Source organism: Simochromis diagramma, unplaced genomic scaffold, assembly GCF_900408965.1.
Source record: "Simochromis diagramma unplaced genomic scaffold, fSimDia1.1 OVJJ01000510.1, whole genome shotgun sequence".
Taxonomy (NCBI): domain Eukaryota; kingdom Metazoa; phylum Chordata; class Actinopteri; order Cichliformes; family Cichlidae; genus Simochromis; species Simochromis diagramma.
Window position 1 is genome coordinate 4321840 of NW_024387326.1, and position 140290 is coordinate 4462129.

At 42.1% G+C, this 140290-nt stretch overlaps 10 protein-coding genes and 1 non-coding gene across 22 annotated transcripts; 7 read left to right on the forward strand and 4 right to left on the reverse strand.

The window, feature by feature from the left end:
- The first annotated feature begins 201 nt into the window (after positions 1-201).
- Positions 202-7780, forward strand: LOC120717709 (protein Tob2). Its single transcript, XM_040005905.1, has 2 exons — positions 202-439; positions 2803-7780. The coding sequence occupies exon 2, from the start codon at positions 3005-3007 to the stop codon at positions 4214-4216; it is 1212 nt and encodes a 403-aa protein (XP_039861839.1). The 5' UTR covers positions 202-439; positions 2803-3004; the 3' UTR covers positions 4217-7780.
- A 3913-nt stretch (positions 7781-11693) lies between these two features.
- On the reverse strand, positions 11694-20310 carry tefb (TEF transcription factor, PAR bZIP family member b). 2 transcript variants are annotated; one of them, XM_040005906.1, is made up of 4 exons: positions 20080-20310; positions 14446-15018; positions 13359-13561; positions 11694-13009 (listed from the first exon to the last, which is right to left on the reverse strand). In XM_040005906.1, the coding sequence occupies exons 1-4, from the start codon at positions 20261-20263 to the stop codon at positions 12794-12796; spliced, it is 1176 nt and encodes a 391-aa protein (XP_039861840.1). In that variant the 5' UTR covers positions 20264-20310; the 3' UTR covers positions 11694-12793. The 2 variants fall into 2 exon arrangements, with proteins under 2 accessions (XP_039861840.1, XP_039861841.1); XM_040005907.1 differs by lacking the exon at positions 20080-20310 and adding an exon at positions 16017-16399.
- A 2531-nt stretch (positions 20311-22841) lies between these two features.
- On the reverse strand, positions 22842-38591 carry LOC120717708 (zinc finger CCCH domain-containing protein 7B-like). 3 transcript variants are annotated; one of them, XM_040005902.1, is made up of 22 exons: positions 38340-38587; positions 38018-38085; positions 37861-37897; positions 36198-36395; positions 34365-34523; positions 33494-33574; positions 33323-33365; positions 33048-33220; positions 31105-31699; positions 30563-30624; positions 30378-30471; positions 30040-30201; positions 28805-29019; positions 28030-28130; positions 27706-27887; positions 26725-26810; positions 26228-26388; positions 25267-25372; positions 24785-24893; positions 24496-24632; positions 24207-24376; positions 22842-23482 (listed from the first exon to the last, which is right to left on the reverse strand). In XM_040005902.1, exons 2-22 carry the CDS (start codon positions 38074-38076, stop codon positions 23302-23304), a joined length of 3111 nt encoding a protein of 1036 aa, XP_039861836.1. In that variant the 5' UTR covers positions 38077-38085; positions 38340-38587; the 3' UTR covers positions 22842-23301. The 3 variants fall into 3 exon arrangements, with proteins under 3 accessions (XP_039861836.1, XP_039861837.1, XP_039861838.1); XM_040005903.1 differs by lacking the exon at positions 38340-38587 and adding an exon at positions 38263-38295; XM_040005904.1 differs by lacking the exons at positions 22842-23482; positions 24207-24376; positions 24496-24632; positions 24785-24893; positions 25267-25372 and adding an exon at positions 25437-25934 and having other exon boundaries at positions 38340-38591.
- A 2950-nt stretch (positions 38592-41541) lies between these two features.
- rangap1a (RAN GTPase activating protein 1a) lies at positions 41542-49511 on the forward strand. 4 transcript variants are annotated; one of them, XM_040006034.1, is made up of 16 exons: positions 41542-41644; positions 42443-42562; positions 42661-42788; positions 43280-43339; positions 43429-43608; positions 43741-43875; positions 44091-44249; positions 44654-44767; positions 45215-45314; positions 45444-45528; positions 46511-46658; positions 47005-47121; positions 47221-47326; positions 48232-48320; positions 48396-48560; positions 48877-49511. In XM_040006034.1, the coding sequence occupies exons 2-15, from the start codon at positions 42451-42453 to the stop codon at positions 48519-48521; spliced, it is 1659 nt and encodes a 552-aa protein (XP_039861968.1). In that variant the 5' UTR covers positions 41542-41644; positions 42443-42450; the 3' UTR covers positions 48522-48560; positions 48877-49511. The 4 variants fall into 4 exon arrangements, with proteins under 4 accessions (XP_039861968.1, XP_039861964.1, XP_039861967.1 ...); XM_040006030.1 differs by having other exon boundaries at positions 48396-48517; XM_040006033.1 differs by lacking the exon at positions 41542-41644 and adding an exon at positions 41683-41769 and having other exon boundaries at positions 48396-48517.
- Positions 49512-50641: 1130 nt separating this feature from the next.
- On the forward strand, positions 50642-57472 carry chadla (chondroadherin-like a). Its single transcript, XM_040006029.1, has 11 exons — positions 50642-50967; positions 52663-52821; positions 53384-53578; positions 53656-53811; positions 53911-54056; positions 54138-54376; positions 54584-54846; positions 55492-55828; positions 55923-56275; positions 56504-56670; positions 56753-57472. Exons 2-11 carry the CDS (start codon positions 52663-52665, stop codon positions 57042-57044), a joined length of 2307 nt encoding a protein of 768 aa, XP_039861963.1. The 5' UTR covers positions 50642-50967; the 3' UTR covers positions 57045-57472.
- Positions 57473-58196: 724 nt separating this feature from the next.
- On the forward strand, positions 58197-58268 carry trnaq-cug. The gene has a single exon. It is a non-coding gene; the product is annotated as a tRNA-Gln (tRNA).
- A 161-nt stretch (positions 58269-58429) lies between these two features.
- On the forward strand, positions 58430-61406 carry rbx1 (ring-box 1, E3 ubiquitin protein ligase). The gene is made up of 5 exons (XM_040006038.1): positions 58430-58558; positions 59411-59489; positions 59628-59698; positions 60981-61066; positions 61244-61406. Exons 1-5 carry the CDS (start codon positions 58484-58486, stop codon positions 61254-61256), a joined length of 324 nt encoding a protein of 107 aa, XP_039861972.1. The 5' UTR covers positions 58430-58483; the 3' UTR covers positions 61257-61406.
- Positions 61407-61765: 359 nt separating this feature from the next.
- On the reverse strand, positions 61766-72772 carry st13 (ST13 Hsp70 interacting protein). Of its 3 annotated transcripts, none has more exons than XM_040006035.1 (13): positions 72619-72772; positions 72082-72221; positions 68778-68826; positions 68576-68684; positions 67090-67163; positions 66877-66943; positions 66669-66753; positions 66452-66562; positions 65124-65226; positions 64841-64957; positions 64704-64743; positions 64383-64489; positions 61766-62570 (listed from the first exon to the last, which is right to left on the reverse strand). In XM_040006035.1, the coding sequence occupies exons 2-13, from the start codon at positions 72189-72191 to the stop codon at positions 62436-62438; spliced, it is 1107 nt and encodes a 368-aa protein (XP_039861969.1). In that variant the 5' UTR covers positions 72192-72221; positions 72619-72772; the 3' UTR covers positions 61766-62435. The 3 variants fall into 3 exon arrangements, with proteins under 3 accessions (XP_039861969.1, XP_039861971.1, XP_039861970.1); XM_040006037.1 differs by lacking the exon at positions 72619-72772 and adding an exon at positions 72429-72550; XM_040006036.1 differs by lacking the exon at positions 72619-72772 and adding an exon at positions 72339-72360.
- A 1210-nt stretch (positions 72773-73982) lies between these two features.
- Positions 73983-84943, forward strand: xpnpep3 (X-prolyl aminopeptidase 3, mitochondrial). The gene is made up of 12 exons (XM_040006164.1): positions 73983-74133; positions 74217-74330; positions 77581-77703; positions 77789-77976; positions 78147-78366; positions 79774-79958; positions 80058-80120; positions 80464-80577; positions 80697-80782; positions 83171-83354; positions 83868-83988; positions 84069-84943. Exons 2-12 carry the CDS (start codon positions 74264-74266, stop codon positions 84233-84235), a joined length of 1518 nt encoding a protein of 505 aa, XP_039862098.1. The 5' UTR covers positions 73983-74133; positions 74217-74263; the 3' UTR covers positions 84236-84943.
- Positions 84944-93495: 8552 nt separating this feature from the next.
- Positions 93496-124860, forward strand: ep300b (E1A binding protein p300 b). 4 transcript variants are annotated; one of them, XM_040005953.1, is made up of 30 exons: positions 93496-95656; positions 97261-97859; positions 98873-99052; positions 101049-101358; positions 101802-101915; positions 102065-102307; positions 103150-103255; positions 103352-103480; positions 103616-103733; positions 103850-104033; positions 104252-104329; positions 104972-105051; positions 105184-105342; positions 105451-105951; positions 106211-106450; positions 106555-106735; positions 107275-107426; positions 109286-109525; positions 110308-110396; positions 111479-111589; positions 112848-112904; positions 113055-113132; positions 113622-113689; positions 116732-116882; positions 117968-118228; positions 118339-118504; positions 118736-118903; positions 118989-119150; positions 119962-120243; positions 120385-124860. In XM_040005953.1, the coding sequence occupies exons 1-30, from the start codon at positions 95563-95565 to the stop codon at positions 123469-123471; spliced, it is 8388 nt and encodes a 2795-aa protein (XP_039861887.1). In that variant the 5' UTR covers positions 93496-95562; the 3' UTR covers positions 123472-124860. The 4 variants fall into 4 exon arrangements, with proteins under 4 accessions (XP_039861887.1, XP_039861888.1, XP_039861889.1 ...); XM_040005954.1 differs by having other exon boundaries at positions 111509-111589; XM_040005955.1 differs by having other exon boundaries at positions 93497-95656; positions 107275-107393.
- A 6173-nt stretch (positions 124861-131033) lies between these two features.
- On the reverse strand, positions 131034-136644 carry cbx7a (chromobox homolog 7a). Its single transcript, XM_040005980.1, has 6 exons — positions 136280-136644; positions 135124-135167; positions 134919-134984; positions 134728-134794; positions 132731-133031; positions 131034-132638 (listed from the first exon to the last, which is right to left on the reverse strand). Exons 1-6 carry the CDS (start codon positions 136346-136348, stop codon positions 132112-132114), a joined length of 1074 nt encoding a protein of 357 aa, XP_039861914.1. The 5' UTR covers positions 136349-136644; the 3' UTR covers positions 131034-132111.
- Positions 136645-140290: the final 3646 nt, after the last annotated feature.

Below are 140290 nucleotides of genomic sequence, written 5' to 3' on the forward strand. Positions count from 1 at the left end.
AGTCACTTTTATTTTTATCAGCTTAAATCTGGATAAACTAAACCTATGAAATACAGATAATAATATAGTGGCGACAGGAGCACATTATGCTTCGACAGGAGCGTCAGAACCGCTATGTTGAAAAGATAATAATAGGAAGAAAGTAGTCCCTGTCGTCACGGGGGTGTGGGCGAGTCACACTGTATAAATACGCTGGGTTGTCAAACAGCAAAGTTTACTGGACCCTCCATGCAAACTGTCAGCTGAAGACAAAGTGGGGAAACCTTGGAGAGGCTTTCAATTATTTGGGCAGCTGTGGGGGAGAAAAAAATATATATTTATGATGGTGAAAAAAATGTAAACTATTTCGCATCTGAACCAGTGAGTCGACACATGAAATCGGAGTCCTCGTAAGGGAATTTAAAAAAACAAAGACAAGCTAGTACATCAGTGAAGCTAGGTGAGTAATTAACCGTCAGCCGGTGCGCGGAATTGGTTGCTTTTATGTTCAATAAAAAAGGACTAGATGTTACAGTCCCTGATAATGCAAGGACTGTAAAAAATGTAAACAAATATATAAACAAATATAAATTTGTTGACAGCGGGATGTTGCTGTTATTGTTCTTCTAGAAGCTTTAGCTGTCCGTTAGAGAAGGTGCACAGGGTTGAGCCCCTGGAAAGACACAGCTTTTGTTTTGCCCGAGCCCGTTATAGATTAGCTAAAGCGAGCCTCCCGGAGTGTGTTCAGCTCACGTTTATTTTCCTTCTGCTGTGCTTGCGGGGGTGTTTATGCCGAGAGAGAGAGAGGGGGGGCTGCCGCCTTCGTTCCTCAGATACTTGGTCGATAGGCTGCTCACCACTTAATTAGCTTTATAATTTAATTTACAGCGACAATTTGCCAGGGAAGGCTTCTCCACTTGCACATCAGCTAAACCAATGTCCTCTCTGGTCCACTGCCTTTTGACTCGCAAATGTCACTAATCCTTTCTCCAGGTAGACCTTAATGCTTTCTTGCAAACATTGAAGACATTTGTCCATGTTTGTCTCTCTTTTTTTTTTTTAAAGGAGGCACATGTGCACAAAATTCCAAACGTAAGGAAAATTAAAGTAGCAGACAGTTTAATTTCTCTTGGTAAGTGAGGGACACTGGTACAAATTCCTGCAACATTCATATCCTTATTCTAGGCAATCATGCAGGCCTCCCTCTGCTGCCCTTATACACGGTTTTTTGTTTTTGTTATTTTCATAGCAAATTGTGTAGCTGTGCCGCTTGTCTGGTATATAGTGGATGTTTAGCAGTACTGTGTCAGCGCTGTGCTAATGCCTGCATGTAAACAAAAAATACCACCCCAGATTCTGCTGATGACCTGACGAGAAGGAAAACCAGACTAGAATAAAGTCTGCCAGTGAAAATGCAAATGTTTCAGTTATGCAAGGTGGTGGGGTGGTGTGGTGGAAAGATTGGAGTCTTGTTTGTATTCCTCAGATTTCACTCTGAAAGCCACACATCTGCGGACAACAGCTGAGCTGTTTCTCTAATGTCATTGTTTGACATTGGATCTTGTGTATCTTGCTGCTTGCTTCCCTTTTTTTTTTTTTTTTTTTTTTTTTTTTTAAATGAGAGGTAGGAAATGCAGTAGGTGGCTTAGAGGTTTGTGCACTCAAGGTTTTTGGAGACACTGATGATGGCTGTTTCAGGTAAAAGACCGGTGCAGTCCTTTCTTTGTCAGTGTAACTCGTTATTAAGGTGAGGAATTTGCACCTCAGATGATGCAGGGCCCCTACTTATAGCCTCATCCTAACAGCCCCGATCTTATCCTTCAATGTCACCCTTTTTTATGCAAGGGGAAAAATGCAAGACCTGTGGTTTTGTGTCACCCCTGCAGCCCTGTGCGCAGGCTGTGCAGCTTTATCTGTAGCAACATTAGAATTGCCTTTTAATCTGAGGCATTTTTCTAATCTTAGCTTCCGAATCCCCATCTGGCAGGGAAGTGAATGTGAGTGAATTGTTTGTGTGCATGTAGGAAGGAGGAGGGGAGGAGAGGTGAAGGGAGGGAGATGGGGTGGTGTTGAACACATTCAGTGCATTCTGGGAAACTGTGTTCTGTGGAGTCGGCTAACTGTCCTTCCATTTTACACATCTTCTCCGGTACATCCTTTTGTATTATGATATGCATATAATGTTGCTCTCAGTGGGAATGTGCATGGTGACGAGTGGACTCTTCTACGATTGTGTGTTAAAGCAAGAAGCACTTCATGCAATTGCATCCAGATTATGCAGGATTTACGAAGCGCACAGCATCTGTTACATCCACCCTGAGGCTGATAAACAGGAAATATAAAAGGGTACATTTTAGGATTGCTGCTTCTGAGTGAGAATCGTGCAGGAGTTATACTTCATATCACTACTGTAATTAAAAAAAACAAAACAAAAAAAACACCAGTAGGCATTTGAATCCATATCCCGATGCTTGCACTGGTTGGCAGGTGCATGTATTATGCATTTTTCAGTGTTGTTGGAAGCTTATAACTCCATTAGGATTTTGGCATTTTTTTCTTTTTTTTGTATCTAAAGTAGTGGCAGGAATTTCTTCTCTTGTGATGCACTTTGTGTGGGTAATTGTCTTGTATGTAAGACTTCAGTTTGTTTTGTTTTTTTAAAGCTCACTATAAAATTATACTCTGATTACAATCCCCCTGTAGCCCCATCTTTCTGTGTTCCAAAAATACCACATTAACTGTCTGTTGTAAGAGATCAGCAGAAAAAACAAATTCCTCATTTTCACACAAAGTTAAATTGCTCTTCTCTTCTTGTCTTCATAGTTGAGGACCTGCCAACACAAAACAGCCTGTAACCTGCAGCCTCTGCCTTCAAGGTGCCTTTACCATGGTGACACTAAAAGAATCAAACACTGCACAATAAGCCAGAGGGGGACAAAAAGATTTGTTGCCACTGCATTGCCTCACTTTCATCTCATCCCCTTTGAACACTTTGTTCCCACACTGGCACTAACCCGGTGCAGACATGCATCTGGAAGTGAAGGTCGCACTCAACTTCATCGTGTCCTACCTGTACAACAAGCTGCCTCGTCGACGAGCCGACCTGTTTGGCGAGGAGCTGGAGAAGATACTAGTTTCTCGTTTTGAGGGTCACTGGTACCCCGAGGCCCCGCTCAGGGGCTCTGCTTTCCGCTGCATTCACCTGGGTGCACCAAGGGACCCTGTGGTGGAGTTGGCTGCCAAAAGAAGTGGGCTGGACACGGAGGAGGTGCGGGCAAATGTTCCTGCAGAGTTGAGCGTGTGGATTGACCCTTATGAGGTGTCCTACCAGATTGGAGAGAAGGGTGCAGTGAAAGTGCTCTATCTGGAGTCCCCCCCTGGCCTCGGTTGTGACAGCGAGCCGGCCGAAGGGGTCATCAGAGAGGCTAAATTAGATGCAGAGACGGAGGATGCCAAGAGCTTGGGCTTTAATCCAGATGCTCAAGTGTTTGTACCAGTTGGAAGTCAGGCATCTCCTTCCTTGATGCCATCCCTCTCCAGTTCTCCCACACCCCTATCTGCCCAGTCCTGCCCTGGAATCTTCAGCTACCCCAGCTCCAGCACACCCACCGATCCCAGCATCCATTCCTCCAACACATCTACTCCTTCTCCTCCGAGCGGCGGTCTGCCCTACCTCTCCACTCAGCAGCCACCTGCTGCTCTTCCTGCTGCCCGTCCACAGCCAATCACCTTCACCACTGCCAGCTTCGCCGCCACCAAATTCGGCTCCACCAAAATGAAGAAGTGCAGTGGGGCCGGGTCAGGGTCTGCAGGCTCTGGTGTCATCGTACCACCATCCCAGAGGATACTCTCCCGCTCTCCTACCACCATCTCAGCACCAGAGCTGCTTAAGCACAAGCCCCTCTCTCTCTCCTTGCACTCCCTCGGGGGTCCCATCCACAGCCAGCTCTCCCCCAACGCCAAAGAGTTTGTCTACCCAGGATCTCCAGGCCCTCTTTACTTTGATGCAGACACCCAGCCCATGCAGCCTCTTACCAGCCCTTTCCAGCCCTCGCACACTATCAACACCCACCCACCATTTGATCCGTTCTCCAGCCCTCCTGCCCAGAGCGTGGGCATCATTGGCAGCAGTGGAGGGATCTCTTACATGGAGAAGCCACCATTTGTTGAGGGTTTAGGAAGCTACAACCTGCAATATCCCAGCCAGTCTTTCCAGCCTGTCGTGCTGGCCAACTAAGCCTTCATTTGTAATAAGAATTGTCGCAGGAGCAGTTGGGTGTACGGCAATGACCCTCCTGATATTTTCAGTTTTTCTAACAAATTGTTCTAATACTAATGCGTGTTAAGAATTAGTTTTACTACAAAGATTTACAATGTCCACTAAATATTTAGTGTGATTTGTTTGGTATCTCTATAACCCGCCCCAAACCCCACCCTGCTCCTACTTCCTGTGTCCATTGCTGTTACTTGTTATCTGTTATTTGTGTTGGCTTGGAATGGGTGCTCTTTTTTTTTTTCTTTTTTTTTTTCTGTCCACCTTTTTGCCGTCTCCAATTTCATGTTTATGATTTTGCAATGAATGCTAATGTGAGTTTTTTTCCTTTTTTTTTTTCTTCTTGTTTTTTGGGACTTGTAGTCTAGTGGACTCTAGTATAGCTCCATTTTGCACTGCACTGTCATGCTGTGAAAAAGGACTTTGCCAAATCCTGCAGGGAACGACGGCTGTGGAAAACTCAGCACTTTGCTCTGCAATCTGCTCTGCCCTACTTGCCACAAATACGGGGTGGGGTTGGTGGAGGGGCTCTGTTCTCTGTGCGTATAGTTCGCTTCTGTTTGGTCGTGGTTCAGAGTGATTGAGAGACTCGTTGCTTGCACAGTGAAGCCCTGTTACCTTTGAAACAACCTGACGCACGGGCATATTTCAAGTCTTGTTGGTGGACGCATGTTGAAAGCAGGTTATCATCAGCTGGAATGGGCACGTGACCGGGGTTTCAATGAAGCAAGGGCAGCTAAGGGGAGAATCGAGGCGCTAAGAGTAAAGTAGTTGAATGTATTGTACCTGTCAAGGGAAATTGCAGCTGTGAAGGTCGGCAAAATGGATTTGGGGGTGGGGGTGGGGGGGTACCTTTTTTATGAATGTGAAAACAAATGAATCTTTTGAATTTTAAGGCGATAACCATGTGCTGATTAGGCCAGTTGTGAACATAAAGATGCAAATTATGGTTTCACACATATTTAAACATACACCAGTCAGCAGCATATGAAGGTGAACAGGCGGGAAGGATGAGAGGTGGGGGGGGGGGGGGGGGGAATGCAGCAGTAGCTCAGCATTAGGGATTGTGATAAATGGCTTAGCATGACTTTGACTATGAAGGAGAGGCTTTCCTCTGCATGGACAGGAGGGAGGGAGGGAGACGGGAAGAGAGAGAAGCAGCTAGAGGGTTCTGTTGCCCCCTGTGCCATTCAGGGTGTACTGGCTTAGAAAGCAACACTTTAACACCCAGAGCACGTTTCTGATGGGCTTAAATGGTATTGAAGCCAAAGGCTCACTATTCTCTCAGTCCTCTTAAAATTCTCCAGCGATCTCTGCTCCTCCGGCTGTTGCAAAGGAAAAACCAGAATCGTACAGTTCAGGTTGCTCTCTTTATTTTCTTTCTTTCTTTTTTTATTCATTTCCCAGCTGCAGTGATGCGAACAGAGATGCAATGAGGAGTGTTCTTCTGTGGCATCTGTCGCGTCATTGGATAGCTTGTCAGAGATCTGATGTTTGTATTGGTGCAGTTTAACAGCGGGGCCTGATGTCATTGTTGGTTCGTCCCTGAAAGAGAAGGGTAACCTCCACATGTCCACGTCCAGCGGTCCAGCACTTTATTACCAGGCTCCCGATGCCGAACCGTTCCTTTGCCCTCCGTTTGGCTGTTGCACATTTTATTCAGATGTCATGAAATGCTTTGGAAACTCCAATGAGCTACATTTGCATCACAAACGGGAAAGAGATGCAGTCAGTCTCACTCTTGGTTGGCTGGTTGTTTAGTTTTGTTTTTGTTATTTTGTTAATGTTTTTCAGACTATAGATATTTTTGTACTAGAGGGACCCTTGTCTTGTCCTCAAATTGGTTTTGCAATGTGGCATTACTGTCATATGCAGCAAGCTTTAGTTCTTTTTGTTTCAGAGGGAATGAGTGGGTGAAGTGTACACCTCTGTAAATGTTACAGTTGTGAAGGGAAAAGGCTTTTTCTTTTTGATCTTGAATCTATTTCCACCCTTTTTTTTAATTTTATTTAGTTTTTGAAAATGATCACTTAAACATTTGTATAAGACATGCAGAGTCCAGGAATATGTGTATAAAAAGTTCTTATGTTGAGATTCTTTGTTTAGTTTCTTACATGCTGAAGTTATTTTTTCAGAAAAATAACATGAATATATGCAAATTGAGACGTAAATAAAGATGTACAGAATAAAGTATTGAATGTTTATTGTACCTTGTACACCATATGTCTAATAAGACGGGTAAATGTAATCATTCTTCAGTTTGCAGTTGGAGTTAGAAATGTTTACAGTGGGTTTGTGTAGGAAAAGATGGCTGATCACCTCTTTCTGTGCTCCGAGGGCAGTCTGACAGCACTCCTCCCCATAGGCATTACATTTAAACCAAAAAAATGTATTTTATTTCTTTTTTTTTTTTTTTAATTTAAAAAAAATTAGTCCTATTTTCACGTAGCACACACTCTGTATATTATAAACTCCCCAACACTCTTAATTTCTCTGCATTTCAATTCCCAGATCTGCTAATATTAAAAAGAACAAAATGTTCCTTCTCTTTATCGTTTTTTTTTTTTTTTTTTTTTTTTTTTTTTTTTGTCTTTACTGAGCCACCCTTGCTCCATCAGCCGGATCCTTATGGTACTGATACTATAGCCATAATCCCAGACTGTCTTTACTTACACACCCTTCTCCAATTCAATGAAATGCCATAAGTTTTTAAACAACCCTGAAGGATTCAAGGGGTTTCTACCTCTCTCCAATATCTCTCTTCAATAAGAAGGCAACCGGTTTGGGAAAAGACGAAGGAAATGAATGTTGCTCTGAACTGTTGTCAACCCTGGTTTAGATGGCGTTAGGTTTATTTAATGGTGAAAACATTTGGAGGGATTCTTTGATTCATGCATGACCAGAAACATTTCTCTGTACCCCTCACATCCTGATTAAAACCAAAATTGAAACAAAAAATAAGCATAGAGGCGATGGTGGTATTAAATTTCCTAATAACAGCTGGAGAGTCAGCTCTTAGATATTTGAAAGAAGTAAATAAAGGGGGGAAGCACCATAAACCTGAATGCGGGCTGTTCTAAAATCAGGGTTGAGCAGGAATGACGATGGAGACAAGAATTTTGTATTCTGATGTCGTTTTGCTTATATTGATGTTTGCGTTTTACTTTGCACTTTGGGATATTTCATTGTCATAAAATAAATTTATTTTCTATGTAAAAAAAGAAAAACGTGAATAAACATTAACATTTAAGAGTAAAATGGATCTAATAAAATGTTCAGATGATGTACAAATAGTGTTTTCTTTCCTGCCTGTATTTTATTATTATTCTTCCTATTTTGTATCTGATCTGTACACCCTGTAGATGTATAATGAATATTTCACTACTGAGATGCAATGACCTGTTTTCTGTGCTGCCCCCTCGGGAGTGGGGAGTTACTACTGCAGTTTCTTATTGTATGAGATTCTTTTTTAAGTTTGTAATAAAAACAGATTGGCAAAAAATTATAAGCATGGAAAAATTAAGCTGATTTTGTCGTCCTCATTTGTGCGTGACAGTGCGGGGGTGAGTCCTCCTCCTTTGTGGTCTCTGTGTGGGTTCAGACCCCTGGTTCGTGCGTGAGAGTCCTGGAGCAGCTCATTGCTCTGATTGCGGTAAACAGATTCGAGTGACGTTTGATCAATAATTCAAAGCAAGGATGGAATTCTCAAATGGTGAGCAGCCAGCTTGCTCACCAGCCCACCTCAGCTGGACCCATCCCAGCAGATATTACTTTGCATTTCATCACCTAGCACTCCGTCTGCCTGTCCTGCCCCGTGCTGGTGTCTGTGTACAGCCAGCTGGAAGGTTGGCTTGCTCATGTCGCGGTGTGACAACATGCATAGCTCTGCATCCTCAGCACCGCATCCCTCATTCTCTTTTCATCATCTAGCTATCTTCCCTCCCCCACTCTCCATCTTTACCACTACCTGATCCTTTCCACTGCTTGTCCCCACCTCCTGCTTCCTCGCCGTCTTTGCTCCATCTTACACACACACACACACACACACACACACACACAACCATCCCTCTGGTCTTTAGAGGCTGCTTATGTGTTACGCAATTCTGCTCCCCTGTCTGTCGATGTGATCATTACGCAACATCTCCTACTCTGCTGGAATACTGATGAGCAGCAGGAGAGAGGTAATGGAGGGACAATAAAAAGGGGGGGAAAAGATGTGCACTCAGGGGGATTGTGTTTGTGTGTGCGCGCGCAAGTGCATCAAGGATGAGGACAATGCCTTCATTTATCCACCAGCTCCTTGTGTTACCCGACATTTGTCACACAGCCGCCGCAGCTGGTCAGCAAATCAGGCAAGGTCAAAAAGACAAGCCCACGTGTCGGTAAAACTCCAAATTTATTTCATATGCATAATACAAGATACAATTAGGACACGATACTGCAGTTGCATGTATCCAATACATGATAGGGACAATACAAAAACGAGAAAAAAACCCACATTTATATAAAAATCAGAACAGAAAGCCAAAAACACCACAAGTCTTTAAAAATGTTTCCAGAAAGAGATTTAAAATGGTTTTCCGGGAGCTACTTCAAATAAGTAAACAAGGGCACGGTGTTGTCAATGCGAAGCATCTCAAACCAGTGTCAAGAGTTTCAAGCAATAACCTTAAAACTGAGGTTTAGACTGGAGATCTAGTCGTGCTGCTCTGAGCACACCTACAAACACCTGTGCGCGCACACACTTGTGCCAGATGTTCTCTGTCAATTATTTGTGCATTTCCAGGATTCTAGTTTTCCTTAAATGTTACCCAAAAGTGGCACAAAGGGTTTCACAAGTGCAGGAGCCATCTTTTGTCAGTAGGTGGCAGAAGACACACCTACATCCAAAAGTCATAACTGCAGGTCTGCATGCAGAGAATTGGGGAAAAACTCCAACCTCTTTAAAAGGAAAAATGATTTCATAAGGAGCTTCACATCAAACAGAAACTGCTACATACTTTATGCATCACTATACAAAATATGATCTTTATTTTATTGGCTTCTAAAAACCTCTCGTGGCCAGTACCAGTTTTTTTTTTTTTTAAATGTCCAAGTTTGCATTCATCAGCTAGACTGATGTCTAAAGCTCAGTGCAGTCGATGTGACAGAAAAAAAACCCCAAGAACCAGCTGTTACAATACACTATCAGGAAACTCAAATGATCATATTAGCAATCAAGAAGAAAAAAAAAAAACAACAAAAAAAAAGCACCAGCTGATTCCTGTGTATCCAGATATAGATCAATCTATAGCAAATTAAAAAAAAAAAAAGATAATAATCCACAGTGATTAAAAGATGCTGCTTTCAGCTGTTTTCACCACAAGGTCAAGCACTGGCTGCACAAGGAAAGGCGGTGCTGTCATAAACAAAAGGACATCGCAGCAAAGATGCTCTGCTTTTTTTTTTTTTTTTTTTTTTTTTTTTTTTTAACTGTTCTGCACAATACACCATCAGCCCACGTCATCCCCCCAAAAACCAAAGAGCTCTAGTTTTCGGTAATGGTTCACAGACATAAGTACACTTGGTATAAAACTTGTTTTTTAAAAAAAAACAAACAAACAAGGAACAGAGAGAGACAGACAGGTTCACTGGGTTTCATGCATTAAGATCCCGGACTACAGAGAATTGAGAACTGGAAGCACGAATGATTTTGGGGCATTTCTATTTAGTACATCATAGTAAGTATACATACAACATCACTACTGAAATCAAACTAGCATTACATAACAGAGTATTATTGCCACATTTATTTTCTTTCCAGGATTATGAGCACAAGCTGGCTGATAAAAATCAAAAAGAAAATTATAAGTTTGAGATACAGAGTCCCATAACAGTCTGCAACATATTTACTAATTAAGATTCACACTCAGAAGCTTTGGCGGAAAGAACTCAGTTTATAAAGTTGGATTTAAGGTTTTGCCAAATGGAACTAAGCTGCTTTGTACGTGTTCTTTGCTTCAACCAACACTTTGTAGCCATGCTCCATGTTTTACCTTTCACAGTAGCAAGTGTTGGACGAGGTAAAGGAAAGTGCACCCTGTCCTTTGTGTGTTCACAACACAATACCCCCACCCCACAAAAAATAAAGCCCACATTACTATATAAACCTGTTTTTAAAACAAACATCCAAAAGCACAGTTTACCCTTTGAATTCCCTGCTTTGTCATTGGTTTCATTATATAGGTATTATTATTATCCTAAGGAGAAATAAAATTATCTGACACATTGTTTGTACATCACAATCAACAAATGCATCATTACCCAAGAATAAATACAGCACTCATTCAACTATTTGGCAAATATAAGGAATATTGTAGGGTTAATAAAGACACAGAGTCCCCGTCTTAGCAAAATAAAGACCAGGAGACATATTTACAAGGTTCAGAAACAGCCGACTTTGAGCCTGCTTAAGATAAAAAACAAAAAGCAACCAATCAATCCAGTCCTCTCGACACCATTAGACAGGCAGTGACTCTAGCACACTAACTGCAGTGTGCAGTAAATAAACATCCCAACAGCACTGTGAAAAACCCTTAAACCCACCCCTCATTTCTTTATATTTTGCTTTCAAGGAGCCACATTTTGTTATTGTTTAAAGTAGTCTTGAGCAATAGTTCTCCAGGATTTCTAAAAAGCTCTTTCAAAGTTGATTTTCTATTTTGTTTTTTTACACTGGCTGCTTTTTCACTATTCCAAAGAAAGATTTTAAATTGTATTTTTGTTACTAGCAGTTGTCACAAAACACATACTTGTTTTAATTTTTTGTTCAATCTACGCAAAAGATCAAAAGTAACAGTTTGATGGGCATTAAACAGTTTTCAGATCTTTTTACTATTGATGAAATTATGAAGGCAGAAAAGTACTGTTAGTATTGTATGATGGCTCAAAATCTATGTGGAAAGTGTCGTAATTGGAAACAGCTTTATTTTTCAGAATGGCAATCATCTCAAACAACGCAGTGAAAGCATACCTGAATAGAAAAACATCAGTCATGGATTGGCCTCCCCAGAGCTCAGACCTCAGCATTATTGAAGCAGTGTAGGATCATGTTGACAGAGAACATAACAGAAAGGCAGAAACATCCAAAGAAGAGCTTAAAATGTCCTGGAGAACTATTCCTGAAGACGACTTAAAGAAATGAGAAGAAAGCTGCCTAAGAGAGATCAGGCTGTGTTGAAGAATAAGGTGATCCTTCCAAATATCAACTTTCAAGCTGGTTAGAATAATACAAACTCTGTGTTTGTCTTAGACACTGTATTTCCATGTATGTCAATAAAATCCTGCATCTACATCCCACTTTATGAGCAAAATTTTAGGGAATGAAGGGTGGAACAAGACATGTGCGTAGTACTGTACATGTGAACATACCCCTCTACAATCAAAGGCCTTGGAGATCAAACGCACAGCATGCCTTTAACAGTAACCCACAGATAGAAACTACTACTCTTTCCCCATATATAAAACAATCTGCTCCTTCACTGAATCGTTGAGTCTCTGGAAGCTGATCTTAGTAGAAAAAAAGATGTTAAAAATCACAGAAGCTTTAAACTTTAGACCTACTTTGCATTTTCATTAGTATGCTACCATTAAAACAGCTCCCACTGTGATCATCGTTAATAAGGTAGACAGCTGCTACCAGCTTAATCTCCACACACCGTGTGTGTGTTTTCTTTTCTGTTTTTAATGAAAAAGTGCAAAATGGATTATACACTATAAAAATGGTGCAGAGAGATGATTATATATACATAACAGTTGTTTTTAAACAGTGTGCAGAGGCGTGCTTGTGTGACGGAAGAACTCTGACTGGACCACACCTTTCCTGAGGTCTCCCTCCTCTTACCCTCTCCAGACTGGGAGTACCACCTTGAACCTGACTCCGGCTCATTTTTCATCTGTTCCTCTCCTACACTGCGCAACTTCACTAAATATTCTTCTTCTTCTGAGCCTCCTAATTAAGTGCAACACAAGGAAAACAGGAGGAGTGCACATGTGCACCTTTCTAAATGCGCAACTTCTGACTGACGCTACTCGTGCTTTGGTCCATTAAGGTGTGCTGTGCTCTGACGGAAACTGCTGTATCGAATTTGAAAGCGTGCGATTCTTTCTAACCGACCCGCTCTTTTCATGTCGCTTGACTCTCTTTGAACTTTTCTCGAGACGACCATATTTTCCATGTGTGTTTGACCATGGGAGAATCCAGAACGGTCCACTTCCTCTCCGAGTGTAGGAGCCAGGCGCTCTCCACAGGCCTTCCTGTGACCACCGCTCCCATCATGCCTCACTGCCTGCCAGTGTGCATCCAAAACTCCAGCGTTGTGTTAGAAACTGGAGCCGAACACAGTGACTGGAGGTCAGCAAAGACAACAGTGCAAATTTAGATTCCCTAGGTGTTTATATCTGTGTTGAAATTTGCGGGGAAGGGAGTTCTGCTTTTGTCTCGTCATGGGTTTTATTGTGAGTTTTCTTTTTTTCCTTTTTTCTGTTATTTATTTATTTTTTTTACAGTGGGCCGTACTTGGCTTCGTATCGAGCCAGGACGTTCTTACAGCGACCGCAGTCTTTCCGCATCTCAGCCACTTGCTGCCTCAGAGCAGCATTTTCACGCTCAAGGAAGGATGCACGCACGGTGATCTGGTTCTCCTTAAGGCGGCGTGCATCGCGGGAACGCTTCGCTGCCAGATTGTTCTTCTTTCTTCTCGACCAGTACTTCTCATCCTAGAGGAATGAAAAGGGACAGAAAGAAGAGTTAAACCTGCCCACATAAAAGAAGGGATTGGATTGAGGAGATCATCAGCTCAATTCTAATGTTTTATTGGGCTAACGTAATCACATAGAAATACAAACTAACTGATGGAGTTGGAGCTTAAACATTCTGCAAACCCAATTTTGATAAATGCATTTTTCTGACAACTGAACAAGATGAAAAGAGTGGAAATTTTCTAAATATATGTCAGACTTAAACTGTATGACATATATTAACTAGTTTTTACAACAGTGTTTTTTCAGACTGGAGTGAACTGATCTCAACTGCAGTTTGGGAAGAAGAAAATTTGATTCCACTGACCTTCTGCTCATCGGGAACAAAAACCTTCTTGGCCTTCTTGATCATCGGCTGCGGCTTCAGCTCCTCCTGGGAGAACCTGTGCTTGCGTGGGTTGAACAGCTCACCCCCGGGCACGCTGGACAGGACCAGGTCTGTGGGATCTGGCTGGAAATTAATGTCCACCTCAATGGCGTCTGGGTCGATTGGGGAGGGCGTGTTACGTTCTGCAGAGTCCAGCAGGGGAAAAAGTAAGCTTGGACACAAGACAGGTAAACGGCAATGAACCAGGTGGCCAGACTTCACACCACTACTGTGAAACCTGTTAGGGAGCTATGTAGGCTTCATTGCTCTCAGCTGCTGATCCCACAAAGACATTTTATCATTGCAAACACTCATTTAAAAAAAAACAAAAAAACAAACAAACTGAGGGTTATACAAAAGAAGCACAAGTCTTTGTGGGAATAATAACCATACCTACAAAAAAACAATTATAAAACGTAGTAAAACAAATAAGTTCACTACATGCCACACTGGAAAAAAAGGCTTTAAAAGTTTCTGTGCAGCTCAAATGAAAGGTGTCTAAGTTGGACACCTACCAAAAATACATTTAAAAAATATTTCCATCACTGCTTCTGTGTCAGTTTGTTAACATGTGACTAAACTGCCTGCAGTGAAATTACTTGACTATATTAGCATTGAAGACCTAGATGAAAATTATATGCAAAAATCTGCCTTTCACCACATCACTTTAGCAGAGTAATAATGCACAGAAATAGCTGGGCAAGCACCAAAATCTGTATAAGGTATGTCCTACTGCCAAATGCTCTGGCATACCGCATTTTATAAAGTTGACGATATTCCTTATTTAATCCAGCCTATCCCAGTTGTCATGAGGTGAGAGGCAGGCTACACCTGGGACTGGTCACCAGTCTGTCACTGAGCTTGTTTGGCCAGATTTGGTAACATTTATTAATCGTTATGACTCAGGTAGCCATGCCAGCATTGACATTCTTAGACCAAACTAAATAAAACTAGAGCTGCATAACTGAGAGGAAATAACAGTTTTCATCAGGTGTTAATGTTTAACACATGCAGTAATTCTGCTCACCTGCTTTCTTTACTTCTGCTTTTGGCGTTGCCTCCTCAGGCAAAGATTCCTCTTTTTGCTCTTCCTCTTCTTCTCCTTCTTCTTCTTCTTCTTCTTGTTCTTCTTCTAGCTTAGCCGGTTGTAACGTGGTGACTGTCACAGGCTCCTCTGGATCTGGGGTAGCCATGGAGGCAGAGGGGGGAGATGATGAGTCTGCAGCAACAGGAGTAGCGGGAGTAGTTGTTTCAGTAGTAGTAGTAGTAGTAGGAGTGGTGGTGGTAGCTCCTGCAATAGCTTTGGGAATGGCTTTGCCTTTGTCTTCAACTGTCAGTGTCTTCTGCAGCTCCTCCTCCTCCAGGGTCACAGGGATACCGTTCTCCAGGAGGAACTCATCCAAGTCCATGTATTCCAAGTGGAATGTCTCCCCATCATACGGAATGGTCTTCTCCCAAATGGCTGGGGTCAGGGAGGCTGATACCCCTCCACTGCCCCCACTTCCACCACCACCTCCTCTGGAGCCTCCACCAGCATTGTTTGCCACAGCCCCTCCTCCATCCACATCTTCAGATGAGCACAACTTCTCCTTCTCTATTTCTACATTAAAGACATAAAGCATAAAAGGAAAAAGTGAAATTAATGGCTGCTTGCTGAAAATGAACAGTTCCCTTGTCCAAATATTATTCAGTAGTAGAGGTGGGTGTATCAATCTAAAGGACAACAGTATCAACAAGACAGAGGATCGAAACAAAGTATCAATCCTAAATTCAGCATATAACCCACTCAGTTTATTTTTTTTTGAAACAAAAGAAATTAAGCAAAATATATATGTAACATTCAAGGTCTAAAAAACAGTTTTAACAAACATGAAAAGTTGAAAGGCATGTATTAATTACAAAAAAATCCCAGTCATTACAATGTGTTGCAAATTGGTGATGACCTCATAAGTAATGACACACTACTCTCTGCTACACAAGTTGCCTTTGTAAGTATCGCTATTGGCGATACTGGCCCTGTATTTACTTGGGTGTTGAATGGATACCAAAATTTGCAGCATGGTACAACATTATTCAGGAGACACGGTAAGAAAGTGAAATTATGAATGAGAAGAGGCTGGGTGGAAAGGGGTGGTGGTGATGTGACACCTGACAAACAAGTGGATAAACAAAGGCGGGCTACATCCAAGAAGCCCTACAAGCGGTCTGACAGGCTGAGGCAGAGAGAGGGAGTAATGTTAAAATGAAAGAAGATAGTCAGAAAACACCATCACCATCAGCCAGCAACCAAAGAAAAGTAGCTCGGGCTGTTTAATGAAACCCCAGGGAGTCCGCTCTGTCCTGACTGTTTCCAGCCTGGTTTAGCTCCTTGATTTTCAGCGCAGAAGAGCAGGAACTTTTTGTTCTTCATCGTTTGCTCCACGCAACACAGGGCATGTGAGCCAAAACCACGACCACACGTTTTAGGCGAAACCCCAGACGCTGATTACTACCCAGCTTTAAAACCTATATACTCGTGGTTCATTTACAAGCTGAAAAACTGGGCAGTATTTTAATTTAAATTTATTATTATTATTTATAATAATTAATAATGCTTACCGTCTTCTCCTTCCTCCAGGATGTTCGGAGGAGGTATGTCCATAATTTTCTTTAAAACAAAAGGAAAAGACTTCTGGGGTGACGCTGTAGCGGTATTACCGCTGGGCTCGAGCTCCGTTGCCATCGCGGCTTCGCCAGGCATTGTTCCGTGCCGAGCTCCGAGTACACCGAGGCGACGCTGCTTTTTTTTTACCGAGAGCTGCGTCCGAAAAACAGGAACACAAGAACCGCGTTTAGCCGCTGGACTCGACACTATCGCTGATTTTGAGCCTTTTAAGCCGAAAATGCAGCTTTCTAGAGTCAAAAACAACACCACACCGAGCCTCTTCTTCTCCTTACCCACGGAGCGCGCTCGTTGGATATTCAGAAGTTCCGTGCCACGCCTCTTTCACGCAATAGTAGCAGCTGATTGGCTGTCAGTACTTCATATATGAATATATTACTGCAGCTTCATTTTGACTCTAATCTGTGGTAGCTCTACGTTTGGTCATTGGCCACAAACACACAAGGAAATCATGGCTTTACATAGAAGGAAAAAAAACCAGACCCTATAAGCGCAACGTGAATGCAACACTCGGCCTCGTGCAGTCATCATATTAACATCTTTATTAGAAGGCGTTAGAGGCACGAGGTACTCACACTTTCACGGCAAGAACTGCGTGTCACGCGCGCACGCATAGCGCAAATACCCACACCCACATAAACACGTTGTGAGCTCGTGCAGTCGCTTGTTTTCTGAGCGTGATACTCGTGGCCAAACACGTGCGCCCCGCCCGCACCCGACTCACGTGAAAGCACACTCTGTCGATGGGCGTGGCTTAAAGATTCTCTGCACGTGCAAGCCAATGCGAGCTGGTTGAAGCGGGCACGCGCACGACAGTGTTTTTATTTTATATTGATTTAATAGTGCACGCGAGGTATAATCTATAACGTCTATCACATATTTCCCTAGATACGCTTTAACTCTACGCGCACCAGCTTCCAGGTCCTCTCTGCACCGAATAATAATAATTAATCTAAAAAAATAAACCCTCACTGCCACAAAAAAAAAGAGACGTGCGTGTTTCCGCGCGACGGAGCGCGCACGACCTTGTCTCGAATATTGTTTTGTTTCAGGAACACGATGTTCAGCCGCAGTGAAATTCATTTTTTTTTCTTTTTTTCCCCTCCAAGTTCAGCACAAGTGCCATGAGCTTCTATAGACTGAACACTGAAACCGCACACCAAAAGACTGGTGTCCTAACACTCTGTCCACGTACAAGGTTAGACAGGGACACATGAGACCAGGGTTTTTATTACGGTTTCTGTGGCCACGAATACTAGTGAGCGCATATGCAACATTTTGTATCGCATTACAAGGATGATAAAGGTCAAACTGAAACAACAATAAGAAGAAGAAGAAGAAGGGGGAGTAGGATGCATGTTTCAATATTGGAAATGAACTGTTAAATCATTTGTTATGCTTTCGGTTCACACAATACAAAGTTTTCATTCTAGGTCCTGCAGCTCACTGGAAAAAATACAAAACAAGAACCGGTCTTGGCTGGAGTCTGCTGTGTCTACAGAGCAAACCAGAGCACAATAAACACTTATCAGTGCCCTCTGCTGTCTATTTGAACTGATTAAATTTACACTCTTGAAACAGCTGAGACAGGAGTCTGCTGTTGTTCAACACATGTGAACAGAGGGAACTTTGTATGCACACTGAGATGAGGAAGAAATAACTGAATTAAAACTTGATGGTGATGTTTTCTGCATGCTTTACAGGGGAAATTACAGAACTATTAAGGCCTCAACCACAGTAAACACAATAACAATAACACAATAATCTGCCACTGAAGTGTCCTGCGAAGACACTGCATATCACAGAGCCAGCATATTATGTACTAGTGAGTCAGCATTGGTTGTCAATACTACAAGATAATAAAATGCAATATTTATATTTGAGTTTCTAACACTATAATTACTTTGCATGTCTGTGGGATTTTTTCTGGTGTCACAAACATGTGTAAACATGTAAATCTAAAGCCAAACATTGAATGCCAGGGTATCAGGGATGCAAAGGGTAGTGCTATTACAACTTTGTACAATTTCTTCATCTGTATACCAGCATCATGTAGGTAAATGTGCATAGAAAGTATGGATGGAAGTATACTTTATTAGCTTAAGATAATAATATAATAATCATAATATAATAATATGTAGTTAGCATAGTGAAAGACCATGAGAGCAAAACAAGTTTCTATAATGCTGCATTTTTTAACCTCTATCTACTCTACTGAAAAGCATCCTTGGCTTTCTTGAAAGACCCTATACAAATCTATGTTGTTATTATTATTTCAGGTTTGCTAAGCTAACTCTCAGGCTACTGCAAAACCTGGTTTTGTTTTGTTTTTTACATAAATAATTTTGGATTTTTGTTATTTTTACATGACTAGAAACATACTTACAAACTACTAAACATACTACAAACTTTACTGGCACATGATTTGCTTCTACTAGCCGACTCATTTTGCTTTATTTGAGTTTTATTGCTTTTACTGCAGAGTTCCTTTCAGTTGTAACCACATTTACTTAAAGTGCCCCCCGAAGGTCAACTCTAGGGCATCATAGATTTTACATGCTGCCAATGTATATCATACACTTATGACACACAGCTAAATATTCGCTGTAAATCTGCTAATACAGCACATGTCTGATTTCAGGGGCTGAATGATACAGACTGGTCTTTATGCAGGAAATCAAACTCCAGGGTGGTTTTATTTCCTATGCATCATTAGCCACAGCTTTATTGCAAGTTGTTTGACCCAAATCTGACACTGTGCCTTTGAGCTAGCTGTCTGGTTGTCTATAGAGATGAACAAACTCTCTCATTAGTCATGAGAAGATGGGGACTGCATACTAAGATTTATTTATCTATTTATTTTTTTTAACAGGTCAAGGTATATTCGAAACCTCACTGTGACCAACTTTGGTGATACTGGAGCAATTAGGTGTTCGTACCCACATAAGTGCCATCAAACGCTTAAGGAGACATCAGAGCACAGGTGAAGTAACACAACCCCAACACATTTAGTTCAGTTTCAGCTGGCAGTCTTTCTTGCATGCCCTGCATGTCACTCCCTCTCACATTTCCTATGTCATTGCACTAGCAACTTCTAATGAAAAATAAACCAAAGAATTTATTTATTTTTAACAGAAAGTAAGCTAGAAAGTGTGCATACCATAAGCAGAGTGCATAAAGAAGCTAATGAAATGATGAAACTCTGAGTGAGGACTGTTTCAGTGTTGTTGCATCAGTTTCAGGCTACACGGAGAAACAGCATAGACAGTCTGCTGACACAATACACCTCACAGCCTTTCATCACCTGTGCACACTTCAAGAGATTAGAGTGATATTCTGATTACCACATACTACTGCACTCAGTAAAATAATGAACTGAACAGGAGACATTTAATTATGTTTACGGGTGGTTTTACTTCTACAGTTTCCCATACAGAAGGGTTTAAAGTGTCTGCTAGTAAAATAACTTTACACTAGAGCTGGATTAAGTACTTAGTTCAATGCTGAGATGTAATGAAAGCACTAGTCAGTTTTAATAGTCAAAATAACAGAAGTCACTTCATTAGCTTTATGTATAAAACCACTTCATGTGTATCACTGAAAGCAAGATAAATAAGATGAAGATACCATGAAGAATTGCAGGGCTGCTGCATTACTTGTACCTCAGACTCTAATAAAATGGCAACATAGCAATTGTCACAGGACAATATTAAATCATAAACCTTAAAAATAATGTAACTAATTAATTATACTCATTTTACAACCAGTGCCATAGTTTAATCCTTAATATTCATAGGCCTCTATGTCAAATTTTTATGTGGGAAAGTCACATAAAGTAATGAAATATAGTAAAAACGTACTTAGCGTTTCCATGAATGTCACTACACATCACCATATGCTACTTAAATAAGTCTGCCAACTACAGACTGCACGCTAGCAAAAGCAGCTCTCATAAAAAGATGCAAAAACAGTTATAAAGTTATTTTAAAACATGCTTACCACTGTCATCAAAGGCCGGGAAGGGACAGTCGGCCAAGTACCTGAGCAGGTCCGGCACGTCGCTCCTGTCCTCGAAAAACATTTGGTTAGCCGCCGTCATGTTGGACAACTTGTGAAACTGCCCGCTCTGCTCGAAAACACAACTCTTATTTACTCCGACGAAACGACTACGTGCGCTTTGCATCAACTTTTCAACGTCACGGGGACGGATGCATGTGTCCGAACACAATCAGAGTTATAATTACCAATGCGAGCCACGCCCCCTCAGCATGTTGACGCGGTGACAATGGAGCGCGCGCACGCCAATCATAGCGCAGCGCCTATCAAAAAGCAGGGGGCGGGCTCTGGAGAATCACAACCAAAACAACAACCTTTAACGGCGCGGCTCCGGCTTTTCCCCCCACGCACGGCAGCACGTGCAGTGACACTGTGGGATCTGGAGCGCCACGTGCCACCTAGTGGCTTGATTAAAAATTGCACTACACAGTGACTTCACCATTCAAACCAAGGTGTGTCAAACTATTATGCTGAAACTTGTTAACCACACTCAATGCCATTATAGTGTTATAATACTATTATAAAGTAATGCTTTATAGTATTAGAGCCTATATCTGTGAAGGTTCTCAGTCATCCAGGTTATTGTAGTCTAAGGATCTGGGCAAAAAAGTGTTTGGATTACTTTGAGTTTTAAGAAACTCATCAGTCCAGACGCTTTTTCCAATTAGAGTATATACTTCCACACATACAAATACACTACTTTCACCCTTTAATTCAAGGGCTTTAGCAAAAGTTTTGGATTAACTGTTTAGGAATTACAGGAATTTACACATGTTAGTCCTCCCCTCAATTTTCAGAGGCTCCAGAATTATCGAGCTTCTATATTGAGGCTGTCAATCAGTTTCATGGCGGCTGAGGACTTTTACTTTTTACTTCACAACAAATGAAGCGTATAGATGAAGGGATGAATTTCCATTTATAGGTAACTAAATACAAATTCAAATTTTATACGAGACCGAAATAAAGGGCAGTTCAACTGAAAGAGGTTTTCATTTGGCTGAAAAATCAAAATAAAGCTATCACATACACAGCAGAAACATCAGTAGTAGCCCCAAATCAATAATCTGTTGCACTGTTAAAAAGAACAAATACACTGACCAGCTAAGTAAAAATGTCTGAAAGACCACAGAAGATGTTAAAGTAGCTAAAGTGCATGAGGGTAGAATTATTTCGATGGTTAACAAAAACAACTTCACAACATCTAACCAAGTCAGCACACTTATGAGGAGGCAGACATATTGTTCAAATTTACAATCAAAAGAGGCTTTCAGGAATGAAAAACACAGAAACTTTATCATGAGGTGAAAACTACTTGTTACAGATTAGACTTTGGCAGAAAACATCTAAAAGAGCCTTCACAGTTCTGGAAAATTCTATGAACAGATGAAAACAAGATGAACTTGTACAAGAATGATACAGAATACCACATTACCTTCAAACATGATGGGGATGTTATGGCATGTGCATATACCTTTGCACCTTTGCAGCTATAACAGCTTCAGCTCTTCTGGGAAGACTTTCCGCAGGTTTAGTAGTGTTTATGGGAAATTTTGACCATTTTTCCAGAAGTACATCCATGAGGTCTGCCTCTCAGTCTCTGCTGTAATTCATCCCAAAGATGTTTGATTGTGTTGAGGTCAGAAGAGTCAACTTCTTCCACACCAAACTCGCTCTATAATCTCCCCTCTACCAAACCTTAGAGTTGGCACAATGCAGCCAGACAAGTACCGTTCTCCTGACATCCACCAAATCCAGAATCATTCATCAGATTGCCATATGGATAAGCATGAATCGTCTATGCTCTAGAGTCCAGTGTGTGCTTTATACTACTGAATCTGACGGTTTGTTGTGCTTGGTGATGTAAAGCTTGGACGCAGTTTCCTGGTCATGAAAACCCATTGTATGAAGGTCTGGCTGCACTGTTCTTGACTTAATCTAAAGGTCAAATGAAGTTTGGAGGACTATAGCGGTTGATTCTTCAGAAAATTGGCAACGTCTGTGCTCTATAAGCCTCAGCATCCACGGAACACACTCTGTGATTTTTACATGTCCTACCACTTCATAGTAGAGTTGCTGTCATTTCCAGTCGTTTCCACTTTGTTATAACACCACTAACAGCTGACTGTGGAATATTTAGCAGCAAGGACATTTCACGACTGGACTTGTTGCACAGATAGCATCCTATGACAGGACCACCCTGGAACTCACTGAGCCCCTGAAGATGACCCATTCTTTCATAAATGCAGTCTGGTTTATAAATGCAGAAATTTATAAACCTGTGGCCATACAATTGATTTAAACACCTGAATTCAATGATTTGGATGGGTGACTGAATGCTTTTGGCAGTATAGTTTATACAGATAGCACTATAACTGGTTTACTAGCGTTCACTGATACTATGACTGCTTATAGAAGCTGCAGGATGAATGGTGACGTGTACAGTGTTACACTCTCTGCCCAGATTCAGACAAATGCTACAAAAGTGATCAGAGAGCTCTCCACAGTGCAAATGCACAATGATCCAAAGCACACTACAAAAACAACCCAAGAATCTCAAGGCAAAGGAATGATATTCTTTCATGGTTGAGATAGTCATGTGGGTCAAGTACTCTCTTACCACTCAATTAGTTCAAATGTATTAAACAGAACACAAAATTGGACCTCTGCTGTCTTTGCACGAGTATAAATCAGAAGTACAAGCCAGCTTGCCATATAGGGGACATTTTATTGCACAATGAAAGTTTTGAAAACCTCCTTTCTTAATGAACTGCACAATGAAGGCACACTTCAGTAACATTCCCTGATTGAGCAAAACACAAACAGAAGGTAAAACAACAAAGGCACGAGGAAGGCTGCAGGTATGGCATATGAAACCTTTATAAATCTTCACTGATGATCATTTTTTCTTTCTTTCTTAGTGTGGCACCACATAGCCTTACGCTCAAAGCACAGTGCAGTTAATGTTTTGGCTGGAGAGACACGAGCTGTGAATGTAGCGCCGTGAAGTCACAAGAAAATTAAAATATGCGCTTTTTTAAATTCAAGTTTGTTAAATATATATGTGTCTTCGAGTGAACTGCTGCTGTTGGTTTTAATTTGAAAACTCTTGACAAACTGAAATGCTGTTTGGCAGTTACAAAATTGGCTCACAAAGTCAAATTCTTGTTAGTCCTGAAGCAGGAAGTTGTATTTTCCAAAGTCGACCTCATCAGGCATGACGAGCATATCTTCCCTAGCTTTGGCCAGCTTTTGTCGTAAGAACTCTCGTCTCTCTATCCACTCCTGGAGCTCCTCCGGGCTATGGGCGTAGTCACAGCATGCACCATCAGGACAGCTGCCATCCAACCTGTCAGTTATTAAATGAAACACTATGCTGTGAGCTTTACTTTAACTAAACACTACCATACGATTTAGTCCACTCACTCAGCAGACTTTATAACTTAATCTTTGCTGGATGATAAAGTGTGAGAGTCCTACTGTATGTTAGGACCTGGATACTTCCTGCACACAAATGACCTACAGCTCTCTACTGTCCCCAAACGCCTCATATCCTGTGCTGCACAGTTTGTTACAACAGCTCAGGTTTTGCAAACTGGTCATGTGATTTACACCTCACACAGTGGATCTATTATTCTCACTTATGTTCACTCTTAAACTGTACTGAGGTAGTTTTGCATGATTTGCAGTTCACAGTGGACTTGGTGCAGCCCGTCAGTTTCTTCTGTCTGAAACAAGCAGTTTTAGCTCCTTTCATCCTCAACTTAAGCCAGCTTTTTCTCTGATTGGCTGTCCACCATAAACAGTGGGTGGGGCCTCTGTGGTCACAGTCACATATGTGTCCCTGAGATGACCATACTCGGGATTTCCCCTCACTAAGACCTCATCAGAGCAAAGAGTAGGAAAGAAAATGGACTAAAACAGACACTGAAGCCTGAAGTGGCTCAAGTTGATTACTTGTACATATGCTGTCTTAATTTCTTCATTTATTAAATTAAAAAAAAAAAAAAGGCATAATAGCTCACTTTTATTCATTGTCTGCATGTACAAACTGATCCAGGAAAATTTCTTACTTGGAGCACAGTTCAAAGCGTGTACCCGGGAAGCGGTAGCTCCACGTCAGAGCTTCATCTTCTCCCTCGCAGCTGAACACTCTGTCCTTGTGCTTCTCGGTGGAAATGTGCTGCTGCCACTGCCGCTCGCTGTTACTGTGTTTGCCACACAGGCGGCAGTGAAAGCCACTCTAAAATAAAGACGGGAAGAAATACTCATCTTTTCTTACTAACTGAAAGAACAATATGGGAGTTTTAAGATTTTCAGACTTTTGCTTTGTTGAAACAAAGAGAGAAAAGTGAAACCCACCATTGGCTCAGCATAATCAGTGGGCATAGTGATGTATTTTTCCTCAGGGCTGGGCTGGTTGACCGTGCATCCATCTGCTTGACGATTATAACCGCTTAATTCCAGCCACATGTCATACATCTGCTGCATGTCTTTCACTACAGGCACACAAACATCAGATCACTGAGAGGACATTCAGTGAGTGGACCTCTTCTCGTACAAACTGCACTTCCCTCCTCATGCAGATAAGAAGTGCTTCCTTCATTTTTCCAATCAAACCAAATAGCGTTGGCTGCTTTTAGTAACTTACAGTCATTATTTTTCATATACATCCACATGTCCTTCTCCTCTGGGCTGTGAGCAAAGGTGCAGACCCCAGAGTAGCTACATTTCCTCTTCTCCAAAATCTGTGCACACATCTGTCAGGAGAAAGCATCACGCTGTTAAACACCGATCGCAGACGACGCGCTTCCCCATCATTTGAAATATCAACACTAGAGCCTGCCCGGACAATAATAGCTATTCGCTGATATATCGGTATCAGAATTTATAATGACTGACAAGTGAAAATTTAAGAAATTAAGCAGTGATGGGGGAACACATTACTGTTCAACCAACAACGCACAGTGCCATTTGTGAGACAAAGTATCCAACTTCTCTACTGGAATGCTACAAATGCCACCAAATAATGTAACAAAGATGAGGGAAGTCCTCAGTTGTATCAGTGCAGGGATGATGTCTATGATGCAAGTCCTTGGTTTAAATGCCTTCTGCTTTAAAGTGCAGACTTACATAATACTGTGCAGGGAGATCCTTGGCGTGTGGCAGTGGTCGCACCTGAACCCATTTACTTCTCTCTTGGGACTTGACCAGCAGCACTCGCCTGTCTTTAGTCCACCTGAAGGTGACGACAAAAACGTTGTAAATATGCTCCGTGCTTTGGCGGATTTATCTGGTGAGGAAGAGAGAAGCTGCAGTGACAGACATTGAGGGATTATCATTCGATTGGTTGGTGAAACAATTCTTCAACACAAAATGCCCAGGGGGGGGCGTTTTGACTGCTCGGCATTTTAAAATTCATGTAACTCTGTTAGATTAAAAGTCCAACATCTCTTATTTATGACTTTTTTAATAGTTTTTTTTCTTCATATGGTGAATTTTGGCGGGACAAAAAGAAAAGAAAACATGGACTGTGTGATAAACTTTCACTGTTGTACTTTAAAATTATTTATTTATTAAAATGTGTGCTGCTTATTAGCAAACTCTATATATTTTACCTTTATGATCTAAAATGAAATATTAAAAATCACTGCAAAATGAATAAAAATCCTAAAACTTAACCTTAAATGCTTTAAAAAAAATTAAATATTTCTTATATGAGAAAAATGAGCTGAATGACTTCCTTGTTATTGATGCCGTCGTTGCAGGACGTGGTCAAAGCGACCCCCCTGGTGGTTCTACTGTTAAAAATGAAATACAAGAGAAGTCGCTGCAGTGCAAAAAGTGTTTCTCTTTCAGTGATTCATTCGCTCATTCATTCATTGCCAGACACACCCTGGAGGGAAAAATCACATAAGGTCAGGAGGTCTGAATACAGTTTAATTGGCTGTGTGACAGCATGTTGAGGTGCACTGGACAATGATTGAGTTTTAATCACTGAAGTGATCGCCTAATATGACATAATATTATAAAATATTAAAAATAAAACTCTAGACTCGTACAGGAACTGAGCACCTGTATTCACTTTACTCACGCATGTCTAGCTTTAGCACCGCAGTGCTTGAGGCCTTTGTCTGGCTCACTGATCAGGCCGTCCAACCAGCACTGACCGCAGGCAAACTTCATCCGCATGTTAAGACTCTTCCCAGCACCTCCTCCCCCTCCTGGTTTGCTCCCACCTCCTTCAAAAGGCACCTGTTTAAATTTAAATGACAAAAAAGGGACGTTCGTCCACAGATGAAATGTTAAATAAAGTCACAGGCTGCTGGATGGAAGTCTGCATTTAGTATCAGCAGTAGCGCAAACGCACACACATTGTCAGGCCACTACAAGCATACTGATGATAAGTATGACCGTCCTCATATCAAAATCTACTGAATGGTTGACAAGATGAAACATTCACCTTACAGAGCATCATCTCTCCAACACATATTTACAGTAATAACAGTAACATTAAAGAAGAGCCAGACTGGAACGGATTAGTAAGAAAAATACTATTTCTATAAAAGTGATCATCACAATGCTTCTTACTCTGTTTCCTTTCTGTTTGCTTGAGTTGTGCTCCTGCTTGTCATGATACTTTGCGGATATTCTCACAATCTCATCAGGGCTGACACCTGAAAATAAAAATGCATAAAGAAGGAGAACGATTACAGGACAACGGTGCACTTTGATGGACTTTTTGAATGAATATTGTGGCAGTGAATGTTTTCCACAGTGGAAATACTGGCAGATCGCGATGGATTTTGTGTCATCGATGAATGAAATTAACTGTTTATTATTTCTATTTATAGTATAGCTCATTTTCATTGAGTACAATTCTTCAGTGCAACTTAATTTTCACACTAAGCATTAGTAAAGTATTAGCAAGTGCTTACTTCTATAATTAAAATATCATTACTTCGCCTTAGTATGTCATTTATAAATACAGACATGTTTATCCATCTGTTACACCATGTATCACTGCTACTACATCACTGCTGTAAATGGCATACTAAGGAGGAGTGATGCTATATAAATGATGAATTAAGCACTTACTACTAAAACATAATAGTGTGACATTATGGGCGACCGTGGCTCAGGGGGTTGGGAATCGCATCTGTAACCGGAAGGTCGCTGGTTCGATCCCCGGGCTCTCTGTCCTGGTCGTTGTGTCCTTGGGCAAGACACTTTACCCTACTTGCCTACTGGTGTTGGCCAGAGGGGCCGATGGCGCGATATGGCAGCCTCGCTTCTGTCAGTCTGCCCCAGGGCAGCTGTGGCTACAACTGTAGCTTGCCTCCACCAGTGTGTGAATGTGAGAGTGAATGAATAGTGGTATTGTAAAGCGCTTTGGGTGCCTTGAAAAGCGCTATATAAATCCAATCCATTATTATTATTATTATTATTATTATAAAGCACAGGTTTGGTTCAGATCATTTCAGCACACAAGCTCTCAAACGGTTGTTCTAAGTTTGATCTCAGTAATTAACAGTAATATGACAACAGTAAAGCAAAGTATTTGTCAGGCACCTGTTTCTCTCTGCACCTTCCAGGTTTTGAGCTCGATAACAGAGTGGGCGTAGTGGCAGTTGTCCTCTCTGACACAGCCGTACCGGATGGCTTGGTTGCACAGATCCATGTGACACAGGATGCTCAACGGGCGAACCTTCTTGTAAATCACATTGTGGGTCCTCACCACAAAAGCCAAGCACCTGATGGGCACAGAGGGAAAAAGAAAGCGTGATGGAGACAGATGAGAAGGCATACGGAGCAAAGAGTTGGTGCAGGATTAGAAGCGAGAGTGGGTGAGAGAACAAGGACTTGTAATGACCCGTATGTTGTAAGCACACTCACTTATTAGCATCAAAGTTGTGGCGAACATCCAAGTTAGAGCAGATGGTCTGATCGTCTTGGAAGCGCTTACTGATTATTCTCGGTTTACTGTCATAGCACGCCTGGAGAGACACGGCAGGAAGACGAAGATGTTGAAAGGAAAGGAAGAGAGACCGGTGACGGAAACAAAGGGAGAAAGATGGAGAAGATCATCTTAGAAATGAAATGAACATTTGTCGTGATGGAAGCGTGCTACATCCAGACACAAATATTACAAACATAGTGTGCTTTGGCTAACATACAGTCAGCAGTTTACATCCACTTATCGTGAGATTTAACTGCATTGTCTTTGAACTCTCCTTTTTTCAAATTCACACAGGTTTAACATTATACAAATTATAAGTGGTTATATAAATTATTACCACTGATATCTGTTTAAATGTCCCTTAGTAAGATGCACCTCAGCCAACACTTTTGATAGCAATCAACAAACGTCTGGCATAATTCTGGTTGAATATTTGAACACTCCTCTTGGAAGAATGGGTACCATAGTTCATTTAAATTGGTTAGTAGCCACACATTTTCAACTCTCATAGTTCAAAAGAACAAATGGAAAGTGGTACTTTTGAAGTTTCCAGATTAAACATTTAAAACACAAAACAAATGGAGAAACTCCAGCGTGCATCATGTAAATCTTTAACATTAATCCGATCAGGTTAAAGAGCTTTTGTACCCCTGCTCCATTATCAAAGAGAAAAACAGAGATTTCAAATAAACACAGCTCACGTGCACTAACCTGACAGAGGAACATGAACGTGCCTTTGTTTTCCTGTAGGAGGCATATGATGCTGCTCACAGGGTCCAGTTTAAAAGCTTTTGTGCCAAACAGTCGGGTTCTGTCCAGCCTCCCTTTCTTCTCCTCTGTCCAAACATCGATCTCCATCTGGTTGTAGGCAAACGTGCATTTCTCTCCATACTTACACACACCCAGCTCTCCAGACTTCAGCAACTCTGGAAATATAAGAAAACACACATTTCATTCACATAAGCACACCAAGTATGCGAGTTTTACTGCCTTCCTTCTTTCACTGCACAGAAATTTGAAGTGTATTAACAGGCACACACACAGTATTCGTGTGCAATCCACAGCTGGCTCATTCTCAACTCTCTGCAGCAAATTAACAGAAAATCTGAACAATTTTCCTCAAATTTATCACATTTTTCAATGTTTTCAAAACATGCTCACCTGGTTAGGGAATATGGAAACAAGAAACACTGAGTCCTTAAAATATCTCTGGAAGAACCAACTGTGCTCTGGGGTGACTTTGAAAACTAAAACGACTGTAAGCTCTACGCTGTTCCCGTATATTTGGAAAGACATGGTGATGAGTCAGCTGCTCTTGAACTTCAGGAACTGGTCTGACTGAAGGAATTTAGATGACTTGGATGTAGTTACTGAAAATGTTCTGCCTGAATATTACCACCCTTGTTTGTTTCTGGCACAGGAAAAAGAATTTTATTGATGTTTCAGGCTTTACTCGCAATGAAGTTTATAAATTTTTGATGTTTTTAGACATTTTTCAAATCAACTGTATGTTATGTGGCTTGTGTGGGGTTTTTCTGTGTGTATTTGTATGCATGTTACTAGTTTATACAAGTCTTGGCCAGAACAGGACAGGTCAGAAATTTTGAAAGTCAACAGTCATATTTTCCTGGTTAAATAAAGATAAATAAGTACATAAAATGTGTATTAAAATATTCTTCTCTCTTCCAATAGACTGGTCAGACGATTAAGGGAATTGGTATAATAAAATTGTATTAATTGTATTTTTTAATCATAAAAGAAATTAAACTTGATGAATGAAAAAGTGGGAAACTAGTCCCTTATTGTTGATTATCTGGCAACAACTTATAAATGCATGATTGTCCCCATTTTCAGACTTTACCATTAAAGACATATTTATCTGCAATAATAAGTAAATAACTATGAAAAATAGAAGAGACTCATGACCTTGATCTTGAGCTCCTTACCTTTGCAAAGTAGAAATCGCCCACCAAAGGCCTTCAGTATGGGCAGCGGTCGCACTCTGGTCCAGTCTAAAGGGGGGTCGGCTTTCAGTCTGCATAGCAGAATGTCTCTCTTACAGTTGTGGACCAGGTCTGGCTTGTGAACGTAAGTATATATCCCTACACCTGTGAAGGAATTAGTGCACAAATACACAAAACATATTCATCAAACATTAAAGAGGAAAACAAGTTCTTTTAAAGTTCCACTGAGAACAGCAGGGCATCAAACTTCCCACACTGTAAAACCATCACCAGCTGATAAGCAGCAGGACCATTTTGATGTCACTCAAATCCTACCATACCTTCTCGAGGGTAGCAAGCAGAGCAGGCCTGCAGGAACTCATGGGTGGAGGACAGAGGGTTATACACTGCACCCGGCCTTTGGTTTTCCTTCTCCTTTGTTTCCAAGGTAAGAATAAGACATCAGTTAATGCTAAGGAAGATACAAGGAAAGCAAACGTAACACAAGCCTGATCATCAGTCTTACTTTGTAATGATTTTTTGGAGATCGCATTACTGGAGCCGCAATACTATGAGAGCCTGAGATACCTGAGGAGCAAGGAGAGAACATAAATTATGAACTGCATGAGGTAAAAGGGCTGAAGCACCAACCTCAGACGCTAAAGGGGAGCTGGCCACTTCATTAGCTACAACTGTTCAGCTGCTCACTAATGTCAATATTTATCATATAATCACACGGCAGAAACCTGATGCATTTAGGCTCACAGACATGGCTGAAGTTCAAACTCAGCCGATCTGCTGGGATTTTTCTATGCAACCATCTGTAAGGTTTACAGAGAGTGGTATGAGAAAGAGATAACATCCAGCGAGCAACAGTTCTTTGGGAGAAAATGCTCCGTTAATCCCTGGGGAGAATGGTCAGACTGCTTCAGTTATTACTAAATAATAACTGTTCTTCAGCCTTTCTGAATATCTTTAAATGGGCATGTGAATCATACAAATGTATATCGGTGGAGGTTAGAGCAAAAAAGCATCCCTTATAATAAGCCAGATATAAATCATGGTCACCTGCTGAGTTGAAATCGGAGAGCGAGTCCAGGCCAGACCCCCCGACTAAGACTGCTGGCGAAGCTACTCTAACACCCTCCATCGAGGAAAATGAGTCCAAGGAATCAAGGGAGTCAAGCCGGTCCATGGATCTATTCCTAATTTTAGAGACATGATCGCCCTGGCTGCTTGGATTAGAGAGTGTCTCTAAGGGATCTAATTCATCTAGCAGCTCATCAAGAGACTTTTCTCCTACATCCAGCTCTGTTTTGGCCTCGATAACTTCTTCAGCAGCAGCAGCCCTCGGCATCTTATCCAAGGCGTCATCGAGAGAATCGAGGGAATCAAGACCGTCCAGACCGTCCAGCTTCGCAGGGGTCAGTAGTAAGTTTGAAGCATCTGCAACACCACCTTTTTCAGAGGTCGAGAGGTCGTCTAGGATATCCAGTGTAGCAGCTGAGGTGCCGAGCCCAGAACCAGAAAAGGAGTCCAAGGAGTTGAGTTGGTTAACGGCTGAGCTGAAAAAGGCCGGGGGTAGTTGGGGTGTCGGTGCGGGCAGGACAGATGGGCCTCTTTGTGTGCAAGTGGATGTCCCGCTGGGCACTGAGAATACATCCTGTCAAGAAAGGAGGCAGGATGTAAAAAAAACATAAGCAAAACATGACAATGCCTCAACTGGATAATTAAACATGAAAGTTGGAATGGATGCTGGCCGACACAGCTGGTAAATAACCCATATACAATACTGCATTAATCAATATTTTGGCCTAAGTAATGGATCAATAAAACCACTATGCACAGAGGGGAATCACCTGACTCTATAAAGTCCTTCATGCCTATTAGTTTGTTAGTTTTACTTCATCGTTTCTGTCCCCAAGTTATGTTAGCAACTACTACTGTTTTGACAGCTTGTTTCTAATCTTCCAAGCAGGGGTGTGTTTAAAAGGAGGCATAAAGTGGCCCTGCTTGCCCCTGAAATATAATTTCTTCCCCATCTAGATACTGGAGGTTAGAGAAGGGGGTTGCTTTGATTGACAGGTATCCTGGCACAGAGATTGTAGCAGAGTGGTGTCTTCTAATGCATTTTGGAGCATTTTAAATTGAATTATTTGTTGAATAATATATCCTACTGCGTGATACAAACTATCCAAGATGTTTAGCTGAGTGAAATTATACTATTTTAGTAACCTGTTACTTAGGGCCAGTTAGGAGATGTGTGCTTGGGAGTTGCACCCATGCAGTTTATTGATGAGGCTTGCAAGCATTAGCAGATATCTTACAGCCCAACAGATATATTCACCAAAACATATATTATATATTGGACAAAATGAGCTTTTTGCTGGTATATCAGCATCAGCACCTACAAACCCCCCAACAAGATTCTGAGAAACGCCTTTCGAACATGTTATAATTGCCAATGTTGTCCACCAGAGGGCACTCTGCAACTTTCCAAATGTATTGGCAATAAGTTTGGAATGGCACATCCTCAACAACCTGCCAATCCAAGCAGAGCATAAACTAATAATCCATGTTTTGTTGTGACAATAAACCAAGATTATTTTTAAACAGTACTGACATAAATAACTACAAATAACAAAAGTTAGGGAGATCTGTTGATATTTTGTGTGTCTGTAAGAAAACCACTGACACTGAATCTTCCAAAACAAAAAAAACCCCTCTAGAAATATGCCTGCGTTCAGTAGACTCTTCTTTAATTTCTAAGTATTGTTGCATTTCACTCAGACCTCATCAAGGACTCACCATACTTTGCCTTGAAAGAGGTAAAAGGTAAACAGAATTCCCTGTGTTGGGTGAGCTGCTCAAAACAAGAAGTAAACCGTGTCTGATTTTCACTCAAATGAAACATTTCAGCACTTATATCACTCAAACATCATCTTCCATCATCAGCAACAAAAGTTAGTCCGCTGGTCTGAAAGGAAAAAAACACAGCACTTAGAGTTTACCTCAGCTGTTTCCGGCTCAGTAGAAACACAGTCCAGCAGACTGTCTATGTCATCTCCCATCAGCTCGGAGTCCTCGATAGCGCCCGACCTTTCAGGTACTGCAGAGTTAGTAGGTGTGCTGCAGCTGGTAGGTGTGGAAGGAAATGAGAACTGAGGCACACTGGGGAAGTTGACTAAAAAGGAACAGAAGTGCATTTACTTGGACCATTCTTGTGTTTGTGTACAAAATGATCAAGAACAGAGAGTAACAGAGGCACAAATGTCAAAATTCCCACCTGGTGCAACGCCATTACCATTTTCTACATTACCGCCTGACATCTGGGGAGAAGAACATAAATCGCTGTCAGATGAAGGATAAAATGACTGTGTCCTGTCTGACTATGACTAAGCTGAAGGCTGATAAAGTCCTACAACCCACAATGAACCAGATTTAAACATTTACACACCTTTGCGCTGACGTAAGGTTTTCGAATCTTCAGTCCTAGATGGTTTGCCAGTTCCTGTGCGAGCTCATTCACCTGTTGGTCCTGCCAACAGGTAAACGAATGGATTTACTGAAATGCTCCAAGCTACAATTAACATATATGCGATGAACAACACCGAGACTGAGACACAGATAAGTTTATCTCATCTTGTTAAAAAGTATTCATCGTTTCAGTTATGGAAAAAAATGCATTCCTTCGATCGGATGCCTTCATTTTTTTTTAAAAATTAAAATTAAATGAATAGAAATGCAGACAACTGATTCAATTTTACTAAACATGAATGAAAAAAGGAATGTGATGAAATCTCTCTCCTGACCTCCTCCATACACATTAACAGGGATTTAAAGATGCAGCGATTTTCTTCCACTTACATCCTGGACACCAGTATGTCACAGGGCTAAGACTTGGGGACATCTCTCAGGTCCTGTGTCTTTGCTAGTTGTTAATTAGCAAAATTTGGGAATCACCTTATTGTTGTTTTATTTTCACTAAGAATTGGGGATGTGTTTTTGTGACAGGCTGTAGTTACAAAGTGTCTGAAGATACTATTTAAAATTCATTATTTGCTAAGTTTCTTGTTATATAGAGACACAGCCCTGGTTCATCCTTTGATGAACCTTAAGTGCCTTTCTTATGCTTGACTGATTCATAGATCAGTGTTCAGTGGCGTAACAGTAATAAGGAGTGGCTCAAGATGTTTACACTGTACTGTATCTTGCTTCTACAAATCAGTGCTGCTGCTGATTTAACCAACAGATTTATATACAGTTCTTACTGAAAACGTTTTATAAGACTATCAGCATAAACTCTCCCATTTCTGTCCATCCTTCACCTGAGGGTTAATGAGCAGATAGCTGGCGCTGCAATCGTAGGCCTCCTTATACTTTCCAAGCCCCTTCAAACAAAGGGCCTTCTTGTACAGCGCTCTGCGGCTGTCTTTGCACACCTCCAGAGCACTGTTGCAGTCCAGCACACCTTGTTCATACTCCCCCTGTGGAAAACATGAGAGAAACACACAAAAGAAATCAAAGTAATATACCATCAATTCTTTACTTCCTTTTCCCATCTAGCTTTAAGTACGACTCTACAAGGTGAAGAAATCACAGTCTCTTGGTTTAAACTGTGTGTAGCTGCTATGGAGCACTTCACTGGTATGCAGGTCAAAGGCTCTGCGGCCTTGAATGCAGACAAACACATCTGAATGATTTAGTGATGTTTACATATTAGAGGCAGTAAATCAGAACAGATCTGTTTTTATAAGTGGTTTCATAAATCAAGTGTGAGGGGTGGGAGGTTCAGGATAGCCTCAGTTATATAGAATGGTAAATCCAAGTTATGCTACATTGGATTTCTACCTTTTCTTCTTAATACCGCTGTAGGCTTTGTTAAAGATTAAATTAGATGTTCCATGCTCCAGTGTTGCTCAAGCATTTGATTTTTGCATTTTTTCTTCCAAAAACAGGGATAATTTCCACAAAAGTAGACATAAACTAAATCAACTATTATTAGCCTTTGTAATCACACAAGCATAGATTTGGCAATATCTGTGCTGACTGCTGGTAAACACTGCTGGGCTTGGCTGGATATTCGTGGACACGTGCATGTCACAGACCTCTGGGCTGCTACAGTAGCATATTCAAGCAGGACAGCCTGAAACCGCCTGGGCATGAATTTTATTGTGTGTTTGGACCATTTGAAGAAAGAAAAAAAAAAAGCATGCACAGCTGGTGACCTTGCAGTGTTGTGCACTGCTCTGAATTAGAAGACACATGGACATCCACACCAAGCCACGTATGCACCCTCTGATAACCAAATTTCCATAACTTTTATAACACCTCAGCAGGAATTTACAACCATGCAAGCAGCTCTGTGGAACTGCTTGTAGATCAGTCTGGTCTGAAATAACTTAGTGAGGATTTCTTTGGAGGATCTTTAATGTCACTGCACTCTTTAACCCGTAAAGACAACATCTGGAGACCTCTGTTGTCCCCTTAATGACGAATTTTGATACCTCAAAAACTATCAACAAAATGTGGTTTGATGATCCCAACCCTAACCTGGTTAACACATTCACCTAATGTGTGAAAGACTTCCAGTTAAAGACCAGAAGGAGGCATAAACCCAACAAAAAAGCTGTGTCGAGAAGGACGTCCAGCATGAAATCTAATCCATCTTCTGTGGTGACACCTTGTGAATAGGGGAGCTACTCAAGACAATCCAGCCACCAGCAGAGAACATAAGTGAGTCTGGAGCACAGTGGAGGAAAAGCCATGGAGTTCATGTTTAAGAATGTTTACAATTGGTTTTTGTTAAAGTAGAAAATATAGATGTTATCAACTAACCACTGGGATTTTAATAGATATTAAAAGCTCAGGTTCAATCAACAATCATTTCAGGTTGATCCACTTTTATGTGGCTCATGCACATTTGGGTGTGGAGGAGAATTCCTCACAAGCGTTTGTTTCAAAATGTCTGAGCTATGGAAAAGAAAAAGAAAAAAAACCCTCACTCCCTTACATAGTGAGGTAGATAAGCCTTATATGTATTACACATGCTGCTATACTAGAACTTCATCGTGAGATGTCACAGCATGAGACGTTAACCTGCCCCACTTCATTCCTATACCCAGAACGCTGCACAGACACAAGATCAAACGTTATCTCACCAAACTGTGGTAGGCAGCCGCCCGGTTGACATACAGGCTCTCGAGCAAAGCTTCAGGGATCTTGATCTCCTCCGTTTCAGCGTAGCATGACACATTCAAGCCTTCGCTGAATTCTTTGACAGCCTGCTCGCACTGGCCGTCTCTGAAGAAGGCGTTGCCCTCATCGAGCAGGTTGCACACTAACTGGGTCAGGAAGTCCTGTGAGGAGCAAAAGAAAAGAAAGGAATAAGAAGCTCTTTTTTTTTTTTAACCTATGCGGACCTGCGCTAACGTCTTGTAAGTTACATTATGTTTTTAAGGTCCACCTTAATATTGACATGCACGTATTTGCATTAAGGGGGTTAGTATAGTATTTTAATACTATTCTAAGCAGGACTTTAAACTGCATTAGAAAAAAATGTTGAATGTGTTTACAATTCATTTGGTTTATGTTAAATCATATATAACTTATTATCACTCTTTCTCATATGTAGACACATTTCTCCAAAATACATTTCACTTTTCATAGAGTTATGGAGTCACTGTGCAAAAATGGCCCATCGGGAATCAATCTGGGTGCTGCTAATCAAATGTAGCTGATTAACTGATTTTCAGCAAGTGTGAGCAAATCTATAAAAGCAGAAGTTTCGTCAGTTTGCTGGTCTGGATCATTGGACTTCAAAATGCTTTTCCAAACATTTTGAAGTCCATCACTTTGCAGTGAGAAAGATCGTTCACAAGCAGGAAAGCTTTAAGACAAATAGTAATCTTCTCAGGAGTGGAAGTCCCGACAACGTCAACCCAAGGTCAGATTGTGCAATCCTCAGAGAAAATACAAAAACCCCAAGAGTTGCAGCGCAGACTCTACAGGCCTCGGTTCGCACCTTAAATGTTAAAGTTCATGACAGTACAATTAGAAAAAGGTTGAACTACTATGGTTCAGAAGGATCAGAATCACCAGACTGAAGCAAAGTTGTAAAGAAAAGTGAGCCAAAATTCCTCCATAACTGATGAAGTCATACAGAAACCCAGAGCTCCAAGTCATCGCTGCTAAAGGTGGTTCTACAAGATAGTGAATCATGCTGTGCACTTAGGACTGCACATATCCAAGATTAGCTACCAATGGTTCATCGCATACTGCTGCATGTTTTATAGAAAATTTCTGTTTTCTGAGTGCAGAATTATTATATGAAGAGGACTGGGTTCAACTGAAACCCACAACTATAAACAGGATGTTACACAGCAGACGGATCAACACAACCTACAAGACAGCTGCAGAACTCCACAACTTTGCCTTTAGATTTCTGACACTTGCATGAGATGTAACAGAGACAAAGGTGCACTGTTTAATGGTATTCAAGCTGGAACCCCTGAGTCTACAGGTTTCCTTGTGGGGTTTATGCATTGTTCTGGAGGTGTAGAGTGGGGATGTGGTTTGTTTCTTCATTTAAACAGTCAACGGTCAATAAACATTAATAGCGAGCAAACATGGACTGAACTGAGTATATATATAAAGAGTCAAAAGAAAGCTATCCGGCGCTTGATTTTGCATAGAGCCAGGAATAGAAAGAAGGAAGGTAGCAAAAAGAGACAGAGTGCTTCACACCAAAGCATGCACAGGGCCAGCTGCCCTTTTTATGCACAGGGCATAAAAAGCAAAAGCACATAACAGCATTAGCACTACCTGATAGCCGTCGGGGTCAGGATAGGCCAGGGAAGACCTAGAGCAGAGGAACTTGTTAAAATCGTAATGACACAGCTAGGCTGTGAGGCGTGAGTAACTCAGGGACAGTTTCACTTTCTATCTGGGTGCGCTCAGATAAAAATTAAAATGATCTTACTGTATAAAAGCCAGAGCTTTGTTTATCTCCTCCTTGCGTTTCTCTCGGCCAGGGTCCATGCTTGTCCACTGGAGTGGGAGACACACAGACAAACGGAGAAGGATTAGGAGGAAATACCAACTTCAGTGACAGTGGCTGTGACAGTGGGTGTATCAGAGCTACTCTTCGATACACCCGCTTCCTTTGAAAGTAGTCGAAAAGAACTGCAAGCCTCTATAAACACCCCCACATTCAGCCTCATTCACCGTTTATCACTGGCGCAAACATCCAGCACGCGAGGCCGTTTGTGAGACCAGCCTGGGCCAGCATCGGACACACCTACCAGTAGAAGAAGAGGAAGCCAGGAAGTTCATTGAGCCGAAGCAAAGTTTAAACGTGTGCCATGCTGTTTCCGGACGAAGACGGAGAGACTTTGACAGGATCAAACCCCGAGGAGGTTTCGTTTGTAACCGCCCGACACTTCCCTCTCCTCGGATAAGTTTCGATTCTCTGCAGCCTGAGTACATCCAGACAGCTGCAGACCTCCTCCCCGTTACAGGCTGCAGTCACGTGACACGACAAGCGCCCATGCGTCACAAGCGCGCGGCCAACCAGCGCGCTCAGGTCGTCATCGTGACCCTCGGAGACCTGGCGGTGTTTGTTTAGTGCGGCCTGCGAGGAAGACAGCGGTGCCGTGCTGTTTACATTACAAAAATATTAACTCGATTAATTGGTAGATAAATACAGTGCTGTGCAAAAATTTTGAGCCACCCTTGATTTCGTTTGATTTTGCACAAGCAGTCGGACCTTCTCATTATTTTTTAAGTGCTCTTGAGCACCAGGTATCCGGGCTTTCTGTGGGTCTTTCAAAGGTCTTCTTTGGCTGCTTTTTCTTTCGTTTCAGTTTTGTATGTGACCATGTTTACAGGAGCGTTGTTGTTGATTGTTAACCGACTGAACTCTGATCTTTGAATCATTCAAATATTAAAAAGGCACTTAACTCAAGAGCAGACAAGTTAGAAGAGAACCAATTTTATATTTTTACATTTTAAACAACAACAAAAAACATAATTTGTTCACATTTCTTTAGTTGAATCTACAAAACAACCCAAAAAAAACAAACAGTTTGACAGATATAAAATTGTATTTATCCATTACCAAGGTGATTATCTTAGCATGATTTCCAGTGTGTCCTTAAAACATCTGATAAGACAGGAGACGTGGAGCACAAAAGAAGAAGCAGCAGGCTTAAATGAAGATAGATAAATAATAGATATTTCATTCTGAAGGTTACGTGCTTAAAAATTAGGCGAAATCTAGCAAAGACCTGATACCTGAACCTTCAGCTGATTCATTTACTGTTCACTGAAGCATCATCAGAAATGGTTTCAGTGTGAAAAGGCTGTCAAGAAGCCATTCTTAAGGGAGGGAAATAGGAAGAAAAGCCTGAGGTGTGGCACAGTATACGTAAACTGGACTTAAAATGATGGAGTTATCAATTCAAATTTGACATTTTTAGAAATTAGAGAACAGATACAAATGTATAAACACTGTCACGTCTTTTAAAAAGCTATCTTAAATAAACTGAATTACTGTATTATGCAAAACATTCACATTTATTCCCAGTTTACTAGACCCCTCTTTTCCTTTTTTTACTCACATCGCAATCTTTGCTGTATTTCCCCCTACATTTTTTAATTTAGTGTATGAAACACTTCAATAATATTTAGGAATAATGATATGAACTGGCATTAAGCTGATGTATAAATAAAGCTGATATTGTTTGATTTACTCTAACTCACATGGTATTTGCATACAATAAAAAATACAAACCATGATACATAATTTCTTTACAGGCATAACTTTACAAAATAAAATTCAGAAGGGTTTTATTTTGGTAATATGATAATATTTTAACAATCAAAAGCAAGGTTGTTGCGCCCCACTTTGTCTGCTGCACTGGAAACCTGTCAAACCTGTTTGTAAAGGAGATGATCAAGTTTGAGCATAAAAAATGGTTCTTAGTTTAATCTGAATGTACTACATTTCACTTTACAAAATCGTTATAAATGGTTTAATTTCTGTTATGCTGTCAAACTACATGGATGCATGAGGTGGTGATGAAAAAAATGTTAGATAGATGAAACAGCACCATTTTGTAGGGGAAGAAATGATTGAATCAGCCAATCAGAAGCTGGTAAAGTTCTGTAGTGTTGGTGAGAAGGCATGCTTCAGACTAAAAACAGCAAGGACAACAAGGATACCTATATAATACTGTGATGAACTGATGATTAACTAACGGTTCATCTTATATTTGTAAGGTATTTTAAACCTTTTAAGCACTAAGACAAAAATTGAACTAAAATCACACAACTATGGGTACCATAATATTTCCTGAGTCCGTTACACAGTCACAGCACACAGAAGGAAATTTTGCGTTTAGCAGAGCAGATCAGCACAGTCAAGAGATGATGAATCACATGATCATATCCTGTAAGTGTGACAAATAGAAGGAGATGACCTCTGATCTCTATTGAAATAAAACTGCCGCCCTTTAGAGCATCACAGACATATTTAACTTAACGAGCTAGGGCCTAACAGCTCTGACATCCACAAGAATAAAAGCAGTTTGACAAAGCCTGCATAAATATGCCAAAGACCTACCCGCTGAGTTATGCCATTTGTTGACTCGTCTTCACCCCCATACACATCTGGAATATATCAGAAAGAGGCCCACCATCACACTGCTGTATGGCACCTACAAGTGTCTGAAATTACAAAGGCAGCTCTCAGAGGAGAAAATGTGCAGTTTGACCTCATGACTGAGGACACACACAATCACATGCAGGCATAAGTGTTCATAACTCTGAGTGTCCGAGTTTAAAGTTTCTGGTGATCATAAAGATATGCAAAATCACCATTCAGATGGTAGTGAGACCTGCTATGATGTTTAGTTTGGAGACGGTGGCACTGATAACAAGGGAAGAAGCGATATTGAATATATGGAATAAAGGATGTTAAAGATGGAGCTGCCAGTTAAGAGGATAATAAGAAGACTGCAGAGAAGATACATCGATGCAGTGAAAGAGGACATGCAGAGAGTTGATGTGAGGAGGATGGTGAACTCTAAAGGGAACAGCCAAAAGAAGAATAAGAGTAAAAGAGGATCTCTGTAATGTTGCAACTAGTTTGTATTTTCCATGAGAAATAAAACATAACAAATTGGCATGGCAGAATATTAATGGGATTAATGGGTTATTAACATCTCAGGATTTGTTGCTTTTGTTTCTGATTCACTTCCTGGCTGACCTTCGTATTTTATTTTTGTAGTTTGGCTGAAGTTCTGATGCTGGCTTGTTTTAGACAAGTAATCTAAAACTTCAGTATAAGAACAAAAGCTATTTATTAAAGGCAAAGAAAATAAATAAACAAATTAAAAAAAAAAAACAAACTTCAAGATATAAAGGTTATGAGGCTGCTTTTTAATTTTTGAAGACAGACTAATATTTTTGTTAAGGTCCTTCCTTACCAGTTGGTGGCGGTAATGCACCATTTTCGCTGATAAAACTCACGAAGAAGAAGAAGAAGAGGCGCAATAGCGAGGGAGTGACCCGCCGGACTCTATTCAAGCGGCACAGCAGTGTTGTGGTAATGACAGCATTCATTTATATGAAGAGTAGACTCATGTTTAGCTAAAACGCGATTTAGGGTGTGTAAAATAACTAATTCAACCCGAGGGCTGGGGCTAACCTCGGCGCTGGCCAACTTGAAAGGTTTGCTAACAGATGACTGACCGAGCTGTAACCACGTTGAATGTACCTTTGCTAGCACGTGAATCTTTTCTGTTCATATTCGCATAAGAAAATATATAATTATGGCATAAAAATGGATTATAAATTCCAGAAACGATCGTAAAGGCTCCACGGACACGAGCCTGTTACAGTTCGTGCAGGTATATTAGCATAACGGTAGCAACGTTAGCCCATGCTAGGCGCCGGTTGCTTGTAAGAGGAAATCCACCCCAAAACAACTCTGTCTCAGTGACCGTTACGTCAAAGCTGTCGGCTGTCTCCGGGTATTAGACGAGCACGCAGAGTGCAGACGTTATGTAGGAGACTGTAGAGATTACTGGTTACACAGTGTAGACATGGGAGCTCCGGTGGTTTTCCAGACTTAAAATCAGTGTTTGAGGTGCATTATTCCCTCAGTGGAACAAGCGCTTTCAGCTGTTTTTGTGTCGCAGTAAGGCTAGCAGTAAGGGTAGGTTTTCCAGAAAAAACCCGCGCTCTTTAAACCAGATTGTTCACACGCAGCTGAATAATTTAGAGTTTGAATGACTTCTTTTGGGTGCTTTTGTTTTGGTTCTGTTAGCATCTGGTATTGGGCAGAGGAGTCAGACAGCGGAGTTTATCATGAAGTTAAAAAAGTGATGCATTTGGTCCTCAGGTGCCAGGATGGCGACAGACGACGTTGCGCAGTTGGCTGACTCTCTGGCCAAAACTGGAGTGGAGGATGGAGAGCTCAGTTACAAAGGACAGGGAAGAAAGCTGGACGATGCTCAGTCAGGTGAGTGTCACTTAATCACTAAAATAATCCAAAGGCTTGGCTTTAATGATTTTTCTTATGTGTTACCTGTTTTAATATGATCATTTGAATCTCTGCAGTTGAGGAGATGGTGAAGGAGATCCAGGACTTTGAGGGTTTACAAGCTCTGAGATTAGAGGGAAATACTGTAGGTGTGGAGGCAGCACAGGCCATCGCTAAGGCCCTGGAGACAAAGAGTGCATTGATGGTGAGACGTTTTTCTCTGTTCATCATCTCTAACATTTCAGCAGTTTTATATTTCTCCACAATAAATATGAACTAATAAAAATACAATTAATATTAATATTCCAAAGGCATATGATGAAAGGTGCTTTATCATAGCAAATGTTTGAAGTATGAAAATCTGGAATGAGAAATCCAAACGTTTATCCAATTCATGGCTTGGGTGAGGGGGGGGGGGTTGGCATCCTGCAGCTGCCTTAGGGCGATAGGTTGGGTGCACACTTAAAATAAGAAGTTTCATATGCAGATGAACTGATAACTTAGTCCGACACAATGTTTAAATATGGCTGAAAACAGCTTTCTGCTCTCTGTCACACTGATACCTGCAACAAGCATGGGTGAATCTAATAATAATTTATATGATTAACTGCCCTGTAATGAAATACAATCAGTCAGTCAATCATCTTGTGGCTTCCACTGACACTGCTCTTGTCTCCTTGCTTCCTTCCTCCTCAGCGTTGTTACTGGAGTGACATGTTTACAGGTCGCCTGCGCTCTGAGATCCCACCTTCCCTGGTACTACATGATTATCAATAACACATCAATTTTGACTCTCAAGCGGTTAGTTTTGATTCACTTCCTATTTTCCTATTTTTGTTTTGTAGAATTCACTGGGTGATGCTCTGATGCTGGCGGGTGCCAGGCTCACAGTTTTAGACCTCAGCGACAATGCTTTTGGACCCGATGGAGTAAAGGGCATTGAGAATCTGCTAAAGAGTTCCACCTGCTACACACTGCAGGAGCTACGGCTCAACAACTGTGGCATGGGCATCGGAGGTGGCAAGGTAAGTGTGGAGATGACACGTGTTCTTGGATAAGGTCGTCATTGTCAAGAATAAAGCATCAAAGATGAAAACCAGACAAGTGGACAGATGCATCATAGATCATTATGACTGTACTTGTTTTGTACTCCTCAGATTTTAGCTGCATCATTGATCTACAACCATAAAAAATCCAGCGCTGCGGGATCGCCCCTCAGCCTGAAGGTGTTTGTTGCTGGAAGAAACCGACTGGAGAATGACGGAGCCACTGCCCTCGCTCAGGCTTTTAAGGTAAGACTGTTTTTCATTGACAGGCTTCATTTTGATTCATCAGAATGACTGTTTCTCATACGTCTCTTAATGATTGACACATTTTATTCTTGGACCACTTCGTTTAAATAATTATCAGCCAGTTTATGCTGTCAGACACATTCAAAGGAGATCTTCACAGTTTTATCTTTTATGTGTAAGCAGCGAAAGTGTACGATTAAAGTTTGTCTTTCCAGCTTATGGGCAGCATGGAGGAGGTTCACATGCCCCAGAATGGCATCAACCACGCAGGTGTGACCGCCCTGGCCGAAGCCATGCAACACAATCCAGGACTTCGAATCCTCAATCTGAATGACAACACGTTCACTGAGAAGGGGGCTATGGCCATGGCTCAGGTATACATATGTAAGGGATTAGTAGTTGCATATCTAGACAGTGAGTTGTTTTTTTTAAACAGAGTTTGTGCACTCATGAAATACATGAAAAGTATTTGAAAATGTTCATTTCCCAGGCCTGGAAAAAGAATCTTGGATAGTCTTGAAGCATGGAGTGAAGCATGGAGTGAAGCATGGAAATCTGCTTCACTGACACCTGCACAAAAGAGTCTGATTGGTTTAAAAGGCACAGAGGAAAGATCTGTATTGTTTATATAACTCTAAGTTATGCCTTCACAAGATACATTTGTACAGTGCCTGCAAAATAGGACAGAATGATTTGAATATAGTGAAAATATGCATCACCATCATTTGTACTGGTTATTTTCAGCCTGATACAGCAGATACTGTCTGTGTCTTCACAGGCCTTGAAACACTTGCGGAGCATCCAGGTGATAAACTTTGGAGACTGTTTGGTACGACCGGAAGGAGCCAAAGCGATTGCAGTGAGCGTGTCAGAGGGGCTGCCGATCCTCAAGGTAAGTGAGGGCAACCCTCTACTACCAGCTCTTTGTTGCAAGTTGTTGTTGGCAGCAGGCTTGGACAATATTTAATTTTTTCCCCCTATCATCCTGACAACAGGGCACAGGGTTAATGATGGTATTAGAGTTGTAACGATCCATCGATTAACTTGATTATAAAAAAAAATCCTTAATGTAAAAGTTTGCTTCGACGCTTATCGTTTAATTCACGCTCAGTTCTCACCATGAAAGCTTTTCTCTCACATTTGCAACAAAGAATAGACCTGCAGTAGAAACCTATCTAGGAGCTCGCGTGTGAAGGAAAACTTTACTTTACAGCTGCTCCTATCCATCGCCTTTTGTTTTACATAGTGGAAGTCTACAGTGACGTTACAGAAGTTAAAATAAAAGCATATGTATGTACGTGGGACACCTTTCTGAATAAATCGTTTTTATGTTCCACAGGAGCTCAATTTGTCGTACGGTGAGATTACTGAGGATGCTGCTCTGGTCGTAGCACAGGCAGTAAAAGACAAGGACCAACTGGAGAAACTGGACCTAAATGGTACAAAGAATGCAGTCGGTGTCAGTCATGATGCTTCTGTAGTTTGTTTGTATTTGAGACATTATGGAGGAATGTTGTTTTAGCTGCATTTGGCTTCACGGCTTGTGTAAAAGGATCTCTGGTTTTCAGGTAACTGCATCGGAGAGGATGGTTGCAGAGCCTTGAAAGTCGCCATGGGAGCCATGAACATGAGCGAGCTACTTGGATCACTCAGGTAAATCACAGCTTAGTCTGACTCCTGTTTGCTTGAGCTGCATCCACAGTGGTTGTGATTCATAGCAGAAAGTGACATTCAGACCCCCCCCCCACACACACACACAACTCTCTTTTTGAGGTTCTTCATATGAACTTACAGCAACTTAAAAAAGTATCTCAAAGACAAAATACTATAGATACATCTTTCATGCCTTGTATTTGTTAAAGTAGTCAAAGAGTTGCCCAATGACATGGAATAAGTCCCACCTCGGTGGCTTCGTTTGCTTCCAGTTCAACAGAATAAGTTTTCGTGCCAATAACAGCGCAAATCCGATTAACATGTATTGATTATTTGACAATTCTAGGGTTGCTGCTTTCACCCAAAATAATGTCTGGTTTGGGCCCCGAGCAATTTGCTTTAGCAAAACTTCTGACAAGGCCTGAAATGTCTTAGTGCAAAATCCTCGGATGTGTGGACAGGTTCAGGATTTTTGAGCTAGAGAAGCCGGTATTTGTTCGCTTCGATCACAGGATGAAATAACAGAAGGAATCGTTTTAGGAAGGAAGCCAGTTTGCGTTTTGATAAATGTAGCCTGTGTAGAACCTTGAATTGTAATAGGCCTTTATCTGGCACATGCTGACGAGGTCCATAGATGCTCTTGAGCCTTCTGACATCTGCTGTCTATAATCTTTATACTGAGATCCTCCTGCCAGGCTTCTCTTAAATACTCTACTCAAATACTAACAGCATGAAGTGGACAGTACCCGAGATAAACTTTTCTCAAATCCCAGGTGAGTGATTCAAACGGCTGCCAACTCAGGATACCATTGAATGACCCGGTAGTAAATACGTCACATCTCAGATGTCAAATATCAGTTTATCAAGTGATGTGAAACGCGCAAATCGCATCTACTGTGGACGCAGCTTTAGGTCATGAAGTCTTTTTGCAAAGTCCTCAGTACAGAGCTGTGCTTTAAAAACAAACAAACAACTTCTTCAGTGATGATGAGGGCGAGCCAGAAGATGATGATGACGAGGAGGACGAAGACGACGATGAGGAAGAAGATGATGACGAGGACGATGTGGACGAGGAGGAAGTAGAGGAAGAAGAGGAAGAAGAGGAGGAAGAGGAAAGCACTGGCAATAAGGTAAGACATGTCTGTTCATTGCAATAGTTTTAACACAAGTTGGCTCAAGTTAAACGAGTAAAATGGCATCAAATGTGTCTATAATTATAATTTTTTAAATTCTAACCATTAAATCTCTATAAGGAAAAAAATATACACTAGTTCTAAGTGGGATATATGTAAGATATGGGCCTTATTGAATCCAAATGATGACTAACATGTTAAAGTATTGAGGGATGTCGCTATTATGTCTAACAGAAGCCTCATTCTGTACTGAATAGGTGACAGGAAGTCTAAAATCCACACTAGCTGTGATCATATGCACACATTTGTGGTTTGACTTTTTCCTTTTGCCTTGTTCTTACAGTTTTCCACCCCACAGTCAGCACCTCGACCCCCAGAAGTCTCCTCCTTCCTCAGCTTTCCCTCCCCTGACAAACTGCTTAAACTGGGCCCCACGAGAGCATTGCTTATTGAGCAGCAGGTAGCAAAGAAATCTCCAGTGACATTAAAACACACTTGTAATCCTATGCAAAGATCCAGCAGTCCTTTAGTGTGTAAACATTTCTTCTTCTGGGCCCAGGTGGATGTTTCAGACGCTACAAAAACAGCTGAAGCCTTCCTCAAGATTGCATCTGTGTATAAGGAGGACAATACTGAAGTTAGGAATGCAGTGTTGGACAGTATTGGTAAGACACTTTGTGGAGTTGAATCATCTTGCAAATGCCAGACTTGTGTGACATTTGTGTATTTTGGTTATTTTGTGCTAAACTGTTTGATTCTTTCTTTTTTTCACATATTACTTTGAGTATTAGTATAGTTTTCTCATTTTCAGCTATTGTTGAAGCTTAAAATGCTCTTAAATTATTTTTATTTAATTTTATTTAAATAATCCTACAATTTACCTCATCTAAGTCATTAGAAAGCTCAGTCTACTCTGGAAAAAGTGGTTTTGGCTCATCACAGTTAGAGCCAGCTTTCACGTTTGGCTGCCACTTGCAAACAAAAGGTTTGTGCGGAAGGTGGGCGGGGCTTCCGTCTTCACCGGTCTCGTCGAGTTCATACGGAGTCAAAAATTTTAAGTGGAGCTTTATAATAATAGATCCACTTAAAGGTTTATTTAGAACAAAAGCCACGTGTAAAACTGGCATTTGTTTCTATTGTTGTATACAATATGTGCCAGAGTTTATTTTTTTTTTAAATGTATGTTATTTATTTATTTTCATTGTTTTTACACTAGCATGGTGTGTATGGATTTATGAAGCAGTATAAAATCATTAGCTTCAGATGCTGGTAGTTGTTTCCATCCAAGAGAGCCACGCTAACCTTAAGATATAACAATATATATATATATATATGTATACGTTCCCCACACGTTGCACTTTTTTTTTCATATTATTGTAATTTTTCCCATCAACAAACAAATTGGTGGATGGAAACTTGTGCTTTAAAAAAAATAAATAAAAAATCTTATTTTGCTTTGCATAAATGTGTGTTTTGTGGTGCTTGGAGTTGGAGAAAGTAAACTTGTTGTCAGTGGTGTGTTATTCCAGTGTTGAAAATTCTGTTTGTAAAGATGTTTTTCCTCTTGCAGATGGGCTCCTGAGGAAAGCTTTCACCTCCTCTTCCTTCCAAGGCTACAGCTTTGTATCATCTTTGTTAGTGCTGCTTGGACTTATTAAGGTATGAAACACTCTGCAAAATGTGTCTTTGGTTTGCTTTTTTTCCCCCCTAATGTTTTTGGTCCTCTACCTTCAGAGCGAGGATAAGGTGAAACCTGTGATTGTGGTCCCCGGCCACCTCCAAGCTTTGGAGCATGTCGTTCGACAGGACTACTTCCCCAAAGAGAGCGTGGCTGTGCTGGAGGCCTTCATGTCCCGGTAAGGACGTGACAGAATGAGCCAATCAAAAGGCAGCTTCCAGGTACAAAACGCCATTATTTCCTATCCTTAGTAACGTAGCACATAAATGCTTCTGCACCAGGTGCGTAAACAGATGGTGATTAATTCGCCCTGGTTTTATCTCACTTTTGTGTTGGAGAGGGTTCATTATATTCTTGATTAAACTATTTATATAATGCAATATTTTGGTGCAGTTTACTTATAAAAAAAATTAATAATTAAATAATTATTGTTGATTTTGGGGTGTTTCATGGGATCCTAGAAAATCTCCAGATCTTTTAATGAAAAAATTGTAATAATGGATAAATAATTGTACAATCTGCATGTGTCATTCTTAGGAATAACAAGACCTTGGAGTCATGTGGAAATGCTAAAAACAATCTCCAATCAACACTGCAGAGAGTCCGGTCTCAGAGCTGAGGACTGTGGACATGTGCGCATAGACTGATCATTCATGGCCTTTGGAAACCAGCACACACAAACACAAAAGTAAAAAAGAGGAGCACTTGAGAAAAGCCCTTTTTTCCTTGGACTTCGGACATAACTTGAATACGTCTTATGAAATAGAAAAAGCTCTGAAGGTGTGAAATTGTTGAAGCCCTTTGTATATGTTCAAATAACTACCAGACAGCACTGACACCTTTAACTTCACCTTCTTTGTATACGGGTGAATGAGAAAAGGCCTCACGCTCCACAGGTGACAGCTGTAAACCAGGATCAGTGTGGACTTGGCACTCGCAGCTATTGTGGCTTCTCTATTTAATTTTCACCTTTGCTGTTCTCTTGTTTCACACCAAATATTTGTTATATATTCACAAATATTGTCAAATTGTGATATTAAAATATCTATTGACAAGCAGAAACAAGACTGTAACATACCACATTAAAATGCATTAAATAAATTGAAATGTATTTTCAGGTTAGACAGTTGTTGATGAATTTGTGTTGCAAAAATAAAGCTCATTTGAGTGTTGTTGTTGTTTTTTTTAAGTCTCTGCAAGCTGACTGTGTAGTTTCTACAACCCCGATTCCAAAAAAGACAAAATGCTGTTTAAAGGAAATAAAACTGGAATGCAGTGATTTGCAAGTCTCATAAACCCATATTTTATTCACAATAAAACATGGAAAATGTTAAATATTTAAACTGATAAGGGAAACTACTGAAACAGCTGAAGGAAAATTCAGGTTAACTGGCAACGGGTCAGTAACGTGATTGGATATATACCAATCTGGCAAAAGCCCTTGTCCACAATTTATGGAGCAATTTCAGAATAATCTGCACATTTGAAAGGCACCATTAATGTTGAATGGTATAAGGTCAGCTTTTAGAGCAATATGTGCTCCCATCCAGATAATGTCTTTTTCAGAAAAAGGCCTTGCATATCTCAGCAAGACGATGCTAAACCTAGCGAAGAGGTTCAGTGTTGAAATGGCCTGGCTGCAGTTAAAAGAAGAATGCTGTTGTGGTGAACGTGGCTCTTTCCCAAATAATTTTTTCCTTCTTCGAATGTTGCAGTCAGAATAAAAATGGGATTTATAAGCATTTCAAATCATTACACTTAGGTTTTTTTATATTTCAGATAGCATCCAAGCTTTTATTGGAATGAGTTTTATTTAAAAATAAAAAGCAAAACTTTAAACTCCAAAGATGTAATGCAGATACAGATTTTACAGTAATGCAAAACGGAGAAAGAAAAGTTGAAATGGTAGTAATAACTAGAAAAAGTTGCATTTCCTGCGAAAATGCTGTGTGAATGCCTTGCAGTGGAATCTGAAAACAGCAGAAGGAGAACTATCTGATGAAAACACTGTGTAGAAGCTGAACTCTTTGCTGAAAACTGCTTTATTTGAAAGGGTACACTGAACAGTGTCACTAAAGCAGAGTGCATGCAAGCAGAGGTGTGCTAACAGCCACCAGTAGTATTCAAACCTGCACCAACAGATATCACAGCAATCACAGCAGCTGCTCATCTCACTGAGCCAAAGCAGTTTTTGTCCCAACAAGAGATATGATGAGAGAAAAAATATGCAGGGGGCCCAAGAAGCTGAATTGTGCTGAAAAGAGGTAAAAAAGCTAAAATTCTTCTGAAAGAGCAGAAGAGGTGGAATTTTTCAGCTACTCATTGAGCCAAACTGGTTCTCACGTAACTGAAAAAAGCTGACAATTCTGATAAAAACAGCAGAAGAGGCTGAGATTTGTGCTGATAAGAGGCAGAACAACCTGGTTCTGCTCAATTTCAGTCCACCAATCAGAGGTACTGCGCCGTTTTTTGGAGTTACAAAACGTTGTGTAACTACTGTAAAACTAGGTGGGATAGAAGCACTTGTCCTGTCACTTGTACTGGGTGAATCGGCAGACTTTGAACCTTCACTGCGGACAGAAAGGACAGATTTCCACCCCTCAAACAAATGTAATTTATGGCTCAACGGTAAGATGACTGTAAAAACTGCTTCGACCGTGAGTGTCAGCAGTGTCTGAAGATGAATTGGCACAAGCCTCATTTGTTAACTTTGCTTTGTTAAGGAGATATGACGATTTGAAAATGGCTCTCATTAAAGAGTTCCAGCGCTGATTTTGAACAAACTCTCCATTGACTTTCTATGGAGAGTTTTCAGACTTTGTGTTGCTCTGAGGCGATCTGATAAAAATCTGTAACTTCCACAACAATGATAGTGACATTTTCTTAAAGCCAGCAAAAATACCTACGTTTTGATGTATAATTTGTGGAGGTTGAGTGAAAAGTGAGTGAGTAGCAAGAAGTTGTTCGGACATGAAGAGAAAGTTCAGAAAGGACAAGTTGTCACTCTGAGTTAATTGCATAGCAACCATAACAACGCATGTATTTTCTGAAAAATCACAAAGCTGCAACTGAAAACTTAAAGAGGTATTTAATTAAAATGGTAACACATATGAAAAAGCTGAATCACACATGAAAAGCCCAATATTTTTAGAACGTTTTAAAGTTTGAATGGAGTTTCTATATGAAAGTATGAGAAAGTAGTTAAGTTTCAAAAACAAGCAAGTTTTAGCAGAATTGTGGAAGTTTTCCATTCATTTCAATGGGACAAAAGGAAAAAAGTGGAATATTTTAAAAAGTATAATAGTAATAAATACCAAAAGATATAGCCGGAATTAGCAGAAATAGCAGAATACTTTGAGGCATTCACACAATTATTATTGCCTGATGAAGCAGGCTTTTTTAAGGTTATAATGGAAGCTTATGGATGAAACTCCGGCATTCAGATTTAAAAGCCTTGATTTTTCCAAACCAGCAGTGAGTTATTTCATCTCATGTGTCAGCAAATAGAAGCTGCTCGCTTCTTGTGCCTCAGAAAATGTGAAGCCAGTGTGTTAATTTGCAGAGAGAGGACACAAAGATCAGGGGTCACCACAAAAGAATTTACCAAAGGCTTGTTTGTTAGCCTGTTGGACCACAGGCTGTAAGTACTGGACACACTCAGAGTGAAGTAAAGCCCTCAGTGGACAACTTAAAGCCCGAACTGGCAGATTAAATCCATCTCTAATTCTTGTTACCAAGGAAACACTGATAGCACAGCCATATGGTTAAAGGTAAGCCAAGCTGCTTGTTTTCAGTGAGTCTGGGTTTTGAACTCGGATTTTCTTTGGAGTTTAGATTTCTCATATGGTAGCATTCAGTGTTAAGATATATAGTGTAAGATATTGAGTATCAATCAGTTTTGATCATCACCTGCTACATCTATATTTTAAAAATGGCAGATAAATGATGTGTGCCATGTGTTGCTAAAGCCAAACCGTTGAGTTTTGGGAACCAGGAACCAGTTGTGGGAGACCAGGGGAAATCAAACAAAGTAAAAGGCTATGCTGGTTTCAACCGTGGAGAGCTCTTCTGCCTCCTTAAAGATACCTTAGGTAACATGACAATCCTTCAACAATATTTTATAGACATGAAAGGAAAAGCAGAGTCCTTTATCCAAGTAAATGAGGAGGAATCCATGTTTCAAGACCCCCAAATCTGTTGTTTTGCTTCTGTAAGGTGCAGAATAGCTTTATAACTTGAACTAGTGTGTCTAGTGTCTGTCTCCCAACCCGGGGCCTTTAGCCACTCCTGTAATTCTATTTCTAACATGTGTTACTGGCACAGATGCAGATCTTCTCTGCTGAAGTCGTCCTCCTTGTTTTAACACTGTCTTTACCCGTGGAAGCCAAAAAGTGTCCCAGAGCCTGCAGTTGTGACAGCATCACACTCACAACAGCCTGTGTGGGCAAGAACCTAACAGATGTCCCCCCGACTGTGGAGGAGGTGAGGAATTCAGGGGTTTTGCTGTATCTTAGACATGTAGGCTTTTTAAACTGAGGGTTGATAACAAGCTGGATGGATCCTCTCCTCTTTCCTCTGAAGGATGGCGCGTGCATGTGTTTCAATAACAATTTCAAATGCTCTCCTCTTAACCTGACTGAGATGCTCTGGCACGACCTGAAAAGGGTTTTCAATTAAGACATCCCAGAAATATCGATGAACTGAAACAGGTTTATAGGACAAAGATTTCTCCTCAGTGAAACATCAGAAACATCTAAAGGAAGTTTGCTGCTGCTAAAGAAGCTTCTGTAAAATACTGCATGTAATTATTTTCCAGCCTGTGTTGTGAATGATCACTCATTGTCCTCAGTAAAGAAAGAATGAAAGCGTATAATTATGAAGCACGGACCACATTCTGTGAGTAATTAGTGCTGAAATCAAGAGAGAGTGATTTTAGAACCAAATAGTGATTAGCTAACCAGACTTATTATCTGAATAAACCAGCCTCACTCTGGTTTCCGTCCTGGCATGTAATAGTGTGTCCAATACTCATTGCTTCCTCTAGATTACTGTGAAACTCGACCTGAGGAATAACAACTTGCAGGTGCTGTCCAGGGGGGCATTCATGCACACACCCTACCTCACCCATCTCAACCTGCAGCGCTGCAACATCATCGAGATTAAAGAGGGCGCCTTTCGGACTCTTGGCCGAGCGGTCTCTCTAAACCTGGCTCACAACAAAATTGAAATCCTTTACCAAGTAAGATCAGAGGCCCGCAGTTTTTCCTCTCGAGTCTTTATTATGAGAATGATGTTCTCTTCTTTTCACTGCTGCAGGAGTCCTTTGACGGTCTCTCCTCCCTGAAAGAGCTGCGTCTTGACAACAATCGCATCGAGGAGATCCAGCCTGGAGCCTTCACACAGCTCGGCTTCCTCAACACACTGGCCATAACCCACAACCAGCTGGTTTACATCCCTAACATGGTCTTCCAGGTACTCCAAATTATGGGTAAATACGTTAATAATCTTTTTGGATGTGTTTGGTAATGCGATTCCACAACGGTCCTCCTTCTCCTCCTCTTCCTCCTCAAGGGGCTGCAGAACATTAAGTTTCTTCGTCTTAGCCACAACTCTCTGAACAACCTGGCACCTGAGGCGTTTGCTGGGCTCTTCACCCTCAGCCGCCTCGACTTGGATCACAATGAGCTGCAGTTCTTCCCCACACAGACAATGACGAGGTGGGACAACCTGATATGTGTAGTAAAATTTGTGAGCTTTTAAATGACAATTTTAAATTGCCATGTCCTCCACCTGTTAAGACTCCGTGAGGTCACACGGCTGCACATGAACCACAACCCCATGGTCTACCTCGGGGAAGATTCCGTTTCCATGGCAAAGCTTACACACCTGTACCTCAGCCACATGTCCCTTCAGGACCTCTCACACAAGGCCTTCTCTCAAGCCCCCCTCCTCTCACACCTTGACCTCAGCCACAACCATCTTCGGTACGTGGAGCCCTTCTCAGGCCCTAGAGACCTCACCAGCCTCAACCTGACAGGTAAAGCCTGTGTTCTGATATTTTTTATTGGACACAGACTTTTACTTTAACATAACAGGCTTTCATTTTTTCCAAACCAGCAGATGTAAGTGATCTGACTTCTCATGTCTCATAGTGAGGCCAAGAAAGAAAGATGTAGGGGGGTGATAGCATACCATGTGTCATTTTTACGTGCTGACCAACAGGCATTTCTTACTTTTTCTAAAGGGAACCCCATCTACTGTAACTGCTACATGTCTCCACTGAGGCAGTGGGCGAGAGTTAGTGGTGTGAAGCTGCTGGGGGCCTGCTCTGGACCTCCTCACCTCTCAGATGAGCCTCTGCAGGCGGTGTCTCCTCTGGATCTGCGCTGCAGGAGGGGGGAGTCACCGGTGGAGGAGGAGGAGAGTACGGAAAGAGTCCCACCCACGGTCACAGCCACTGCCAAGCCAAAGCAGAAGGTCAAGTGTCCAGCTAACTGTGAATGTGATGTAAGTTGGAGACAGAAAACACTTCTGGGACACAATGAAAGCAGGAAGAAAAAATAAAAACTCCAGTTTCTCATAGATTTGCTGTTTTACCACACTCTCACTTGGCTCACTTGTACTTACTTACTTCACTAATCACAGTAGAGCACTTGGCTCTCAGACTGTGGCTTACTTGTGATTCCTAGGATATTTAAAAGTAGAATGGGAGGCACAGCCTTCAGCTTTCAGGGCCCTAATCTGTGGGACCAGCTTCCAGTTTGGATTCAGGAGGCAGACACCCTCTCTAGTTTTAAGCTAGAGAGCTATGCTAAAAGGGTTTTGATAAAGCATATAGTTAGGGGTTGGATCAAGTGGCCATGCTATATAAATAAAATTGAGTTGAAAGCTCTAAAAATCCACTGTAGGTAGATGGGTAACATAGTGGTAGATGTTTGGCACACCACAAATAATGCTTCAAAGGCCTTTAAATGAAGGCTAATGCTGCATGCTACAAGGCAGCTGTTTTACTCATATGTTTATCAGTGTCTTAGAGCACTGTGATATGTCGGTATTCTATTAAGTAAACCCTCAGAGTACTTCCTCGATGACTGTTTGTTATTTCCACTGAGACGTTTTGCAGGTTTCACATTCAAAACTGATTTTCTCTAGACTGAGACCCAGCATGCCACATGTGAGGGTCGGGGCCATACTAGAATCCCACGAGGCTTTCCCGCCCAGACACAGTTGCTGGACCTCCACGATAATCACTTCCACTACCTTCCAGCCAACAGCTTCCCAGGCAGCAGCCAACTTGTTTCTCTTCACTTGCAGTCCTGCAAAATCCATGAAATTGAAGGTGGTGCCCTCCAAGGGATGAAAAACCTTTTGTATTTGTATCTTTCTGATAATGACCTCATGTCCTTGGACCCCAAGGCCTTTGCTGGAGTGCCCAAGCTCACCTACATCCACCTGGAGAGGAACAAGCTGGCACAGTTCCCTGGATCAGGTCAGTGGATAAATTACATTAAGTCTGCCTCAGTAGATACTATCTACAAGAAACACTGGAACTAAAACATGGCTGTTCTGTGTCTTTCTTCTAGCTCTGTCACTCTTACCAAGTCTGGTTGTGTTACACCTGGAGCAAAATGCCATCTCTAAACTTGAGACCAGTGGGTTGCTGTCCTCACTGGGCTCTAAACTTACTGAGTTATATCTGGGCAATAACAACTTAACTTACATTGCCAAGGGCGCTCTTGACTCTGACTCTCTATGTACCCTTCACCTGGATTCAAATCAGCTGACTGAGGTGCCCACCCACGCTCTGCTTGAGACCCCTAATCTGCAGGAGCTCAACCTCTCTGGGAACTCAGTTCATTGGGTGGGACCAAATGCTTTCCAGCCCTTATCCAAAAGTCTGAAGAGACTTTACATGGATCATATGGGAATGGAAAAGGTACGAGAGACCCTTTTAAGCTAATATCACAAGTTCGTTTGCAACGTGTTTATGTTTTCTCAGCATTGTCAGTATTTGAACACCAGCCATCACGCCAGGCTTCCAATATCTAGTCCAAACGTGACTGTACTGTTTATGTGAAAATATGTGCTGATTATTCACTGCACTGAGGGCTTGTTCAAGATAAAGAATTTTCTTTTCAACTCTTTGTATTGCACCACTGTGCAGATATCCAAGGATGCACTGCTGGGGCTGGCCTCAGAGCTGCGGACTTTGACTGTGAGAGGAAACCAGCTGGAGGAGTTTCCTGATCTGAGCCCACTCACCAGCCTGGAGACTGTGGACCTGCAGGACAACCCACTGCGTTGTGACTGCTCTTTGCTTCCTCTGCGCAGGTCGGTGTAAGATTTACCTGGGACTACAGTTAGAATGAACTGACAGCTTTACTGACTCTGTCTCTTTGTATCTGTGACTCAGGTGGATGGAGAATGTTAGTTTGGAGCTGACCGCAACTTGTGGTCACCCTCCTGAGCTCAGAGGTCAGAAGGTCCGGGGCATCCACGTCTTCAAGTCCTGCCCAGAGAACATTTCTCCACCAGAAAAGAAGAGTGCTGCAGATCCAAAAGTGAAGAAATCCAAAGCAGACTCCTTGAAATCCCGGAAAGTCAAAGCACAGACCACAGCTAAAGTCGCCAAACTGCCCAGGAAGCAGCCTCAAAGAAAACCTGGGCCACCAAAAGTAACAAAGAAAAAGAAGATACTGAAATGAGAACATGTAACTCATTTTCCTTTTCCTCTTTTTTTGCAATAAATCTGAGTGTTAAGGAGCTGGGTTTCTTGAAAGCTACATTTGTTTGGTTCTAAATTAAAATGTTGAGCCATGCAAGTCTTTTGTATCCAAGTCAAAAATCAAAGTCAAAAAGTCAGAGGAAACCTGACAGTCACTCAGCCAATCTCTCACCATTCTTGCAGGGATACTTTAATGCAACACTAAAAAGGTTTGTTGAGAGAGAATAACAATGCATTTTAGAGGAGCCCAACTGCTATGCATATTACAGAAATGTATATTTAGTGGTGCACATACTAATTTACAGAGGCCAAGCGTCAAGTGTCTATAGGTGAAATCAGCGAGGCCGTGTTATCCCACATTGTCCCTATGTGAGACGGCACAGCAATATCCCACATTGGGATTGAGTGTAGTTTATAGAAGGGAACCACATAGCCAAAAAAATCTTATCTATGGGTGTATCCATACTGAAAGCTAACAAAAACGGACAAACACAGCTAGTTATGTGCAGTACTGCAAATGTTGGTATTGATCTGATATCAAGCCAGTATTCCCTATACCAATACAAATATTTTTAGCCTATAAGGGCAGCTTATGTAAGGGAGAGCAGTGTTTCATGATTTATGAAATGAGTCATCAATATGCAAATTCTGAACACATTTTAATGACCACTAAAATCACTTTGATTTTTTTTTTAAATTTCCCACAATAATTTGTTAACACGACAACAAAACAAATCTTTCACCTTCTTAATTATTTTAAAACTATTCTTTTTTTAGACCCGTATTTTAAGCACTTTTGGTCAACATCTGTTATCTAAATGTGCTATAGGTTTTAAATATTCTAGACGTGACGGTAAATACAAAATCTTTCAGATATTTTCATACAGCATGTCTGAGCTATATTTTTTTAATTCCAAAATTCAGTGGGCTACAAACTGAACTTATAGGATAGAAGCAAAGTATTGATCTTATCACGGTAGCATCGATGGGAGATCAATAGTAATTCAAACTACTTGGCAGTGTTAGCAACATTTGTGCTCTAACAATTTACTATATCTAATGGGAAATGACAGACCATTGTGTCTGTGATACCCACCTTTATAGTGAGCTGTAGTTGAGGGTTCGTCGTGGGGGTTCCATGGTGTAATGGTTAGCACTCTGGACTCTGAATCCAGCGATCCGAGTTCAAATCTCGGTGGAACCTAAATATTTTGGATCATGGAGAAGCTTTTCGCTTTGTGTTCATGAAAGTTAACATTGTTAGCTTTTGAAATAAATATAAGAAAATAACTATGATCTGTCTTCATTACGCCGTCAAATATCGATATAATACGCTTTAAAGTTTCTCAAATTCGACGGCGGAAACTGCCGCTCTTCTTCCGCCTGATTTGGCTCATACGTCATACTCTTCCGTTCAAGATGGCAGCAGCAATGGACGTGGATACACCGAGCGGTACCAATAGCGCAAGCAAGAAACGATTTGAAGTAAAGAAGGTATGGCTGTAAAAAGTTTCTCACCGGGGAGTTACTAAGAAGCTGTCTAATGTGAACAATGGACGCTATCATAGCTCAGTGCCGCTCACTGCTTTTACTAAGCTAACTCTAGCATGCTAACTTTAGCGCTATGTCACTGTGGCATAGAATCAGTTAGGACACTAGGCTTGTAGCTGTTTGTAACGAATACCCACGAATTTGCACTTCCCATTAAGGGGCCGAGAATCAACGCCCTCACAGATATCTCTGAATTAATAACAAAGGTGTAATGGGCAGAAACACACCAGCTGTTCAAACGGTACCCCGGCGGAATTAGCCTAGCTACACATCACACGTAATTTTTGTTTTGTATTTAAAAATAATGTTTACACGTTTGACATGCTTTCGATGGCGACTGTGTGTCTCGTTCTTATGCTATTCTTTTCTCAATAAGCTAGACTCAAATGATATATTTAGGGCCCCATGCCTTAAATGAGATCTTAAATCTCTAATGATTTGAGGACTTCTATAGAGTTTACAGTAACATCTCAGGCGTGTTTCTGGGATGGGGAAGTGGATAAGGCCCTCTTACAGACACCCAAGAGATGCTTTTGCTTCTTCTTTTTCAAATCAAAAGACATTTGACACTCATAATGAACCGAAGTTAAAATATATATTTTTAAATAAAACATATGTTTATGTCATGTTTGTTATTAAGCTCAAAAAGTGCCCCTCAAGTCACAGCAGTTTGTGCACTGCTGGCCCTCGTGTGGTTCAAATAAGGGGATATAGACATTTTTTAAATTACATAATCTCCAGATTATGAATCTTGGATCATATATTTGTGTGATTTTATTTTTTTTCCCCCCTCAGTGGAATGCTGTGGCGCTCTGGGCCTGGGACATTGTGGTGGACAACTGTGCTATCTGTAGGAACCACATCATGGATCTCTGTGAGTTCAGTTTTACATTTTGGTCTTTGATCTCTTCTTTGGTGCACATTTTGACAGTAAATGAGGTTTGCTTATCATTGTAGGTGATATGGTGCTTTTTATGTTGACACATTTCTCTTTTCCCCCCTCACCCATTAGGCATAGAGTGCCAGGCCAACCAAGCTTCTGCAACCTCTGAAGAGTGCACTGTAGCCTGGGGTGTTTGCAACGTAAGTTTCTATATAACATGTACAGTGTGATCAAAATGGTCTCAGCTCCCCTTTAAGACCATTGCTCTTTGTTTGAATTGCACTGTGGAAGCAAAATCCTGATCTGACCACTTGATTTTCTCTGTTCTCTCTCTCTCTCTCTTTGCTGTGTGTGATTGGCAACAAAAGCCAATCACACACAGCAAAGAAGATGAAAATGTGTGTCTGAAATTATTTTTTTGGGAACAAAGGAGGAAGTCATAGGAAGTGTGTGTGCCCTGCACTCCACAGTTCAGGTTGTTTCTACTGAATGATCTCCCTGGGACAACTCAGGATATCACAGTAGAACTGAGTCTTCACAGTCTGACCCTGGTGTCTGTAGCACTGACAGTTGTTGATGCTCCCTGTTCAAATTTGGCATTCATACTGAAAACATGCAGATTCACAAAGTCAGATTAGGACTTCTAAGGAGTGATCTTAAAAAGACGATGACAGGCACCTCCTGTAACAATCATCTCTGCTGCCAGGAAGGGCAGATATAGGAAGTTCTATGTATCGGGCAGAGGTGATCTTCCAGATGATATATCATTATCGCCATTATTCATAATTTCAACTGTTGTTACTAAATGATTTCCCAAATATCAGATAAAGTATATTATTTATTTTATTTGTAGATGCTCTTGATCATGATTCGTATTAACCAAAAATGATCAGCATGCTGATCCATAAAGGTGAGAGGAATCATGTTAAACACAAATTAATATTAGTATAACCTCTGACGCGATGTTCCCAACATTGATCATAATGAACTTTAATAGGAATTTCCTGCACAAGGCTGTTGTGTTTATAAGAGCTTGCTCATGCCAGGTTTATATGCAGGAACTATACATGCAATGAACACTATTTAAATGGAATGTTTTAAAGTTTCCCGAATCCTTAAAAATGGTTTTAAATAATCTGGGATAACTTGATCCTCTGGTCACTTTTTTTATTGTAAGCGCACATGATCTATTTCTTTGTTTTCCAGTTGTGCCTCAAAGTTTGATTGTTGTCGTGTGGAAGTACAAAGAATTAGCATTAGCAGTATTGCCAGGTCTCTCTTGGAAATGAGATTTTTGCCTGGATAAATAAAGGACTAATAATAAATAAAATTACAATACAGGGGAATGGAGATACATGATACTTAAATATTGTAAACCTGAAGTAAAATATCGATTTTTTTTTTTCCACTAGAGAAGTTATTTTTGTTAAATAAAATTCTTTTAGGTAGTTTTACCATCCTTCTACTGTTTCTCTTTTCCAGCATGCTTTCCACTTCCACTGTATTTCTCGCTGGCTGAAGACCAGACAGGTGTGTCCTCTGGACAACAGGGAGTGGGAGTTTCAGAAGTGAGTACCATCCATTACATTGTATACAGTTTTACTGTGTGGTCCAATCACAAGGGTTTAAGGGGTTCCTTGGTTAACAGTGCATTTGATCATTTGTTGACCCGCAGAGAAAATTGTTTATTCTTTAAAACTGAAGAGCTGTACTGACAGAACATCCTCTCTGTCATGTTTTCACAGATATGGACACTAGCTCGTTTATCCTTCACCCCTTTGTTGGCTTCTGCAAGCAGCACCCTCACTTTATCCTTGTTCTGACCCGCTTATAAAAGCTGTTTCTGCTCATGTATTTTGTTCTGGTATATTGTAAGTACAGAAATAAACAGGAATCTTGTGAAAAATACAGCTTGTGTGACTTGTGTTGTCGGAATTTTAAAGAGGAAGGGACAAGCAGCACATTTTCAGGGGTTGTGGGCAAAAGACTGAGTTAATGAAGGAGATGCAAAGGACAAATCAGCCGTCTGCTGTGACAGGACAGTGCTCAGTCAGATCTGCTTTGATAAGAGCCCAGCCGGCTGTGTGTTAGAGTGGTAATCCTCTGGCTGAAAGACAGATGTTGTGGATGGATTAAGTAGCTGGTGGCCCACTCTCCCACCAGGCCTGATTTATCAAAGTACCTTTAAAGACCCACATTTGGAACCAGCTGATGTGTTTGTAAACAGATTGAGGCAATGATTATGACAGGTGAAAAGATGAGTCGAGTTTTCTGATCATTCTTTCCAGTTTAATTATCACAGGAAAACTGAAGTCAAAATAAAAATGAGTGAACTCTTTTACACATGACATTTAACGGGAAACAGAACTAGAAATGCAGATCAAACCTGATTTGCAGGAACAGAGCTTTTATTTTTGTGAATTTTTCCAATAGGGTCAAACATGTTCAATACTTTTTATAATAATATGTCTGATAACAAGAAGGGCCCACAGTGGTGTGAGAGTTCAGCTCCGTCCACAGAAAGAAAGAAACCAGTAGCTAAATCAGTGAGTATTAAACAGCGGTAGAAATGTTTCTAAGCTAGCGTCTTAATGCAGGAGGCTCCCGGTTTGGCTGTTCATGACGCAGGTTAAGAAAACGTCAACCTGTGGTTTAAGTGAATTCCCAGCTGAGATGTGCTGGACGGGGTGTATAAGTATCAGACCTGACTCCTAACCACCGGGCTGCTTTGTTGACATGTTGCTAAGTGCTAACAGGTTGATTAAGAACATAAAAAAAAAAGAAATTGCCAACCTTCCTCTACACCATGCCAGTTAACCCGTCACCTGCTCCCCTGTTTGAACTACACACAGTGAATAATTGTTGAAAAGCTTTGCTCTCCAGATTGTTTCACCACATATCCACTCGTTCTTCTCTCCCATTTCGGTCCCGTCCTGTTTATGGCTGTGGAGGAGCTCCAAATTTAGAGCTCAGCTTGGTGACGAGGGCCATGATTTTGGGGTTGTTCTGATACTTGGAGATGTTGGCCGGGTTCTGGGCGACATCCTGGAAGGCGGCCATCACCTCAGGGTCCTGGAGTTGGATATTGGACAAAAATGGGGTCAACTTTGCTCACCCAGGGCATTTCCAAATCAGCTTAACAAAAACTGTTGGATGTTTTTTTGTTTTTTTTAAACCATAGGTCATATGGTGGTCTTACTGATTCAACAATGCATAACAGCCATGTGTGGCTGAATGATTTATGTCAGGAGTAGGCAACTCCAGGCCTCAATTGCTGGTGTCCTGCAGGTTTTAGATATCACCCTGGGTCAATACACCTAAATCAAATGATTAATTCATTACCAGGCCTCTGGAGAACTTCAAGACATGTTGAGGAGGTAATTTAGCCATTTGAATCAGCTGTGTTGGATCGAGGACACATCTAAAACCTGCAGGACACCGGCACTTGAGGCCTGGAGTTGCCTACCCCGATTTATGTACTGTTCAGCATAAGAACTTGATTTAAATCCAGACACACCAGCCTGTCTGGCACCAAGAACAATGTTGTATTGAAAGCCACTTAAATCACCAGTATGTTGCTCAGTCTGAACTTCAGTTTGTCATCTGGATCATGTCTACATGCCTAAAGGCTGCTGCCATGTGATTGGCTGACTAGACCAGGGGTCAGCAACCTTTAACACCCAAAGAGCCATTTGGACCCGGTTTCCATGAAAACGAAAACACTGGGAGCCGCAAATACTTTTTGACATCTAAAATGAAGATAACACTGTATATATTGTTTTTTACCTTTATGCTTTGTGTGAACAACTAAGGTGTGTTGCTTATGAAATCCATGAAGTGCTACAGAGAAAATTACATTTTATTTATGTAATTAACACATTTTGAACTCCTAAAGAAATATAACAAAAGGAAAGACACCCAGCTGAACTAAAATGATCCAGCAAACAAAAACAGTTGTGAGCCGCCACCCTTATTTGGGCTTCTGGATCCTTGACCTGACTTTTAAAAAAATAACTGGAAAAAAAGCACTATGCTGCTAAAAGATGAAAAATAGATATTTGCAAAATTCTGCCTAAATATGTATTTTACCCGGTTAATGTGTGTGGAGGGGGGGTGGTCTGCAGCGCCACTGCAGGGGAGGCGGACACACCTGAGCGGCACCCGCAATCACGCCTCGCCGCCTTAACGTCTGTGCTATCTATGCTGTTGTGTTGGTATGTGTCGGGCTGTGAACTGAAAAGCTACAGCCGGCTGTATGCGTAAAGCAACCGTGAGTGAAAAGTGGTCAATAAAGAGAAGCTGAAAAGCATGTTCATGCAAACATCGTCAGGTCTGCCGTGATATGTTTACAATGGGACTTCTGCTCCTGAACCTCTGCACACAGCATCTGCAAATCGGGGCTGTACGAAGTCAGTTTCATCTTTACGCAGGACTGTAAGCTGTCATCTGTGAGGCGTGAGCGGTGTTTGTTTTTAACATAGTTCACGGTGGAGAATAGCTGCTGACATAATGTTAAAAGGTGACATCAATGATTTTTAAATGTCAAAACGATGAGAATTTTTCCTAAACCAAGTAGAAATACAGTTTCTAGGTATCTGCCTTTATTGAGGTGCTGGCTACACTGTGCAGACAGCTTTGTCAGTGAGTAAACATTAGAACAACAACTAAATTCATCTCCATGCTGCCCTAAAGGCTAAAATAATCATTTGTTACTGTGTGGAAAAACAACCAGCCCGCTCCTGAAGCTCCCTGGTCTAAGTGTGCGCATCAAAATTGTTCTATTAGCCGTCCTGTCTACAAGACTCTCCTCAGCACCGTGTTACGTGTTAAAATGACCAACCCTAACCATGGGACAGCTGTGATGTGGAGGACAGAGTTAGTCACCTTCATGGCATTAAGCAGCTCAGGATCTTTCAGGAGTTCACCTAGACCAGCCATGCCGGGACCAGCTCCGGCTCCACCTGGGAATCCGCCTGGGAATCCACCCGGACCTGCCAAGCAATGATTAGACTTATACTTGCACTGTCTAATAAATGGATGCATAACAGAACCCTGACATGAACACACAGCTTCACACATTGTTCTCACCCTGGACGTTGCAGACACGGGATGATCAATAAAACAATCAGTGTTTACAGGAGTATAAATTATGGGACTCCATCATAAGGCATCCGGCAGTAAAATGAGTTGCTTTTGCTCTCCTACCTGGGAAGAATCCTCCTCCAGCCTGTCGTGCTTCCTCTTCCTGTTGCAAAACAATGAATGAGACATTCATCAGTGTCATACAGTTTTTGGATTCTTTCACTCCTGGAAAATCTGTGGAATTCCTCCCAGCAACTCACCCTCTGAGCCCGTGCGTGCTCCTCTCTGGCTTTCTTTATCCGGTCTTGCTTCTCTTTGATCTCCTTCTCTTCTCTCTTGCGCTCATATTTGCGTCTGTGCTCTATGATTTTGTTGGCCTGAAAATTACAAAGAGTTCATCTGCATTAAGATCGTGTAAACAGATCAGGACTTTGCTGTTTAACTGCAACCTTCTACATATTGAACTACCTGCATTACTGTTCCCACCAAAAAATGAAACTGTGGCAAAGCGTTTTTTAATCTTTCTGTTCACTTCACTGTTACCTTTGGCTGGACCTCCTTCAGCATTGCACTGGCATCCTCATCATAGTCCAGTTTACAGGCTGTGGCCAGGTCCCTGGCTGCCTCCTCCCAGTGTCCCAGCAGCCTGCAGCAGGACAAACATCAATTTACTGACAATATTTGGTTTCCATTTCCAGTTACCTTCTTCAGAACTTTAATAACTCACATATTTAATCACTTTAGGACTTATATGGCTGCTTGAGTTAAAGGTATTTCTAAAAGCTCCTAAAAAGCCTTCAGTTGATCCAAAATGCTGCACCTGTAGCACCGACAGAGACTAGACAGAGAGATCAAATTTCTCCCACATTAGCTTCTCTTCTCTGACTCGCTGCTAAATCCATAATTGAATTTACAATCTTTTTCCTCACATATAAAACCCTGATCAATCAGTCCTCATCAAATCATCCTGTTACTCTCATAGAGCACTTCACTCTCACACTGCAGGCTTACTTGTGGTTTCTAGAAGTAGAATGGGAGGCAGAGCCTTCAGCTTTGAGGCCCCAGTTTGGATTCAAGAGACAGACACCCTCTGAAATATCCTTTAGTTAAGAAGCCACTACTGGGCAACATTACATTTTCTCTACTTTCATTTGTCGTCATCTCCCTATGCACTCCTTTTTTTCCTTTTCCTTCACCCCCAACAAGTTTTTTTTTAAATAAATAAAACCGAACTGAACTAATTGAATACAGTGAAGCAGAGCTGACAGAGATCTGCTTAACATCACCTCCCTTAATCTGACTCACTGAAGTGTTTTTGTCTGTTGTTGGTGCTATTTGGAGCATTTTTAAGGCCCCATTCACACAGGCCAAGAGGGAAAAATGCACATTCCTCCATCTGTTTTGTGATTGGTGGTTGCTGAGGGCTGCTGGCTGTTGCTAGGTGAAAGAGGGTGCTGTACCAAAAAACCTTGTCACATGTAGTTTGCATGGAAGACATCAACTTGTCTGCAAACTTCAAAATTTTACTCTCCGACTGGTTGTGAAAGCTGAAAAAATGTGACATGAACCAGAAATGGATAATATTCGCCTTCAAAATAAAAGCATGTCTTATCACTGCAAACATCATGAGCACTGACCAGTCTCGAAGCACGGAGACTAAAAATGGAAAATGCGTACACATTTAGACTATGATGTCTAGTGTATATATCTATCTATCTCTCTATCTATCTCCCAGGATTAAAGTAATGGGCTTGGTAATTAAATATTACCAAGCCCATTTAGGGGAGTAATTCAGGCCTGAATGATGCTTTTGCGGAAGTTTGGAATGAGAGTTTGGCTATGTTGCCTGTGCAGCAGAAGCTCTCTCATACCTGTGAGCTTTCCCCCTCCACTTGTAAGGCTGTGCAGAGTCTGGATTGATGCTGATGGCTCTGTCACAGTCTCTTATGGCTGCGTTGGGTTTCTGCATCTGGATGTAGACACTAAAACGAAGAGAATAACCAGTTACACTCAAAGGCATTCAGAACAGACGGTATCTGAGGGAAGAAGAGGCGGTGGTTTCAAATGAAGGACACAGTGGACTCTCACCTTGCTCTCTTGGCATAGAGGATGGCAAGGCAGGGGTTAAGCTTGATGGCTTCAGTGAAAAGATCCAGAGCTTTCTGCAGATCACCTAAAATATATTTAAAATGAGACATTACAGATCATAGAGTCATTTTAATTTCTTCTTCCATGTACAGGGAGAAGCATTCAGGAATTGCATTCACTGTTCATTGTAAACAGACCATCAACCCACCTTCTCCTAGAGCGTTAATGGCCTCCATCTTCTTCTCATTGGCCTGGTCCATCATTTCCTCTGTGACCTGTGGGAGAGTATGGATATCTATGCCTCAATTCTCTCTAAAATTTAAAATATAGTAATTTCTCTGTCTCTGAATCTTAGTCAGGGGCTCAGCTTCCAACTAAGATAGGGTTTAAATTTTGATTTAATGTATGTGCATAATTTTACCTCAATGTCTTCAAGCTCGCCCATATCCTGCGGGTCATCAATGTCTGGCTCGATCACTCCCTCTCTGTCGATTTCTGAGAAACCAAACACAAAAACATAACATAAATAATTAAGACGGGAGCGGTTTGTTCTATAACTTGGAGGGTAGACAATTACTCGCATCAGCATCCCTGCAGGACTGAACCATTATTGTTGGCGGGGAACGTTTACTCAGCTCCACACTAACTGAAATAAGCTCGATGAAATTATTGGTGTAGCTTAAAAACAGGTTAACAGCTAGCAAAAACTGCACCACACCTCAGCTACCAACAAGGGATATAATGTAAAAACATTCTGTGTTGGGATGTTACACCAATTTTTATGTGACCACATCAGAATTGTTACATTTTCTGCACATGCGTCCAGCCACATCTCCACTGTGCTCCATCTGTCGATAGCATTAGCTTTTTCAGCCTGGATGGAAAAAATTCTATCCTGATCCGAAATGGCTCAAGTTGAAGCCAACTGGACTTCTTTTGGGTTTCACGTCTCATCCAGTAAGCCCCTTCAGCTCTAAAAGCTCACGGGATTGTCAGCGTGGAAACACGAATGGTGGTTAAATCAAAACTGGATGTAGACTGCCTCCTGTTCTCTGTCCAAAATGTGAACCTTAGAATCCTCAGGAGAGCATCCTTTGTCCTTTAAAGGCAAACATACAGCCCAGTCTCATCCTGTAGAAGAGGCGTTGTGCCATGTGTCTGTGGAATGGTCGCTCTCATGTCTATAACCAAGCACTCCTCTCTGCACTTAGTTGTTTAGCTAGGGTTTTTGTCTGAGTGTGGGGCTGGGTCTGAAGTGCCGTGGATGTTAGCCGTGGATGACAGCATTATTCTCCCAGTCACTGTGCTGCTCACTGGTTGATGCTTCAGGTTCTTTTCGGTGCATTTTTGGTGACTTGATAAAGGCCCAGTTTGGATATCTTTTAATATGTTTATGTCTGTGTGTGTGTGTGTGTGTGTGTGTGTGTGTGTGTGTGTGTGTGTGTGTGTTTTCCCTGGCATCCTCCTTGGTGAACTTAATGTTTGTATCCTGATGGTAACTGTTCAAGTAATTTCTCTTTAGTATTCTTACTTGATTCTTGTGTTAACTCCCTCATTGTTATAGTTTTGAAATATTTAGAATAAGGAATTTAGATGATTGTGGGTAAGCTCTGAGTCTGTTTCAGTACTAAATAATGATGTTAAAATGCTTTAATAGGATGTAAATAGAAGTGTTTTCTGTTTATTTATAATTAATTAAAACATTCATTGATAAATAAAGGACTAGCAGTTAAAGTGTACTCTATTAACCCTAATTTCCTTCGGGATTAATAAAGTATTCTGATTCTGATTTAAAAAAATCTTCCGTAAATTGTGTTCATTATTTCATTTAATCTATTAAATTTACAGCATGTAAATCAAAGCTCCAGGCTGTCATGAAACAAAGTGTTGAGTGGGGCATACAGTACCTATTTCACTCTCCTCGCTCTCAGACGGCACAGCAGGCGCAGGCGCAGGCTCAGGCTCAGGCTCAGGAGGCGAAGCTGCGGTGGGTGGAGGGCCACAGGGACAGCCACCCTACAAGTCAGAAAGCACGCTTTGTTATGATGAGGTGTAATTTCTGACATTAGCATGAAGTAAAAGGCAATTAAATAATATTTTAGGCATCACCTGGCATGAGTCACTTGTCTTGGGTGGTGGAGGGATTGTTGCACCCATGCTGCAAAACAGAACAATAAAATAAACACAAAACACTAAATTTTAAGACATTGTTTTGGAGGAAAAGCCTAAACAGATATTGCAACAGGGTTACTTCACCTGAACATATTGCTTAGTTAATTTCTGAACATTTTAGTGTAATCAAATCATATACACCATCAGATTTAAAGTTACGTCCCTCTCCTTGGTACCACTTCACTGAACCACAGCATGTAAAACTGCAAAAAGTGATCTTAAATTGAGTAAAACAAGCGGCGCACAAAGTAAGGCCACTTTAATGATCCCTGCGTCGCTGGTTTCTGATGAGGATTTTGGCTACGTTCACACTGCAGGCGAAAGCACATCAAATCCGATTTTTTTGACCCTATGCGACCCATATCCGATCATGGTATGACAGTGTGAACGGCGCAAATCCGATATTTTCAAATCCGATCTGGGTCACTTTCGTATGTGGTACTGAATCCGATACATATCCGATGTTTTAGAAAGCGACTGCTGTTTGAACGGTCATGTCGCATTAAATCAGTCTTTGACGTCACCGACACAAGACAGACGCCAATTATCAGCGCCCGAGAAGACATCGCGAGCGCTTCCTGGCCATCCCGTGTAGATGTCAGTGAAACTATTGGGAAGACAACGTTGGAGAAACGTGAACATGTTATTTGTACTGTATAATCTGCAGATTCTGACAGAAATCTGCAACTATCCTTTGAAGCACCGCTCCTCTCTAAAACAGCAATAAGGATAATTATTAGGTTATTTACATTATTATGTAAATAACAAAATAACTTAAAGCAAAAATTGGGAAACGTAAAGTCCGAAGTCTTTATATTAACGGCCATCTGTCAAACAATACTGTTTGCTCTGGGTCTAAACAGAGCGCGTTGTGTGTGAAATCTTCTTTTGCCCATGCGGGCCGCTTTGAGCGTTCACACTAGAGCGCGTTTGCTGTCGCATTTTATTTGTAGTGTCAACAAGCAGACAAAAAAAAAAAATCGGATTTGATCAAAAAATCGGAATTGAGCATTGAGACCTGCAGTGTGAACGTAGCCTTTGAGAAACATTCTGTGTTGCGAGACCCAATCTTTGTGGCGTGTTGGCCGGTTCTGCACCTCTTGAGTTTTGTAACTTGGTTCGTTGCCCCGCAGAAGTCGCAGGTTGTTTGAAGACACCAGTGTACGATCGTGTACTGACGCACAGAGGGAGATATTGCAACTGTTTGAAAACGTAAGTGTGTAGAAAGAATCCCCCCCCCTAAAAAAAAGACACTCAACAAAGTCTTGGCTTCCAGTTTTGACTCCTTCTCTTTCTTATCGGCGCTTGTGATGCGATATTGTCGGAGCCCTGACAACTATCATTTAGGAAAATACTGCAGCGACTTCTCATGGCTTAACAGCCAGTATAAGCCTGTATCTGTGTGATGACGGTACGGAGTGAGCAAAGCGACCACAGCGGACGATATATTGGCACCTTAAAACATTCATTCCGTGAACTTTGATTTGAGATTTTGGCCCACATGCCTCTATGATAATAATTGTGAGGACAGATGCTGAGAAGGTGTACTCACTAGCCTCTTACCCTACCTAACCCTATTTAACCTGTCCCAAACCTTTAAAGACCGTTCTTTTATCCCCACAGGAAGTTGTGTCAGACCCCCAACAATCATAGTGGGCTCCTGGTGAGCCCAAGAGTGTAGTAAAACAGAACCTGTACTCAAATCCATCAGAAAACTAATGATTTGTAGTTAGGTGTTAAAAAATTAAGTTAGAGCTCAGCAGCACACACATATCAGATCTGTCCTTTGGTGGGTGTCTGAATACTAGTAGTCTAGTTTTTAATGTTTTGTATAATTGGTTTTTAATTCAGTTTTTCCAAGCAGTTTATTTCTAAAAATTCTCAGCAGCACAGACAAAAGTCTGCTACTGTAGTTAAAGTTACAGTGCTGAAAATCTCACCACCAGATGTCAGTCTTTTGCAGATTGCAGTCAACTGATTTCAGCTTGTTTTTAAACCCCCCCAATTCAAGTGCATAATCCCATCGAACTTCTGCAGGACAAACAACTGACTGCAGTTCATCTGTATTGAGTACAGGCTGTCAGTCAGCTGTTTACCTCAGTTGTCAATGTGTTTCTAGGTCTATTTACACTGGAGGCAGCTGTAAAACTGTGAAAGCTTTGAAAGAGTCTGAAACGAATCAGTGGGTCAGTGAGGCTCGCTTTCTTCAGATAACAGTGTCACTGCGGTTTGTTTATCACATGGAACAGCGATTTTTAGGACACAAGAGCCTAAAATTACCTGGCATAATGTTAGCTTATAACCAACTTTTGTTGTTTAGCCTGTTCATTGTCTGCTCAGGAGGGTCGCGTGTCTAATCAGCTGACAATACCCAACTGTGACAATATCAAGAATAAATAAGCACGTTTATGCACGTTTATGCGTGTTAAACCTCTCTGAGTTCAATTTAGGAGATGAGGCTTGAGGCGAGGAGCAAGAGGATGATGTTTTATTAAAATGCCATCGTGCGTTTTTCACTTCTTTGGTGAAGGGGACCGATAAAACCTAGGTGTAACTTTTCATATCTTGAGTGCGAAGGCGCAGACACAAATTAAATATCACCTCCACCGCATGCGAACGCTTACGATTTCTCTGCGGGCTCTACCCACATACAGTGATGTACATCTCAGTCACTGTATTCAAGTTTGCAGGGTAACATGGCGGCTTCCATAAAGTGACACCTGCTCCTCTGTATTTTTTTAAGAGAACTAATTAGTTTATGAGAACATCAATTTGTTGGACAATATAATTACACACTAATTGATGCATATTCATAAGCATAATATCTTTTTCTATTAAACAAACTCAAAAAAATAAGTGACTGCACCTTAAAAACATATACAAATAATAGTACCACAGTCCGAGCTGTTCAGATGAAAAAACAAAACAGTTTTCTGCATTGCAGAGTTGAGGTATTAACAACAACGGAAGCAAAATAACCTCTAGGGTTTTACTTTAACAATTCGTTGTGTTGTGAGGCTTTGCTTTGTACACCCTACGGTGGGGGGCCGTGTTCTTTACCGTTAGGTGGGCGGAACAGGGCATGTGGTCAACCCTACAGTCTGTTTCAGATCTCACCTAAGCACTTGTTTTGGCATTATGGAAAAAAAAAATCATCTGTGATTCCTTAAACCAGGAAGACCAGCATTAGACAATGGCTATCCACTGTTTTTAGCAACAGGTAAGTTGCCAGTGTACTGACTTTAGCAGCCACGTCCGGAAGAAGCCCATCTCTGGAAGGTGCAGGATCCCGGGATTAGCCTCGCACAACTGCACGAAGCCTTTCAGCTCGGCCACTTTCCGTGGGTCCATGCTGCAGTTTCACGTCCACCAGACGGAGCTCTAGGTGCAGGGGGAAACCAGAGAGGAAAAACAATCAACAGCTTAGCAAAGTCCGGAGTTGTGTTTAGCTGCACGTAAACAAATGACAGCATCCGTAAGCTAGGTATGCTAACGCACAAGGATTGAATGAGCGTGCGCAGTAACCAGCTCCACAGTTCAATATAAAACCAGCAACAAGCGCTACTGAAGCTTTACAAATGAACCAACCACGCAACGACTATGAGTAGTGACTGTTTCAGGGGTCGTAGGTCAGAAGTTTCTAGAAATGTGAATTCATCTGTGACGCGGCGACCGTTTGACGCATAATAACGTCGTTAGCTTGCTGCACCGCGGGCCATGATTAATCAAAATAGTTCGTAGATGCAAACATTATTTTCAGGAATAAAAGCAAACTCACCCGGCCGAAGATATGCCTAACTGACAGTTAAGGAAAAAACACACAGAGGAAGCCTGCAGTCGATGTTAGTACTATAATACACCTTCACCGACAGTGGCGTCGCTCCTGGGTTTTCATTCAGGCGTGTTATCGGACAGACCAAGGGGGTAAGGGTGGTGTGTGCCCTGAGCCTGGCCTGACAGAAACGGTTCCGCTTCACAGCGCGTGCGAATCAACTCAGCTCCCCCAAACTTTGTAAACCCTAGAAGTACGAGATTATTTCATTAGAGGGGTTAATGAACCCAAGTAGCAAAAACGTTAACATTATTTTCTTCTTATATAAATATCTGTAAATAGAAATATTAAAAAAAATAATATTTAATATAAATATATATAAATATTTAATATTCTTTCTACTGACATAGTGAACAGCATTTCCTGTAGTTGTACTGGATCATTTTAATATAACAGTGCATTTAGATTTTTTTTTACTACTCATGGCTGTATCAGCATCGTGACAATAATAATAAATAAATGAATAAGCAAAGTTTATTTATTAAACACTTTAACAGGCAAACAGTCACAAAGCGCTGTATACAAGAAGAGAAACATAAATACGAAAATTAAGTGCAATAATAGGCAATAATAGGCAATAAAAACATACAAACCCATCCCACCTTGAACCTTGTCTCGTTATTCCCTGAAATGTCACGCTCAGGGTTAAAATGCACAGGCAGAATGTTACCTCATCATTGTTGTGGACCAGTTTTCCCGGAGTCTAGCCTCCCAGGCAGTAACGCGCCTGACGGTTTAGGCACTTTCATTTTCTAATCATATACGCTGAATTTCATAGTGTAAATCGCTAATAAATATACACGTATTTGTTGTTTCTACCATGTAGTAGAAATGCTAGAAAGAAGCTCCTGTAATATCCTGCATTTTTTTTCTTGTTGTAAGTTAAAATCATACTAAATAATAGAGTGACAGTGTTGTGCTGGTTTCTAGTTTAGTAGTTTATTTTTTTATGAGAGAGCAATGTTTGTGACTTGTTTTTACAAGCCGATGGTGTATTTTATGGAGGACATACAGTGCCTCAATGAATCAAATAAATACATCATTCAGTAAATAATAAAATGTGATAATTAATTAAAATATGAAATAATACATTAAATAAATCTATACATAATTAATTGAAATATCAATAATGTCATTTAAAACATTTAATAATTTATTTGTTAACAATTTTAATTAATTGCATTTAATTAATTGTTTAACTAGTTATTTGATTCCTTTTGGTACTCGATAGCCTCCATTTTATTGAGTGTACAAATAAGTAAAATAAAAGCTCACTGTAGTCGGTTCAACAAGTAGTAAAGGGAGAGGGTTCCGCTTCTCTACCTGGGAAACCAAACTCAGGGAAGCAATTCTCCTGAACTACAAACGAGCGTGGCTAGCCGACGTGAGAATAGCGAGCTAGCTAGGTGTAGCTGTCATTCAGGGTACAAATAACTGCTGGAGAAGAGACTGTTAACCTCGGTAAGTGATAATAAGTTACTTCAGAGTGTCTCTGTGAATATGAGTGCTCGGTAGTTCGCTGACTGTCACACTTTGTTCCGCAGGGGAGCGACATGCTGTGACTGATCGGTGTCCTCAAGTTGCAGCAACAATGTTGCTCTCAGCGAGCGCCTTGGTGAGGACCGCTGTCAAGCTGATGCCACGGACCTGGAGTGGAGGTTAGAGACAGTAACTTTACAATCACTACAATGACATTACTGTGCAAAAGTCCTGAACCATGCCTCTCTTATGTACATGTTGGGTGGGAAATGAGAAAAAAACCCGTCTAGAGACAGTATATAAGGCAATAACAGAGTTTGAATAATTCTAACCAGCTTGAAAGTCAATATTTTAGGTACGACCACCTTTATTCTTCAACACAGTCTAATGTCTTTTAGGCAGCTTTCTTTTCATTTCTTTAAGTAATCTTCAGGAATAGTTCTCCAGGATTCTTGAAGGACATTTAAAGCTCTTCTCTGGATGTTGGTTTTGTTCTGTTCTCTTTCAACATGATCCCACACTGCTCCAATAATGTTGAGGTCTGTGCTCTGGGGAGGCCAATCCATGGCTGATAGTGTTATTGTGTGTTTTTCTAGGTATGCTTTTACTGCATTGGTAGTGTGTTTGGGATCATTATCATCCTGAAAAATCAATCAGACACTTTCCAGATAGTATCCGGTTGTTAAGTGATGACGTATAAACCCTGTTTCCATTAAGGCTGGTGTCTTTTAAAAGTGTTTGTATTGTGTTCAGTTTAATCTGAACAAGCCCTTAAAATAGTCAGTGATCACTGGCTGATCACCTCTCTGGGTTTTTATTACCGCCATTTGTCTGCAGCACGTTGTAAAGCTCAGTTGATTTAAACCAGCTTATGGTTTGGGAGCCACCAAATATTTGAATGTGTGAGAAAAGTATCACTCTGAGGCTAACGAAGATTTGAATGGGTGCTTGAAGCTGAGGATCAGGAATTTGTTCATAGCGAGTAATCCAAACTATGCAGCAGGATATCAGTGACTAACCTCGTGCTGGGGATGGATCATCACAGGCGTTCTGCTGACTGAAGTTTGGTCCGTTTTCAGTGTCTTTTTTCCTGTTGTATGATTGCATTTGTCTTTGCCCATCGGGGTCCCTCACATTAACTTTCATTGAGGGCAAAAAAGTTAGCGTTCATCCTCCAACTTCACTGTGCTAATGTGTTTTTATTTTCCATATCAACCATAGCTCTGTCAGCTAGCCCAACTTCAGTAACCTTACAAACATTGCTGCTGTTTAGTTTTCTGTCTTCATGCATGTCCAAAGTGATTGCTGCGCTGTACTTTTCATTTTTCAGGATAACTCAGTCAGAATATGGTATATCATCTTTGGATAGAAACTAGCGAACTCCCCACTAACCTCTAACTTCATAAATCCTGTTTTTCATGAATGCTTGAATCTTAAACTTGATTGTTACACCTGGTAGAGCAGCCACACTTTTTACTTCATTACAAACTAAAGAATTTTGGCACTTTTTAGCTCCCAGTGATGCAGCAGTGTTTGTTTGAGTTGAAGAGGAGTTTGGACCCTGAACCGGCGAATGACGTCAGACTTAAAAGGCAGATTGCATGGTGGATCAAAGTCTGATGGTACTTTTCTGCATTCATAATTCCATCAATTTTGACAAGATCCCCAACACCACTGACTTAAATGCAACTCCAAACCATGATAGGGCCTCCACCCTGTTTTACAGATTGCTGTAGACACTCACTGTTGCACCTCTCTCTTGACTTCCCCTGTACGTACTGATGACAGTTTGAACCAGAAATGTCACATTTGGATTCAACACTCCATCAGACCTGTTGTCACTGATTTTTGGTCCAGTTCTTGTGTAATTTGGCATCCCTCAACCTTCCACTGAGACCATTTCTAATGACCCTTCAGTGAGCAGTAGGTGGATCAACAAAAGGTTCTTATGGACACAGCTACCCCTGTGCGTCTTCATTTGGCTCAAAGCTTTTGCACAGTACTGGAGCTTAGATCCACTGAACTGAACTGGCATGTAGTTACAATGCCATAAATTTTTTTTATTCTTCTTCCTGATTTATTTATTTATTTATTTATCCCATTTATGTGGTTTAGCTAATAAATATGCAAAGATGACCTGAGAAAATACAAAATGTGGTCCTTAAATGAAGGTTTAATTAAAAAAAAAAAAAAAAAAAAAGTTAAATTGAAATTGCACTCAGCTTTCCAAAAATGTGGTTAATTAATCACAGTTCATGATTTAGCAAAATACTTTTTCACATTGGGACAGGTAGGGTTTTTTTCTCCTTATTAAATAAAATATTCACTTAAAACTGAATTCTGTATTTACTCAGGTTATAATTTTCTAATTAAAACAAATGTGTTTGTTGACGAGCTTGATGATGATGTGTACCGTCTATGCAGAAAACGAAGAAATCAGGAATCAGGGAAATGCTTTTTCACAGCACTGTACTGATGGTCTACTCTAACTTCACCATTGCTTCAACCTGTAAAATACAGCATATGTTGATGCTCAGATAATAAATATCTAATAAAGTCATAATAATTTAACATTGTCCAGCACCGCTGTGCTTTTTAGTTGTTTATATAAAGGTATGTTTTGTAATCGCTCTTTTAAAAAAATGTAACTTCAAACCTTCACCACCAGTGGGCAGCGATTTACCCGTCGGCACACTGAAATATTTTCTGATGTGAGACGCTGTTCTATGCTGATAAAGCTGCTGTGACGCAACTTATTGGTTTGCGAAGCCTGAAGCTGATCATTGTCACTCCCCCCCCCCTCTAGGTGATTGCTAAATGAGCCCCCCCCCCCCCCCCCTTTTTTTTTTAAATGGTTTTGTATGGATAAAGTTTTACATATTGGCTGAAATCAGACACACTGTAACTGAATACATATGTATAATATTACATTTGCTCTAGTTTTACACTTTAAAAAAATCTGTTAATGTCACAGGGCTTAGATCACTCACCAATTTTAATAGTCAGTTGTCCCATAACGTCCTGTTTTTACCTAGTAACATGAGCAAAAGGTAAGTAGGTGGGAGATAATAGATTGTTAATGCAACTGATCTCTCTCTCTATCTCATTTTGAAGACACCCACTCGTCCCACTGATATGTTGCATGAAACCATAAGGACAGGCAGACTTCTACCCAGTAAATAATCATCGGGATGCTTTGTAGTGGCCTGAAAATTGCTATAAATGGGGTTGGGTCTTTTTTTTTTTTTTTTTAACTTTTACTCACTTTTAGTACCGAACTCTAAAATTGTTTAAAAAGATGCATGAGAAAAAACTACTATATTTAATACTCCAGCATCACCCAGCGGACAGAACTGATATAACTTTGCTTTAGTCAAACTGAATTGACCAAAGCACCTGTTTACAGTCTGTGTGTGTTTCTGTCTGTAGGATGTATTTGGTGCCTGTGCAGAAACATTTCTGTGAAACCTGGCGGGTTGAAGCCAAAGACGGTTCCACCTCGTTACCTTGGCCAGCCCAGTCCTTTCACTCATCCGCACCTCATCAAACATGGTGAGTATTGTTTACAGTGGACAGCTGATCTTGTAAAATGTCATTTCTTAATTTATTTCTTTAAGGAAAGCATGCTTCTCTTCAGGTGAGGTAACCCCAGGTTTGAGCCAGACGGAATATGAGCTCCGCAGGCACCGACTGGCCTCGCTTATCGAGGCTCAGGCCGAAAGACTCGGACCTTCTGCTTCCTCCAGCACCCATGTGGCCATCATTTTGTCTCACCCAACTAGATACATGACCAATGACATCCCTTATCCCTTCCATCAGAACCAGGTGAGCACTTGGTTTCAAGTTGCATTCAGTTCAGAATTCTTCAGAAAGGAGAAAAAATTGGATTTTGCTCTTCTTCCTTTTCCTGGGTGAAATTTTATCTTGGTCTACTGAGTACTTCTTGTAATTTTAGCAAGTTTTTACTAATTCATCTCAAAACATATGTTCCTCAGGATTTCCTCTACCTCAGTGGTTTCCTCGAACCTGACAGTGCCTTGGTTCTTCACGGGAAGGATCGACCAGACCAGGCTATTTTGTTCGTCCCTCGCAGAGACCCGGGGAGAGAACTGTGGGACGGACCGCGGTCTGGGAAGGACGGAGCAGCTGCTTTGACTGGCATAGAGAGAGTTCATAGCATAGAAGAACTGGGTGTTGTACTCAAGAGCCTGAAAGGTGGGTGCATGGGAGTGGCGGGGGGGGGGGGGGATTACTCTTTGCAATCCTGCGGAGAGAAAAAAAAAAAGTATTATGGTTCATTCCTACCAGATCACTAACTGCCATATCTTTCTCTGAGAAAGGAAAAGGAGGCCCAATGGTTTTGGGTGGTCAGTCTGAATTACGTAGGTTGCTTGAATAAAGAAGCAAAGTGACACTGCTTCAGGGTCTTTCACAAACCTTATTATCACAGGAATATGTATATGTATGCAGTGTTTTGGAAGCAAAACTTCTGCCCAGGTGTGGTGGCCCTAACAAATTAACCTCAAGGTCAGAAAATCTGCAAAAGACCCACAAGTTTCTTGATTGTACAGTTTGGGGGAAATTAGGTTTACAATGATGCAACAAGCCACACGTTTGGCATTATGGCCATAATACACAGCACCGGGGAAAACCAACCACAGCATATCAGCACAAGCACTTCGTATCAACTGTCAGCACGGTGAATGGGCTCATTTTCCAGCCACAGGACTCGGGCACCTTGAAGTCATTGAGTTGACAATGAACTCCTCTTCATACCAAAGTATTCTCCACGCAGACAGGAGGCCCTCTGTGCAGCAGCTGAAGCTTGGCACAAATTAAGCCATGCATTAGGACTATGATCCCTAACAGCAAATGGGTGAAAGAGAAAAATCAAGGTGTCAGTCAGACCTCACCTGACAGGCCTAGAGTCACTTCAAGTCCAAACCTCAGCACAACTAAAATGCTTTGGTGGAAGCTTAAGAGAGCTGTGCATAAATGAATGCCCACAAACCTCAATGAGGTGAAGCAACGTTTCTCCACAATTATGTAAGAAACTGATAATTGAGGCTATTGCTGCTGAGGTGGGTTGCTCTTCATCTTCATAAATGAAGAGCAGGTGTACTCAAAACTTCACTAGAAACAATAAATAAGGATTCTAGAGTTGTGCAGTGTGTGAGCTGTTGATTATTGTTCTGTGTTCACATTTTTTTGGCTCTGCACCTGCGGATCTCCGTGGATTCTTTTGTCCTTCAACTGTAAAATGCTAATGGGGTATTGTCATCACCCCATTGAGCAGCCGGGTGGATGTGATAACTTAAGAGTGAGTGAGGCAAAGTAGGATTTACAAATTGATACCATAGGTGCATCTACTCAAAATCTGGGATGAGTATATAATATAATTTTATTGACTGATGTGAAGACGTTCTTTTTGACAGGACGGTAGTAAAGAAAGATGGGACGTGTGAGGTAAATAAAAATGCAGTTGTTGGATAAATGCTTTCCTATTTCAGTGCCAAAACTTTTCATTTAGGTATTAAAATATTTTTCTTTTTTTTTCTATTTAGCTCTTTTATCACTTCAAATTCACTCTTAGCATTTCTGTCTTCTCTGATCCTCTTCCAGGCACTATGCTGTGGTACGATACTTCTCAGCCGGCTCACCCTCAGCTCCACCAGGCTCACGTGTGTCCCGTTCTGGAGGCGGGGCCGACACCACGCACTCTCAGACCTCTCATACACTCTCTCAGGGCCCTCAAAAGCTCAGCCGAAGTGGCTCTCATGCAAGAAGCGGGTCGAATCACGGCACAGGTTGACGTTTAAATTGGTTCTTGTGAAGCTCTTGAAGACTCCAAGTGAATGTTAGATTTATGAAGTGTACTTGCAGCAGCTCATATTGTTATCTTTCAGGCTTTTAGGAGGACAATGGCTCTGTCTCAAGGAGATATGGATGAAGCTGTCCTGTTTGCTAAGGTGACTTCTGTGATGACCTTTATTTCTTCACTGCCTTTACGTGTGCGAGCAGTCATTATCTTTGTGTCTTTCATTGATTAGGCTCATGATGTAATTATTAGAACAGTAAGTGTTAGTTTATTGATTTTTACAGTTGGAGAAGCAGCTTTGAAATTTTCCAAATTTACCTCCTAATTTCATGAGTCTGCTTTAAAAGAGCAGGTATGGAACTCCAGAGAGTTGTACCATAAACTGAAAATGCTGTTTAAGTCTTACAGTGTCGACTTTATTTGTTACGTACTGTACTGTGCAAAAGTCTTGAGCCACCCGTCCGTTCTTTGTATTTAACATAACCTTTTTCCAGTTTGATTTTGAGAATCGGATCCATGGTGCTAACTTTCTTGCGTACCCTCCTGTGATTGCTGGAGGAAATCGAGCTAATACTCTGCACTACATAAATAACAACCAAATAATCAAGGTAATTACTCCATGAACACGTCAGAGGACACAGATATTCCTGAGAATAATTACTTTACATGTATTTAAGTAGCATATATGACTCATTACGTTTTGCTCCCTCCTCTTTGTTTCCATCAGGATGGTGAGATGGTGTTGCTGGATGGTGGTTGCGAATACTTTGGTTATGTCAGCGATATCACTCGAACGTGGCCAATAAATGGAAAGTAAGTAAGCTGATTACATGGACCCTTAAAATATTTGGTGCCAACTGTTTACAGAAGTGATAGTTTGTTTAATGAGCTCATAAATATGGAGAGTTTATGCCCTCAAGAAGGACAGAAAAGCTTTTTCAATATGGGGATCTGAAAAATTACTTACCACAGTGCGTATTGGCTTGCATAGCAACAGATGATCTAGTGTGGCAACCCTTAATTATAGAACCAGACATTTGTTTAAAAAAAAAAAAAAAAAGGGGTGATCTAGCTTTTGGAAATGAGAGAAACTAAACTACAAAACTACAATCACTGATTATAGGTTTCAATCCTTTACGCCTTGAGTTGTGGCAGAAGTTCTTTTCCATCTGTTATCATGACTTCGCTAAGGATAGAGTGAAGTTGCCATTTGTGCATCGCACTCCATGAGTCAGTGTAAATTTGTCAAACTTCATTTTACATTCAAATTCAAATTTTATTTGTCACACACACACAACCATACACAGTATGACATGGGGGTGAAATGCTTGTAGCTGTACAATGCCCGACCATTAAATGACAGAAGAAAAGTTTTACAATATTTACAATTTACTACAGAATTTACAAATTAACTTAAGAATTTACAGTAAAGAATGTGCAAATAGCAGAAGAGATTATAAAGATTATAGGAATTATAGGAAATGTGTGGTGGTGCGTGTGGTGATGTGTGTGAGAGTCCAATCTTATAGTGACGTGTTTGGGAGAGTCCAGTCCTACACCTGGTTCAGGGCCCGAATAGCCTGGGGGAAGAAGCTCCTCTTCATTCTCTCTGTTTTGGCCTTAAGGGAGCGGAAGCGCTTCCCAGACCTCAACAGTGAGAAGAGTCCATTGTTGGGATGGGAGAGGTCCATCATAATCTTCCTAGCTTTGGACTTGCACCGCTTGGTGTAGATGGACAGCAGGTCAGGGAGCTCTGATTGAATGATGCGTTCTGCCGAGCGCACCACTCTTTGCAGATCTCATCTGTCCTGCTTGGTGCTGTTCCCAAACCAGGTGCAGATGTTTGCCGTCAGGACGCTCTCGATGGTGCAGGAGTAGAAGTTCTTGAGCACCTTCAGTGGCAGATGGAAGTCTCTAAGTCTTCTGAGGAAGAAGAGACGCTGACGGGCTTTCTTAACCAGGGAGTTGATGTGGCAGGACCATGACAGGTCCTGAGTGATGTGGACACCCAGGTATCGGAAACTGTCCACTCTCTCCACTGGCGTGCCACTGATGATGAGGGGTTTGTAATTCCTCGCCTGCTTTGTAGTGAAGTCCACGATCAGCTCCTTAGTCTTGCTGATGTTTAGGAGGAGGTTATTCTCTTGGCACCAGGTCTCCAGGTTCCTAATCTCCTCCAGGTAGGCCGTCTCGATGTTGTCGGAGATCAGGCCCACAACAGCAGTGTCGTCAGCAAACTTGACAATGGAAGTGGTGTCGGATGTGGCTACACAGTCATAAGTGTACAGTGAGTACAGCAGGGGGCTTAAAACACAGCCCTGAGGCACTCCAGTGCTGAGTGAGATGGAGGGGGAGACTTTTTTTCCCACCCTCACTGATTGGGGTCTGTCTGTGAGGAAGTTGAGGATCCACTGACACAGTGATGAGCTGAGTCCTAGATCCGTCAACTTGGTGAAAAGCTTAGAGGGAATTATTGTGTTGAATGCTGAACTGTAGTCCACGAACAGCATCCTAACATAATTCCCTCTGCCAGTGTCCAGGTGACTCAGGGATGTGTGGAGCAGGTGAGATATGGCATCGTCTGTGGAACGATTAGTCCGGTAAGCAAACTGAAGTGAGTCGATGGTGGCAGGAAGTGAAGAAGTGATGTGATCTCTCATCAGTCTTTCAAAACACTTCATCACAATTGAAGTCAGTGCTACTGGACGGTAGTCATTGTGGCAAGCGGGCTGTTGTTTCTTTGGAACAGGAACAATAATGGACTGTTTGAAGCACGTGGGAACCACAGCTTGGGCCAGGGAGAGGTTTAAGATCTCCGTGAACACCGGTGCTAGCTGATCAGCGCAGGCTCTAAGGACCCGGCCAGGGATTGCATCTGGTCCTGCTGCCTTCCTGGTGTTCACCGTCCTGAAGGTGTTCCTCACGGCATGCTCTGTGATGACGAATGGTTAATTTAGTCATCTATTTGTTCCAACTATTTGTTTCAAGAGCGCATGTGTTAATAAAGGTGGTTCACACCTCCAATCCTGGTTTGGTGATCGTGGTATTCAACTTTAAACTTCATTTTATCTGATTTCTAGAATTTAGGTCCCTTAAATTAAAGAAACTGTCTGTTTTTGAAGGTTGATCGAAACTGATCAACCTTCAAGTCACAGAAATAAACTTTTTTTTTTTTTTTTGTTCTTTTTTGTTCAATACTAGATTCAGTCCTGCACAGATTGAGCTCTACGAATCCGTCCTGGAGGTCCAGCGTTCCTGTTTATCTCTTTGCTCTCCAGGCGTCAGTCTGGATCACATCTACAGCACCATGCTGGCTCTGCTGGGACGACAGCTTAAGCGGCTTGGCATCCTCGAGGCCAGTACCAGCGATGCTGAGGCGCTAAAGGTAATAATTGGAAAAACAGTGGGTGCCCAGATTGGTTGGTAGATTGGTTGTGCACTGTATATTTAATGAGGCTCATCTGCACAGTGTCATGGTCCCTAGAGGAGGAGTCCGGACAAATCTTACTTTTCCTCAGAATTTTTACACATGCAGCGGACTTCAAGTGGTCGTCAAAGAAGTATAATAGGAATAACTACTCTGTTGTCGGGTCTTCGGCTGTCCGTATCTGCAACAGAGTATAATTTAGGCTTCAGAAGGAATGCTGGCGTTATATTCTTATGAAGTCAGATTTCCCTTTCAGTATTACAGGTGATGTCTTGTGTTGGTAGTCACTAAAGCTGGAGCTTCAATTCAACATTTCAAAAAGTTGTTTTTTTTGTGTGTGCAGACCAGATGACCTAATCCAGAGGATTAATGTGGTTGTGCTTTGTTAAGGTTTATGTGAGGTTTGACTTTAGTAGAACCACTCGTCTGACTGCTGCAGCCTTTTTTACTATTTATTTATTTAAATTCCAGGCTGCAAGGCGGTACTGCCCCCACCACGTTGGCCATTACCTGGGCATGGATGTCCACGACACTCCTGAACTATCTCGCTCGCAACCTCTTCAGCCAGGAATGGCCATCACCATAGAGCCAGGTTTGAAATCCACACGGCTGCACCTGCATGTAAATGCTCTGTCCCGTTACCGTTACGGCTCACATTGTGTCTTGCTGCAGGGCTATACATCTGTGAAGACAACGACCAAGCGCCGAAGCACTTTCGAGGCCTGGGTGTCAGGATTGAGGATGACGTGGTGATCAGAGAGAAGGGAGGACCTCTGATTCTGTCCTCTGACGCACCAAAGACCATCGTTGATGTAGAGCGGGCCTGTGCACAGAGATAGAGCAGGGAGAGAAAGAGAACTGACCGAGTGCTACTCACTGCTATCTGTTTATATCATGAGACTCAGGGCCGTGGTGCATTACAGGTGGGAGCACACAATAAGACTTTAGTTTTTAAGTCACGACAACCTGTTATCCTCACTACTCTGTCTATGAAATACTGGCTGCATTAGAACAACTCAGCTCCAAGACATAAAACCAAACAGCCAAACATAAAGTTGCAATTCTTTATTTACAAAAAAGGCAGATTACATATTCTTCTATCAGTGAGCCAAATCTGACACTAAAGTCTAAATCAACATCTACAAACAACAGCTAAGATCCAGCTACCACGAGTAGTATTTTACGTGATTAAACCGGTTTGATTCTCATCGTGTTTTCTGAACTATGGTTCATTTTCATATCTCACTGAAGAAGTTGCACACAGAAGTGCATAATTGTTTTCCAACTCATACTGCAGTACAAAGGATCCAAACCCTGAGTACTGAACAGACTGTCTGAAAAGGCTGCTCGTCATAAATCTGGAGTTACTGTGATGTCTTCATTAATCTGCTGAATGTGAAAAAGGTCACAAGAGTGTCAGTGTGTGTTGGATTTTGTTTTTCTTTTAGCAGAGAGGAGAGTTGTGTTGTTTTCTAAATTATTGTGTATTAAAATATTTCCAATATTTCTTTCATAACTAATAAATTCAATGGGTTTAACTTGGGTTACTTATGGAGGATGTTTTGTTGGTCGATCATAGTGAGAGATGACATTTCCTTCACTATATTATAAGTCAGTTGTCCCCTTATGTCTTGGACAAAAAGGACAGTATTGTAGGACTATTCATTCAATTCAGTTTTTATCTACATGGTGCCAAATCACGACAGAATTCGCTTCAATGTGGTTTATATTGTAAAGTTGTAATTGTAGTTGTATTGTAAAGTAAAGACCCTACAATAGGCAGGAAGAAAGTTTAAGCGATACCAGACTGTGGACAGACCAGCCCTAATTCAATGCTTTATCAAAAATGAAAGTTTTAAGCCTAATCTTAAAAGTAGAGAGGTGGTTGGTCTCCTGAATCCAAACTGGGAGCTGGTTCCAGAGAAGAGGGGCCTGAAAGCTGAAGGCTCTGCGTCCCATACTTTAAATACTCTGGAAACCTTAAATAAGCCTGTAGTGTGAGAGCCAAGTGCTCTTTTGGAATTATAAAAGTCATCAAATGCTTTGGTCCTATTGTCAAATCTCAAGGTTTAAATTTAAAAGATCTCAGTGCATTTCAGGTGACAGCTGGTATATTTATACTTACTATCTAACTAGTATATTTTTAATAAAAAAATATTTAATGTCAAAGTCAGGGAAAGTTCAAGAGTTTTTGGTGGTTAATCTGAATATATATGTTGCTTGAATGAAGACAGAGTATTAGTATTAATGCAGTATTAGTATTAGTTCAGGGTCAATTACAGACCTTATCATCACAGGGCTTTGCGCAGTCCTGTGGAGTACTAAGTTCCTCCTTATTGCTTCCATAGATACTCAGAGGGTAATCAAAAGCACTTCAGTAATTGATCATAACAGGTGTGTTTTGTGTGGGTTCATTTGTGGAATTTCTGGCCTTCTTAATGATGTTGGGACCATCAGTTGTGTTTTTCAGAGGTTGACAGCCCTATTTGACAACTGTTAGAATTCATAATGTGGTAAGAACCAATCAGCTAAGTAAAGAGAAATGACAGTCTATCATTACTTTAAGAACTGAAGGTCGGTCAGTCTGAAAAAATTACTAAAACTCTGAATGTGTCCCCAAATGCAGTCGCAAAAACGATCAAGCGCTTAACAGCACTTCAGATTAGAGCCCAAATAAATGCCACACAGAGTTCCAGCAGCTGACACATCTTTACATCAACTGTTCAGAGGAGACTGTGTGAATCAGGCCTTGGTGGTCAAATAGCTGCTAAGAAACAACCACTAAGGAAAAGCAACAAGCAGAAGAGATTTGTTTGGGCCAAGAAACACCAGGAATGGACATTAGACCAGTGGAAATCTGTGCTTTTTGAACAGTTGGTCTCTACATGCATGGTTCGCCCCGTGAAGCATGGAGGAGGTGATGTGATGGTGTGGGGGTGCTTTGCTGGTCACACTGTTGGGGAATTATTCAAAATTGAAGACACACTGAACCTGCATGGTTACCACATCATCCTGCAGTGACATGCCAACCCTTCTGGTTTGCGTTTAGTTGGACCACCATTTATTCTTCAACAGGACAATGACCCCAAACACACATCCAGGATGTGTAAGGGCCATTTGGAGAAGAAGGAGAGTGATGGAGTGCTGCACCAGACGGCCTGGCCTGGCCTCCACAGTCACCTGACCTAAACCCAGTCGAATTGGTTTGAGATGAGATGGACTGCAGAATGAAGGCAAAAGGGCCAACAAGCACTCAGCATCTCTGGAACTCATTCAAGACTGTTGGAAGGCCATTTCAGGTGACGACCTCATGAGGGAATGGAGAAAATGCAGGAGTGTGCGAAGCAGTAATCAAAGCAAAGGGTGGCTATTTTGAATCTAACATATAAAACTTGTTTTGAACTGTTTGTTTACTACATAATTCCATATGTGTTCATTCGGTTTAGTTAGTTTAGTTTTGATCCCTTCAGTGAGAATCTACAATGTAAATAGTCATGAAAATAAATGAGAAGGTGTGTAGTGAACGTCAATCAGGAGAATATTAGAAACCCTTTTAAACATAATGCAGTCTAGTACATTATCATGAATGATCATATTATTTTGACACTGGGAAAAGGAAACTGGGAGCTTAGTGCATAATATATAGTATATTTTAAATATCATTACTTTGCATTAACATAAAACACCTATGTAAAATGAACATATGAGTTAAACTGATTACATTAAAAATCATTGCATTCCATTTAATTTTTTATAAATCCATATAATACCATGTTTTGTTTTGTTTTTTGACACTGTAGTTTTTATTGACAGTTTTGTCACAGTTTAAACACAGACATGTATTACATTTCAGGGGAAATAACCAAACAAGCACACAGTCAAAACAAACAGAACTAAAGCGAACAAAAGGTGTGGGTGCCAATTCTAATCAACTACCATATGCATACCTGCCTTTACTCCGCAGCATACGTATTCCAGCTTATATACATACTTTTATACATGCATGCATATATGGATATACAAAGTTATAGACCTTAAATGTTTTGTTCGTTCATTAATTTTCCTTGGTGCCATATAACAACATTTAACCAGTCTTTTGAAGAAGGTGGATCCAGTTTGTACCAGTTTCTTGTTATAGCTTTCTTTGCAGCTATCAATAGGATTTTTGTCAAATACAAGTCATCATACATAACATACTCTCTAATATTCCCAAGATATCAGTTTTTATTTCCTGCTCCCATTTCTTTTTTATGCATTCAGTTGATGTTGCCGTGTTCTCTCTTAGGTTTTTATATAGTACAGAAATTTCCTTGAATTGGAGGCCCCTGTATGATTTGATTACGCAATCAAGCACGCCATAAGACGTACGTGAACTTCGTACTTCCTTTGAAAAGTAGTCTCTGAGTTGCAGGTACCAGTAAAAATCTGTTTTCTCTAGGCTATACCGATCTTTTAAATCTTGGAAACTCATCAAATGGCCATCTTTCATTATTGTACAAATCGCTGTATAACACCAACATCATAGGCAGCCCAGTTTAACATCTTAATCTCCCTTTCCAACTTACTTTGTTTAACTAGGCCAAACCATATCTCTAGAGTGTGGGATGTTATAGGATCAAGGAAATGCTGTAAAGTTTTCTTAAGTTGCTGGACTGGGACATCCTGTACTCTTATTTCAATATCTTTCCATTTAGCATTAAAGTTCTGATCACACCACTTTATTGCTGGCCTGGTTTGGGCCGCATGGTAATAATCTTTTAGATTAGGGAGTCCCACACCACCTTGCTTCCTAGATAGTTGTAATGTTGTGTATTTTATTCTAGGCCTTTTACCGCTCCATACAAATCTACTCATTTTTATTGTTGTGATTCTTGCACTAAAGTCTAGTGTAAGAGTTGACCATCGGTTTAGATCGTGTTTAATCTGAGTGGTCAGTCCATCATAATTTGTTTTAAAAAGGTCACTCAATTGTTTAGTCACAGTTACACCCAGGTATTTTATTTGTTTTGCAGTCCAATTCAGTTTAAACTTATTTTAACCTCTTTGGATGGCAAATAGTTGAAAGCCAGTATCTGAGTTTTGGTCACATTAATTTTGTACCCCGAATGTTCAGCAAAGATATTAATTACATTAAACACTGGAATTAAAGTTTGGTTTGGATTTTCTAGGTAGAGTATGATATATCATCTGCAAATAAGCTGATGATGTGGTCTTCCCCTTTAATATTTATTCCTCTCACTTCCTCACTTTGTCGGATGGCCTGTGCCAGGGGTTCAATATATAGAGCGAAGAGAAGAGGTGAGAGGCAACAGCCCTTGCGGGTACCCCTCTCGAGAGAGATTTGCTCCGTTAGGCTGCCATTGATTCTAATTCGAGCTGTAGGAGATTGGTAAATAGATTTGATGCACATCACAGCACCGTCATTAAAGCCAAACCTTTCAAGCACGGCATATAGGAAGTTCCAATCTACACTGTCGAAAGCCTTCTCTGCATCCAGACTTACTAGGGCCGCACTGCCCTTTTTTGTTTGTATCGAATTAACTATCTGGAGGGTCCTTCTTATACTATCTTGAGTTCTACATCCTAAGATAAAGCCAGTTTGGTCTTCATTAATTAAATCTGTCATAATTGCCCCATATCAAGATAAGATAAGATAAGATAACTCTTTATTGTCATTGCACAGTCATACATAGTACAGTAGTACAATGAAATTGGAAAACTGTCCTACGTCGGCACTACATATAACACAACACGACACGATATGACACATCACAACGCAACACAACACAGTATATTAACTTAGTAATAAAAAAAGAAGAATAAGTGTATGTGTATTGCACACTGTTATTATTGCACCTTGTTATAAATATAAATATTTTTATTGTTATTGTTTTAAACATTGTTACCTCCCCCCTAACAAAGTCCAGGCAGGTAGCCAGTCAGGGCTATTGCCCTGTTGTAAAAGCTGTCCTTGAGTCTATTTGTTCGGGACCTCAGCAGCCTGAACCTCCTGCCAGATGGCAGCAGCTTAAACACCCGGTGTCCTGGGTGAGTACAGTCCCGTAGGATGCTGCGTGCCCTCCTGAGACAGCGAGTGCTGTACAGGTCCTTCAGGGAGGGAAGAGGATGTCCAATGGTTTTTTGGGCCATATTGATGACCCTCTGGAGTGCCTTTCTGTGTGCTGTGGTGCAGCTGGAGAACCATACACCGATGCAATATGTCAGCACACTTTCAATGGAGCAGCGGTAGAAGACGGTCAGCAGCTCCTTCTTCAGGTCCATTTTTCTGAGGATTCTCAGAAAGCGGAGACGCTGTTGGGCCTTCTTTAAGACCGCAGAGGTGTTAGAGCTCCATTGGAGGTCTGTGTCTATGTGCACACCCAGAAACTTGAAACTGGAGACCCTTTCCACACACTCCCCGTTGATGCTGACAGGCTGGAGCTCGGACTTCCTCCTTCTGAAGTCAACTACCAGTTCTTTTGTCTTGGTGGTATTGAGCTCCAGGTTGTTATCTACACACCAATCTGACAGCCTCTGAACTTCAGCTCTGTACGCCGTCTCATCTCCCCCTGAGATGAGCCCCACCACGGTGGTATCATCTGCAAACTTGATCCAATGTGTTTTTCCCCCTCGTTGCACATTTAATATGCTGTTCAAATCTGGGGAATACTGACCTTAAATCAGCATGGTTGAAGTCCCTAGCTATAATGTGCACTGCGTTTGGATGGGAGTTCTACTGGTTGCTTATTGTCTTGTGCAGCTCCTCCATCGCTTAGCAATTATTGATGTGTATAGTTTGTAGTCCACATTAAGTACCGATATGGGTCTGTAATTGTTACAATATTCTGTGTCTTTTCCCTCTTTAGAGATTACTGAGATAATCGCCTCTCTCCATGAGAGAGGGGTTACACCCTCCGCAAGGGTATGATTGAACGATGATTGAAGCATTGGTATCAACTCCTCCTTAAAGTTCTTGTACCACTCTGAGGGAAACCCATCGGCCCCCGGTGATTTATTAGCTTTAAGTCTTGAAATTGCTCTAGATATTTCTTCATGACTGATGGGGGCAGTTAGTTTGCTGTTTTGCTGCGTACCAATACGTGGTAAGTCTAGGGAGTTAAGAAAAGCAGTTTTTTTGTCTTTATTTGAGGAACATGGTTGTTTATACAAGTTTTCGTAATATTTCCTAAATGTTTCTTCTATTGCTTCCTGGCTATACTGCAAGTTATTTGTAGATGGGTCCCTAATCTTGTGAATTGTATTAGCAGCTTGCTGCTGTCTAAGACGCCGTGCTAACAGTCTAGCTGCTTTTGGGCCGTTCTCATAATAATCCTGTTTCAAAAAGTTTTTTTTCCACTTCTTCAGTCAATATATTGTCAATTTCCTTTTTTAGTGTTTCGATTCTGTCTTGGATGTTTTGTTTTTTAATAAGAAAAGATATTGTTTCACAATTTTATTTTTGTAAAATTTGATTCTTATCAGTTCACAACATGAGTTAAATCCATATAACGTAGATTTGGAATCTGAGCAGAGGATTGGAAATCAGCTTGTGCTATAACACAGATGCTGAACTCACGCCTCGGAATAACACACTAAAAATACTGCATTTTATGCAGCTGTAAAACAGCTTGTTTCCGTTTAAGCGCTGTTTTCAATAAATTGCATGCTCAAAAAAATGTTTCGTCTCGCTCCCATTTCTTCTTGTTGCATGTTGAAGCTCTACTTGGAACCTTGTTAAGAGCCAACCATGCAAAATGTGATTTTTTGCCGTTTTTCAAGTGGTCTTAAACTTCGGATTGGAACTGTTTATTGTGAAAGCCAGAAAATATTTGGAGACCTCTTTTGAACTTGATTTGTTTTTGTTTTTTTTAAAAAGCCAGTTGGTATAACCTGATATTTGTTTGGGGGTTTTTAGAAACAAGGAAAAGTTTTATGTAGTTTAACATCTTGTTTGTTATACTTGGTTACACAAAAGGTTTTATTTTAATATGGATTGGTGTTTATCAATGTGATAAATATTTCCATATGCCTTTTGTTTTCTTTTTTCAGTTTTAATGTTAATAATATTTGGAAAAAAAAGGTGGTGAGAGTGTCTTGTCTCCAGATGGATGACATTGTAATGATGGGGACTTTGAAGATCCATCTTCTAGCAGCTCATCTGTCTCCCAGTTATTCACTCAGGCACAGTTAAATGACTGGAATGAGATTTAGATGTGCCAAAGGAAGCGACTGTCGCCTCAGTGAGGAAAAACCCCCTGCCTCCAGAAATCAAATTTTTGAGAATGATCTTATTCCATTCGTCCAAGTGGATGATGATTTTATCTTTGTGTTGATGTTAAAGGTCTTTTGAGTGCAATGGGTTGTTACAATGCAGAGGACTGGAGGTTGTTTGTTGGTAGTTTAAATGCCAGCCTAATCTGGGTCTTGCTGCAATGAAGGCAGGTAGTTCTGTCCAGTTACACCCATGAAACCAATGAAAATGTGCAAATTGTGTTGAAAAAGCTGAAATACAACCAGCACAAATCGGCCAAATGAGAGAAAAAAAATGTATTTGTGACAAAACTGTACATGAATGAATATTTTATGAGATTTTTTAAAATGTTTATTAAGTAATATTAACTCTTTTCTGCTAAATAGCATGCTTATATTTATTGAGGGCTGTGATGTTAAAGATTTCATGAAAATTTAAAGGGGTTATTATTCTGCTATTGGGATTGTGTTCACATACCAGCGCTGTGGAACTCAACTGGTATTCACCACTGGCAGATCCATGACTGCACATATGATGTTGGGACAGCAGGTTTCCCACGGTGTCTCCAGACGCACACATTTGTCACATGTGCTCAGTCTGAACCTGCTCTCATCTCTTATCACCAGCAGTGGTCTGTGGCCATCACCTGCAAACCCTTTCCTTTTTTATTGGCTCTTCAGAGCACCTGTTGTCACTTTCATTTGCACCAAGGAAGGTGAACTGGATCCACAGTGGTTTCTGTTTGATAACTGGACACACTGATATCTCTGGAGTAATCACATGATACTTTTTTTTAAGCAGTGTATTGTCTCTGTAACAGAAAACACTTAATGAATTCGCCATTTTATTAGAATCCAAGTATCTTTGATCTATCTGTTTATAAGGTTGGGGAAACCTGCAGTCAGCTGAGACTGAAGAAATCACTTGCAGGAGTGATGAAACGTTTCTCCCACTGAAAACGCTACGTCCAGATGAACAGAATCAACTTTTGGGGATAGAATCAAAGTTATTTTAGAATATTTCATTAAACACTAATGTGTAAATGTTAGTCGCCCCTTATATTCTTTTGCTTAGAAAAATGGGAAATAAGTGCAGGAATTTATTGAAACATGTGCAAACGTACATGTAAAAACAATATATAAGGCAAAAACAGGATGTCTGTGATTCTAATGAGCTTGAAAATCAATATATGGTACGACCTCAAAGTCTAATCTCTTTGAGGCAGCTTTCTTGTCATTTCTTTAAGTAGTCTTCAGAAATACTTCTCCAAGCTTCTTGAAGGACATTCAAAGCTCTTCTTTGGATCCCGTTGCCTGCCTTTTGTTCTGTTCTCCTTTCAGGATGAAACCAGATAAGATTTTGAAATCTTATCTATGTACCTATTTTCAGTGATATCAACGATAATAGCAGGAAATTAAGTAGGCATATAATGAATTTTCTCTTTTTGTTGCCATGTTTTTCAAGTAACCTATATTTGACAACAGCACAATAAAACTGGAAATTCTGTTTTTGGTGTGCCACCCCAATATTTTTAGCGGCCCCTATATGGCCACCAAAAAATTCTGGACGCACCCCTGTTTAAAAACTGTACTTTTCAATATTATTGTCAAATAAGTCGCTCTCCACTTTCGCTGTAGTGAAAGCCGCTGTATTTGACTGAGATAAAAGTGGAGCGCCACTGTCCTCTGCAGATTGAAATCGGCAAAAATCCTCAGAAAAAAGGAAAAAAAAAGAGAAAAAAAAAAGAGCCCAGAACCGGTTTCCGGACACTCCCGAACATTTACGAAGACAACCTCTTCTTCCCGTCGTCGCGCGCTCCCTCCTCCCCCCTTTCACGCCTAATGTTGCTGTACCTCAAACCCTCCCCCCGTATCAGAGGAGTAGAAACAACAAGCCGCCATTTTGTTTGTGCGGACAGACCGTCAGAAACAGGAGGAGATAACCGAGAGAAGGAGCGACTCCGCGACCCACGACAGCCGCTCCGGGAACCGCCGGGGGACGAAAGAGTGCCCGAATCCTGTCCGTGCTATCCGGGGAGAAAAAGCGTCACGAAAACCGATAAGACGTCAGTGGAGGGAAAACCGAGTCGGTGACATATATATGTGTATATGTATGCATGAGAAGGAAATACTCCGAAAAAATCCAAGGAAGGGGGTGTTTGCGGAGCGGAGACGGGGAGGAGAGGCGGAAGAGGACTGTGTCTCATAACGAGGGGGGAAAAACCTGCCAAAAAAGAGAGGAGGGAAAACATCAACATGAAAAATCATAATGTGTCCGTCGCGGAGGAAGGAGAGAGCCCGCATAGACAATTATATAAATAAATTGCTGCCGGGCAGAAGAGAGAGGTGGAAAGAAAGACGGGTTTAAAGAGAAGGGGGGGAAAAATTGCCAGGATCAACGCGGAGGGGGAGCATTCACCATCACAAAGAGTCAATGAGAGGATTTTGTCAGCCAAAAATATTTCAAGGAGGAGGGGGTGTCAACATTATTGTGCCGATCTGAAGCTTTCCGCTTCCGAAATAGCCGTCAGATTTTGATCAATTTTTCTCCAGTCGCCGTTGATCCTCTGCTTTTGCTTCAGAGCTTTTCTTTCTTTTTTCCTCCTCCACGCGTGGCCAAGACATCCTTAAAAGCGACGATATTTGTGACTTAATCTGAGGTTTTTTCTCTCAAGTGTTTTTTTTTTTTTAAATACCAGGAGAGGAACCTCTTGTGGAGCACAAGATAAGTAACCCAACAGACCGTCCTCTGCAAGAGAGGAAAAATACTGATTGGATCAATCTGACTGCCCGCTGATAGGAAATTTGCGCTGTGATCGTCCTCGGGAAGTGTACGGAGAGATAAAGTGTGCATGTGGGGAGATTGCACAAGAACTGATTTTTTTTCCCTTCTTTTTTGGTCTTGAAGATCTTCTGTTTGCAGCCGTGCTGACTGCAAGACATCTCGCGCAAGCGGGTTGCAACAACCACTACGTGCAATACGAGTCCTGTTCTTTCTGACTACAGTGCCTTTTGCATGGTCAAACACTTAAGTGCACAAACAAGTCGGCATGTACATGCAGAACACGACGAATTCTATCATTGGGTTATATGTAGTGAGACATATACAGCCGCGATAGACTTATTTTTTACCCGAGAAACCGTAAGCCCGGCGTGTCGTCCTCTCTGTGCAGCTGACTAATTTCTTCAGCTACTTTAAAACTGGTGCAGGCTGTTTGTAGTGCAACTTTAACCGTGTCCACTGCCTTGTTTTACTTCTGAGGGAAATCAGTGGCACTGAGAGAGGTCCGATCAGAGAGGAGGAGAGAAATCTGTTGCATGAGAGAGCTTGGCTCCTGGAGTTAACACAGGAGACTGAAAGAAAGGAGGAAAAAAACAACTCCTGGCTTCTGTTTGTTGGATCGCAGTTGTCTTTTTTGTGCCCTGACAAATTGCTCTCCACCCCCCTCACCCGGCTTGGAGCGATTCGGATTTGAAACGGAGATTTTCTCCGCCGACTATGCCGGGCAGGACTGAGTACAGCCCGGAGGACAGATCTTGGGACGGGTTTTGTGTCGCAGAAGAGGCTACATGAGGTTGTCAGAGGGCCGCACGCTTGCCTTTTTTGCCGACTCCACCTTCCCACCTCCGCCGCCTCCTCCTCCTCCTCCTGCTGCTGCTGCTCAAATCTGTGAAGAAACAAAATCTCCGACTGGGGAGGGGGACTGATATCTGCAGAGAGGAATAAAAACGAGAGGGGAGAACTGAAAGAACTCAACACTGCTGTGCCTCTCTCCCCTACCGTCCCCCCCGAGCGGTGGGGGAACGATCAGAAAGGTTTCTTAAAAGGACTGGGAGACGCAAATAAAGGGGGTGGGGGATTGCATTTGCCCTCCGTGGATCTAAAGCGTTTTATTTTTAATTCTTCCAAAAAAATATGGCCGATAATGTTCTGGAGTCCGGCCCGCCTTCAGCCAAGAGGCCCAAGCTGTCCTCTCCTGCTCTCTCGGTGTCTGCCAGTGATGGAAATGGTAAATATTTGGCATGCATTATTAAGGCTGGATAAAATATAAACCAGCTTCACTGTGAGGTGTGTGTAAATTGCCGGTCAGTTTTCGGAGTCCCTGCAGAGTTGCATTAGTTGCTTTGACTGACATGCTCAAAAGTTGCTGCTTGCGAACAGCAACATGTTGTTGTCTTGGGGAGTTTGTTTGTTTGTTTATTTTTTAAAGTCTTAATCCGAGAGTTTTTGGCCGCTAATCGGGGAACATGGTAATAGTTGTGGCAAGAGGAACAACTTTTCCAGCACTTGTGTTTTGATGCGTTAGCCTCAACAGGCTAGCTAGCAGCAACTATTAGGGTCCACCTCCAAACAATGGAAGAGGCGAGTCAGCCCGGTTTGCTTCAAGTTGTAGAGGTAGTTTTGAATTGAGTAATTTGAAGAATTAAAGTGCCGACACATTAAGCACCAGGCTTCTTGGATATCCCGATTAAAAACTAGAGAAAGATATGGTTTTTTTCGAGGCAGCTTTAAGAGAAAGTGAGGGTAGCCGAGCAGCTAGCTAGTAGCTAGGCAGATAAACCCACCAGACCGGCTCAACTGAGCCCTGCATCTGGTTAGCAAAGACAAAAACCTCAATGAAACAAGTCTTTTTGAGTATCAGTCGATAACCAGTGACCCTGGAAAGAGAAATACCGTCTGCGGTATGATTATTGTGTCTTTAGCGCTAAGCATACTGGGTTTTTAATAAACTATTGTTATATACAAGCTAGCTATTGTTCGACTTGAATAAGTTAGGCAGAGCGTCCTTGTCCCGCAGAAGTTACAGCTTTGTTAATTTTCTCACTGCTGCCGGGTTTAAACGAAACAGTAAGCAAGCCACAGACTTTGACATGTCTTCTTTGGTGCCCTTTGTTCAGAGGCCTTTTCCTTTTAGCTTTTTGGTCGTACTATCAGAGCCCATTCTGGTTCTCTGTCCCCATTGTTTGGCTACACGGCGACGCTGCGCCGCACTTGGTGCAGCTCACTTTTTAAATATAATAACAACAAAGCGTGTCGCAGGCAGAGGAGCTGGACGTGTATCACCTCGTATGTGAAGTTGGATCTGTTAGTGCAAATACATTCATGCGAGGCGCAGTGAAATCTTTGGAAGTATTTGATCCAAAAAGTGAGAAGTCATTATGGGAATTTCAAGTTTAGTGAGGTGCCAACATCTCATAAACTACCATAAAAATGTAGGTAATGCTCTTGTCACTTTTAAATGAAAGTTCTACTTAAAAACAGGTTATGATTTTAATGTGCCTCCTGTTGCAGTAGATATGACTTCCTCCACGTCTCTGCAGTTTGTTCCTCTGAACCATAGAACTGCAGTTCAAATCCACACACCTTCCAAGGTGCTGCACTGTTTACCTCTGCGGCTTCTCGCCTTGTCCCGGCTCCATGTGTGGCATCCCACAAACCACAAACTGGGGCTCTGGGGAGAGGTCCAGGCTGTGAGAGGCAGCTAGTGCTGGTCTTGTTTCCTGCCTATACACTCTAATAGTTGATTATTAAAAACAAAACACAAAAACCCTGTTAACAAAATCTCTAGTTTTCTGGCTGGTAATAATTCTGTTTTTCCTCCTGTATGCCTAGATTTCGGTTCACTCTTTGAACTGGAGCATGACCTCCCAGACGAGCTCATCAATTCTTCGGAATTGGGATTGACTAACGGAGGGGATGCCAGTCAACTCCACAGCAGCCTCGGAGGGGTCGGAGGAGGAGGAGGTGGTCAGGATGCAGCTGCAAAACACCAGCAGCTGTCTGAGCTCCTGCGCGCAGTAGCAGCACCACAGCAGGGTGGCCCCACTTCTAATAGCACGCCATCTGGGGCATCCATGGGGATGATGGGGGGTGTCAGCGTTGCCCCTGGAGGACCTCAAGGCATGCCTCCCCAGAGCCAGCCGCAGCAAGCTGGATTAATGCAGCAGGTCGGCATGGTTGGAGCGCACAATCGGGCAGCAGCTATGGTGGGAGCCCAGAAGGGTAATGGTGGACAGCAGCCTCAGCAGGGGCTGATGGGGGGCCAGGTTGTTAATGGCTCACCTAGAATGGGCTACCCCGGCAGTGCTGGCATGGGAAACAACAGTAATCTTTTGCCAGATGGCCTACAACATCAGCAGCAAGGCGGTCAGCAAATGGGAGCCGGGAGTCAGGCAGGGATGAGACCACAGCAGCCTGGAGCACTGAACAAGGTAGGCAGACTTAAAGCAGGTCTCATTTGTGTTTAAAATACTATTTTTCAAAGAGATTGAACTGGTCAAACTGGCAGGTTAAACAGTTTTGGGATGTCAGAGTTCAATTCCTCACATGGATATAAAATATGAAAGTTTGAAATTACTGCTGAAGCCTGGAGGTATATGTCTGATTAGAGCATGGAAAGCTGTAGGCAGATGAAGCTGTGCACTTGCCACTCGGATAAAACTACTCATCTCCAGCACAGGTGCAGATAGAAATGCGGTTACATGTTGGATGTACAGCTGCATCACAGTTTACTCTGTGGTATCGATGGTTAACCCACTTGCTGGTGACTTGTTAGCCACATGATGATTGTGATTTTTATTCTAGAGGCGTAAAGACGTTATCGGAAAAGACGGTTAAATGGTTTTAAACAAGGATTACTTCTTTGCGTTAGTTTGCGTCTCTGGGACTTTTTCTCAAGAGTAACAGGCCTGCAGCTTTGTTTCTTTTATTACTTTGACTGTCTCTTATGTGCGCAAAGGAAATCGCACTGTTAAACCCAGTAAATTGCTTTATTTTCTCTCTGAGCTTGTAAGTAGGGATCAGCAGTTCAATTAGACACTTACACATGGCAGCAGGTTACCACCCACCTCACAGTGCTGGTACTAAAGGCTCACTCTCACTGAAGTTTAGGCCGTGATTTGCTGCTGTGATAAGAGAATAGTTTGGCCAGATGCTGAAGACCATCGCTGATACTGAAATTGTTTTCCAAGTCGAAGAGGTGGCAATAAATCATGTCTGTGTCGTTAGTTTATTTTTAGAGAGGGAGGTGAAGTACAGTAACCAGACAGTCATGTTATTTAAAAGGTGACTGAATGTGTTGATTGTCTGGTTATAGTACATGTTGTGAAAAGTAAAGTAACCTTTTAAACTGTTTATTATCACACTTCTTTCTTACATTGTCTTGTCTCCTCCCCCCCCTCTTTTCATTTTAAACCCCCTCACCCTTTTCTCCACCGCTCTCCAGATGAATATGATGGCCAACGCGGGCCCCTATGGCGGTCCGTACGGCCAGACCGCTGGCCAGGGGATGCCTGGAGCAGGGCTGGGCCCACAGCTCCAGAATAAAGCAGGCCTCCCCAGCAATATGGCTGCCCAGTTTAGCATGGAGAAGAAGACACCAGCGGGTCAAGGCATGTCTGGGATGGTAGGATTTGTTGGTTTTTCTTCTGTTTAAAACTCTGTAGCCCATATAGGAGCCTTTTGGCCCTTACTGCAAATTAAACACACATTTGAACTCTGAATGATTCAAAGTAAAACCAAATATTGAATGAGATTCAGATTGGAAGAAAAAGTGTTGAGGGTATTTCACAGTCATCCTTACTGTATAAATATATCCTTTGAAAGCCCTGAAAACCAACTATTGTTGCCTCTGGTGCTTTTTTCCCTCCAATATTGACAACTGGCAAATGTATGGAGGTGGAAAAGTAGACGCCAGAGAGCCTAAACCTTTTACCTTATTCTTTACAGAACTGCTTCAGTAACTTTACATTGCTATATATGATTGCACAGCTTTTGAGATTTGCCATTTGCAACACATCCTATCAGAGGCGATTAGATGATGTGTCTTATAAACTAGATCAGTTTGAGAGCCAGAGCCAGATGGGAATTTGTTTTATTTTGTGCCTTTAATTACTCAGAAAGGCAGTGTCCAGATGAGCATTTTTTTTGTTTCAAATATTGGCCTTTCACTGGCAGTCGTACAAGAAGTCTTACTCCCTTCCAGACAGTGTAGCAGCTGAGATGACATTGACACAGAGCCTTGCTGACACATAATAATAATAATAATAATAATAATAATAATTTTTAATAACTTGCATGACTCGACCTGAAATGATTTTATTTATTTATTTCCCCCCAAAACTTTCCCTTATCCCCATCGCAGTACAGCTCGGGGTTTCCGTCACAGTTTTCAGTTACCTTTTAAAACGTCTGCCGAAAATGACAAATTTGCTCAAGCCTGCTGATTTCTGGCTGCACATTTCCAGGGTTCGTGTAAAAGTCCTCTCTGTTAAAAAATTTTTTTTTGTTTTAAGTTGTCTACAAACCACGCTGAACAAATAATTAACACCATCTGTCATACTCCCTGACAGAGCTGCATTTATTAAGTCAGTGCAAGAAATATACTGCAAGTTAGTGCAGCTAAGCTGTGATTTTTATGTGCTGGGCTCTTCCAAAGAAAACTGACGCGTCACTGGGGAGAGGGGGTTTAAAAGTTTTGAATGTCATTTTTTCCCATTTTTTGTTGGTGCGTTGTCAGACTGGGATGGGGTCATATTTCTGACTCGATCTCAGCACCCAGTCTCCACACTTGGCTTCAGTCAGCTTGTAGGTCTCATTGATGACTTCCAGTTTGTTTTTGGTTTGTCATTACCTCTTTAGAAAAGATGGGCTGCCTCTGCTAAATGACTGTGTCCCGTGTTATCTTAATGAACACAGTTGTGGTGGAGGGAGTTTTTGGTAAATAAGTAGCTCAGATCACCTTTATAATAATCCCACCTATTTCACAGAGATGAATCATCATAAAGATCAACCAAAAGCCTCAGGAGTGTAGTGTCAGATTGCAGTGACTCACTGCAGGTTGTTAACTTAGTCTGTGTGTTTGAGTGTAAGAGCTGCCCCCAATTTTTGAGTTCATTCACATTTCCAATTAAATGAGCAGGTGGATGTTCTGCACTGATCATCATTAGCCAAGAGAGATGATCAGAAGTCAGCTGGGCGCTGTCACCTGCTCTGCTGCGGTCACATTACAGAGTTACTTATTATGCTGTATACCATTTGGCTCTAATTAAAAACTGGCCTTTTTTGTGCTTTTCAGCAGGCTCGTTCGTGCTTTAGATTCTTCTGCTGTATTTAAATATTAAATAGCTGAAAGCATTATTCAGAAGTAGACTTTTTCCTCATTTCTTCCCATATTAGTTTACTGATTGTTGAATCAAGTACCTGATCTTACCGAGTGTATTAAACTTCTGAAACTTGTGGCAAAAACTGCAGTTTCAAAGATGCTCCGAGACTTCTTGCAGCATGGATCTTTAGCTGCTAGGTGCTCAACTGTTATAAGATTGGTTACTGAAAGTGATCATTTTGTGGTGGATAATTCTTTCTAATGTGGCCTGTGCCTCTTTTCTACTCTCCATCCTAAGACGACTCCTCAGCAGCAGCAGCCTGGACCAGTTGGCGGTGTGTCGGTCAGCGGGGCAGCAGCAGCAGTGGGAGGGGTGCAGGTTGGACTCAATGCTGTGGGGGCGGGACCCGGCGCCACACCTCCTACTGCAGACCCCGAGAAGCGGAAGCTGATTCAACAGCAGTTGGTCCTCTTGCTGCACGCGCACAAATGCCAGCGGAGGGAGCAGGCCAACGGAGAGGTACGACAGTGCAACCTGCCTCACTGTCGCACCATGAAGAACGTGCTGAACCACATGACTCATTGCCAGCTTGGCAAGTCCTGCCAGGGTGAGTCTGCTGAATTACACCGATGGCTAGTTTATATGGTGTGTGGTTTATCTCATAAACACGATGGTGTCATGCATCTGCAACACTTTTTTCCCCTTCTCTTGTTCTTTTACATATTTTCTTTTAATCCCTGTTGGTTTGCCTCCCAGTTTTTCTCTATCAGGATGAGTTATTTTCTCTTCAGCTGGCTGTTTTACTGTAATTCCTCTCCTTGTCTCACCGAGTCTCCATCTGGACGTAGTTTTGTTTTACTGAGTGACTCATATAATAAGTTATTATCTTTTGGCTCTTATTTTGCTTTTTTGTTCATCCTTGTCATGTTAATCATCTCTTGCCTTCACTCTTCACACACCGTTTCCCTCCACTTGCTCTCCCATCTTTTTTACTCTTCATCTTTTATTTCCTTTTCTAAAACATTTCCTCACTCTTGTCTTCTCCTCCAGTGGCGCACTGTGCCTCATCCAGACAGATCATTTCTCATTGGAAGAACTGCACACGACACGACTGTCCTGTCTGTCTGCCACTGAAAAATGCTGGGGACAAGAGGAATCAGCAGCGTGAGTCCTTTTCAGACTTTGGCTGTATCTGCACATTAATTCCTTAATTAATTATTATTTCTAATTTAAACAATAAAGTGCATCACAGTGGGCTAGAATTCACGATACTCATCTCCCGTTACCTCTGTTTCTTTCTCCTGTTGCCACAGCTCTGGGCAACAGTGCTGGGGTGGGTTTAGTGAACTCCTTGGGTTCAGGTGTGCCAGGAGGACAGTCCAACGCACCGAACCTGAACCCTCCCAACCAGATCGACCCCAGCTCCATAGAGAGAGCCTATGCTGCACTGGGCCTCACTTACCAGGGCAACCAGATGCCACAGCAGCCGTCGCAGGCCAGCGTGCCAAACCAGGGGCTGCAGGGACAGCCCGGGATTAGGACTGTAAACAGCATGGGTTAGTATATAGAAACCTGCTAGGAATATGATGTCCTTAACCTTTGGGGAACAACTTAAGCAGCCCTGTAATGTTTAAGTAGAGCTTTTCGGAAACTTCGAATGAGCTGTTTAAAGTTGTTCAGAACTTCTCATCAGTTGCTGGCGCTGCCTCAGGTGTTATGAAAGAGGCCTAAACATGTAACTTTACAAGTCTTTGGTGAATGCTGAGTGTTCTTTAGTTCCTCCTTAATCTTTTACAGCTCTCCACTGAAGTTTAATTTACATTTCAGTGACGCTGAATGCAACAGTCTATGCTAACATCGTTTGTATTTCTTCCCCGCCTATATTCACACTGTACTTAACAATCCAGACCCAAGTACACTTCAGTTTGTCTGGGCATCTCGGCTCCACTCACTCACTCACTCACTCACTCACTCACTCACTCACTCACATACATACTTTCAAGGAGTGTTTTTTTTTTTTTAGAGCACAATGTGATTTTTGTAGCTCAAGCTGAGACGTTTTTATAAACGGTGAGAAACGGTCTTTTCACGTGCCTTAAAGGTTTGCTAATTATTTAACAGTGATTTCCATGGTGCCAGCTGTCATTGTAAAAGCGTGACGTTTTTATGTTTTGGCGTGGTTAGCGATCACACCAGATGCGTACCATATATGGGTCCAACTGAACCGTGTACTGGGATCGGTGCACAGTGATCGCACTAGTCAGACCAACCTGGCTTTATCAGACAAATGTGATAGGGCACGATATAGACAGTGTAGTGTGAGTACACTCTAAAATCTAAGGTAAACACTAGTCTACTTCCTATTTTCTATTCTAACTCCAAAACCCTCTCTTTCCAGGGGGAAACTCTATGGGAGTGAACGGTGGAGTTGGGGTGCAGACCTCCAACCAGCATTCCTCGCTACTGCCAGATGCCATGTTTCACAACTGTATGAACGCGCAGAGGTCAGACTGCCTTTCATTGGCCACATCTATTTACTACTTTTTCATTCGGGTTGCGCTGGCTGAGACCTTAACTAACTCATCTGTCATTTCTCTCAGTCTGATGAATGATGGTGTGGGGAGCCTTGGTTCCTTGCCCACGGCTACTTCACCTTCTGCTGGAGGCATGAGGAAGTCTTGGCATGAAGACATCACACAAGACCTCCGCAACCACCTTGTCCACAAGCTGTGAGTCTGTTGTGTCCTGCAAACGTTCCAACAGAACAGAGGCAATGAAATGAATAAACAAGTTATTTCCAACAGTCGGTGTAAACGTAATTGTAGATGCACATTTTTCCTATTCGTGTGTGTGTATCGGAGCAGTGTGCAGGCCATCTTCCCCACTCCTGACCCAGCTGCACTGAAGGACCGGCGGATGGATAATCTGGTGGCTTACGCTCGAAAAGTAGAGGGGGATATGTATGAGTCAGCCAACAGCAGGGTAAGAATCCAGTGTGACTATTAGTTGGCAGATATAGAAAAAATAACTTTACATACATTAGTGTTATGTGCTGTTGGGATTTATCCTGTAAAATCCACTTGCTGCGACTCTTCTAGGCGGAGTACTACCACCTGCTGGCAGAGAAGATCTACAAAATCCAAAAAGAGCTGGAAGAGAAGAGAAGGACACGGCTCCAGAAGCAGGGCATCATGCCTGGCCAGCCTGGCATACCCTCTGCGGGCCTCCCACAGGGGCCTCCTGGCATGGGACAACCTCCCATGCCGCCGGGGCAACCACCTAGTGAGTAAACATTATGTTAATACCTCAGTCAGACACTCGTCTACAAATACTGCTGGCATACAAATAGTCAAACTGATTGCCACCCGTCACATCTTTGCCTGGTACAAGATACAAAACACAAAATTTCCTTCTCAAAAATGAAATGTAGTCCAGAGGCAAAGGTGTAATTTTGAAGTAGACAAGGAGCTCACTTTGATTCCTCGTTATTGCTCTGTCAGATGGGCCTCACGTTGATCCATCCATGGTCAGACCACCCGGCCCCAATCAGATGGTCAACAGGATGCAGAATCCAGCAGGTACACAAGTATAAATGACTTAAAATCAATGGATTCTTGAGTAAATGTCATATACTGTATTTATTTTAGACAGGAGTTCTAGACCAGTATTTAAAAAAATTTAGAAATCAGGAAGTAGATATGGCTTTTCCCCATTGTGGAAATGTTTAGCAGAGAGCTACATTAGAGGGTTGGTTCACCCAAATTATGTGCAGATATTTATTTCTTTCTCTCTGCTGCCATCCCAAATCATCAGAGGTGAGCCGAATTTTGTTTGTGGTTTTCATTTTTGCCATTTTTTTTTTTTTGCCAGCAGTTTATGTTAAATCTTAAAAAGCTACAGACTTTGCTTAACATTTTTGTTAATTTAAACTTTCCACCAAAAAAAAATGTCCTTATATAAACTGCTGATAATCTATATTATTAATATGGTTATCACTCTAATCTTTGTGAACCAAGGCTTAAACATCTTCAGAAAAAGTTTGAGCCAAATTTAAATGAGATTACTCGCTGCCACGACCAGGAAATACTTACTCTTTATATCACTTTCTTTAATATGTATGCATAATCCAAACAGTGCAAGTTACAGCAATGCCCAGTGAAAAGTGTTTTCACATGCCTCGATTTTGTCCTTTTTTTTTTTTTTTTTTTTTTCTTTTTTAGGAATGAACCAGTTTGGTCAGATAGGTGGGATGCAGTCGATGGGTCAGAGGTCGACGCCTCCTCTTGCTCCGCTGAACCAGGTTGGCATCACTGTTGCATTCTCTGTCATTTGGGTTCATATGAATACCATTTATTGACTCATGTGCTGTGAAAAGCTATAACTGCAGTAGAAGAGCTTACATGAGACTTTACGTGACTTGTTTTGTTTCCAGATGGGTATGGGAACAACGAGGATGAGTCAGCCTAACGCCACACCGTTACAGAACCAGTACCTCCCTCCAGGCCAGTTTCCTGGGTCCAGTCCAGGACTTGGTCCTGGTGCTGGTGCCGTTGGTATGAATCAGTCAGGAACACAGAATGCTGTGCATGTGGTAAGGACTGAGTTGAAGAGTGACATTACTTTGTAACAAATTTGGAATGATAAAGTTTCATCAAAGAGGATGACTAAACATTATCTTGTGTCCTACTCTCTGCATCAGAACCAGATGTCAACACCGCCATCCCACCCAGCCAGCAGCCCCGCTCCCCAGTCCGCCCCTTCTGTTCCAGGCTCCGGAGCCTCCGTAGGCTCTATGGGGTCTGTGAATGCTGGTGGCACTGGGTCTCTGCCTAACCTGCCTCCATCCTCCAACCAGTCCAACGCTTTCCCTCATTGTCCACCTATGCGAACAAACTCCCCGTCACCAGCACGCAGCTTAACACCTCAACCCCATCAGACGCCCCCGAGGTTACCTGGTTGTCAGACCCCGCAGCCGCAGACCCCCAGCACACCCCAGCTGCCCCATCCCCAGCACCCTCAGCAGCAGCAACAGCAAGCCCCGCAGCCGCAGCCATCAGTGCACACGATGAACTCTGAGAAAGCTAATCAACTTCAACAGCAGACACTTGGGGACACGGCCTCCTCGGGCCCTCAAACAAATCAGACTTCTTCAGTGCTGAATCAGAATGCTCACGTGCCATCACAGCAGCCACAGACCCCGGTGAGCAGATTAGTCTTTCTTTATTTTGTCTGCTCTTACTCCACATTCTTCCCCTAAGTTTTGTGAGCTTTTTGTTTTGAATTGGTTCCCTATCTGACTCTCTTATTTTTTGTACTCACAGGAAATATGGGGAAAAAATCATCATGTTTAGTTTTAGCAGATGACTGTGTAAACCCAACATAACATGGCACGTGTCCCGTTTGTGATTCCTAACTTGCCTTTTCTAAACCTCACTCCATCTCTGCCTGCTCTGCCTCAGCTATCTGCGAAGCCTTCTCTGACAGCAGATGGTCAGGTTTGCTCTCCAGCATCAGTCACCAGCAGCACTGATCCCACCTCTCAGCTCGCTTCAGCCAACGGCCCTGCTCCCAGCCAGGAAGATGTGAAAATGGAGGTGAAGAAACAAGAAGAGGACGACGAAGGAGCTGATGCTCAAGGAGACGGAAAGGGGAAGATGGGAAAGGGTCAAGCTGATGTGAAGATGGAGGAGAAACCAGAGGTGAGGCTTTTCAAAATGAACTTCCTGATGTTTTATTTTAGTCTTCTTTTAGTCTTCATTCTGATAAAGAAATTTGTTAACTGACACACAAACCTTTCTCTCAGATAAAGAAAGAGAAGCCATCAGGAGATGGGTGCAAAGGAGAGCCCATGGACACGTCTTCATCTTGTGTGTCATCGTCAGTAGCGACAAGTGAAGACAAGAAGCCAGAAGTGAAGAAAGAGGAAGGGTCAGGGTCAGCAGCCACCAACAGCTCCCCAGCTAACACTCAGAGCAAGAAGAAAAGTAAGCATCCACTGTTGTCTTTGTTAGTGATTAACAGCTGTAGCATCTCCACAATGACAGCTGTGTAACCACAAACTGTGACTCATGTGAAGCACTGTCATCGAGAAATAAGTTGAAATCACATGAATCTACTCGAGGAGAAAGATGAACTTCTGTAAACTTTATCATTGTTTCTGACAGTGCTGGCCTGTGAATGTGAAGTAGCGAAGGCTGTCGTAGCTTATTAACAGTGTTGTGCATCATACCACAGAATAATATGCAAAACATTGCATTATGTATGAGTGGTAGTCTCACACAAGCTGTTGCTTAAGCCTGCACCCATTATTCCTGAATTATAGTGGTTCTGTTCTTTTCCCCCTTTTTAGGAAATATTGCCCCCCCCCCCCAAAATCAGACAGAAAGAAAATGAACAATGAATAAATTAAAGAATAAACACACAGAGCTGGAAATGAGCACAAGATGTCCTCTTTTAATAATGCAGTTGGGGGGGGTTACTGACCGCTCCCTGATCCACTCCCTGACTGATTCTCCTTTTCCAGTTTTTAAGCCCGAGGAGCTGCGTCAGGCTCTGATGCCCACCCTGGAATCTCTGTACCGGCAGGACCCGGAGTCCCTTCCCTTCCGTCAGCCGGTGGACCCCCAGTTACTGGGAATACCCGTACGTATTCGAACTAGTAACAAAACTAACCTGGTAAGGGACTGCACTGGCTGCCATTTTGCTTCAACTCCTCTCAAAATTTAGCTTATTTTTGTTTTTGTTTCTTCCATCTTAAATATTTTTCTTTCTCATACTTTTCGTATTTTTTTTTTCCACACTTTAATTTTACTTTGTACTCCTACCTCAATGTTTTTGTTGGGTTTTTTTTTTTTTTTTCTTTCCCCCACTGCATGTCATATGTTTACGTGTTTGTATTTGTATGCTACTTTTTGCCATTTGTAAATGAAAGCAGTGGCTCTTATGAATGCAAATTTAATATGAAACAACATCAGAAGGTATTAACAGCTGAAATGTATTTTAACTCCATATTTAAAAACTTCATAATATAAGAAAGAAGAAAAAAAACGGTTGAAAGAATATTACACATACCTAAAAATAAAGACTTTGCACGGGATACACTCTGGATGATTTGCAGTTCACGAGCCAGTCGCTTTCATTTATGTATTTTAATTTGTTGCCATTTGACATCAAGTTTTAAAGTTGCATTGCTTCAAAAAATGTTTTTTTAATATATCATTATCATCATCATCGTGGTAGTGTCCCATTGCTAGCTTTCTAGTTCAGTTCCTCACCAGTAGTAGTGTAACGGTGTTCAGGTGGGCAGTGTGTAGAGGTGGGAGACCTTCAGTGGGTCCAATTTGGAGGGAAGACTACTTGATAAGATTCAGGATGCTTTTACTCTGAATCGGAGCAACTGTGTCTGTCCTCCCACTGCAAATATGAACATTAATAAACAGCAGTGATTAGCAAGCCTGTTGGCTCACATCTCCTTCTGGAGCACCCACATTCAAGGGATGTAACTTTCTGCTGCTGAATAACCATTCAGCTCTTTTTTTGGGGGGGGAATGTAACTTACAATAGGTTGGATTAATAAAAAAACAAAATAAAGCACATTGCTGTGATATATATTCGGCCCTGTAATAGAAATTAGGCACTGCTTGTTTGTTTTTATCAGGTTTTTTTTCCTCTTGTGAGTGTTTTCACTCAGAGCCGATGGACCTCCTTTCTTGTTGGTTCCTTTCTTCTGACACTCCTCTCTGCCTCTTTTTCAAACTGTGTTTTAGTTTGAGGAGAAGCAGAATGCCTAAGACAGGAAAAGAAAAACAACCCAGAGAGTCGTCCCTCCTCTCACACTCACTTGCTTCACCTCAGCCCTGTTGATTTTAACTCAGCCAACATATTGCCGCTCGTGCTGCTAGCGTAGCTGACGCCGACCACTCGGCTGCTAGAAACAGTTTATCTCTGTCTGCCTTGTTGCTTTTGCCGCTGCTCTGTTCTTCTTGGTTTTGCACCCTGATCACAACCCAGAGACTCATTTTCCCCCCGGCTGTGTGGCAAAATGAGCCGACATACTTCCCAAAGCAAATTGATAAATAATAATTTTGAAGTCACATTACTGGGTGTCATTTGCATTATGTTTACATGTCATCTTTAGGTAGTGTTTAAATGGGTGTATGAGCTGACAGCTTGACTTTTAAAGTAGGGTGCAAGGCAGAGAGCTGGAGGGCAGAAGTTGTCATGTCTCTCTGTTTGCACGCGAACCTTCTTCTCTACAGCGCTCAACAACATTGTCCCCCTGCACCCTCTTCTCTCCCTACTCTGGTCCCGCCTGGTTGACTGCGACGCCGTCATCGCACCTTCACCTGATGACCACGACGACGATGACCTTGATCGTACTCTTCTTCCCCATCTCTCAAACTCTTCCCTTGGGTGATCAAATGCTCCCACATCTCGCTGCTCTTTCCTCTCTCCCTGCTTCTAAATCTTTCTCAACTACCTGAACTTTACATTGACCTGCCATTCTTACCTGGACGGCGTCCCTTCCAAACCAGGACTACTTTGACATCGTGAAGAACCCCATGGACCTGTCGACCATCAAGCGGAAGCTGGACACGGGGCAATACCAGGAGCCGTGGCAGTATATAGAGGACATCTGGTTGATGTTCAACAACGCCTGGCTGTACAACCGCAAAACCTCCCGCGTCTACAAGTACTGCTCCAAGCTGGCTGAGGTGTTCGAGTCGGAGATTGATCCCGTCATGCAGGGCCTAGGGTACTGCTGTGGGAGGAAGGTGAGGCAGAACCATGTTTTTTATCGTTCCTGTGTGTCTGCAGGTGTAGACTAATAAGTGAAAAACTTTATCTACCATTTCTGCAGATCAAACCTGCTGAATAGAACCTTTTTTGTTTTGAATCTAGTTGAGCTTCAGGTAGTTTCCAGAGTGGGTTTTCTTATTTCAGTTTGGTTTTTGTTGTTTGAAAATGTTGCATTTTAGTTTTTATTAGGTTCAGTGTTAACCTTAGTCTTTTTAATGATTACTATATGGAGGGCATATGTCAGAGGCAGGTATTGCAATAAAAACACAACTTTTTAAACACATACTTGTTCTTTTTGTAACCAAACTATCAGATACTAAAACTAAAGATTTTTCCTGCATTTTAATTTTAGTTTTTGAAATTCACAAAATCGTTTCAGTTTTATTTTATTTAAAGTCTAGTTTTTATAGTTATTTTGGTTAACTAAAGTGTTTTTTTTTTTCACATCTTAATATTAGTTTTACTTTAGTTTTAGTTAATTATAATAACCTTAGTTGTCTCCACTCAGACAAATCCTCCACATCACTGCGTGGATTAGGATATAGGATTAGAAGAAGCTGAAAAGGGAGCAAAGAAATGTAATGTGTTAGTTAGTTTTGAATTCAGATAAGTTGTCCCCTGGTTGCCATTGGAAGTCCATCTTTTCCTTTTTCTTTTTTTACAGTCCGTGACTTTATGTAAACCTGGTACATCTAGTGTTAGTGTGTGTTTTTAAACATTTATTTATATGAGATTTCTTTTTGTCTCCTCATTGCAGTTTGAGTTTTCCCCCCAAACGCTATGCTGCTATGGAAAACAGTTATGCACCATCCAACGTGACGCTGCTTATTTTAGCTACCAGAACAGGTAAGGGCTGTCGGCAGAACTTAGTTCTCATTTCTTTTTTTCTTTTTTGCTGTGACAATGCAGACAGTGAGATCACCTCGTATGTGTCGTGTTGTATTCCTCACACTGATATTTCCTACAGCATAGCATCAATCAGTCAGTTCAATCACAGATGAGTTTTAATTTGGCTTCAAATGGTTACCCTGGCACCATCTCCATACTTCACCACTTTAATTTCCATGTTGTTGTCATTCATAAAGTGGGCTCCCGTCGTCCTGCACAGTTCCTCTTTTTTTTAAATTTGTTGCACCACTGTTCTCACAACCAAGTTGATTTCACATTTTCTAAAATGTACCGTCATGAGCAGAGTGGGAGGAGGTGGTGGTGGTGTCATGCTCGTCACCAGAAGAAAGGTTCCCACTTTATAAATGACCAGAAAGGATGATGGGTCTCTGTTGCTTTACCATTTAATAATTTATTTTTTTCCTCATCCACCTTTTCATGTATGGAGACTCCTCACTCCCTTCCTCCTCCACAGCTCCTAGTGGTCTCTCATGTTGCTGTAATGTTGTTGTTGTTGTTGTTGTTTATCACTGAACGTCTGATGCTAATCTTTGCTTTGCCTTGGCTCTCTGTCCTCTGTTGGTTGTTGTTCACATCCTTCTCCTTCCATGCTCCTCGACCCCTCCTCCCTCTGTCCCTCCCTTCATCGTCTCCGTCTGATCTGTAACGTTTTATTTCACGCTTTTTTTTTTTAAATTTTTTTTTTTTTATATTCATTTTGACCTCCCTTTCCCCGTCTCCCTCCCTCCTCCCTTTTCCCTTCCCTTCTCCTTCCCCTCTCTCCCTCCTTGTGTTTTTTAACGCTTGTGATGTCTGCATTGGCCTGCTTTGGTGTGACCAATCATCCACTCCGAAATTTACGCGCAAAATCAAAACACCCGCCCACACAAAAACCCTGCATCACGATTGGCTGCCGGCGACGACCTACCTTGCCCTCTGCCTCCTCCTGTGTGTCCACCCCCTGGCCTGTCCTGCCCTGATTGGCGGCTGCTTCTTCGTGCCCTCTCTGTGATTGGCTGTGCTGATGACGAACGGTGTAGTTCACCAAAATATGGGCTTCTTGCTGACAGGTATCACTTCTGTGAGAAGTGTTTCAACGAAATCCAAGGCGAGAGTGTCTCCCTGGGGGATGACCCCTCCCAGCCTCAGACGTGAGTACCATCACATTGTCTCCTTCATGCAACGCACAACACAAGACAGCTTGCTTCATCTCAGAGGTCCTTGTGTAATGCTTGAAAACCACTCCTTTTCTTTAGGCTATCAAATATATTTGTGAATTTATTGGAAACTTTATTTTGTTTTAGTTTTTTTTTTTTTAAGAAGAAATGCTTCTGTCCTCCTGAGTGAAACACAGTTCAACACACTGATTTTGATAGGGTTGTTGTGAATGCAGTGAAAGACTATTGTGCAAGCGACCAGCACTAAATTACGTCACGAAAATATAATTTAGTGATCAAAAATACAGTTTAAAAGTTAGTTTGTGTCCTCTAAATGGTATCATCAGTGTCTCCCAACACTGCAGAGCAGCTTTTCTGCAGCGATGCCTCCACAGAGGAACATCTTTGGAAATAAAACTGCACAAAAAAAGGCACTCAAATGTTTCCAGTTGTGTACACCTATAGCTGAGCTGCAGTTTTTTTGTCTTGTTTGTTTGTTTGTTTTTTTAGTTCCTCAAACTGCTTTTTCTTAATTAATGTTACTGTTGTAAAAGCATTGCATTTTTATTAGTGGCGCCACACTGTAGTGATTCATTCATTTGCTTAACACACATAAGATTCCAGTTCAAGATCGGGAGGACTTCTGGTGTAAAATCTGCTGAAAGAATCTTCACTTCTTTCCTTTTTATAATTTAAGTCTTTGTTTCTCTTAGGTGTGGATTTGTTGCTCGTCTGTATTTGATATCACTGTAACATAATCGTCCTGAAGCTTTCTGTTAGCCAAAATGAAAACCAATGCCACACACTTATCACACATGGTAGTAAACTGAGCTCAGCCTGGGCAAAACATTCGCTAAGTGGCATCTTGCAGCTTAGGAAACAGGCTGCAGATTTTACTGATCAAATGAATAATGGAATAATCAGTCACAAAGTTCTAGTCCTGATATTTATTGACCCAGTTGTTGAATGAGCGAGAAAATGGTCCAGATAATTAACAGTGAGTCCTGTAGGATTAAACAGTGTTGAGCTGCACGGGATTAGTTTGTGGCGGCTCTGTGGGTTAGAAGAGCTTCCTTATTATTGCTTTGTCTTCCATGACAGATGATCAGGATGAGAGCATGTAGAGGGGAAGTGTTGAGGCAGTGGGCACATTTTGAATTTGTTGTAAACGTTTCCGAATGAAGGAAACGCAGCCTGCAGTCTGCAGAGGGCTGAGTTGATTACAGCTGGTTCTTTCTGATTTTTCCCACAGCTCCATCAACAAAGACCAGTTCCAGCGGAAGAAGAACGACACGCTTGACCCCGAGCTGTATGTAGCCCTTCTTCACTCATTTGAGAGCCATTATTGTGTTAAAGGTTCTCGAGGAATCAAGCGGGTTATTTCCTCGGGTGTGATGTTTTCACTGTACTAACTTTTGAACGTCTGTCTTTTGTCTCCTCGCGCTCTCTCCCCGCTCAGACTTGTGGAATGTATCGACTGCGGCCGTAAAATGCACCAGATCTGCGTCCTCCATAATGAAACCATATGGCCGTCAGGGTGAGCCAGCTATCACAGACACACACGCGAACACACACGCTCTCTGCACAGTGCATTGCGTGACTGGGTCTGGAATATAATCTCCATTCTTTTTTTTCTTTCTTTCTTTTTTTAACTAAAATCACTTAATATGCCCAACTACAAATGTTGGGGCTGACATTCACTTTTCCAGCTGCTACTGATTTAAAATAAGTTTTAAATCTCAAACGCTATATCGGGGTGGGGGTGTCAAAAATGCCTGACAGCGTGGCGGCAGTCCCGTAGCAAAGAGACTCATTCCTCCAAGATTGACCTCCCTACATGTGTGGTCTGTTTTTAATTGAGAGATGTGAGTGATTTCCCACTCATTAGAGTTGTTTAAAGAAAGGAGGACTAGCATGAAAGGCCGAGTCATGTCTTGATTAGAGCCGCTTTGTCACTGTCACTGCTGATTATTGTGACAGAGCTGATGGTAACCTCCAAATCTAACCGTTGACTTTTCACTTCCAGATTTGTTTGTGACAGCTGTCTCAAAAAGGCCAATAAGACACGGAAAGAAAACAAATACGCCGCCAAAAGTAAGTGGAATAAAGCTGGGCTCGTCTAATGCTTAGTCCTTACAGCTCTGCTTCTCTTCTTCGCCCTACCCACATATTTTTAATAAAGCACCTGTTTGAGAGAGGCAACCAATCAGAAGAAAATTGGCTTGGACAATTATTTTGATCAGTGCTGAGATTTGTGATTATGTGTCAGGATTGGTCATTGATTTTTATATATTTATTGTAGTGACAAATGTTTTTATTGCACTGTCACATAAACATAACACTGCGTTCACACTGTTATAAGACTGGTGTGCTACATTCCTGCTAATGTACAAATCTTCTCTTCACATGAATTCAATGCCTCTCTTAGAAGATAAATGAAAAATGTATATAATTTAAAAAATGTACCAAAACTTGCCACAGAATAAAATCAATGTTGACTGTCTTTATGTTTACATTATGCTTAACAGTGATGTTAAACATAATCTTGATAAATAATCTAGACAAATAAGGTTTGTGTCACCGGCAGTAAGGATGGATTTACTTCCACTAATATATGTTTCAAACGCAAGCATGAATAAAACCTTCAGTGTATATATATATTTTTTTCATCTTTATTGTCGTGAAATATTGTGATATAATTTCAAGGCAATATCAGCCACCCTCTACTTCCTCATTTAAAGTGTGACCTAGAGATGAGGGGCAAAAAATTAGACTGACCGACCAGTCTAAAACTAGGAAACAAAGTTAAAATCTAAAATAACAAAACAATAAATCATCGAGCCATTTTATCCCAATTATGTGAAGTCGAGTCTCGGGGGCAAGGAAGGACAAACCTCCTTTTTGCCAGCCACCTCCTCCTGCTTATCTGGGGAATCACCAAGGCATTCCCAGGCCAGCCAAGAGGGAGATTGTGTCCTGGGTCTCCCCCGGGGGGGCCTGCTCTCAGTAGGACATCCCTAACCCGAACACCTTACCCAAGAGGCAACTGCGTTAGCTGGCTCCTTTCGATGTAGAGGAGCAGCGGCTCTACTTTGAGCCCCTCCTGAATGACTGAACTCCTCACCCTATGCTAGGGAAGAGCCCATCCACCCTTTGGAGAAAGCTTATTTCCACCGCTTGTGTCCACAATTTCATTATTTTTTCCTTTTAAAAGAAAAACGATAATGGTGTTAACAAAAAGATCAGGCTGAGATTAAAAGCACAAAAGTAGCCAAAGTAGTATTTTCCCTGGACATTGAGGCAACAGTAACTAAAGTAACCTAACCTTGAAAATCTGTCTGGGTTGTCGTATCTTTGATCTTTTTAGCTGTTTGAAGCCCTCACTTCGAAGTATGTAACCGCATCAGTGATTTCTGTCCACTGTATGCTCTTCCTGTCATGTGGAGTGCAGCTCACAAATGCTCCAGCGGTGCTCGGCAGGCTCTTTTGTTTACATCTGGGTTGCACATCAGCAGCTGTTAGTATCTCCTCCTTCGTAGCCTGGTTATACTCGACGGTGTGGTTTTTGCCTCAAGTGGTTAAACAAGTTTGTTTTCACCTTCAGCAGGAACACGTTTCTTGTATATTTTGAAAAGCACTGCACTTCAGATGTTTTTGAGGCAGTGTCCTTTATATCTACTTAGTCATCATCTGACACAGTTTTTAGGAATGCTCAGGATCATCTAATTGTTGCAGGCACTAGGGAGTGTAAATCTATGGCATTGTCATAGCATTAATATAACCTTATGTCTTTACACCAGTATTATCGCAGACAGTATGATAGTGCAATTCATTTATTTACTCTTTTAAATACCCGTTTCTGCAATTCTGTTCAGTATTACCCCCCTGCTATACGCTGTAGGATAAATGAGGATTATTTTGAACTGTAAATCGTGCAAAGTTACTAGAATGGTGTTGTTTTTGTCACCAGCAGACTCAGAAAAACAGTAAAGAAAGCTGCCAACAAGGTTAGGAGTAATAACACACTGGATCATTAGTCTGTGTGTATCAGAAAGTAGAGAGTATCCTGCTGTGTAGGGATGTTTATGCTGAACATAGCCTAAGGATATTGTGACACGTGGCTCTTTTTTGTTTTTTGATGTAGATTTGGATTTTACTCAGAAAACTATGCCTGGTTAGCATTAGTCATCCATTCTGAAAGAAGGGATTTCTCAGTGTTTTTATAAATACATTTAACTTAGAAATGCCATCCTATACATAAACTTGAGTTTCCCTTCATTTCTTTACACTTTGCTTTCCAATGATCCAGACTGTCCTGACTTTAGTTTTTTGCGTTTTCGTGGTCTTGAGCAGCAGTTTCTTCATCTTTCAAAGTTTTTGGACATTGGCTGCTTTTTCAGTCCAGTCCTTGCATCTGACCTTTTTCAGGTCCAGTTCGATCAGGTAGTCTTTTGAAATGAAATTTGCCTCCCATCAGTCCTAGCAATGCGCTTTTTTTCTGATGCTTTGTAGCTCTGATGTGTGCATCAGTGTAATCGGTATACCAGGAAATCGTGCATCAACAAAAGTTCCCCTGAGCTAGGAATTCAAAGTGCGATTAAATGCATTATTTTTTTAATGCGTTATATTTTCAAATTCATTGCAATTAATGTGTTAAATTTCCACCCCTACTTTAAACACTTTGTTACTAGCAGCCTGTCACAAAAACACATTGTTTGTTCCCTTATCTTTAGTTTAATATATGATAATGCCATCAGTAACACCGTTTGGCAGACATAAAGTGGTGTTTTTGCGCCAATGAGTTGATTCATTGAGATATCTCCCATATCTCTGTGGGGTGTGCAGTGTGTGCTTTAAAAACCTGAGGAAACTGAACAAATGGAGGACAAAAGATTAGATTGATTATACTGGAGTGAGGCTGATGAAATGATGTGTTGTATGGAGGTCTGTTTTCTGGATACAAGGTAGTAGATATTTGTTGGAGGTTTTCAATGAATGAAGGCTCTGTCCCACAGCTGCTGCCAGTTTTTCACAAACAAAGAAGTTAAAATACTTGTTCACCAAAAACTACAGTGTGAGAATAGTGGTACCTCTCAGCTCTGTTATTTGGTCACACCTGTTTCTCTGTGTCCGCAGGGCTTCCTCAAACCAAGTTGGGGAACTTTTTAGAAACTCGCGTGAACGACTACATCAAGCGGCAAAACCATCCCGAGTCTGGAGAGGTCACCATTCGTGTGGTCCATGTCTCAGACAAGGTGGTTGAAGTCAAGCCGGGAATGAAGTCCAGGTAAACAGTTAAATTTCACTGCTGCTGCAGGTTTTTGGGGAACGTAATTACTGATTAGAGGTGGGAATCCATGGAAAATCCTAATTGCTATGGGAGGAGTTATTAAGCTGTGATTTTGGTAGGTGAAAGTTTTGAGGTGCTACATATTATTACATGTATTAACAAAAATATCAGTTTGTGTATAAAAAATGTAAGTGAAGGGTAATAAGTTAAGATCGTGTTTGTCAGTTTTGCAGGAACAATGAAAAATTATTTAAAGTGTGAGAAAACACTGATCCCTGTTCTACATAGAGTTAGAGCAGATATATCAGTGTGGCAGATATATCGGTGGATATTGATACTGATGTTATCGGTATCATTCTTTATATCAGTGTTTGTAATGGTCAATAAATGAAAATGAAAGTAAAAAACATAGGAGAGAAATATCCTAAACAAGGTTATGAGATGTAGTGTTGTGTATATTGTCCTCTAGGGGGCACTCTGCACCTTCCCTGTTAATATCATTTGTTTGAAACCCGATAAACGCTCAAAACAATATTTTAAACTGCATTGTCATACTATTTTAGTAGGAACTCATTAAGAAAAACTACAGATAACAAATGTTGGGTAAATCTGTGTCTGCTTTGTGTGTCTGAAATGAATAAAAAAAACATCAGCTAATATATCAGCGTTTTAAATGACCAAATATTCTGTCGGGCTCTGCAAGTATGTATGAATCCTTGAGGGAATCAGTGAGAAGAATACTTCCCTATGTTTCACAGCGAAGAGGCAAATCATTATGAGATTATCAAAAGGGAAGATGAGAGGTGACTCAGCAGTGAGTGAGGAGATTAAAGATTAAAACAAGTGTCCAGCAAGTCGAGAAGGAGGAAAGCTGCAATCTGAATTGATTTCAGTGATTACTTGCGTCTCATTTAACATCCAACCCCTTTGGCTTTGACAGTTTTGTCCTAACCAGATTTTAGCTCACTCGGTAAAAGCGCTGCATGGCTGTAGTCTGTGTTCACACGTGCCACAATCAAGTTTCTTCATTTGCTGATAATGTTTGACGCCAGTTTTCTTCACCTATTTTTGTTCCCTGTCAGGTTTGTGGACAACGGAGAGATGGCCGAGTCTTTCCCGTACAGGATGAAAGCCCTGTTTGCATTCGAGGACGTTGACGGAGCGGACGTTTGCTTTTTCGGCATGCACGTTCAAGAGTACGGCTCAGATTGCCCTCCTCCCAATCAGAGGCGAGTGTACATTTCCTACCTGGACAGCGTGCACTTCTTCAAACCTCGACACCTCAGGACTGCAGTCTATCACGAGATCCTGCTGGGCTACCTGGAGTATGTCAAAAGGCTGGGGTAAGACAGGAGCTTAGAGTTTCTTTGTGTTACATTTGCTGTTTCTGAATGTTTTTAGTTGCATGAAAAGCTCAGTTTTATATAAAAGGCTCCTCGTCTCCCTGTCTCAGGTTTACAACAGGGCATATCTGGGCCTGTCCTCCTAGTGAAGGGGATGACTACATCTTCCACTGTCACCCACTGGACCAGAAGATCCCCAAGCCTAAACGCTTGCAGGAATGGTACAAGAAGATGCTGGACAAGGCTGTGTCTGAGCGCGTAGTCCATGATTACAAGGTGAGACGGTTTAGCCCTAATTCTCATGCTCTGTGTCTGGTTGTCCCAGATTCTTTGAGCAAATGAGTCCATTTACAAGCTGTTCTTGTAGGTACTCTGGTAGTTTCATGTGGCTTCTTACGGTTTCCATCGCCCTGGACTGTCTTTAACATAGTTTTCTTGCATGCTTTGTGTGACCCTCTGAAACCTCATTAACAGCATTACCTTGTTTCGTCCTCGTCATCCCTTTAGGACATTTTCAAGCAGGCAACAGAAGACCGGCTGACCAGTGCCAAGGAGCTGCCATACTTTGAGGGCGACTTCTGGCCTAACGTCCTGGAGGAGAGCATCAAGGAACTGGAACAGGAGGAGGAGGAGAGGAAGAGGGAGGAGAACAGCACCTCTAATGAGAGCACAGATGTGAGTGGAACAAGGTCCTCAATTTTTGTCACAATATATATATTCGCGGTGTCCTCTTGCTTAATTGACATTTAAACATTCACAGGCCATAAAAGGAGACAGCAAGAATGCCAAAAAGAAGAACAATAAAAAGACGAGCAAGAACAAGAGCAGCTTGAGCCGAGCCAATAAGAAAAAACCAGGGATGCCCAACGTTTCCAACGACCTTTCCCAGAAACTTTACGCCACAATGGAGAAACATAAAGAGGTATGCAAGTCTAATTTAGTCGTAGTGCCGCTGCTTACTCTCTTACTCGACACTGCAGCATATTTATACCACTATCAGCCATCAGACTGATTTGTGGAGCAGTTCTGATATTACTTACTTAATACGGCTGCATTAAAACACAGTCCATGTGCTTAGTGCAACCTCAAAGATGCCTTTTGGCAACACAACCATTAACAAGAAAGTCACCTTGTTTCATGGCCTGTATATAAAAGATGGAAACAGCCAGTGTTATGCCACTGCTGGTTTGTGAGCTCCCGTTTTTGAAGCTTCATCCATACCATCATGACCTGTCGTCAGCTGTGTTTTTGGCACCAGAAGTGACTACAGCTGGACAAAATGGGGGAAGTGAAGTTATCAGCTGACACCAAAAAGCAAGTTGCACACATACATTGTATGCAACAGACTAATAAAATCCTTTAATTTCACGCACTGAAATAAATTATTTTGAAGAAGCCACAAAGCAAGCAGCTGCATTTAAGTCTGCCCCAGTTCAGAGATCCAGTTCTGTGACACCTAGCAGGAAGCTAGTGGTCTGAGTGGCACCTACTTGTCCTTCAAAGCAACCACGCTTCTAATGATCCTCAACTTTAAGTCTAAAAAAGAAAAGAGACCAAAATTGTTTAGTGCAATGATGGTAACATTTTATTAAAAAACAAAACAAAACACTGACTCACTGATCTGCAGGGGAAAAAAAGACACATTTTCCCTCAGTTTTATCTTCCCGCATAAAAATACTAAATCAGATCTTGTTAAAGGTTGGTTAAATATTTTCCTCGCTTTAAACTGGCAGGTCTTCTTCGTCATCCGCCTCATTGCTGGTCCCACCGCCAACTCACTGCCCCCCATCACCGACCCAGATCCTCTAATGGCCTGCGATCTGATGGACGGCCGTGATGCCTTTCTAACTCTGGCCAGAGACAAGCACTTGGAGTTCAGCTCTCTCAGGAGGTCCAAGTGGAGCTCCATGTGTATGTTGGTGGAGCTCCACAACCAGAGCCAGGACCGCTTCGTCTATACCTGCAACGAGTGTAAACACCACGTGGAGACTCGCTTCCACTGCACTGTCTGCGAGGTGAGAAACATTTAAACTGTACTTTATGAATATTCAGATCTTTTTTTTTTTTAAAGCACAATTTTTCATTTCACAGTAGCATATGTTAGTTAATCTATCAGTTTTGTGTTATTAAACTATTAATTTTGCCTAATTTTCCAGGACTATGACTTGTGCATCACCTGCTACAACACTAAGGGTCATGAGCACAAGATGGAAAAGCTGGGGCTTGGCCTGGATGACGACAGCAGCAACCAGGCAGCGGCAGCTACTCAAAGCCCCGGTGACTCTCGCCGTCTCAGCATCCAGCGCTGCATCCAGTCGCTGGTCCACGCTTGCCAGTGTCGCAATGCCAACTGCTCGCTGCCGTCCTGTCAGAAGATGAAGCGCGTTGTGCAGCACACAAAGGGCTGCAAGCGCAAGACCAATGGCGGCTGTCCTATCTGCAAGCAGCTCATTGCTCTGTGCTGCTACCACGCCAAACACTGCCAGGAGAACAAATGTCCTGTCCCGTTCTGTCTGAACATTAAGCAGAAACTCCGGCAGCAGCAGCTGCAGCACAGACTGCAGCAGGCCCAGATGCTGAGAAGGAGGATGGCCACCATGCAGCGGGTGACCCAGCCAGCTGGAGGGCCACCGGGCGGATCTGCAGTTGGACTTCCATCACCAGGAAACAATGTTACCACAGCGCCTAGTACCCCAACATCTGGTGGAACGCAGCCTCCAACTCCTCAAACCCCGACTCAGTCAATGCCTCCAGTCCCGCAGCAGGGAATGGGTCCTGGTCCAGGAGTGCAGCAGCAGCCAGGAGGGATGCCTCCCCAGCTTGCCCTTCATCATCAGTTCCAGCAAATTCCAGGAGGAGGAGGGGGAGGTGGTGGTGGTGGGATAATGAACTCTCCACAACATCAGCAGCAGCCCAGTGGAGCAGTGACCAACCCTCAGCAGCTCCAGCAGCACCACAACAGTTTGCCTCAATTTTCCAGCAGACCTCCAGGCTCCTCACCAGTCCACCAGTCCCAAGGTAAACCAGTCCTTGGCTCTGCCACGCCTCCCCAACAACAGCAGCAGCCTGGTGGCGCTGTCATGACTGGAAACATTGGGAGCCAGCAACCTCCTAACCAGCCGCCGAGCCAGCCCTCCCTTCCACAGCAGCAACCTTCTGGCCCTCCACCGGCAGCTGTAGAAATCGCTATGAAGATTCAGCAGGTGGCTGACGCTCAAAGGAAGATGGCACTACAGAGACAGGCAGCCCAGGCAGCTGGAAAGTTGATGCCTTCTCACACTCAACATCAACAAGGTCAAGGTCAGCAGATGGGCATGGGACACCCAGGGTCTGTAGGCATGGTAGGAGCCCAGGGCATGCCACCGCAGACCCAAGTGGCAGTGACAGCTGCTCGGGCCCACATGGATCAGCAGCAAGGTGCTCCTACAGGGATGATGGTTGGCACCAGCGGGCCCATGCAGCAGCCTCCTCAGCAAGGTAACATCCCACATGGCCAGCTGCCCCCTCAGGTACAGCTCCAGCAGCAGAGGATGGGAGCTCCACTTCAGAACCCACAGCAGCAGCAAACACAGTGGACAGCCCAGGGGATGCCGCCCCACCAGAGACAAGCTATGATGAACCAAGTGGGCCACACTGGCATGATGGCCGCTCAACAGCAGCAGCAGCAGCACCAACAGGCTCAGGGCCATGCTGCCTTGATGAATATGGTGCAGCAGCAAGGCGCTGGAGGCGGGGTCACAGGTGTACCTGGAGCCACTGGTATCCAGGGGGTTGGCGCTGCTGGTGGAAACTTCCCCCAAGCAGCCCTCCAGGAGCTGTTACGGATGCTCCGCTCACCTAGCTCTCCACCTCAGCAACAGCAAGTCCTCAACATCTTGCGGTCAAACCCACAGCTGATGGCTGCTTTTATCAAACAGAGGGCATCAAAGTATAAGGGGGGGCAGGGGGGCCCTGGCGGACCAGGGGCTGTGCCAGGAGGACCAGGTCCCACAGGGGGGCCTGTTGGAAATGTCATTGGAGGTGGGGCACCACAGGTGAACTTGAATGCTGCTGGTGTTAGTCAGCCAGGCATGCACATGGGGGGTCAGGGAGGGGCCAATGTGAACATCGCCACTATGGCTCAGCTGCAGCAAGTACAGCAGCTGCAGCAGCAGCAGCAGCAGCAGAGACCGATGCTCAGCGGTTTACAGCAGCAGCAGGTTGCAGCTCTGCAGCAGCAGCAGGGAGTGGGGAGAGGAATCCAGGGCCAGGGGCCACAGATGGGAAACATCAGCAATCCTCAGCTTAGAGAATTGTTCATGAGACGGCATCTTCAGCAGCAGCAGCAGCAGCAGCAACAGCAGCAGCAGCAGCAGATGGGTATTAATCATGGTCAGTTTCAGCAACCACAGCCACCACAGGGCCAGGGATTCATGGGACAGCCGGGGATGCAGCCTCCCACTGTGGGACAGGGTCCTCCTGGAGGTCCGCCTCTTGGTCCCCAGCAGCCTGGTGGTCCACCGGGCCAGCAGGGGCAAGGCTACCCAGGCTCTGTGGCCCAGCAGCAGGCACTCCAACAGAGGCTTCAACAACAGCATCATCTCCAGATGCAGCAGCAGCAGCAGCAACATACCATGGCTGGCCTGCCAGGGGGTGATGCAGGTCCAGGTGGAGAGGGTGTAGGAGGCCCTCAGCAGCCACCCCAGGTCCCTCAATCTGCACAAAGTGGACCCCAACCTTCTCAGGCCCTACAAGTGCTCCACCAGAGATTGCTCCAGCAGCGACATATGGGCCCCGGTGGGTCACCAGCCCAGCACAGTAACCCCATGAGCCCTCAGCAGCCGCAGCAGATCGCCCAGTCTCCACATCCACACCTGCAGGGCCAGCCTCTGCCCACATCCTTGGCTAATCAGGTGCGGTCCCCACAGCCGTCACCCAGACCCCAGTCCCAGCCGCCGCACTCCAGCCCGTCCCCACGCATGCAGCCTCAGCCTTCTCCGCACCACATCTCCCCCCAGTTGCAGACAGGTTCACCACACTCAAGCCATCTAAACCAGCACCACCCGGGAATGGTAGTTCCTTCACAGCAACAGCAGCAGCCAACGACTCAGCAGCAGCAGCAGAACACTATGGAGCAATTTGGGTCAGACCAGAGTGCCATGCTGTCCCAGCTGAGTGGCATGGCCGGTCTGCACGGGCCAGGGGGCAACAGCCAGGACCCGCTGAGCCAGAACATGAATCACAACCCTTTAAACATCATGTAGGACTTCTCCTCAAAGTGTCAAGCTGAGCTGAAGTTCTCCGTGATCCTTCGCACAGACTGCACTCGCCCAGGACAGTATTACTGTTATTATTCAGCCTTCTTTTTTTCTTTCTTTTTTTAATACTATTATTAAATGTTATTTAAAATGTTTTCAATAAAGATGCATTGAACTGAACTTCCTATGGGAGATGAACAAGAAATCAAGCAGTTGTTAAAAGAATTAGAATAAATAAATTGTAAGTTATTGCTGTTAATATATATATATTTTTTGCCAATTGTGGACAAAGAGGGAGACGGCTTCTCTAGCACCCCCACCCACCCCCATCCTGCCACCTGTTACAGAGTACACAAAAGGTGATATTTTTGGGGGATAAATACAAGTACTTGCCTTTTTTTGTTGTTTTTTCAGAAATGGTTTTTAAGATTTTAAAAGTGATCGAGAATTAAAGAGGAAATGATTTCATGCATACAAATTTTTTTTTTAAAATAAATATATATCCATTTTGTTTTGCTTATGTCAAACTCTTTCTGTTTTAGAGTGATGTGGATAATTGTTAATGTAGATCCAAACATGATGCATATCTTCCCTTTTTTATTTTTTAATGTTTGGGTTTGCTTTATTTATTTCTTTTATTTTGGGAGGGGGCGGGGTTATGTACCTTGAGACTGCTACGATTCCTATAGAAATATATTTTTGTTATTGACTGTTAAGATTTAGATGTCTGTAGTCGACTCTCTCCAGCTGGGGAAAATGTTGGTGTTTTCTCGCAGAGGTTGAGGGTCTGCTCCGAGTCTGACGTGTTGAACGGATGTGTTTCCGACGTTCCCGGACAGCTTTTTGTTTTTCTGGGACATCAGTCATGCTGGAAGACACTCTTCTCCCCCCGCCTCACAAACATGCAAAGCCCTCTCCCTCGAATGTGTGTGCACTCCTTCCTTTTTAAAGACGCTTAAAACGGAGCAGTGGAGGCTTGGGGAGGGGGGTGCATACCTGTGTGCCTGTAACATTTTGAGTACATTGGCTGGGATATGAAAAACAAAAAGAGTGGGGTGGGGTTTTAGTGTTTTTAGGATTCTGCTGTTTTGAAGTAAACAGAGGATAACGATCCAAATGAACTGTGTTGCACAGAACTGAGGCAAAAGAAGGTGATGTGAGCAGCTGGTTTCCGTCTCTTTCTGCCTCGTCCCCTTTGCTGCTTCCCTTGGACTTTAAATCCCCCCCTGCCTACTCTTCGAGAGGGAGTTGGGGTGAGCTTCCTCCCCATGAACTCCATCCTCTTTATCTTTCTGCTAAGACCTTTGGGAGGTTAATTTAATATTTTTTACTGTACAAAGGAAACAAACTGTGGACTCAAATACTGTTTTTATAATAAAATGAAAATTACCAATAGCGGTGCGTCCTGTGTGTGGCTCTTTGTTAGTGCTACTATAATTAATTGATAATAAAGAACACATCTTTCAGCATTTCATGCATTTTGAAAAAAGACTTTCAGAGACCTGGAAATGTTCCCGACTTTGGGTCAACTTCCGTAGTTTAAATGTGTTAAAGACTAAAAAAAATTGACATGACAGTTGACAAAAAGATTCAGACATTTTCCACAGTGCATGTTTGAGGTACATTTTTCATTTCCAAATAAGGAAAAATACATATTAGAGGATAGAAACAAAGTATCGATCTGATGCCAATACCAGCGTTGGTGTTGACGGATGAGATGTACTACAGACGAGCTCCACATCAGGCGCTCACATCCAAACCACAACCATTCCGAAGTGATCTCTCAGGGATACAGTTTTGAAAGCTTAGAAGAATCACTTAGCTGTCCCAGACTTCCCATTAATCCAGTCTTATGACATTAAATACATGATCAATGACGAACATGATCACAGTTTACAAGCTTCTGCTTGCCCTCGATCCTCAATCTGGGGGGCAATTTGCACATTTTCCAGCGTGATATCACGAGATAAAAATGATAACTAAATGGCCTGGAGATCATCAAATTCACATTTTGGATCCATGGCCAGGAAACTCCCCAGATCTTAATCCAACTGAGGATTAGTGGTCAATCCTTTAAAAGCAGGTGGACAAGGAGAAGCCAGCAAACTGTGATCGCCATCAATCAGGATTTGGCCAAGAAGCTGATATCCAGCGACAGAAATGATGAAGAAGAAGGGCAGAGGCTGCAAACACAGAGCACTTTGTATAGATTTGATTTATTTGCCAGTGAAGTCTTACTTAAACTTAACGTAATGCTTACTTTGTTCTTTGCTACATCACAGAAACAACAGCATTTGTCTATGTCCACATCTCTCTGGATATTTCTGTGAGTGTGTGGAGTTACAAAAAGCACCCATTTATGGCATCACAGTTCAGTTCTTTGTTTGTAACATCTAACCCTGAACACTTTGTCATTGCCAAGAACAAGGTCAAGAAATGTGACGCTTGCTAAACCCTGAACCTGCTTCATGCTGAAGGCTCCCGGCCGCGATGCACCGAAGATAGCTTACAACAAAGGACACGAAATTCAAAGAACAAGCTTGGAACACCCTGATGGTTGCAGAGCGGTACATCATAACTAATTAACAACCAGCCCAAAGAGCTTATATGAGTGTATCATTAATTAAATATAAACAGTTACTTAATGGTTATGAGTAAGTAGACCTAATCCACCAACTTCTCCATTACTCCTTTATTATTTCTGCATCCGTGCATTGCTGATTCCTCCATGTTTCAACTTCTAAATCCTCCAGTACAGTACAGTCACCTCTGAGTATTTTGACTATATCGTCTATCTTATGCATAATTTCCAACTCCAGGCTGTATACACTTGAATGGATATTGGATTCAGGGATGTCAGGGGATGTGTCTTTGTGTAATGAGGGAGAATGCGGCCTAAGGAGATCAACAGCCCATTTCAAGATAGAAGATAAATAATAGGCAGTGTCTTTTCCTTGGGCGAAATGGGACAAAAAAAGAGATTTGACTGACTCTGACAAGCAAAATAGAAAAAGTAAAAAGTTTTCCAGAGGGGTGCAGCATGTGCCATGATCACAGAACCATCAAACATTTTGTTGGCAGTAGTCAAAAAGTTCACAAAAACATGCTGTGAAAAGAAAAGATGCAAATGAATTGCCAGAAATTGGAGAAGAATCAAATGTGAAGGTGCCAGGAAGCTGTTATCCTCCAGCGCTGTCATAATCCAGTACTGCAGCCTACCTGCAGTGCCCAGATGGTAAAAGGCGTTCAGTGCTCAGAGACACGGAAGCTGCGTATCCAACTGAAAAGTCAAGACCGGGCCAAGAAATATCCAAGGACAAACTTATGGACCAATGAGATGAGAGTAACTCTTGACAGAGGATATGGATGGTGGCTCTTCCACTTCAAATCAGGCTCCAAGGTGGAGGTGAGGTACTGGTGTGGGCCGGTTTTATTAAAGATGAGAAGGTCTGCATCTTTCAAGAAGACTGTGAATTTTATACTGGCTAATGCTCCATCGCAGGCCTTAAAGATGAAAGAATAATGACACATGGATTCAGTCCCAAACCACACCTAAATCCCACCGAGAGCCTGTGGGAGAGTCACTGTGAAGGAAAACAGCACACCTCTCTGAACAGTGTCTGGGAGGCCGCGGATGCTGCAGGAAAGGTTGATCGTCAGCAGATCAAGAAACTGACAGATGCCATGAATGGAGCTGTCTGGCAACAGCTTTGGTGTTTCAGTTTGGATGTATCCGTAGGTCGGCATACCTTCTTTGAACAACATATGACAATCAAAGCAATTTTATCCCTTTATGAGCCAGCCCCTGTGAGAAACTGAAACAGTGACTCAAGCAAAAAAGAGAGAAAGTAGTTTTTTATTGTGTGCTCCTGCTTCATTTCCTTTTTGTAGTTTCCCTCACATTCAGCAGAATCTGCAAGGCTTCAGACGTCTTAGTGTCTTGGGTCTGTTGGATAATAGACAGCCTAACCTTCCTCTGATTACAACAGAAAGGATTCCCTTCACATACATTAGGTAAAAGCCATGCTCCATAAAAGTGCATGCCCTGTGCTCATCCATTTCTACTTGTTGTTATTGAAAGCCCTGTGTTAGTTTTTCTCTCCCCATGATCGTGGGAATTGACACTGATTTTTCTCTCTTCCAGTTAAACACTGTTATTTCAGCAGCGCCACCATTTCCCGTGCTGCACTCCTCTGACACGCTGACCCATGAATCACACTGTTCACTGGAATCTCATGGCGTCACTTACAGGAATGTTTTGCGTGAGAGCATTATGCCCTCTAGTGGAGGGTTTAAAAAAACAACAACAAAAAAAAAACAACAACCAAATTTCAAACCACTGGATGAAGAATACAGTGTTGTTTGTCTTTAAAGAGGCATTGATAGAAGTGTGTGAGTGACTGAAGAGAAATGAAGAGAAGTTTGGCAATATGTGTTCAGGTTACTGTCTCCTCTTTGATCATTAGAAACTGAAATATGTGGAATAAAGCAGGACTTTCTTACCTTCAGTTTTGTACTTGATAACTGAAAGGCATGCTCTGTTGGACTGAGATCAGGTCAGAATCTCCCGTTTCATTTCATCAGGCTGCTTCTATCAGCAGTCACATCAACCAGGCCCGCTCCGGAGCAGGTTAAGATTCAGATTAGAGATCAACAGGTATGAAATCAGCACCCAGTGACAAATCAGTTCTGAGCATGAGGGTGGGAATGGATGTTTGTATCTGTGTGTGCCTGTATTTCTGTGTCTATATGTCAGGTTGGGTGTCAGGCGCCACCTCTCTGGGGACATCTCAGGCCCTCCAAGGTATGGAGGCCTATCTCCCCCTACCACCACTTCCCCTGCCAGTGGCGGACTCCCTCAGACATCGGTGCGTTGGTGGTTCTTTGTGTCCGGGGGTGGGCGTCCAGGTACACACCGGCTCACTCCTTGGCGGCCGCTTATCGGGACCTGGAGCCTGGGGCTCGCTCGGGCCACTTCGGAGGTGGGGTGCCCCCGGCCTCTCGGCCTGGGGCTCGGTCACTCAGGCACGGCTGGCTGCCGGCGGAGCTCACGGGCGCGTCACTGCAACTCCCCCTGGCTTCTGCTCCGCGGCTGCTGAGTGAGCCCTCATCTGGGACTCTCCTCAGCTCTTTCTGGGACAGTGGCGCGGCTGCCCCTCTGTTGGTCTTCCTTGGTCTCTTGTGTTCTGGGGGCCCCCCGTCCCTCTTCTCAGCTGTTTCTCTTTCCCTCTTTCTTTCTCCCCTTCTTTCCCCCAGTCAAGTCTGTCCCGTATTCAGTAAGTGAAAATAAAATAAACAATAAAAGGTGAATCAAATGGACCATTACGGCAAGGCTGGGATGGTCAATTTGGTAAAGTAAATCCGTTGGGCATCTTTCTTTGCCTTTAGACAACAATTCTGATGGCAAAAGAGCCAAACGGGACAGACAAAAAGAAAAAAAAAAAAAAAGAAAAAAAAAAGACAAATCAGTTCTCCAGAAAATTGCATCACCATCAGTATCAGTAATAAATAATGATCGATTCTGATTTTAGACACAACTTTAATTCTTAATTGTTTTTCCCCTGTTGCCTGAAAGCAATTTTACCACAACCTCTCACTGACCTCACATCAAATTGAATTCTGTCTTTATATTTAAACGTTGCTCTCACACCCTTAAACAACAAGTAAATGGAGTGGGTTATTCTTTGGTGTAAAATTGGCTTTTTCCTTTTACATTTTCACTGACTCTCTTTTACTCTAAGTACAGCTACTAGCACACAGGACAAACAGCAAGAATATCTGTTCAATCAGTCACATTAACTTCACTCTGACCAGCCTGCTGAAGTGATTTCCACGTCTCCTTTATCAGGCCATGTGCAGCAATACAGAAGCAAAGCATATAAAGGTTCTCTGTAAAGGAGTCCTAACAACATGACACTCTGCAGCCACACGTGATTTACGGAGGCTCTAGAACTCAACTTTGATCACAGAGGAGGATGGATGTGTCTGAAGATGAAGACCATCTTGAGGTCATTTCTGATTCTGATGATTTCCAAATGAGGAAAATGCCAATCATATCCCTGCAAGCACGACAATCACATCAGAAAATGGTAAAATATAGTGATCTTCATCCTCAAATGCACATCAGGCAAAACTGTTGGCATGAAGCATAATGAAGACAGCACCAGGGCCCACTAGGATGGCACGTGAGTCAGCTTTTGAGCCCAATTCAATACAGACAGACAGACATGCTCAAAATGACTAAAGTGACTGTGCATTTTGGGGGGAGAACTGGAAGCTGGATAAAATGCATTTGTATGGATGTTTGAGGGTCCCATGTATGGTCAAAGGTTCAATCAACAGCCAGTCTGTAGGATGCAGAGACATATTTTATGCCACGATGGCCCTGGAGATGTTTTCTGCAGAGTAAGCCAATTTGACAATTGAGAGACAAGCACTGCCAGATGAGAGAAAGACAAATTGGCACCTATTGTTAGACTAGATTAAAAAAAACAATGTCATGAAAAATGATTGTATTTTATATGTAAGTCCTTCCAGTGTATATAATGAAAAACTAGTGATATCCTCACTGAACCCCCATGTGTGAGATGTAAGAAACTAATTGTATACTGCACTAATTATTGAATGAAATAGTAATGGAGTTAATAATGCTAAATAACGTGAATTGTAATTTTCTAAAAGTTTCTGACACTTTTAGATAACTAAATATGCCCCAAGTCAAACTGACCCAGGAACAGCGTTGCTGTACCTGAGAAATGAACATGAGGGTTAATCACCATTTGATAAGGTGTCTGGAGTGGGGATCATTTCTGCGAAAACAGGTCAGCTCATGAGCGGTTTCTCTTCGCATCATTCTGCTACAAGTTAATCTAGGTTTCATCTTTTAAAAGAAATTTCCAGAACTGTGCAGGCTCTGACACAGTCTAATCGAACCTTCTTGTTATTGAGTTTAACCAGTGGTTTGTACCTTGTTGTGAACATTCATGAAGGCGTCTTTTGATTTCAGACTTTGATGATACACCTACCTCACCTCCTCGAGTGTCCTTGACTTGGCTGGATGTGGTCTAACATCTAACCAAGGTCTGGTCTTTCACGCTGCTTTGAGCTGCATTCATTCTCTTTTTAAGACTGTACCAATTGGTTTTTGCTCTCTGTGTAAGGCCAAAAAAACCCCAAATAAATGGTTCACTGTTTTTGTGAACATGGCACAAAAACATGTTACATGTTTTTGTGCCATGTTCTCCAAATTTCAGTGAACAGCTACCACATGCAACTTTTCTCTGCTTTATTTATCATGACACGACAAGAGCGTGAAACTGCTCGTCAGTTGGTTGTTAGGTTTTGATAGTGGGTTTGAAACAAATCTCTCATGACGAGGTACTAAAGCAAAACTACAACAAAGAAGGTTCATTGTCAAAAAAAAACAAAAAAACAAACCTTCCCAAGAAATGAATAAATAAATTTGGATACATCTGTGTTTCATGACTGGCTTCGTCATCTCTTTCAGAAAGGTAACACAGAAACATGTCTTTATACCCACCCCCTCTAAGCACACTCCAGGCGGCAGCTACTGTTGTACACATTTATTGGAAATAGAGTCAAAGTAAAAATGTATTTTTTAAGAGAGAAGACATCTTTGACATTTCATGTTTGTCAGAGAGAAAGAGACTTGTTTGGACACACCGAGTGACATAAGTTAGTTTAGCTTATACGTGTGACATGCAATAAATAAAAGCGCACTACGGTCCGGCTGAATGTACACTTGCTTTCATTTGCACATTACCTACACAGCAGCTGAGTAAAACGACACCTCCTGTTTTGATATGCACAAAGGCTAGTGAAGAGAGTGGACTATCAAATGGTAATACAAAAATAGAACCAGGTAGCATTTCATACTTGAAAAATAAAGGGACAGACAAACGGCGAACACGGCTGAGTACTTGTTTTTGTGCATCCATCCTCCTTGAAGCACAGAACTTCATCTAAGCGACAGGCATTAATTCTCTGTCTTTGTTTTTTTTTTGTTTTTTTCTTGCTTTTGTGACAGAAATAAACCTCTTCAACAAAGCACAGGACAGGGCTTTGAGCATGTGTGGCACAGACTGACAGGGCATGCGGTTAGCTCTGTGCAAATACTAAAAAAAATAATTAAATGACAAAAGAAACATCTTTACAAAATCATTTGTAAGAAAGAGGAGCGACTGAAAACGGGCCCCGAGAACCGATCTGAGTGTGAGACCGATGTCTTGCTGGAAAGCACTGAGAAAAGTAGCTGCATCTGAGTAGTTATCTGAACTGCATCGTTTCAGGCTGCTGTCTCACGTGTGTCTCACTCTCGGTAAACCCACCGGGGAAGAAACCAGCCAGAGACCTATTTAGTCTGCTGGATTCTTATGGATAATTTGAGCACTTTTTTTTAAGGGCCTCAGGCTTCCTATCACATCTAATAAATGAGCCACAATAATAAAATTACCACTCACTTTTTATGCAAAGGCAAGAATTTCTTCACCGAACTCAGCGGGAAATGAATGTAGCTTTGTAAACATGTAGAGTTATCTTACATACGTGACCGTTTTACATGTACAAAATGAGTGGCAAGTCTAATTATGGTTATTCTGAGCTCTCGGTGCCACTCGTCACCCTTGTTCAGTAGCCCTTAAAGAAGCCTTCGGCCACCCTCGCTTCTTTAAACGTCACCGTCACAGAGTTTATAGTCACTTTTGTCAAGATGACGGTCTCCGGCTGGTCTGCTGTTGGGGAAGCAGTCTCTGGGGCAACGATCGAATCGTCGCCTCTGGCTTCCTCCTTCCTCACCTCAGCCAGGGAGCAGACGGTAGCGGCGTCACCTGCCGTCCCTCTGCTCCCCCGAATGCTCACTATCACTGAGGTTGCATTGCTTCTCTCCGGGCCCGACTCCCAGCCCTCCTCTCCTCTGTCCGAATCTGACCTGTCACTCACAGAAACCGCATCGCCCAGTCTGGCCTCAGATGCAGAGGCGCTGTCCTTTGATTGGCTGCGCACAAGCATTGGCTTCGGTGTCGAATCGCACTCGCCCATGATGTCGATCCACGTGTGCGAGCTTACCGGCATCAGGTCACCACCCAACTTCTCCCCCACCTGCAGCTCCAGGTCATGTTCCTCGAGCAGAGCAGGTGAGCTGCACTCTGACAGGCCTGAAAAGAGATGGTGACACATCTTGTTCATTTTTAAGGGTCAAAGGTCATGGTGGGGCTACTGCGTTTTGTTATCAGCTTGACAAACCAACCATATAAACTGCCTTCACATCTCTCCCCCATGGTGCTCTCAGACTTCTCTTCTTCACTGGTGCCGCCCCAGTCCTCCTCCATGGGCTCCATCTTCTTCTTCTGCAGATGCATGCGTTTGCCATCTCGCCCTCCTTTGGCCACCCTCTGCCGGCCATTCCTCCTCACCTGGCGCTGGTACATGCTGCCGCGCTCAACGTGGTCCACGTCTGTGCTCATGGAGCGGGTGAGGGAGAGGCGAATGCGGGGCGGAGGCTTCTCCGTCATCTTGTGAGCGCTGCGGAGGTCCATGGCAAAGACATTCTGGGGGAGAGCAGAGATGGTGGCAGGTCAGAAGCTGCATGACTGTGCACACAAGCAGGAAGCAAATACAGTTCTGCCTTTTGAGTTACTTACAGTGGAAACATAGGATGCATTTCATTTTTGACAGACAGCACGTGTATGGGAAATGTAGTCCTGAAGAAAATGCTGTGATATTCAGTTTACTTCTGCAGCCAACACCACTATCCAAGCTGCAAACATTAGCTGTTTAGCATGTTTAACACCTTTGTTTTATTTTTGTTTTTCAGAAATGTCTTAATTCTGCAGAAATTGGTTGATAGGATGGTTTTAGCTAGGATTAGCTAGGATGGTGGAATACTAACCAAAAAATAAATACATAAATAAATAAAACAATCCTGCTGCTGTGAATATTTATAAGTACAGAAAATGTGCCAATATCTGCCATTAAAATCAGATTAAAAGATGTATATTTACAGATTTACTGCAGTTTGATACAAGTAATGGAAACAGTCATCATCTCACGAAACACCAGAACTGTTCTAAACTCGCTTCAAAAACAAGTAAATGGAGCTTAAAGGTGCAAAATGCAAGTTCCAAACCAGCTATGCCCGGCTTGCCTTTTTTTAAAATACCACCTATTTACCACAAGAGGCAGCAGTGAGTTAGTGTTGCATGCATACTGTGTCGGTCCAAAGAAGGAGCACTGCACAGTGCGCACAGTCTGTGACTCTGTCCAAGTGTTAATGCATGATTTTCTTTTAAGGACCCTCTCTGGTCCTCATCGTCATGGTGATATCAAGAGCTTGACTTGGCTAATTTGTGATGCTCTGATATCCACGTGTGGGACAAAGCTTGACAGCAACTCTTACAAATTGCACCTTTAACGACTGAAGTGATAATGACACAGTGAGAGCAACGACCATTCGGGGGTCACACCCCTCGCTTTAGAAACATGTCTTTTAAAAACTACCGAGGCCATTGCACCTTGATCTCTGCTGGGGTTTTGTATCTTAGTGATTGATTATCAGCGCTAATGGGTCACCCTGTAAAGAAACTGATGTTTTAAACTGTTAAAACATCTGGACAATAATGAACTGTGAAGAAAAAACAACAAAAGTATTGTTCACAATGATACAGCATTGGGGGTTTTTTTTGTTTCCTCATATTTCCAGCTGTTTATGAGAAGTAAATGTTTCAATCAAAGGGGCATTCTGGCAATGTTATACATGAAACTTACATTTGAGTACCATTCAGCTAGTAAAGCGAGCTTGAAAAATAATCCTACTGATGTCATGGTGATGTAATTGGGGTTATTGGGCTGGAGCTTGAGATCAAGTTGCATTAGCAGCAGGGTTACAGGTCAGGCGGTTCAGGCGGCAGAAGGCAGAGTTTGTTGGGTGCTAATGGTAAGGTCTGTGATTTGACACTGAACCTGAGGCGCTCCCATCAGAGGAACTTTAGGCCAATAAGTAACTAAGAAGAAAAAAGTCCCAGGATTCCTACATCCCAAAAATTTGTAAGCTTAATGTTAAATTGATGGAATACCCCTTTAATATCTTTTTTATTTGTTTGTTGTGTGTGTGCACAAATACCAAAAGTCATCACCTGGATAAATGTGCAACTGCCTTTAAACAAACAAGCCTGGCCAGCAGTTAGGATTAATGAAGGAAGATACAACAAAGGTTTGTGAGACAAGAGGAAAGGTAAGTGTCGCTACCCGCAGGATGGGCCTCCTCGGTCTAAGACCTTTCCTGCGATAGGTCAGAGTTCTTATCTTCTCCCGGCTGGAAAAGAAGCAGACAGAGAGAGAGAGAGAGAGAGAGAGAGAGGTCAGAAACAAAAGCAAGAATATGAAAGTGTGACTAACAGAATGAAAGGAAAACCACAACAGTTTCTGTAATTACTCACTTCTCCTCGTAGGCCAGAACAAGGAGAGGGTCCAAAATATTGTCCTCTGGTTCCCAGGTACTGTACCTGCCAGCGCACACACACACACACACACACCCAAGCGGTCAGTCTATCTAGTATGAAGAAGCACATTCTATAAACGCTCATAAATATACACCGGATGAGGGGGATGAGGTCACTAGATGATTACTCAAGGCTTACTCACTTTTGGGGCCATCCCTGCCATTTCAATAGATACTCCACAGCACCCTGAGGAGAGACAGAGGGGTGGGGGTGGTGTACACTTAGAGATGATGCAGCACACACACAAAACACGTGCTCCAGCGCATACAGAACCAAGCTGCTGTCGCTTTAAAGTGTGGATGGGAGGGACAGAGGGAGGGTCACGAGGATTTTTACTTCTTTTTTTTTTTAAAGGGGTGTTTTTGTGAGGGGTGACGTCAATGACAGCGAGGCTGAGTGGCTGCAGCTAGTCTCTCGCTGGCGATGACGTGACCGAACGTGGCTACAGCAGGTGCCGGTTTCTACGATTCTCGTGCACGTTCTAGAACAGCCCTCCGCTCGTATAGGTGGGGCCACATGTGAAGATGAGGGGAGGCGGGGGCATGTAAACAACGCGGTGCTGCGCAATTTTATCTTAAAAAAATTAAAATCTTCTTTTACTTTTTAAATTATCGGCTCGAAAATCAATGCTCGCAGTTTGTCCCAGTGAAGACGAGATAAAAACAAAACAAAACAAGAGCAGCTCCGACGTGCGCACAGTGCGCGCTTTCAAGAGAAGAACGTGTTTGTTTACAGGCTCTATTAAACTTATGCGAGAGCGCATTTCTACATTATAGTGCGCTCGTGCTGCTCAAATTATCACCCCCAAATCCCCCCACCACCCCCAACTGCAAAAAATCAATGGGCCACCACCACGAAGGAGTCAGCGACGGATTTACGCAGCGCTCACCATCTAACCGAAAATAAAGTGCGCAGCTGCCCGCATAGCTACTGGCCGTCAGACCTGTTTTCAGGTCACACACCCCCCTTCTTATTCTTCTTCTTCCTCCACACATTTCACTACAACTGCGTAGGCTCCTCCAAAACACGAACACGCTGCAGCAGCAGCAGCGCCAGCCGTTGCACATGAAGGTTACAGGATGCGACTCGTGCGCTAAAACAGTGTTAAAGTTTGGCGCAGTTGCATGAAAACAGATCGGTGTTGTGTCTTAGCGTAAAAGCTGGAGAAGGATTTGGTAGCGACAAAAGTGCGTAGCCAGGTTTTGTTTGTGCATGGCAACCGGAGCAGAGCGCTCCTTCAAGAGGGAAAACAAACACAGGCGATTAAGTTTTTCTGTGAGTTACGTGCTCATTCTTACCTTTCTCACCCTCTTATTTGTTATCGACTCCACTGCAAACACTTGGTCTCCAATTGAAGACAGCTCCATCGCTGATCGCTGACTCCTGAGCAGGACGCGAACTGGGTATCTATGCTTTTTCGGTTGTTGTTGTTGTTTTTGTTGGCTTTTTTGTTGTTGTTTTTTGTCGCAGTGCAAAAATTTAAATAACAGATACTATTTAAAGACGAGTATGTGTGGGGAAAACCCTCGCACTGTCACGGCGGATGCTCGCTTGTTTTTCTGCCTTCGCTTCTTCCCCTTCACGCCTGCTCCTGCTGCCTGCCTCTCTCAGTGTTTAAAATCTGCGACACATCAACAGCAGCTTTAAGTCCTGCGCGCTCTCACACTGTTGCGTAGGGGCCGAGCCCCCAAGATACGTGCCCGCACCCGCGAGGCCGCGCACGCAAATTAGACTAGAGTGCAGGAGAGGGGCAGAGGGAAAGAGATCACAAGGGCAGGATTGTTAAGGGTTACAGCTAGGGGAGCTGCTGCTTTTTTGCTCATGAATTTTTAAATTATTATTGTTTTTGTCGTTCGTAAGTCAAAATTTCGGGTGACTGTCTGGAAATTTCTATTAAATAACTCCATATTTAACAGATTTTTACTCAATAACGCGAAATTTCAAATTGGCTATCTCGAACTTTCGACTTATTCAGGTGTTAGAATAGCTAACACGAAATCTGAACTTACCTCTGTCTGATTTGTTTTTCTAAATTAAACATGATTTTTTTAAACATAGCTGACTATGTTAAGCTTAAAATGTGTAGCTTTCTGTCGAAACTTACTTAAATCGCAAATTTATTATATAAATAAGCATTTTTTGTATTTCCACCATTTAAAAGGTGTTTAAAAACACTTAAAGATTACATTAATTTATAACCCAATTGTTGTGATTGATTCCACCCTCCATGCCCCCCCTTGTAGAAACAGAGCTTCCATAGCATCCAGTTTTCTGAAAATGTTAAAGCCAGATTCTCAGTTTTGTTTGGTTCATCAACTTAATTTTTCGCATTAATGCAGAAAGAGGAGGAAGAAGGTAGGATTCTTCTGAACAAGGCTAACAAAATATTGTCAACCACCTCCCCCCCCAGTAGCAAAGGTCAATGTACACATGTAGTGTGTAGATGCTATCAATCTTTCCATCAAGCTCTGCACCAAAAAGCTAAAAAGTTCACTCACTGAAAACTACAAAGACACTATGTCAGTCTGGTCTAAGATCATAATATGACTTTTAGGGATTTATTGTTTTTTAATTTTCCCACTTTCACAAGTCCTTAGTTGCACCACTGGACTCCAGCCTGAGCATGAAACAATATGAGCTCTATGTATTTTTATGTAACAGAAGTAAAGCTCAGGAAAGATCAGAATCTGCAATGGAAATGAAAGCCTCGCCTTCTCTCTCTCTCTCTCCCGTGGAAACGTCCACCCCTTCAACCACGTTTGATCCAAATATGGAACGAAAGAGCTAAACACTGACAGAAAGTCTTAATTTTACATCCTGAATGCTAAGCAACCTCTCTGCGGAGAGGAGAGCTGGAAATACAGCTGACTATAACTAAGATGAAGGTCTCAGCGATTAAATAATAACTGCTCATGCGATCAAGGAAAAAGAAAAAAAAGATGTTGTTTAGCAGTGTTATCTCACGCACTTTTCAAACTTTATACCTGAGCATCTATTCACCCAGCCCCCAGGTGAGAACAGCTCATAAAGGTGGCACAAGTATTGTGGAAAAAGGGCCCAGAGCCAAATTCCAACTGTCTTTCATTGAGGTTGGTGTGGATCAGTTTACAGAAAAGAAAAAAAAACTCTTTGTAACTCCACACAAACACAATTCATCCACACGGCCTGTGGTCCACGCTCTCTCTGCACCTGGAGCACTTGCATCACTTACGCATTGGGTGCCATGGCAACTGTTTCCACGGCAACAACTGAAAAGCTGGATAATGATGATGATGATGATGACACAGCAGGAGGAGTTGACAAACAGTTCAAGGATGAAGAATGAGCTGAACTTGTCGACCTTTGACCTCCCAGTTTTGAGATTATATAAACATGTTAATCCAATGACACTGTTGTGTGCATGTTTAAATGTAGCCTCCGAGATATGAAGCAACAAACTGCTGTGAAAACACAGGACAGCTGTGAATGTTGTTACCTTACACGCACAACATACTAACAACAGACAATTTAAAAATGTCAAGTGTATTTTTCAGTCAAGAGAAGCTTTGAAATGATCCAGAACTTGTAAACATGTGAAATCATCCTATTGCAGCTTGTTTCTATTGCTCATTTAGGGCGGGGCTAATCCAGCATTTGGGCGGGGCTGATTTATAGACGATATTTGCTGATATGTCAGTATCGGCATTTGTAACGGCTAAAAATGCAGAATGAAAACATAACGGCGAGATGAGAGACACACCTTTCACCGTGTTATGAGTGTTGGATTGTGTTCACCACGTGTTTGGACCTAAAGCTACAAAGAACAACCCGCTGATCTGAGCAGAGTCAGGCAGACTAAACAAGTAATCCGTGACTTGTTGTGATGATAAAAGACGATTATTTTAAAGTTGTGCTGTCATGTTATTTTAGTGAAGACTCACAAATAACAGCACTTAAATGTTTGGGGAATGTGTTTAGGTTTTAAGTGCCTGAAAGATTAATAAAAATTGGCCACACTTTACTTATTTAACACACCATCAATGGAAAGCATTTTAAAAAGTAGCTGTAACATATTGTAACAACCTGATGAGATTGTGAACAGTGGTTATGAGAAGTTTGCAGGAGTATGAAATGCAGTAGTTTACAGTGACCTTATTAAGCATTAATAAACTGTTAAGAACTGAAAGGTTATCAGATTATATGGTTACATGAAGAGTGACAGAAATATTAACACGTTTTAACATTTAGAATTAATTCCGTACTCACTGTTTACTTAAAACAAAGATCATTTACTGGTCCAAACAGCAGAGAATATACATCCTCATCCTTTGATTTAAGAACTACTGCATGATCACCATCATTATAAGAACCAAAGTCAGTCACCCCAGTTTATATTGACTGGGAGCATGAAAGCTAGATTGTGATTAGATTATTATCTTTACCATGACTCAGTGTTTTAATTATTACTTCCTTCCCTGGTCAGTGGCTGTGCCTTAAAAACTTTCAATTTTTAGCTGCACGCACAATTTAAAAATTTAAATCTACGCCAAGATGCCCCTGATGATATAATGATGACCTCACTGAAGCTATTCTGTCAGATCTTTTTGAGCAGAAGAACTTGTAAAAGTGGCAGAGTGCCCTTTTAATCTGATTTTGTGCAGTGAGTATTTCCACACAGGCGCTTTGATATCCAGCAGTGAGTTTGCACAGAGCGCTGTGGTGTTTTAGTTCCGGTAAAGTCCATAAAGCTCTGGTGATCTGACCGCCTGTTCTTTATGGTCCTATAGGGAAGAGTACACCTATCAGTCTGAAATACGGGATAAATGCGCCTCTTTTCCCGTAAGTAGGAGGTAATTCCTGCAATTCAGAGAAGAGATACGGCGGTCACATGACTCGTTATCTGCCCGGATACTACTGTAGCGGATTTGGGAGTCGGGATGGAGCGGCAAACACAACACGGCAGGACGGATCACAGCGCTCGCTCCCACCCACATGTTATGACTCACATATGAGTCACCAAACGTGCCAGTAAAATCAGGGCTGCTTCACTGGAATACGACCAGCGAAAAACATTAGTGTAACTTACAGCCCAGTACCGGGAATCCACGGGTTTATTTCCCCTGTCCTACACCCGCAGGGGGTGCATTTCAAGGGAACAAAGGCAAAAGGCATTTATGGGAAAACGGAACCGGCCAGACTTTTCCCTGGAACACAAAACTGCACAACTTTAGGAGAAAGAACTTGTTTACGCTCAGCATTTGGTATTAAGTAGGCCTATGGGTGTGCGTTTCTGTAGTCGGGCCTTGTGGTGGAAAGATTGCCAAGTTGCA

Bases quoted from the DNA above. Each gene is read 5' to 3' on its own strand.
- cbx7a (XM_040005980.1), bottom strand. From the start codon at position 136,348: ATGGAGCTGTCTTCAATTGGAGACCAAGTGTTTGCAGTGGAGTCGATA. The intron at 134,795-134,918 runs GTGAGTAATTAC...CTTCTTTTCCAG, and splicing joins GTTCTGGCCTACGAGGAGAA to CCGGGAGAAGATAAGAACTC. The intron at 133,032-134,727 runs GTAGCGACACTT...GCTCTCCCCCAG, and splicing joins CGAGGAGGCCCATCCTGCGG to AATGTCTTTGCCATGGACCT.
- LOC120717709 (XM_040005905.1), top strand. From the start codon at position 3,005: ATGCATCTGGAAGTGAAGGTCGCACTCAACTTCATCGTGTCCTACCTG.
- ep300b (XM_040005953.1), top strand. From the start codon at position 95,563: ATGGCCGATAATGTTCTGGAGTCCGGCCCGCCTTCAGCCAAGAGGCCC. The intron at 107,427-109,285 runs GTAAGGGACTGC...CTTCCAAACCAG, and splicing joins CTAGTAACAAAACTAACCTG to GACTACTTTGACATCGTGAA. The intron at 118,904-118,988 runs GTGAGTGGAACA...AAACATTCACAG, and splicing joins CCTCTAATGAGAGCACAGAT to GCCATAAAAGGAGACAGCAA.
- st13 (XM_040006035.1), bottom strand. From the start codon at position 72,191: ATGGACCCACGGAAAGTGGCCGAGCTGAAAGGCTTCGTGCAGTTGTGC. The intron at 67,164-68,575 runs GTACTGTATGCC...TTGGTTTCTCAG, and splicing joins GAGCGAGGAGAGTGAAATAG to AAATCGACAGAGAGGGAGTG. The intron at 66,563-66,668 runs GTGAGAGTCCAC...TCTTCGTTTTAG, and splicing joins CTCTATGCCAAGAGAGCAAG to TGTCTACATCCAGATGCAGA.
- rangap1a (XM_040006030.1), top strand. From the start codon at position 42,451: ATGGCGACAGACGACGTTGCGCAGTTGGCTGACTCTCTGGCCAAAACT. The intron at 46,659-47,004 runs GTAAGACATGTC...TTGTTCTTACAG, and splicing joins AGGAAAGCACTGGCAATAAG to TTTTCCACCCCACAGTCAGC. The intron at 47,122-47,220 runs GTAGCAAAGAAA...TTCTGGGCCCAG, and splicing joins CATTGCTTATTGAGCAGCAG to GTGGATGTTTCAGACGCTAC.
- LOC120717708 (XM_040005902.1), bottom strand. From the start codon at position 38,076: ATGGACCCTGGCCGAGAGAAACGCAAGGAGGAGATAAACAAAGCTCTG. The intron at 26,811-27,705 runs GTGCCTGACAAA...TTTTATTTTCAG, and splicing joins GAAGGTGCAGAGAGAAACAG to GTGTCAGCCCTGATGAGATT. The intron at 24,894-25,266 runs GTAAGTCTGCAC...TTCTCCTGACAG, and splicing joins ATCTCCCTGCACAGTATTAT to ATGTGTGCACAGATTTTGGA.
- xpnpep3 (XM_040006164.1), top strand. From the start codon at position 74,264: ATGTTGCTCTCAGCGAGCGCCTTGGTGAGGACCGCTGTCAAGCTGATG. The intron at 79,959-80,057 runs GTTGACGTTTAA...GTTATCTTTCAG, and splicing joins CGGGTCGAATCACGGCACAG to GCTTTTAGGAGGACAATGGC. The intron at 80,783-83,170 runs GTAAGTAAGCTG...GTTCAATACTAG, and splicing joins ACGTGGCCAATAAATGGAAA to ATTCAGTCCTGCACAGATTG.
- rbx1 (XM_040006038.1), top strand. From the start codon at position 58,484: ATGGCAGCAGCAATGGACGTGGATACACCGAGCGGTACCAATAGCGCA. The intron at 59,490-59,627 runs GTGAGTTCAGTT...CTCACCCATTAG, and splicing joins GAACCACATCATGGATCTCT to GCATAGAGTGCCAGGCCAAC. The intron at 59,699-60,980 runs GTAAGTTTCTAT...TCTCTTTTCCAG, and splicing joins TAGCCTGGGGTGTTTGCAAC to CATGCTTTCCACTTCCACTG.
- tefb (XM_040005906.1), bottom strand. From the start codon at position 20,263: ATGCAAAGCGCACGTAGTCGTTTCGTCGGAGTAAATAAGAGTTGTGTT. The intron at 15,019-20,079 runs GTAAGCATGTTT...TCTTTAATGTAG, and splicing joins CCCGGCCTTTGATGACAGTG to AAATAGAGAAGGAGAAGTTG. The intron at 13,562-14,445 runs GTGAGCAGAATT...TGGACTCTGCAG, and splicing joins AGCAGAAGTAAAGAAAGCAG to AACGTAACACGCCCTCCCCA.
- chadla (XM_040006029.1), top strand. From the start codon at position 52,663: ATGCAGATCTTCTCTGCTGAAGTCGTCCTCCTTGTTTTAACACTGTCT. The intron at 54,057-54,137 runs GTGGGACAACCT...CCACCTGTTAAG, and splicing joins CCCACACAGACAATGACGAG to ACTCCGTGAGGTCACACGGC. The intron at 56,276-56,503 runs GTACGAGAGACC...ACCACTGTGCAG, and splicing joins ATCATATGGGAATGGAAAAG to ATATCCAAGGATGCACTGCT.